General features: G+C 29.8%; 1 non-coding gene across 1 annotated transcript; it reads left to right on the plus strand.

Moving 5' to 3' along the window:
* The first annotated feature begins 95,193 nt into the window (after window positions 1-95,193).
* Trnag-gcc lies at window positions 95,194-95,264 on the plus strand. Its single transcript has one exon. It is a non-coding gene; the product is annotated as a tRNA-Gly (tRNA).
* Window positions 95,265-144,179: the final 48,915 nt, after the last annotated feature.

A 144,179-nucleotide genomic window follows, 5' to 3' on the forward strand; every position in this document is an offset into this window, starting at 1 on the left:
GGTTTAGGAAACTAATGATTCAATTAAAACTTTGTTGTTGGTTAAATTAACCCCATTAGTTTTAGAGTCTATCATCATGCATTTAGAGTTCACATTTTTTACCTGAAAGCTTTATCGTACATACTATTGGTATCTGTTTGGAAAATAAATTAAAAACGAAATATTTACAATGCATTACTCTACGTAATACATGCTTTTGTTACTAAAAACTATCACAGTACACTAGAAAAATTGCTTACTTCTCATATTTGGTAGTTAAAAGCATTATTAACAAACTTTTCTGCCTGCCTATTAAGCAAAAATACTTTATGAACTTTAAACTGACTTTGTGATTTGAAATTTAGAACATTGCTCAAAAATTTGATATAAAAACACTTTATTACTTGAAAAAAAAACGCGTTTGCTCTTAATAATATTTCGAAATACCTAGAATAGTGTCCAGGAACAGAAAGAAATACTTTTCTGCTACCTGAAAATCAATAAATGTTTGCACAGTGAATAATGCAGTTTTTGTCCACTGTCATGGTTTTTCAGACGCAACTAAACTCCGTTTGTATTTGTGTCGGCTTGTACACAGAAGATTATCCAGAGGCAACGACCTAACAGTAAATATTCAGATTTTTAAATCTGGGCTTTTAATTTATTTATATATGTATATATTAAAAAATCATTAAGAAATTTGTTTAGTTGGGAGCTTTCTTACAACGTATAAATATGAATTGTGTGGTCCAGAGAAGTATAGAAAGTTGGTATTTCTCCTGTAGTGAATAAATGCTTACGTATCATTATGGAATAGAGGCAAACTTTGTTATACATCCTCTAATATGGTAGAATTTTAGGGCAGCTCATCATATTAATTGAAAACAAACTTAAATGTTAGATACATAGTAAAGGTACAGAGCTATACTTCACTCACCATCATTGCGACGAAGTTGAACAAAGCCCTTGTATAAATTAACTTTCTTCAATCTTCATGTTTCTTTCTTGTGCATAAACCAGAAAATTATTATTTCTCATAGAGAGTCGATTAAGCGAATGAAAAATGAGTTTCCTTTCACAGAACATTGAAAAATAGTTTATTCATGGAACATAAGTATATCCAAATATAACGTTTAGGAATTCCCTTTAGCATGTATTTAAATTTATATTCTAACATGGGTAGACTTTGGGTCATTGTAGGAGGCTTTGACTTCGCACTACAGTGGAGAAAACACTTGCGAGAAGAACAACCCCCAAATGACGGAATATTGACCATTTTCAATTTCGATGTAGATAACATATAGAGTTTCACACCTAATTTCAATCATCCAAGTTAACCCATTCAACATTTTTTATAAGCTTTCTTAATGGGAGTGTAACTAATGTGAATACTAACAAAATTTGTTTTGGTAGTACTATTTCATTCAAAAGCAGATTTTGAGGTATTCTTCTAATCGAAGCAAACATATTGCTGAGCAAATAATGAGTGCAATATTAGCAAATATTACTGGTGAAATGGTAATTGGCTGAGCACCTAGAGAAACCTCTACCATCAGCTGGAAGTACTATAACTCATATTATAACTGTCAGATGAGTTGTCCTTGAGGTTTGAAATATTATAGGTGCCGTTGAAAAAATAACAGCTATTAAATGAATAAAATGCATAATACTTATACGTTTTTTAATTAAATTCAAATTATTTTGCACATATTAATATCAAGATTATTAGAAAACGTTTATGAATTGGAAGTATATTAGAAATAAGCAATGTAAGAGTAAAGATAAGCACGCATTCGGGATGATAAAAATAGTTGACATGAGTAAATAAAATTTGCTTTAAGTATGTTAAATGTTTTATTCAAAAATTAAAACGATACAAATAATCAGATAAAAATATTATTTATATCCAATTACTAAGGACATGAGCAATGTACATAAATTATAAAAAGATTTTAAAGTCAGTTGAAATATAAATTCATTATTATAATGATATTAATTTACTGTCTTAATGTATGTTCACGTACAATACTGTGAAAATATAAAAATTGTGTTAGAAACTTGTGACGTATTTTTGACAAAGTAAAAGCACCCCATATCCCAGTAAAGTGATGCTCAACCTAATCTCAAACCTTAATATGTCATTAACTTTGACGTTACAAGGAAAATGTGATTGCAAGGAAATAGTTTAAGACACTTCCCTTCTAACTATCATAATATTAGAACTTTTAACGTTTATAAACAATCAGTGAAAGCCTTTTTCCATAAGAAAAGTATAAATGCCTTTTTTATACGTAAGATGGTTATACTTTAAAAACTTTAATTACGGGCATAGATTTCAATTTCTAAGTCTAAGTAAATAATTAAACCACGAGGGTAGCAGTCAGGGGTATTTAAAGAGGTAAAAGTTGTTTCGAGGTTCCATTAATAGTGTTGATAAATAAGTTGCATTTGTAAACACTGCAATATGTTTTAATAAACAGTGGGTATGAAACGTATTCCGATATCTCCGATAGTTTTGACCAATCTTTTCTACAGTTTCACATTCACTTAAATTTAAATTAATCTTCTCGGAGTTTGAACCTGGACTGCCTTGGTGAGGTCTTTACAGGCTTCTCACAACTTTATTTCTGAGATTTTGCCACAAAGCAGCAGTCGCAGGACGATATCAATCCATGTACTATCAGTGACCTTGAAACAATGTGTGCATGCTAATGTTATCTTGCTTTCTCCATACCTCATATCTACGGTAGTTGGTACTCTGGTTAAAATTCTTGAGTGATTTCTATGAGTGGAAACTGTGATAGTAATTAGATAATAAATTATGGATAAGCAAAAATTAGCAGTGAGATAAATCTTCGATAAGAACTTAGAATAACTATAAGAAGAGTAAACACACGAGGCGGAGCCACACTGCCTCGACATGATTACGAGGGCCAGAAAGCTGTGCAATAAAACTTCAATGCTACTGTACTTCTTATAGCACAGAACTAAGCATCAAAAGCATCTACAAAATTTCACCAATTACAAAGGAGGATCCTAAAACCGGCATAATAACCATATCATTGTCTGCAGTGACTGCAAAACCTAAAACAAGTAAAAGTATGTTTTTAAAGTACATACAAAAGTAAACCTAAACTGAGACGGAAATTTTAAGTAAATACTTTGCTTTAGTACGAGTTTTATTTACCGGTAACTAAGAAAATCCTAGATGAATATAAATAAATAATAATAAAAATTAATATAATATAGTAACATGCATAATATGAAAAAAATACAACTATATAACTAAAATGTTTTTATTACAAAATATAGTTTAAAAAATCTACTTACACACACATAGCACACGAAGTATATAAATTATATTAATGCAATATGAAACTGTAATAGTACGCATTACGCTTCGGTAACTTTTAAATCTTACAAGATGGAATCACGTAGATTTTTATGTTGGCAAGTTTAACGGAAAATGAGAACGTACACAGGAAATGGTCTTTCCCGTGTTTCGATGTGATGAAAAAATATTTGTTGTTTGAATCTATATTACAAAAATACAGTCAAACGTGCAGCAAATAATAACGGTCAAATAGCTGTCAATAAATGTTTAAAAATTATTCTTGAGAGTTAAAATTCAAAATTCTCCTGGTAATAATGTACAATATCGCAACCCATTTAATCTCAATTATATAAAATATGTAACGTAATTTTTCATATAACTACTCAAATAGTGTATTTAAGGTATTTTAAATAATTATATGACAAAGGATAATTGTATTAAACAACACATATAGACACTTTTTCATAGCAAATTCTATTCCATTTGTTGTAGTGTGTAAACAGTTTCTCTACCTACGTGTAATATGCATCATGACGATTATAGCTGCATTTCTTAAACGCAACTTAAGAAACATGTTACGAACATTATACAAGTAAATAGCAAGGATGTTGTTTATATTTTTGGGGGTTTGGCGACAAGGGGGCGGAGCCCTAGATTTAAAACCTTTTTATAAATATTTATGCTAGACACCCATAACCGAGTTTGTGTTAATGAGGAGAAGATTCCAATCTGAAACAGTTTTATAAGTACTTTTTGTGATTCAATGTTTATAGAAATTAAATTAGGCTATTTCCACTTATACAGATTAAATAAATGTAAACAAAAGTCATGTGACAGGTATTTTGTCTTCCGATCATAATGTTAGTTTGGTTATTAAAACGCATATGTGACAGATACCGTCAAATAGAATATAATTGAATCGTAAAAAGTAAGGGCTCTGTGGTGTAATGATAGCACATTCACCCGGCAAGTGAGAGATCCGGGTTCGAGTCCCGGCGGAGCAAGTACTTTTTTTGATTCAATGTTTATTGAAATTATATATATATATATATATATATATATATATATATATATATATATATATATATAGGGTTTTATTTCAGTTATTTTTATTTAAGTTTTAATATTGTTAATATATATATCATGTTTTTTAATATATATACTGCATAAGATAATGCATCGTTTAGTAACTATGGTTTTTATATTGTGACTAACTTAAGTAAACCCGAAAGCTCCAAGTAAACATATATACATAAAATATAATGGAAATTCAATAACTCTAACTTTGAGGTATTTAATTTCTGTAAAGCTTAAAAAAAACTATACATTAATTTGTTCATATATTTTGTTCTAAAATATAAAGTTATGTATTTAATACACAATCTTTACTATGAGGCTATACTTTTATTACAAATATTTGAGGAGAAAAAAACATTTTAAGAAGTATTTATTAATTTTTGTAATTTTTAATTTTATATTTTAGGGCACTATACACACTATAATATACTTTTAGTTAATAACGAAGTCTTCAGATAACGACTCTAATTATAGTATGTATATAGGAAAGAATACGGGAGTTTTAAAAACACAAGGAATTTTAACTGAAATTTAAATGTATCTAAAATTCATTTCATTGTAATGTAATAGTTTGTTAACCATTATTATAATATATATATATATACATATATATATATATATATATATATATATTCTTGTATTTTTACGTAATAGATACTTTTCAGTAGTTATAAACATTTAGAAGAATAATCGCACTTATTATCGGCATATACCTAATAGTTCTCGAAGCTTTGAATAAAGCTTAACTGAATAGAATAGTCGGTTTAATCCAATGGGATTAACTTATTCAAGTAACATTATTGACAGCTCTGTGTAACATTTTTATTTCATCTCTGGCTGTTATATTTTCAGACTGACATAGCTGTAATTTGGTTGGGTCTACATTGAAATTACTGCGTATAGACCTAAAGTCAATATGTAAGAGAGTACATCTTGTTTAAGGGAATAATAAATTTGCTTATTTTAAACTCAAACTAACTGTCATTATAACTTATTCAGAACAGTGTCAGGTTCAAACATGTCATAAATCACAGATATATCGTGTGAAAGAATAAGAAAGTTCTTTACAGATATCGCACGTTGAGCAATGGATCGTTTGTTTGTATATAAAATAATAGCCCTTTGTATGAGAATTGCACTTTAACTATAAGTATAATACTCAATGGATACCTGCCATGGTATTATCAAAAACATTATGAAAGAATATGACTAATTATTCTCGCGGAATGGTGGTTTTATTTAGTGCAAATGAGGAGATAAGGATGATAAATTTTGTAGTATCCGTTACATATTATGTACATGAAGCAATAAAAGTTGACAGAAATAACTAAATTTAAAAATTAACTACATCAAAATTTAAGCATTATCAATGTAAAACTTTTACAATACACATAATACTATTTTGGCTCTTTTATTAATCATTGATGCTATTACCAGATGAGAAATAAAAACAACTATAAAGACAGGACTATGTATTTGTATGCTTCATGTTTGATAACTGAACACGTAAAAGAAACTGGGGATCATGGAAGGAATTTTAAATATTATTAATATATTTCAGAGCGTACTGAATAGTTGTATTCAAGGAAAAACTATTCTTGTAAAGGCATATAGCCATATTATGTTAACACTGTATATTTAAATTATTTAATTAAAGGATAAAAAATAATTCGGGGAGATTTAATGAGTATTATAAAGAGAAATGAAATGACAGTAATGTGGGTTAATACGATATCATTTGTTTTTATTTGTTTAACGTTAGATAGTAGAGGGAATTTGGTATTAATAATGAAAAGTACGCAGGCATTAAAATATAATATTTTATATGTTCAACACGTAATAATTCATCTTCAATAATAATAAAAATATTTCTTACAACACTTTGTACAAAAGAGGTAAAACCTACGTAAAGTATATTATTACCAAACTATATACTTGGGACATAAAGTCTTCGTGGATGTTCCGAATAGAACTATATCGAACGGCCCTCTATTCCCTGGACTATTGAAAGGCTACACATGGACATAAATTGTAACCCTACTCTCCCTCGACACTTGGACTGCTACCAGAATAAATCACTGCAACACTTGTCTATACGGAGTCTAAACTTGAGATGAGTCTCAAATAAATCTTGAGGTGGCAACTTATAAGAATTCACATAAATAACGTAAATATTTTTTCCGTATTTATTTCAGTGAAAATGTTAATGCAAGTAACCAGCCGGAACGTTACAAAAAATTTATGTAAAATTTTACATGTATTATGTTGTTCTTTGTGGGTAGTCCGTTATAAAGTTAAAAATTTTCGATTTTATTGGGGGGGGGGTTAACCTTAAGTTTTCTTAAACACTTGTAAACACTTGTGAAACCTTCCTTTAGAATAAGTAATAACTGATAATATATATATATATATATATATATATATTTCCACATGCGTTGCGGCAACTTTAGGTCCTTTGCAACGTGAAAGAAGATTATGAAGAATATCTTAGAAATTCAAGCAATAGTCTTAGAAAATATCTGCTTCTATAAATAGTTTTTAATATCAACCACTTAATCTATCTGGAAATTCTACTTTCTGATATATCTCCATGACGTCATTTAGTGTGTCATTGTGGTATGATTTAGATCGGTGATGGATAAGCAAGAAATACAAACAAGACTACTTAAAAGTTGAAGCAATTCACACCGATAATTTGTGTGATTATTAGAAGAAATTTAAATATAATATCTAGCAATATGGCAATGTTTAACTTTTACATCCAGATTTACAGCTTATCAATAATTATAATTATAATCAGCTGTTAATACGTCTTTTGCAACGGCCCTTGAGTCACAGAACGATTGTACTTGGTCATGAAAATCAGCAACTACTGAAACAAAGTTTATCATTAGGATGTGCACCAAAATGTATTATCAAACATTTTCAATAATTGAAATTTGAAAGTATTGAATAATTTAACTTTTCCTGGCATGCATTGTAAAATAAATTACAGTACAACACTGTTTATTTAACTTACTTGGCGTTTTACAATTAAACTTCATTGGCATAATACTAATGAGAAATACAATATTAGAGCAGTTTTTAATTATTTATGTGTTTGTTAATACAATGGTGCAGTAAAAAAATCTTTTCAGATGTTTGAAGGGTAATTTTTAACTATACTCCCATACTGAAAATTACATAGTTCGGCCTAATAAAAGAGAAGAATATTTAGGGTGAATTCAAATAACTGTATTCTGCAATTAAATACAAAAAATGGTGTTATAGCATTTTAATACCTACCGTCATCTATGAATTTTCCAGATGAAGATCTTGATATTTTGTGATTATATAAACTTATTACAAATAATAAACAATGAAAACAATACTGGAAGTAACAAACATATTTTTTAAAGTTTCGGACATAGAAACTATATGCGATGCTGCTGATCATACATAAAACTTTCGGTTCTAATATTATGTAAGGTTTGAGAACATCCACCATTCAAATATAGATGCTAAACGACGCTCCGTTGCTTTTAAAAGCTTATTTACCTCCCCAATAGAGTTTTAATATGGATTGAAATGGGCGATGTCACTCAACGGCTTTCTTTTTATTTCTTCAAAAGGGTTACAACGCCAGGCTAAAAGCGATTGATAAAGCCCCATATTTGTACTTTGAATTTAGGGTCTAACGTGAGAACTTACGAAGTAGTAAATTTCCCTAACTGATCACGGGAAATTAAATCTGGTATGGTTGGAAACCTTGATGTATGATAAATGTATTTAAAATTATAATGAACACCACAACGGACCAGATATAACGAGGTGACAAAGACAAGGATGTGGATTTATTTCCATAAATTTCTAGAAGTACTTGAGGTTATATGTAGCTCAGGCAAGAGGATTGATCATATCTGACTAAACATATATTCTCCAATTTTCATTTTTTAAACGTATTACTAAAGGTTTTATTTGTTTAGGAGTCAATTTTATTCCAAGTTTTCAACAACATAAATGGTGTCAATTGGTTAAGTAATTTGAATCATTTAAAATGCTAGAGTGTTGTAAAATACTGGAATTGTGAAGATTTTGAATGTTTCAACAATTTTAAAAACTCAAAATTTGGATATTTGCTGAAATAAATTATACAAATCATATTTAAAAATTAAAATCTACTCTGCTTACTTTAAATTCAACTTGAGATTTTTATAGTTCATAAATTCATTCAAAATATGTTTATTTGGTTGGTTAGAAATCTTTTTGTAAATAAAACAGAACTGGAAACCAGATTTATGCTTACAGTAGTATTTAAGATTGTAATTGTTTGACATTGTAGATACTGATACATATATTCTTCAGATACTGACTCCTCGTACTCATATATATATATATATACTTTCAGAAAGTATGAGACTTGGTTTTGTTAATCGCAACATTAGTGATTGGATAATCTAATATTGTCACTACTTAGAATGAATATAAATTTGTCCTGGTATGAAGATTTAAATATTGCCTGAAGATGAAACCTTTGGTTTCAAAAGGCCTCGTCCAAAAAATAAACAATTTGGAAAAGTAGTGTTTTTATTAACATTTAGCAATATTTAAAGAATTTTCCAATTACTCCAAGAGTCTTCAATGAAGATGTAAGTAGAAAACATTGTGTAATGCTTAACTGAAAGTACCCATTTTCAATTATATTAACAAGCCATATTTCATATGATTCCCTCAAATGAAGAGGATTCTGCTTTAAAGACAGGTGTAAGAAAGGAAAATAAAATATATAAAAATAAAAATGTTAATTTTATAAAGGCCATTCATAACTCATTAATTATAATCAGGATTGAATATCAACTATAGGTCCCAATCATTAATTCACTCTTTATCCATGTTGACAACTAATTTATCTTTATTTACAAAAAATATTATATATATATATCTATATATAATATTTATATATATATATATATATATATATATATATATATATATATATATATATATATATATATATATATTCATGATGGATTAAAATTCCATAGAAAAATTTATTCAACTGGTTTAAGCCTATGAGACAAAAATCGGTCTAATTAAAATGTCACATTAATAAGCATATAACAACGTGTAAATAGTCGAATATGAATTTTAATATCAAAACTATAACTAATTACAACTGGAAAACATTTTGTATTGTTTATTAGGGTATTATTTTATTTATAGCGATTGTACAAGTAAAATTGGTTTTATACTACAACATTGAAATATTATTTTATTTTGACGTTGAGGAAACGATTGTATGTTTATTTAATTTAGTTTAAAAACAAATACAAGTTTGTTACAAAGATGAAGAGTTATAATTATCATCAAATAAACTATAGTAATACCCGCATACATCATACATTGTGGTGTAGCCAAAGAAATATTAAAACAACATTCTGAAACAAAATAGTAAATTTAGTCATTTGTACAGTGAAAGAGTCAATTTTCTGTAAACCAACAGGAGTATTGTCCTAGTGTGAGTGAAAGGTTCTGTAGTGATTGTGTTATTTGGGGCAGAAAATGTTACTTTGAAATTACTCTGTGGCAGTTTGAAACTAACAACTGGAGCATGTTAAATAACAGGATCTCTCGCTGAGGATTCAATTTAACCGGAACTTTCTGCTGATTCGAGCATAAAACTTTTATAGCTTGGAACTGTATATGAACTATATAAGTAATTTACTTTTGTCTCACATATGATATGTAAGGATTTTGTATTATTTAAAACATTTCAAAATTTAAGTAACTACTAAATTACTTTACTACTTATTACTTATTAATTACGTTATTACTTTAAATAATGGTAAACTAATACATATTTCACACGCAATATTAGCAAACAAAACGATAGACATACGTAACATACAAGCGCAGTTATTGATTCATACGTTCGCTTTGTGCTCTTATTTAGAGATCAGAGCCCATTGTCTACGTACATATTACGTCAGCCCCAAATACCTAAATGATAGATAACGTGTTCTCAGTGTAGAGGAGAGTAAATAATGTTCACTCAGTTCTTTCATTCGCACATCTTCAATTGCTCGCTGCCTTGTCTGAATAATCTACAATCTGAGATGTAAATTGACTTGCATGAATAAATTATAAACTACCTCATTGTACCACCAAATATGAAAATATGCAATTTAGTTTTAGCCAAGTTGAAATATATTTAATCGTGCTTATTAAAAATATAATTTTTATAATTATTAAATAAACAAATCAAGCTCGCGCACCAATCTCCAAATGAATTAATTTTCTAACATTTTGGCTGTATAACACAAAAAACACAAGCCTTAAAAACATTCCAAGCCTTTTTACCGCCAGCTTTGGTTGGACAATTAGAATAGATGCAAAGGCAGTATTTTCAAAATTGGCTACGACACCGGAAACTATTTTTGAACATACTCCAATAAAGAGTAAAGGCATTTAAAAAATTTAAAATGTTAATAATTATTTATACATTGAATTTCTAATACTTTAATAAGCAACATAATTTATAATTTACGTACATAAATATACTTTATGTTTTGCATGTATCTCGTGTAATATGAAATTATACATGATACATTTTAATATATGTATATTTTAATGCGGATTTAATAGCCTGGATCAGTAGGTCAATAGCTATAGAATAATAGCCTGTTGTTAAAACAAAACTGACCTTTACATTTTGCATTAAATTATTAACAAATTAGGAGGGGAGTACGGAACAATATGTTACAGGCTATTTAATAGGACTCGTTGAGGTTGCATACGAAACTTCAAATCTATACCTAATGTTATTAGTCTACATGTGTTATTGTGTCACATGTTCATTCATTAAATTACAATATGATTGTACTCAGTTTATTTAAATCTGATTATCTTTTTTTTTTTTTTTTTTTTTTTTTTTTTTTTTTTTTTTTTTTTTTTTTTTTTTTTATTACCCATAAGACCAGTTTAGAAGGTTCGATGGGACTCAGCCAAATCACACTGATATGCCCCTCGATGTTGCCTATATATAAATAAAGCTTCGTGTAATATTTGACGAAGTTTATAGGCCACTTAGTTCTCTAGATCGGCTACCGTGTGGCCAGATAGGGAGATAGACATACATAAATACACTTACCCAGCTGTTCGAATAATACGGTTTGTTAACTCTCAGCCAATTAAATGCAAAATATGAAATATAAATAGTTATCTGTGTTTTTTACTATAGCTATATTGAAATAAATAATACCACAACCATTAGGGTTTCACGATCTGAATCATGTTAATTTAAATAATATATATGATATAGAAACACATTATTAGCCTTACAATAATTCTCTGAATCGCTTAAAAACTTTTTACCTATATTTTACCTATAAATATGAACCTATTAATTCTTAATATCACCTAATAAATAAGAACAACTGTCAGTGGAATTTCCAAGATACAATAGGAGAGGTCCGAGAATGAACATAATAATATTAATTATGATCATTAGCGATCTTAGAAAAGCTCTCGAGCATCTTAGTCCAGGTTACGATTCCCAATTATGTTATTCATATTGTCCACTACCTTTCAGTCCTCTTGTACCAATACGTATTAGGTCGTAAAATAATTCTATTGGGTATGATCTCTCAGGTTCTTTAAAAACATGCGCATGCGCAATGAAGTAAAAGCATAATTTCCTTTAATACTGTTTTGTATCATAATATGGAAAGGCAGTTGCGAGACTGACCGACAGAATTTACTAATTCTGATACCGGGGTGTGAATATGTATTTTGAAAAAGTGCGTTTTCTTATGAGGAACTTAATGATTTAACATACTAATATTTTATATAGATTTCATACATATTTTTGTAAAAAAATTTGCATTTCTTATTATTTTTGAATGATCGCTGACTTCTAAATATTAATGTAATATATATTTATACACTTTCGTTATTGACGTTTATATTAGTTTCGACTATTTGGTCACTACAATCTTGTATTTCTTAAATAGTTAATTCATTTCCATTGCCATTATATTTTAAAAATGAAATTATCGGTTCATAATAACTGAAACAGGAAATAAAACATATGGAATAAAATCTTGCTAAGAATCTCATTCAGTTTGGAAAGATATGTTGAAAGAAGTAGTTTCCCTGTCTATATGAATTTAATATGTATCTTTAAAGAGAAGTACTCGACAGTCTTCAAAATGCTTTTCAAAATTCACGGATCGAGACTCACATGAAACGTATCAAATCCAATCCCGTTTTTACTAGCAATGTGTGATTAAAAAAACATATATTAGAATTGATATTTATCATAGTGAGCATGAATAAAGTGTCTATTATATTGAATGTAGAATATATTCAATTTATAGTAGAACAAAAGCAATAGCATAACACATTATTACGCTAATGTCTAATTCATATATATATATATGAACCTAATTAATATAAGTTAGCAAATATAGAGCCTCACCTTTATCAAATATCCATCTCTAATTTGAGTTATTGTAAATTAATCGCTCTGAAATTTAAGAATATGGTTGAGACCACTCTTAAAACTTAGAACATTCTGTTACTTTCTGTGATCTAAAGTGATACTTTTTTGTTTGATGATTGGGTATGAACCAATTAAAACAATAAAAAATACATATTTCATGTTTGAAGTCCATTACTCTTTACAGTAGGGGATTAAATTTATTATTAGCTGTAATTATTTAGTTTCTAAACTCCTGATGAATTATAGTTCATATGTTGTCATCAATGATATATTACATTTAAGAGTGTATTACTCAAGGACCTTACTAATATATTACTCACTTTGTATAGTTGTTTTATTCATTGTCAATTGTATGCATTTGCCTTTGTCCTAGTTAATTCATCTAAATTAAATCACTGTGTGACCGAATGCAATCTCAACCTCTCAGGAATATTGGAATACCAGCAATGTAAGTATATTTATGAGAATATTATAATAATGACCAAAGTACCTTTCATACTCACACCTCTATCTATCTATCTATATATATATATATATATATATATATATATATATATATATAATTTTATAATATTAGAGAGAGTGTCAGTAAAATAACGGTATAAAAGGACAAAGGTGTATTCAGATTGCAATATAAAAGAATGACATATATTACCAAACTAATGACGACAATTTAACTTTTATTTATAGATTGAACTTATGTGTAATGAAGTTAAGAATAGTACTATTCTTCTGCGTAGATTAAGAACCATTGATGAAAGATACTTATCGTAACAGGAGGGTCAGTAACGTCACACTGAACGGTCACTGTTACGGTAATGTTCACGGTTATGGCCGTGGTACGACTTCGGTTTTGGTTTTATGTAAGGCGTAAAAATAAATACTCTGCTGAACAAGCGAATGCATAACACAGATTTTTAACCAACAGGAATTGTTATATACAAGTTAATATATTTATGTTTCACTGTTAATTAAATTAAGACGTTTTCCAAACGGCTTTGAGAGGTAATGAACATTGAGTGTTGATGAAATGTTTTACACGTATTAACAATATAAGTACTCATTTGCAGGATATCAAGTTCATTTGGAATCGAGCACTTTCTAAGGATTTTATTATAGTAACAGTATTCTTTTCTTAATATAGAAATTCTTAAATGCAGGAAACACATTTATAAAATACACACATTCTGTTTATTGATACTTAAAGTCTTTATACTTTATACTGTTATAGGGTTTACAGTATGTGGTACCTTATTATAATCAAGCATCGAGCATAAAAACAACATTTTTATTTCATGCAATAACTTCTGTAATACGATTTTATAGTATGAATGCTTACGGTATGTTGAGTAAATATATTCATATAATCTGATATTTAAACCTTTAAATTTCATGTGTCCATTTAGATACATCATACTGAATATATCTAATTTCAAAGGTATGACAACTCGTTATAAATTTCCAAGTAAAAAGTTAACTAGCTGTATTCCACAGCTTTGCTACATTTTCTTCATTGTTAGATCACAGAATTGTGTTATTGCTTCTCGAATGTTAAATGTACGGTTGAAGTTTTATCATACGGAATGGAAAAGATACATTTCCAAATGATCCACTGACGTAGAAAAAAAATCTATTCATAAAACGATTGATAAATAACGTTTACCAAAATAACTAAAGATTTATTACAGTCACATCTCCATGGCTCCACATATAGCCAAATTACCGATTTCGACAATTTAATGGAAAGTTTGGTAAGGAGCGGGCTAGAAGAAAATGTCCCATGGATGTCATACATCACTTCTACTCAGAGAAAGTTGCAGTTTTAAGGGGGCAAAAATGCCTCTATTTAGATCACGTGAAGTTCCACAACCTTCAAATCGAGTCTGCACATTACCTAACCATGGTGGGGAGAGTTGTTCCAATTACAATAGTGACTTCCAATTACAACTCACCTTCCTCTAGTGTAGCGTCCTAATTCTTAAATAGAGAAAACTCAATATTTAAAATACCCCAACCCTTCCTTTAGTGACAGTGTAGAACAACTCGGTTTCACCGTGCTTTGGAATCGTGTCTTATCAATATCATGAAGCCCCTTATCTTTGAATTAGAATGCGTCTTCAACTAAATTGTTCTATACTTTGTAATTTAGTTGTGTCTGATTCAAAGAGTTCGCTTCTTTGTCGTCGAATTTTTTTATCTCTTCAGAGGAACTGACTCCAGATTTCAGCAGTCATGACTGTTACAGCGTCAGATCTCAGATACTGAAATAAGAAGAAGGTGAATTGGAGCAAACTCATCATTCACATTAAACTAACCACTCCAGCTATAGCTACGTTACGTGAATTGTATGTACTTATATCTTGTCCAATAAACATTAGTTTTAAACCTTAAATTAATTGTGTAAATAAAATAAGTTACATGTGCCCTATAATTTATTTAGTAATAATTCATAAGTATTTTATTTGTATGTAGATTCCACTTATTGCTTATGAGTTACTGCTTTTTATACTTTCTATTTTATTTTGTTTTGTACTTTTTACTTGTTTCTTGAACATCTGAAGATAATTTAAAATTCTATCCATGCAAACATAAGTTGGATGTTTTGTATTATATACTTTCTAATAAAAAGAATAGTTCATAGCATATAGCATTTCAAAAACAGTAATAGAATGACAATATAAACAAAATGAAAACCGGTATAAAATGATGTAGTAAATACTTATATAATTATTTTACATAGTAATAATAAAACGTAAGTAAGTAATTAGTTTTTGTAGTTGATTTAGATTTTTGGGAAATCTAAAAACGGAGTAGACGGAACAATCAAATCAATCGCGACGCGCGCTTCAGTAATACCCGGCATACCTCGAGATATTGCTGCCCCTGGCTGTGAGAGAATCGTCTGAGTCCAGTCTTGCTTGGTAGGAATTATCTCTTGGACAATTTTCACACCTAAATAGTATCAGCGATGGTATGTTATTGAAAATGTATATAGTTTAGTTTTTGCTTTCTTTTTAAATTGTTTTTGTTATATACATGTGTTTTTAAATGTTTGGAAGAATGATGTAAATAAATTTATGCAATGGTCACTTTTAAATTTACTTTACGAGACATATCATCGAAAGCCTGGGTGGTTTGTACCTACATAAACTGTTGTTATGATTATAATCATACTTAATAACAATTTAAATTATTAATAGTTGCCAGTGGCGTAGTGTAGTGGGTTCAACTGTTATGTGTTTACTGAAAATTTAGAAGCTATAATGAAACTCGTTACTAAAATGAAATTAAAGTTTTTCAAGCCTTATTTACAATCATTTTATAAGCTCGTATAATACACTAAACTACACAGAATGTATTAAAAATGCAATTGTCATGTTTAAAATCTGTCTGTACCAGGCAGTCTATGTTACACCATATCCGTACAGAGTTTTGAAACTATCCTGAGTTTATAACATAAATGTCATATGTGTTATAGATATAAATATCTAGGGTGAAGTAAATCTAACCTTCCTAAATATAAGGTAAGATGGACTTTATAAACATAGTCATAATCTAGTTATATTATTCTTTTAGCTGCAAACATCCAACCCAACTGCCCTATAAGGCGCAATAACTATATGTGTTACACTGGTCATGAACGTAACTATTAGTATATTAAAGCAAAGTGTTACATCCCTTAAGTCTAAACTGAGCTTGTGTAATATACAAATACATTATACTCCAAATATAAGTCTATACAATATACATTAAAGTACCATTATCACGTAACCTATCCAAATATTTCCTATAACTAGTAAATATATGCAGCATGTATTATAATATGTCATGTACAGTAAAAATATAAAATGTAATTTTAACTAACAGTTATTTATGTTCTCAACGACATCAGCAATAAAATTTTACTGTATTTACAATTTATAAATCACAGTTAGAATAAAACCCTGATGAGTTAGGCCTAATACAGAATTGTAATATTGGTCCGATCTACAACTCATTCTTCTGACAACATAAAGTAATATTGAATTAAATTATTTTAATCTTCTATATTTTTGTTTATGTGTTTACCAATCTTACTTAATCTTGAACTCTTATAAGTTATTAAATGTTTAACATGTTTCACTCTACTGATACTCCAACCTCGCAAACATACAAGAACTAGCTACTGTAAAAATATAGCAAAAAACTTTAAAAATACAAACTTAATTTATTTTTCTCGCGCTTTTAATAATTTATTTCCTTTATATCTAAACTTAGTACTAGTTTTCAAACAGTTTTTTATTTAACATTCAATGGTTGCTCACAAAGATATAGGTTACAGAGAATCTAAGGTACAGTCACGTATTTGACCAAGTACAGTCTGGATTCACACCTTACCATTTCATTAGTTTATTCTCAATGTATTCTGTGACCTTTCTGCCAGTCCAATCATGCGACATTCGTGCTAGTCATGTGGTTACAGTTCGGGACACATTTCCGAGACAAGTGTTAATTACATAGTCTAAGTCTGATTCAATTTAGGTTGCCGTTTAATATCTTTGAAATATCCGAGTAACCAAATACTTTCTTTTGCTAATTCTAAAAAGCCTGACTATTCATCCTATTATTTTTGGTTTTAATTATGTACATATTTTCTACCGCCAACTACCCACAGATTCAAACACAATATCGTAGGATTTGAACGTGTATGAGCACTTTTGGTTCTAGTGAATTATACTTCCAACTCCAATGTTGATTTTGCCTTGTTGTTACGATCAGAAAAATATGTCATAGTGCATATCTATAGCAATTTTAATTTACTGCCGTATTATTAGTTTTTGTGTATCATAGTCGAAGTTGCCAAATTCGATCAAAACACAAGTAAAGATGGGTTTTATAAAAGTCTTAAAATGTACATTAAAAGTTAGCATTTTTTCCTTTGATATAAGATTCTGTATTACAGTATTGAACTAGCACTTAATGCTTACCATTTGCTAAAGTATATTTCTCGTAAAACTGTTAATTTTCTTACTTGTATATACTCTGTGTTTACGGACGATTCTAAGAAGTATTTTCTGCCAAGCTTAATATTTGCTTTTAAGAATATGATATAAACACGTTTATGTTAAAAGTTGAATTATTTAAATATGCCGTTGTGCTGTCATAAAAATTTTATAAGGAACAGTTTATTACATTATATAGCAGGATGTATTAATTAATGTAATTCATGTTTTGTAATGCAGATTTATAAGGCAAGATAAGATCTTTTGCAACTTTAGAAACCAGTGAGATACACCAGCTCGAATGGATATATGAGTAGACATATATGTTAACCAGGGAATCTAAGATGTCCATGTAAAATTTTTCTGCGCGCGCATACTACAAATATAAGAGATACTGTTATAGTTACCGATATATAAGTAATTATTTACGAGACACCAATATAATACTACATATATAGTATGCAATACATTACAATAACACTGATATTACGAACGTGGAATAAGACCACTTATTTTGGATCCAGTCCGGTCTTATATTGGTGTCGTAATATTAAATTTAGCTAATGATAGACAGGATTACATTTCACTGTCTGATCATTGTCTGGAAAGAATTGATCACCATAATTCAAACACGAACAAAAAACGAAGCTACAAGTAACGAATTTACTAATGATTATAAGTTTGGTTCAATCAATGGTAAAAAATGCCTCAGAAAATTTTCTTTCTTATGATTTCCTTTTTCTATAAGTCTAAATAATGAATTTGTGTCTGTAAATCTCTTCTTTTCTTACTAAAAAACTGTAATTGCTGTAATTATGTATTAATAATTTTTCAAAAATACTGATTCTTATTTATTCATTTATAAGTGTTATATACATGAGTTATTAAATTCAGAGTAATAATTCCACCGATATATTTAAAACCAAATCTTTTCAAACCAAAAATGGTCAGAAAATATTTGCGTCTTCTTATATACAATTTAAATACAATGTAATAAACTAAGGAATTAAAATAATAATCTAATTATTTTTACGACTTAGAAATAACACTTAAGGAATAAGTATATACATATAGAGCATATAAGTTATAGCCTATACTTGTCAGCAACCTGGCATTGGTCCCCAAGATTTATATTAGTAATTTTATTTCATGTATAGCTCTAATAATAAATGTATAAAAAAGTATTTACTACTGGAAGTATTTTGATTTTTTTATTTTGTCACAATTTTAAAGTTCACATATTAAAAATATATTGTATAGTGATGTTTATTTGTATATATATATATTGTATATTTGTATATATATATTGTATAGTGATGTTTAATTAAAATGGGTATAGATCATGATTGTGATTATTGTTTTTTTACGAAATATAAGTATTAAAAATATATGATTATGCTATATAACGTATAACAAAATTAAACCAAAAGTACGGTTTAATACACGCTGAAATTCAATATCAGTATGATAAATAAATAACATAGAAAACGTTTTGCAACTTTAAAGTGATTATTAACATGTATTTATCATATTTAACCTTCTGTATAGTTACAAACCATGTTTTGTAGTTACTATATATGATATTTATCGAAGTATCTTTCGATATGATTTTAGCATATATAGAATAAATATATTTTATTTACTCATTTAAATGCACCTTATTATATTTCCCAGTTTAATTTTATCTAGAATTTTTGTGTTGAATAAAACAATAACGAAATGAAGGGATAATTCCAAGAGGTGAAAAGGGAGTACAAGAAAGATGAACGTAACAATAACTCGAGAGTGATGGTGGTTATTAAATGCGCTCTCAAACCAAGCCTAATTTTCCTGGAAAGTTAATTTCTATGGAAACGAATTGTTCATATAGAAACTTCTATTTCAGGTACAACATTTAAATTGTATTACAATTTCAGGTAGTATAAGAGAATTAAATCATTGTAATTTATTACAGGTGTATTTAAAAAATTGACTGGATGTAGATATGAAGTTATGTTTAACACTAATCTGTATAAACAACGGTAACAGTGTGTTATTACACAGTAAATAGTGGTAATGTATGTTTACAGTTTGTGCAAAATGATTTGATGCTATATTTTATTCGTAATGCAAATTATAAGTTTGTTGGTTTTTTTAATACATCGTAATTTCGCATGCAGTAACGTTGTTGATCTATATGCGATATAAGTAGTCTTGTTTATTTAATTTTGAATAATGTTTTAGTAAATTAAATGCTGTTCTATAAAACGTTTTATTTGTTGATTGTATTAGATTTATTTATAGAATAATTTATATTTTTGGGGTTCTAGTACAATTTGTAATTTATATATCTAGGAATATATCTATAAATATACTGTGTTATATAATTGCGCTTACGTTATCTATATCTGAATCTAAAATTACTAGTGTGTGTGTGTTGCAATAATTGTTATCTATGTGTTTGTAGTACGATGATTGTGTTAGTATAAAGTTATTTACTCTTTGTAGTCATATCGTATGACAGTGACACAATTTGAATTTTTGACTTTTTCATGCTAAATACTATTGTAATAAATAAGTCATATTGCACGTTTTGTATGTGCATATTATTTCTTATGTACTTGTTAGGTTGGTCAATTTCGTTTTTATTTATACTAAACAAATTTATTTAAATTACTGTTCTGTCAAATTCCAGTCCAGATTGAGAAATAACTATCCTTTTAAATACATATTCCAAAAAGGTGTTTGCGATTTTTATGACACCAATATCTAACCAATCTGTAGTGTTTTATTTAACCAAACTAATTCGATATAATAAGCAAATTGGCAAAATGTAAAAACAAATATAAATGTATATATTTTCATCTTCCGACGCAAGTATACATGTGAATTAAATTTCAATGAAAGAAATTCTACGGTCAGAAGGTAACAAGTTAAATATTTTATGTGATGTACATTATGTATAAGCATTTATATTTAAAATATACATTTATTCTTCGTTGCCTGTTCTATTTATATTCGTACATTTCGAATTATTTCATATTTTCTGCTACAGGAAGTGATGCTACAGCTATTCAACCCACCGTATATCATACCAAATATTTCCTTATCTAAAAGATACTGATTCTTTAGCATCCAATGCTTAATAATTTTGTTCTTTTTTCAATCTATTAATATATATGTCTTTAAAATAAAAGCTAAAAACGATGTTAGAATACAATTGTATTTTAGATAAACTCGTACAGACGAAACAGATTTTCCATTTCTTAAATATTTTATTAAAAATTGGTGTTCTACTTCAATAGATATGTTCCCGATTTTGTGCTGCACAATGCTCTACTTCGTAATTTTCAAGAAACTCAGAGACGGTTGTGTGAAATTCCTTGCCATTCGTGGTGGTTCTTTTACTGTCCTGGGGGTTATTAGGCTCGAAAGTTCTCTTGTAGTAATGCATTTTTAGGTTTTAACTTAAATTATCACTAATATCCATTCAATTAATACGTAACTCATTAATCTTGTAATAAACACATCTCAAGCCAATATATGTGCATTTTTTTTATCATGATGGGATTTTGAAATTTCATATTATTTTTAAAAAACAAATTTTAACAGATTGCAGTTGTTACTTTTGCACATGACAGATCGGGTTTTCATTCTGACCTCAGGTATTATTTCTCATCCATCTAATTATATTGATGAAAAAAACCAATACTTAGTTTCTTGAGGTATATTGTAGTATATTGTATATTGTATATTGTCATGAGGTATTTTTATAATAACGAGCAGTTTTCTTATGAATATGCATTAGAAAGAAATTTTACATAGTTTTTTATGAAAAACTGAGAACGGGAACTTTCCCTGATTTTGAAAACTGTAACTCCAAATAAACGACCGTAAAAACTTGAACATAAATGTTTAAAATTGTAAAGGTAATCCTGAACTCTCAAATATTCTCATTATATAAAGAAGCATAAGAGAACAGTGAATGTAGTTATTTGAAAATTGAGATATGAAACAATTGATTTCTTCTATGAGAGAACATTGAAAGAGTAATTTTCTAAATTTAATACGTCCGCTGTCCACCATACAGACTAGACTGGCGAGCACCGCCACCTGTTTGTGATGTGTTGGTTCTCACAGCGAGCTTCTCTTGTTTGTGTTGACACTTGTTTACTTGAAAGGCCACTCTTCGTTTATTTTTTAATTTGTTGGTACATGTTGCACTCTTAGAATGTGCTTAAGGTACGATTTTCCAGCATAAATAAGTACAAATAAATGGTGAAAACTAGCACAATGTTCCATCTACCAACGATTTCTCACACTGATCATTAAAGATATTTAAAGATCTCAAGGAATTTTCGACGTGCAGACAATTATCTCAGTGTCGATTGGAGGAACGGCTGAATGCCAAATGAAGTTGTTTATCCGATTGGAGTTAATTGTTATTCTCAAATGAAGGTGTTGGATAGTTATAAACTGATCTACTATCTCGATCTCTATCTCGTGTACTAATAATAAACATCAATACAAAATTAAGTGTCACTAATACGAAAATAAAGATTTGTAGTAAGAATTATTAAAATTCCATTGGAGTAAATATAATCTCCTAAAGATTTCTTATTTCAGCGTACGAAATAGTATAGAAACGTTACCAGAACACGTTTAAATTTTTTTTGCGGATAGAAACAGCTGTTATTTAGAATATCTTCTTGTTGATATGCCTATATGAAGTCTAGCGTTAAATACGTTATATTAATCTTGAAAGAATGGATCTAATAAAAATATTAAGAAAATATACTGATGCAATTTAATAGCAATATTACAAATTTATTATGTAAATTACATGTTTATTATTGTGGCTCAATTAGCTTGAAGAATCCTCTCATATTTGTAATTAAGACGTAAAAACCTGGTCATTCACGTTTTATAATCTGTAAACCTATTTTTATAGTTTGTGTTATATAATTACGAATATATATTATATACTTAATATTAAATTGAAACTTGTGATACGGTATTATAAGTTGTGAAATCTTAATAAATAGGCATAAGTTAAATAAATTGCACGTTAAAAATATATTACGAAAATAAAACATCTGTTTTAAATATATATTATATATTGTTATTGTTTAAATTATTCCGTGATTATTCAATCATTTATTTCATTATCTTAATTACGTTGTTATTTAGTTATTCCACTACCTGTACTGATACAAAATGTTATTAACAGTAATATTTAGTTATTATTAGAACTAATATGAAAGACTAATTAGTTATTGAAATGAAACTATTGTATTTGTTCAATCTGATAATAGCGCAAAATAATATTGGCAAAATGTCTTCCTTTAAAACGAATTACCAGTGTAAAAATTATTACATTTGCTATGAATAGATATTAAAAAGCTATTTTTACAATTAAAGGTAATTGTTTCTAATACAGTTTTAAATCAGTTAATGCTTCAAACGTAGGTGTCAGCGAGTTATTGAATATACGTTTTCTACATTTCTAATTTCAATCGTTATCCTGTCAGACTTTGTTAATGTTTAAAACTACAACAATTATATATTTAAATTAAATGAATAAAAACTATTTCAAACATTACACCGAGTTTTATACCAAAATATTTAAATGATTGTGTAATATTAACTTCAAAAGATTGGTACATATTATTTACTACAGGTATGCAAAAAAAAAAATATCATCGCTTTATGAATATTGCAAGCTGTAAAAAGTTATTGGTTTAGTTTAGAACCTTTTAAATATAAGTTAAATTTGATTAGAAGTTAAATTGTTACTAAACCTAATAAATAGTTCTTTAATCCTCTCATAAATCCCCTTTGTGTTATAGTTTGTTTTTGTTCAATCTGAAAAAAAAAACTGAAGGTTTGTCTAAAATCTTTTAAAATCAATAATGCTAGGAGGATCATTATACGACAGTACGGAATGTAAAAGAAAGAAAAAAAGGCATTCAATAATGCATGAAGGACAGATGTATGTTGAATATATGTTGGCCTTTGTTTCTGCAGTCAAACCCAAGAAACTTTTAAATAGGTCTTTCAATCGGTTTCAGTCCATTTCCTAACTCGATTACAGTATGTACAGCTCAAAAAGAGTATAAACATAATTCTAATCTTGAAATATGATTGTGTACTCGCAGGCATTTTCAATCAACAGATGGCAATCCATAACGAGCAGGAACTGTAAAAATTTCTAATGGTGAGTGAAAAGGGACGTATCGTTATCGTGATTAGCTGAATCTTAACTAATCGCAGATCAATCTGACTAATCACCAATCAACATACTTTATCGTCTTTATCACACTTTGTTAGGTTGTGATAATCTGACAGTATCTTCTTTCTTTAAATTATTCCTTCATGGTTATTTCCAAGGTTTCTCTTGTCATCCAAAGAAAATAAGGACCGACTATCATTAAAATCAGGAAAAAAATCAAAACCTCATGCTTATGTTTGAAATTCAGTAGAACTCACCACTATACGATTTTTTACTTGTGTATTTATGACTAAATTTTAACAACGTTACATCTTAGATACTGTTGGGTTCGTCCTGTATACCGGTGGAATAAAAATAATACCTTGACCTGGTATAGGCTTTCTATTGAAAACGGTACATGTCCAACATAACACAGAGTCTATCAAAATAATTTTTCTGGAACAATCCAGTGTATTTTTTAAAATAGCAGAGATTGGCAAAGCTGTAGATCTTGCGTCAACACAATCGGTAAAAATTGGCGCGTCACACACATTATCTACAGTGTGTAACAGATCCCCATTTTTATGTTGTTTTATTTTCAAACAAACATTGTGTGAAGATCTTTAATTGTGTTCTTAATTAAAATAAAGACCTATAAAAGAAGAACTCCTTTCTTCACAAAGGAGATAGATCAGTCCAACGGTATGTATTTAATATTTATGAGTTTTTGTCAGTTATTATTTTTTTCGAAGGATTTGTAAATCAAACAGTAATCTCAAATTTTAATCAGTATTCATTGGTAAATGAGGAGGGTAACATACGATGTTGAAAAAACAAATAGACAAACAAGGAATGTGTGACGTCAGCTCCAACCACAGTTTAATGTGTGGCTTTTGTAACGTATGATTTTTTCTGCAAACTGCCAACTCCACTCCCTTTCCGCGAATACTTTTACATGCTCTGAAAAATATACATATATACGCTACATAGCATTAAATTTTCAAATTTATTACTGACGAGTTGTTTTTTTTATAATTGTAATAGATTATTTACTAATGTATATTCAATACATTACATTGACTTTACTGTTCGTTATGAGCTTTGCACAGAAACAGATTTTACAGAAAAAGTTACATAATTATATATAAATTTTCAGTCCTATAAAATAATATTAAGCGTGCAGGACTCTAAATAATTCAAACATTTGGAGATAAATACACCATATATGAATTCCAGCGTTACTTCAGGAGTATGTATTGAGAGTTTAAAGTAGAGAAATTCACTAATGCACAGTCTTATGGTTGCCATATTGTGTCGATATCTATACTATAACGTCTGCAAACAAGTTCAAACAACTTAAAACCTTTATAAAACTTGTCCTAAATTCATCTTATAAATATCTCATCTAATTTCATTACCCAGCTATATAGGCCATTTTGATTGAATAATAGGGTCGTTTCAAAATTTAAAAAACTTCCTTTATATATGGAACTTGATAAGATTAAAACTGTGTTTTTTGTAATATATCATTTAATAAATTGTTTGTTATAAACATATTTTTTGAGTTTCAAAATTGTTTCAATCGCATCTCTGTGTAAACTGATTCTGTGACCAACGATAATCTATCAAATCTTCTCGACACAAGTTACTGTTTCGAATGTTTCACGAATTTTGTGAGTTAATAAGACTATTAGTTAATGACGGATATACTAAATAATCACGTGACTTATGAACCGTAAGTATAATTTAGCAGAAATGAGGTTATACTTTTCAAGCTGTATCTGTCATAACAGCATATCGGGGATTATACACGAATAATCTATACCTTTTTCTAGAATCAATGATTTTATTCTTAGAAAATACAAACTCAAGATGTGAGAAATTTTAAGATTACCTACATAATTTTTCCAAACATATTTTAGTTTTACTATTAGAAGCAGCAGTCTTGAGATTGATGTAGACTTTGTGACCACATTATTGTTACAAAAAATCTTCCAATATAAGTGTTTTGCATATACCCATGTGTTGTTTTCAAACAACTGTTGACACGCGTTGCATATACCCATGAAGGTAAGTAGGAAAACAAAGGATATTAACACCGATCATTTTAACATAACAAGTATACCGATGGAGGAAATCCTCTCCCTCATCCAAAGCATTCAGTGACTGAAAACTGCTCCAAAATCTCCTGAGGTCCAATTTCAGCATCTTATCAAATCTTTAAATAGCGTTAAATACATTTAAAAGGAACTAAGACTAACACAACTGCTTATTAAGTGCCAGAAGCCATTAAATCATGTTGTTAAATAAGTATTTTTAATAGTTAATAGCCATCATTACATGTTTTTGTTAAAAGCATTTCTTTTAATTAAATAACAAATTTTTCAAAAATATTGAATAAGAGTATATAGTATGAAAATGTTTATACTTAAAAAACAAATAGTGTTTCTCATACGTTTCCAAACATTTAAAAATACTTATCAAATAACAGACACCCCAGGGAACACATTTTGAATTTAATATATAATTATAAGTGTTTCTGGATGAGTAAATTAGAAACGCGATTGGAAAGTAATTAGAAAAGAGCCTATGTTTAATTAAATGTGACCTTCTTTTTAACATTATGATATAACTCACAGTTAACACTATTGGATAGCCTTTAAATGATATTGAGCATATGCTTAATTGAACTAAAATAATTATACTCAAAAATACTTAATGCATAATAATTTTGTTGTAAAAAATTTAGCGATCACATTAAAAATAACCATGTGAAGCCACCGATAGCTACAGATTGATTTTTATAAACTAAGCTGTATGAAATTAAATTACGTTAAAACTAAAATATCGCTACTTTAAAGTCAAATGCAGAATTTGTAACAGGTTCTTTAAACATAAGTATTTATAGACGGTAGGCCTATACAATATTTGAACATTAATATTTAGAGTAAATACGGCAGGACGTAATTTCATAGTATTTAAGTACATAAAATATTATTCACAATTGGACCGTTACGGAATGAAAACTCGTATGATCACAATCTTAAAAGTAGCCATGTAAGATTAGCTATTTAACAAAAAGAGTTTGTGTACCATTCAGTTAGAGTGTTATTCATTGTAAAAAGTGAAATTTTAGGGTTGACAATTCCATTGATACAGAAAAACATTCATTGGAGGCTCACATACCGAAACAACACGACGCGATATGTAATAACGTAAGTAAACAATAGTGAAGCTTTTAACTTAATTGCAATGACACCCATCGACCCATGTCAGACCGTCATTAGCCAAACAAGATCACCGTCCAAACAGTACCGAGTGCCTTCAACGAATATTGTGCGCTGAACAGTTTTAAACAATAGTGAAGCGATTAGCCTGATTGCGATGGCACCCATCGACCAAGTAAGGACGTCATTAGGCAAACAGATACCACAGTCCCAAACAATACTGCAGTGTCCTCAATGTATACAGTGCGCTGAACAGCGTAAACAATAGAGAAGCTATTAGCCTGATTGCGATGGCACCCATCGACCTATGTCAGGCCGTCATTAGCCAAACAGATATCACAGTCCCAACAATACTGCAGTGTCCTCAATGTATACAGTGCGCTGAACAGTGTAAACAATAGAGAAGCTATTAGCCTGATTGCGATGGCACCCATCGATCCATGTCAGGCCGTCATTAGCCAAACAGAGATCACTGTCCAAACAATACTGCAGTGTCTTCAATGTATACTGTGCGCTGAACATTGCAAACAATAGTGAAGCTATTAGCCTGATTGCAATGACACCCATCGACCCATGTCAGACCGTCATTAGCCAAACAAGATCAACGTCCAAACAGTACCGTAGTGCCTTCAACGAATATTGTGCGCTGAACAGTTTTAAACAATAGAGAAGCTATTAGCCTGATTGCGATGGCACCCATTGACCCATGTCAGGACGTCATTAGCCAAACAGAGATCACTGTCCAAACAATACTGCAGTGTCCTCAATGTATACTGTGCGCTGAACATTGCAAACAATAGTGAAGCTATTAGCCTGATTGCGATGGCACCCATCGACCCATGTCAGGCCGTCATTAGCCAAACAGAGATCACTGTCTAAACAATACTGCAGTGTCCTCAATGTATACGAGTAAATGACGGATCCTTGTTAAACAACCATTAATGTATATCTAGTACTTTTAATCCGAGGTATGATAGACCTCATCGGCTGTGCTATGCAGATCTTATAACTACTCTAAGGGATATTTTAATTTCATACGAGCGAGTGTTTTTGTCTTTTATTTTATTATTAACATTTCTGCAAAAGAAAGAACAACCAATTTTTAATATTTCATCAGTAATGTGTAAATTATTTTAGCTGAACAGGTTTTCATGGGATAATAAATAATTTTAAAATATTTATTTTAAATTACTGTATTTGTATACATTTCTGATTCAGTAATAAATAAATTAAATCAAACACTGCATTAGTCTGCAATTAGGATAAATAACAACAAATAAATTTCCTGTACTATTAAGTGGATTAAAGTAATAACAAATAAAACATACTAATATAATATAACAATCGATATTTATTAGAGAAATTCATCGTTTCTTATTTTTTTGGCTACGCTAAAACAATTGTAGTATTACATTGCAATTTTTTAATAATATCAAGCTAAAAGGATATCTATATGGTATAGTAAGAGTAAGCCAAATCACTTCTCTCTTATCATTCGTGAGGTTGCATGCAGGATTTCGGATCTGAATAACTCCTATCATTCTCGAATTGGCCTGACACATGGTACATGCACTATTTTCAGCACGTTAGGGTTATAGTGCTGTTCAAAGATAAAACGATTCGGTAAGTTAGCGAGGCTACACAAGACAGTCCTATTAAATAAAATACTGTCACTGACTTTAGCATTAGCTCCATTGTAGTATATCTTTTTAACATCTCATATGATTGTTTACAGCTTGATTTAAAATATATTTATTCAGCTATTTTTCAGTACAATCATATAACCCAGATGACCAATGTAAAAATATTCGCTAGCGCTCAGCCGAATCCAATGGAGTGACAGACACCATCAATGCTACTAATATAGAAACGAAGCTTCATAAAAAAGTTCAATTTTATTAGTCAGTTATTTTTTAATATATCGTGTAGAAAGACAGAATGAAATGAATTTTTCTAGCCCCACAAGTGATAGGCGTCGCTAATGCCCTGTAAATAACATTATACCTACAAGATTATTGTTTATCACGTAAAATTTATTTTCATCATAGCTTCTCTTTCGTAAGCCAAGCCAGTAATATGTTATGTAAAGTGAATTCCCGTTTTATATACAAAGATGGTAAATACCATATATATTTGTGTGTATGTGTTCAACTATTGATATGTATATATGTCTTTATGAAGCTTTTACGATTTTTTCTATTTATAAACCGTTTATCACATATAATTTCTAGTTTAAAATGTAATATTAAGAAATTTCAAGTCCTTGATCTAAAACATCAGTGTCACTCTTTGAACCCAGTGTTGGTGGGAGATAAAATTGTACAAGTATGCTCCCTGATTAATTGCTAAAAGATTGTATCCTTCTATGACTGTAACCGCTAGAAAACCGTCATTACTCAAACAAATAAATAAACGACATTGAATTACTTTTTGCTATTTCTCACGTTGCAGTGTTTAGAAGGTATAACGTTCCTGATACACATTAAGAGCAGCTGTGACCAAGAGATAAAAATACTGATGCTCCAGGATTAGTTACGAGAGGTACCGCTGGCGCACTCTCAATAAATTATAGCGAGAATTCCTGTAAAGGTATTTTAATTCCTCAGCTTAAAGCTCTCTTCCTACTCGAGAAGAGTGATAATAAAATGTTACTCGTGTCTAAGTTGTGTCTAAGTTTATTGTTTGGTTGTTCACTCATTTTCCACGTTTTATATTATTTCTTGTTTAATTTAAGTATTTAACTGCAACAAAAGATACAAAGAAGAACGTTATCAAAATTTCCTCACAATTGTATATCATCAAACAACCTTAAACATCTCTTAAATACAATTTATTTTTCCGTATAAATCTATTTTTTGATAATTTTTATAGCAATGTGTTAAATTTCACTATTACCTCTAATGCAAACGACAGATACAATTACGGTAGTGTTAGTGAGCTGAAGATGTAGCGCCTGCAAGGTAAACTAAGTGAGGAGGTCCCTACTCAATATCAGCCATTTTGTGAGAGGCTACTGTAGGGAAATTGCAACCCTGGCGAGAGCCCGAGGACTATATTAGGGGTTGATCAATTGCTATTCAAGCCCGTCCCGTATCGCTATGTCAGCTCCTGTTAGGCGGAGTCCGCACTTCCCTTTGTGTCCTCTCTGGAGTGTGTGGAGTCCCTTCTCTTGTACTTTAACTTTGCTTATTTGTGTAACATTTTGAAATACGTCCCCTAATTCTTCCTCTCTCACATATTACGAAAGTATTTAACTTAGAGCAGCTGTTGTAAAATTAGTAATTTCTTACTATTGCTTTTAAATATTTCATTGCATTTAACACTACTGAATTTATGTAATATTTATATACTATTATGATAATGTAGTTATATACTATTATCACAATATATAAATAGCCTCTGTAGGTAACAATAAAAAATTAATAAAAGTGAATAAAGAAAAAAATAATGCTTATTACAACCTTTTAATGTATTAAAATTTTACTGTATCACGATTGAGATTTTAGGTCCTTGTTTATTAACTTTTGATATAGGAATTTCCTCATAAATTAAAAGTTTGACTTGCTTGTTAAATTTTTTTTCTGCAATTTTTGAGGATTATTGTTACAATTATGTAAATCTGTTTCTCTGTCTTCTCTTTCAAATTATAGTATTTTAAGGCTTGCTTGAATATTTTTGTACTCTGTGGGTGGCCTTAATAATGTAGATGTCCATTGATATTTTTTTGTAGACATAATATACATTTTCGGTGTTTGTGTTGTTAAAATCGCGTTCGAAAAGGTTTTAACTGTTTATCTATTACTATGGATGTCTCTTTTGTTAATTTTAGAAAAGCTTTTACATAACAGTTAAGACCTGGCACAGAGGAATTTGTGCTAACGTTTCTAAAACGTGTGCAAGTCTCTTTTGAAATATTAAAACTGAAATCCACCCTTATTCTTTAGCTGGTAGCCAAAAATCTTTGGCTGTAATAGAATGATGAACACTTGGATGATTTTAAAAATATAAATGATAAACAACTATGTTCTTATCAGTTCTTTCTAAAAAATAAAATTCTAAAAAACTATTAATTGGTATGGCCTAAAAATATTATTAATTTAAACAATATTTGTTAAATACTAATGCCTTATAAACTTATAAACTCCAAAGAAATTGAATTAAATAATTTAGCGACTAGGTTCTATTATATTAATCATACATACAATTATATTTAAAAAAAGTATAATCTCACCATCGTTAACAATCTTTAAAACGTTATTATTAAATACAATACTTATTGTAAACATTTTTAATCTGTAGACATATTTCAAATTTATTGTATAGTGCTAAATAGCTGCAATTAATTTTAATGTTCAAACCTGTAATAACTGTAGTAAGTGTGGCTAATAACTTTAAAGTAAAGATATAAATTGTTTTTGAGAACAAAATCATTTAGATTAAGAGTGTCCTTAGCAGTTTAATTTATTCTAGAACATAATATTAGAATAATATTGGGAGGAGAATTTTTTTTATGAACTGTTGTATAGAAAATACTTTTTTATGGATAAAATGATGACTTGCATCATGTTCGATCTTGTGTGAAACATAATGATTAATAGTTTTAAGTATACAAAGTGTTATTAAGGCACTTTTGGTAATCCATTGATTTCCAATTAAAGATGAAAAAATTCTGCGCTTTCAGATATACCTTTATATTAATAAAAATGTGTATTTAACACCAGCCCTTACGTTTTACATCAGGTTAACAAAGGTAATATTTACTAAAGCTTTCATTGTTCTAGAAAATCTTTATTCTGTAAACCTACATAGAATGAAAAATTAAATTAACTGTGTAAACCGAGTTAAGTGTCTTCTGATGTTTCAGAATGGTTTAAGTGTGTTAGGGATCCATACAATGCAGATGTGCAACATTGAATATGAAAAGAACTCACACAATGAGAGAATCCATAATGTATGTAGTGCCATCTGACGCCGTCCTTATTGGATTTTCCATTCACTTGACGCTATTCTTTCACAAAATTAGATATGAATTTCAGTTAAAGGGAGAGTTACTTTCAGTTATATTTACAATATTCCTTAGAAGATTTTTTTAGAAATATAGATCTATTATATACAAATATATAAGTATTGTGTATATCTGTACAGCTAATTTAATCCAAGGAAACGCAAACGTAGGAATCTGTATTTGTTTATCAAACATTATCACAGATATTTAAACTTTTTTCGTTTTTGAGATAAATAACTAGCGTAGAATAATAGTGTAACGAATAAATACGCAAACTTTAATATAAGCTAATTAAAATTTAATTACGTTTTATAAAAAGATATTAGTGGGTGATATTTGGTCCTGTATCTTAAATTTAAAATCTGTTACTACGCTACTACGAGTATATTAGTAATATGAAATTAACCAAATTAAAAATAAATTTTCCTCGAATTATACATACTTTATATACCACATTAAAACAGATTCTTGTGCTATTATTATTCAAGTTTATCTGATATATTTAGTGTTTCGTTCTTCAGTAAAATAAATAAAGTGCAACAGTGATGAATTGAGGACTAAAAATTAATAACTTTGAGATTGAGAAACTTGATTAGAGAACGTTTTGCCAAAACGTACATATTTGGTAATAAATGATTACGGCTTACTCGTTTGGGATAATTATTACATGTGAAGCTAAATTTATATTCATCGTTTTATCACAATATCAGGTTGTTATAATGTCTGAATGTTATAAAATTGTCTTGCTATCTTAAAATTGAACTTTTTTACGTTATGGGAATTGGGCAGCGATTCTAACTACAGGGATCTCGGTTTACTGTTTTAAAAAAGTTTACATACTGGTATATTTATCTTAAAATATACAATATAAGGAGATAATACAAAGAGTTTGCAGAGGTTTCTATATCTTGCTAACTAGGAAACATTTCAGTAATTAAATATAATTAAACGACTGTAAGTATTCTAAACAGTACCTTCAATAAGTGTTTTTTTTTATATTTTTACATTTTTTTAATTTAATTTTTTTAGCTAGAGATACGTATGTTGCTCAGGCATTAGATAAGTGAGATTTTATGGTTATATCTTTATCATTCGTTTTAAACCCGATTTGGTAAAAATAAAACTTCTGTTTTAAATCAATATAAATTTTATATATTTAGATAGGTGTGAGTTAAAAAATTAAACAAAAGATAAATGAAGTCACAACAAGAACATTTATGTCACCAAAGAAACTATAAGTGTTTAATACAGAAAAATCAGTTATCTATTTTGACATCAAATTTAAATAAGGACGACATTTAAATGTAAAACAAATCGTATATAAAATTGAATAAATCATTGTAGAGGCTCTAAATAAGTAACTACTATCAAAGGTTTAACCATTCGGAAGTGCACTCTAGTGGGCTAATTTCAAAGTTTTGAGACAGCAGAATCTGAACTCTGGCACATTTTCTTATCTGTGTGATTGAAAATGTAAATGCTCTTTGAAACGTATATTGTAAAATGTATAGTGATAATGTCATTCCTTCTTACTGTAAATAGTAAGGTTAAAATAAATTAATGTACAGTAATACAATTTAGAATGCCTATCGATGAATTTAATTAAGCTCTAATTTCGTAGAAATTAGTAAAAAATATCGATTACATAAATATATTTTACGTTTGAAGGTACTACAATCAGAGCTTAACGTAGGGACGTTTAATAACTTAAAAGGCTTGATATATTGTTATATGGAATATCGTAGAGTTAGAAGTTTTAAACATTTATTAATAATGAGCATGGCAAAGTAAGTAGTACACAGTTTATGGAGGTAAAATTAGTTTATTTTAAGGACTATGGAAGAACTATTTTGCGAGAGGCCACTTTTAACACTTACCTTACCCTCCCATTGGATATTCTGTTTATTTTCATGCTTTTTAAGTATTTCGCATAAATTATATAAAGCATTATATTTAAAAAAAATATTGAATGCTTAACATAATGAAAATTACTTCATGTCTTTAGCAGAGATCTTTCGATTTCTTGGAAAACAAGATTCTATACATGTTACTGTACTTAATTTTTAATCCTATTTTGAATAAATTTTCTTTAAAAAAATAATATTTCAGTTTAGCCTAACTTCCACTTAGAAGAACATTTTTCTAATGAAGTAAATTTTGTATGGTACAGTACTGAATTTGGTTGAGGAGGTGAACCGAGATTAGAATAATGCACTGTTGGATAATGTTGTATTGTGTTAGTTTTGGAATAATAATTCCTCAGAATATTTGACATTTACAGAATTTGTTAACATTTTTACGCTAAGGAGATTTCTATAGCTTCTACTATCTAATGAAGTAAAATTAGGAGAAAACTAGGTTGTTCTTAATCAACAAATCTATATACCTTTCATTTAGATACTAGTATAACAACTCCCTTCATTTCCATATAGGCTATACATTTTTAAATCATTAGTATTTACTAACTATTAAATGGATTGAAGATAAACCTTTTAATACCTTGGATGTGCTGTAAAGCATAATCTTAATTTGTAATAAGAACAGGTTTTATATGACTAAGAAAACTTTTATATTTCAACATAACACCTGATTACTGACTGAGATTAGAAAAAAAAATCATTTGGTAATTTTATTTATAGAAATCTTTTTTATAATATAACAAACGATACAGTACTATAGAACTGTTAATTTGAGTATGTTTTAAGTTCTATAAATATACTTTTATTTTGAGTATTTTTAATGCATATTAAACAGTAGACACTATTAATAGTTGTTATGAAATAAACAGTGAAGGTATCAAGGAACCGTGTAAGATGGATTGTATGATAACACGATAAGCGAAGGTTCTGACGCTTTCCAATGAATATTTAACGACCCAGATGTAATTTTAATATAACTTTCGCATATTGAAACCTGCTACGCGTTAACTTTAGGTTAAAATCTGTTCATGAATTTGTAATAAGCACTGTGACCGTTAACGAGTTGTCCAACAACTCCTTAATATGCGTAAAAGGTTTATTAGTCTATTACTGCCAGGTCCACAACGCCATTGCTTTATAACACTTATCACACTCTGAAGGAACATTACATTTTCCACTTATTAATTTTTAACTCATGTTGCTCTGACAGTGTTGCTCTACATGTGAACCATGTCTCAGTAACAAATATTAATTGAGCTACGTTACTGTAACTAAATTAACACATTATAACTAATTAGTGAAAAACTCCAGCAGCTGCTTCAGCCTCTCTAATTGTTAATAAATGGGGGCTTTGTTAATAATCTTCATGTTTTTAGTCGTATGAGGTATAAGGAAGGTTATATCTTGATCCAAAAAGAAGTGGACACAAAAACAATGCATGAAAAATCTTATTCTTGTACACATGAAGCTTCATGTAAAATTCAACATATGAAATATTTCTCGACATATCTTATAAATTCTGCCAGATTATAAATTCTGATTTTTTTTCATTAAATTGGGTTTCATGTTAGTGTGTAAAAATAAAATTCTTAAACGCCAAGTCACCACACATTGATGTACATTATTTGATATTTAGGCTACATGTGCTGATATGTCACATGTTTAAATCTATTATAAATGTGTTGAGTTTGTTTAGAAGTTTATTTATTCTGATAGTTTCTTGTTGCGATCATGGTTACCTATAAGACCAGTGTACAAATATTCGCTACACTTAACCAAATTCCATGTATTTGCATGCACATCAGGGAATTCAGGATTCCTTATATAGGAATGAAACTACTTTTACAATTTTAACTCATTAGTGAATTCATAATTGAGATATCATTCTGACAAACAAACAGATAGACAGTCAAACAGAAATGAATTTTTTCTATACGCACGAGTCACTAAAGCTTAGCTAATAAAAGAAACATTTCGTAATACTGGGAACACTGATGTTGTTATGAGTTCAGAGAGAGAAAATTACTGACCACTTGGGTAACTGGCGGCAGAGTATCAGCGCTTTTTTCATTATTGCGGTAGATGCAGTGCTTCTGTTTGAAACAAAATATCCTAACTTATATGCAAGCATTGGCGTAAGAATGAATAAGATTTTACTACACAACTTACAACAACTCCATGTCTTTATTAGAAATGTAGCCTCGAAATGGGTTTGATACAAACATGCAATAATGAACCGTTTAACACCTGTTATATATTTAATTTTTACACTTTACATTTTGAATTCAACGAATTCATCATCAGGATACTCGTAGCTATAATTTTCAATAGCAAATGTTATGTTACTAATAGTCTACATATTAGAGTTATTTATTATAAAAATAAATTACTCAATAGCCTAACTATACAGAATAGTCTAGGCTTTCAACTCAAGAGATTTAATGTGTGTAAAAATTTATTTTAGTGTTATATAGAAGATCATTGATATAGAAGGGCTTTTAAAATAATTTATTAGGCCAGGAATAAAAATATGAAACTTTTTGTTTGTTGTAGGGAGAAATTCTGACAAGCAGGCTAAAGGAGAACGTGTATAGCGTAACAACAAGCCCTTACCTTTTTGTATTCCTATCCCAACACTCTGCTTTGGTTAAATTTTTCAAGCATTATGTCAAACTCTACTTTTTAGACTTATGAGTCCTTAAAAGTTATGAATATCTAAGCTTAACTAAATATTCTATTTGGAATGTATAAGTCAAGTTTCTATAAATGAAAAGAATAATAAAAACTCCGTCCAGGAAGCTGTTAATGATAACTTTTGGATATATTTCGTACTGCTCTGGAAGTAATATTGATGTAAATTCTATTTTTGGATGGTTGTCATTCAGAAAATAATTTCCATAACAATATGCCACGAAAAATTAACAGCACGTTATTATTGACAAAAACGTTATTTGTGAGCTCTCAATATGTGAAAAAGTTAATTATTTAAACTAATCGTTTGACTTCATGTACTTCAGTACACTGGAATGAAATTACAGACCTTAAAAACCCTTGAGTGCTTCTGAATTTCAACACTAGAAATTCGGTTAGATAATGCAATTTGGGAGCTAAGCTTAATGTTTTTTCTGCTATCTATATTGTTTTGTACTTCGTGTTTTTTACCGCGGGGCGACCGATGGGGGTCGAGGGGATTAGAGCAATGACCAGCTATGTCACTATAGAACAAGTGCACTGTACAATACGAGTACATCCGAACTTATCAAAGGCGGTAGGAAACTAAGGAAAATTCAGAATGGGCACTTCGTGTGAGTTCTACCCGGCTCTCCATTAAATATTAGGAGAAGATGGTAATGGTAGAGACAGAGGAGGGGGGCAAAGGCAACAGTTTCTTGAATTGAACTCTTTATCGTGATTGAGTCTTAGTGGCTGAGGTTGGAATACTAAATATTGTTTAGCCCTCCTAGTTAATCATTGTGTACTATTGATGACAAAAGTGAACTTACTCCAAAACAAATGCAAGTATTGAGTTTGCTCAATTTCATCTTCCGCATCATTCAGAATCTAAAATCTGCCACTGATCCTGAAAACTTAGGTCTCCGTATGTCTGAAGAGATATACAAAACGTTAGTTGTAAAGTCTTGTAAAATACAAGCGTAGTTGTTGATTCATACGTTCGCTTTGTGCTCTTATTTATAGAACAGAGCCCCATTGTCTACCTACATATTACGTCAGCGCCAAATACCTAAATGATAGTTAACGTGTTCTCGGTGTGGAGGAGAGTAAATGATGTACACTCAGTTCTCTGATTTTCACATCTTCAATTGCTCGCTACCTTGTCTGAATAATCTACAATCTGAGATGTAAATTGACTTGCACGAATAAATTATAAACTACCTGATTGTACCACCAAATATGAAAATATGCAATTTAGTTTTAGCCAAGTTGAAATATATTTAATCGTGTTTATTAAAAATATAATTTTTATAATTCTGAAATAAACAATATAATCTCGCGCACCAATGTCTAAATAAACTATTTTTCTAACTTTTGGCTGTTTAACACAAAAAAACACAAGCCTTAAAAACATCCTAAGCCGATTTATAGCCAGCTTTGGTTGGACAAATAGAAAAGACAGTATTTTCAAAATTGGCAACGACACCGGAAACTATTTTGGAACATATTCCAATAAAGTAAAGAGTAAAGGCATTTCCAAAATTTAAAATGTTAGTAACTATTTATACATTAAATTTCCAATACTTTAATAAGCAACATAATTTATACTTTACGTACATACATATACTTTATTTTTTGCATTTATCTCGTGTAATACGAAATTATACATGATAATGCTATAATTTCTATTATACATTTTATAATATGTGTTTTTTAATGCAGATTTAATAGCTGGATCAGTATGTCAATGGCTATAGAATAATAGCCTGTTGTTAAGAAAAAAATTTTACTTTTGCATTTTGCATTAAATTATTAACAAATTAGGAGGGGAGTACGGAACAATTTTTTACAGGCGATGTTATAGGACTCGTTGAAGTTGCATGTGAAACTTCAAGTCTATACCTAATGTTATTAGTCTACATGTGTTATTGTATCACATGTTCATTAAATTACAATATGATTGTACTCAGTTTATTTAAATCTGATTATCCTGTGTGTTTTTTTTATTACCCATAAGACCACTTTAGAAGGTTCGATGGCGCTCAGCCAAATCACACTGATATGCCCCTCGAAGTTGCCTATATATAAATTAAGCTTCGGGTAATATTTAAAGTTCATAGGCCAGTTAGTTCTCGAGATACCGTGTGGCCAGATAGGGAGATATACATACATAAATACACTTACACAGCTGTTCGAGTAATAAGGTTTGTTAACTCTCAGCCAATTAAATGCAAAATATGAAATATAAATCGTTATCTGTGTTTTTTACTGTAGCTATATTGAAATGAATAATACCACAACCATTAGGGTTTCACGATCTGAATCATGCTATTTTACATAATACGAGTATATGATATAAAAAAACATTATTAGCCTTACAAAAATCATCTGAATCACTTTAAATACGTTTCACCTATATTTTACCTATAAATATGAACCTATTCATTCTTAATATCATCTAATAAATAAGAAAAACTGTCAGTGGAATTTCCAAGATACAATAGCAGAGGTCCGAGAATGAACATAATAATATTAATTATGATCATTAGCGATCTTAGAAAACCTCTCGAGCATCTTAGTCCAGGTTACGATTACCAATTATGTTATTCATATTGTCCATTACCTTTCAGTCCTCTTGTACCAAGACGTATTAGGTCGTAAAATAATTCTATTGCGTATGATCTCTCAGGTTCTTTAAAAACATGCGCATGCGCAATGAAGTAAAAGCATAATTTCCTTTAATACTGTTTTGTATGACAATATGGAAAGGCAGTCGCGAGACTGACCGACAGAATTTACTAATTCTGATACCTGGGTGTGAATATGTATTTTGAAAAAGTGCGTTTTCTTATGAGGAACTTAATTATTTAACATACAAATATTTTATATAGATTTCATACATATTTTTGTAAAAAATTTTGCATTTCTTATTATTTTTCAATGATCGCTGACTTCTAAATATTAATGTAATAAATACTTATACACTTTAGTTATTGACGTTTATATTAGTTTCGACTATTTGGTCACTCCAATCTTGTTTTTTTTAAATAGTTAATTCATTTCCATTGCCATTATATTTTTAAAATGAAATTATCGGTTCATAATAACTGAAACATGAAATAAAACGTATGGAATAAACTCTTGCTAAGAATCTCATTCAGATTGGAAAGATATGTTGAAAGAAGTAGTTTCCTTGTCTATATGAATTTACTATGTTTCTTTAAAGAGAAGTACTCGACAGTCTTCAAAATACTTTTCAAAATTCACAGATTGAGATACTTGTATATGTATCCGTATATGTATATATATATATATATATATACAAGTTTATAATATTAGAAAGAGTGTCAGTAAAATAACGGTATAAATGGACAAAGGTGTATTCAGATTGCGATATAAAAGAATGACATATATTACAAAACTAATGACGACAATTTAACTTTTATTTATTGATTAAAAGCCTGTGTAATGAAGTTAAGAATAGTAATATTTTTGGTTTATATTCAAGAACCATTGATGAAAGATACTTATCGTAACAGGAGAGTCAGTTACGCCACACTGAACGGTCACGGTTACGGTAATGTTCACGGTTATGGCCGTGGTACGACTTCGGTTTTGGTTTTATGTAAGGCGTAAAATAAATACTCTGTCGAACAAGCGAATGCATAACACAGATTTCTAACCAATAGGTATTTTTACATACAAGTTACTATATTTATGTTTCACTGTTAACTAAATTAAGAAGTTTTCCAAGCCGCTTTGAGAGTTAATGAACATTGAGTGTGGATGAAATGTTTTACACGTGTTCACAATAAAAGTACTCACTTGCAGTATATCAAGTTAATTTGGAATCGAGCACTTTTTAAGTATTTTATTATAGTAACAGTATTCTTTTCTTAATATAGAAATTCTTAAATGCAGGAAATAAATTTATAAAATACACACATTCTGTTTATTGCTACTCACAATCTTTATATTTTATACTGTTATAGGGTTTACTGTGTGTGACCTTATTATAATCAAGCATCGAGCATAAAACAATATTTTTATCTCATGCAATACCTTCTGTAACACGATATAGTATGAATGCTTGCGGTATGTTGAGTAAATATATTCTTATAGTCTGATATTTAAACCTTTAAATTTCATGTGTCCATTTAGATACATCATACTGAATATATCTAATTTCAAAGGTATGACAACTCGTTATAAATTTCCAAGTAAAAAGTTAACTAGCTGTATTCCACAGCTTTGCTACATTTTCTTCATTGTTAGATCACAGAACTGTGTTATTGCTTCTCGAATGTTAAATGTACGGTTGAACTTTTATCATACGGAATGAAAAAGGTACATTTCCAAATGATCCACTGACGTAGAAAAAAAATCTATTCATAAAACGATTGATAAATAACGTTTACCAAAATAACTAAAGATTTATTACAGTCACATCTCCATGGCTCCACATAAAGCCAAATTACCGATTTCGACCATTTAATGGAAAGTGAGGTAAGGAGCGGGCTAAAGTAAATGTCCCATGGATGTCATATATCACTTCTACTCAGAGAAAGTTTCAGCTGTAAGGGAACAAACATGCCTCTATTTAGATTACGTGATGTTCCACAACCTTCAAATCGAGTCTGTACATTACCTAACCATGGTGGGGAGATTTGTTACAATTACAATAGTGACTTTGCTCCAACTCACCTTCCTCTAGTGTAGCGTCCTAATTCTTAAATAGAGAAAACTCAATATTTACAATACCCCAAACCCTTCCTTTAGTGACAGTGTAGAACAACTCGGTTTCACCATGCTTTGGAATAGTGTCTTATCAATATCATGAAGCCCCTTATGTTTGAATTAGAATGCGTCTTCAACTAAATTGTACTATACTTTGTAATTTAGTTGTGTCTGATTCAAAGAATTCGCTTCTTTGTCGTCGACTTTTTTTATCTCTTCAGAGGAACTGACTCCAGATTTCAGCAGTCATGACTGTTACAGCGTCCGATTTCAGATACTGAAATAAGAAGAAGGTGAATTGGAGCAAACTCATCATTCACATTAAATTAACCATTCCAGCTATAGCTACGTTACGTGAATTGTATGTACTTATATCTTGTCCAATGAACATTAGTTTTAAACCTTAAATTAATTGTGTAAATAAAATAAGTTACACGTGCCCTATAATTTATTTAGTAATAATTCATAAGTATTTTATTTGTATGTAGATTCCACTTATTGCTTATGAGTTACTACTTTTTATACTTTCTCTTTTATTTTGTTTTGTACTTTTTTACTTGTTTCTTGAACATCTGAAGATAATTTAAAAGTCTATCTATGCAAACATAAGTTGGATGTTTTGTATTATATACTTTCTAATAAAAAGAATAGTTCATAGCATATAGCATTTCAAAAACAGTAATAGAATGACAATATAAACAAAATGAAAACCGGTATAAAATGATGTAGTAAATACTTATATAATTATTTTACATAGTAATAATAAAACGTAAGTAAGTAATTAGTTTTTTGTAGTTGATTTAGATTTTTGGGAAATCTAAAAACGGAGTAGACGGAACAATCAAATCAATCGCGACGCGCGCTTCAGTAATACCCGCCATACCTCGAGATATTGCTGCCCCTGGCTGTGAGAGAATCGTTTTGAGTCCAGTCTTGCTTGGTAGGAATTATCCCTTGGACGATTTGGACTGCGGTATTAGTAGTTTTTGTGTATCATAGTCGGAGTTGCCAAATTCGGTCAAAACACAAATAAAAGTGGGTTTTATAACAGTCTTAAAATGTACATTAAAAGTTAGCATTTTTTCCTTTCATATCAGATTCTGTATTACAGTATTGAACTAGCACTTAATGCTTACCATTTGCTAAAGTATATTTCTCGTAAAACTGTTAATATTCTTATTTGTATATATCGTGCTTACGGACGATTCTAAGAAGTATTTTCTGCCAAGCTTAATATTTGCTTTTAAGACTATAAATATAAACACGTTTATGATAAAAGTTGAATTATTTAAATATGCCGTTGTGCTGTCATAGAAATGGTATACAGAACAGTTTCTTACATTATATAACAGAGTGTATTAATTAATATAATTCATGTTTTGTAATGCAGATTTAAAAGGCAAGATAAGATCTTTTGCAACTTTAGAAACCAGTGAGATACACCAGCTCGAATGGATATATGAGTAGACATATATGTTAACCAGGGAATCTAAGATGTCCATGTAAAATTTTTCTGCGCGCGCACACTATAAATATAAGAGATACACTATAAATATTACCTACTATTATAGTTACCGATATATAAGTAATTATTTACGAGACACCAATATAATACTACATATATAGTATGCAATACATTACAATAACACTGATATTACGAACGTGGAATAAGACCACGTATTTTGGATCCAGTCCGGTCTGATATTGGTGTCGTAATATTAAATTTAGCTAATGATATTGAGACAGGATGACAATTCACTGTCTGATCATCGTCTAGAAAGAATTGATCACCATAATTCAAACACGAACGAAAAACGAAGCTACAAGTAACGAATTTACTAATGATTGTAAGTTTGGTTCAATCAATGGTAAAAAATGCCTCAGAAAATTTTCTTTCTTATGATTTCCTTTTTCTATAAGTCGAAATAATGAATTTGTGTCTGTAAATCTCTTCTTTTCTTACAAAAAAACTGTAATTGCTGTAATTATGTATTAATAATATTTCAAAAAAACTGATTCTTATTTATTCATTTATAAGTGTCATATACATGAGTTATTAAATTCAGAGTAATAATTCCACCGATATATTTACAACCAAATCTTGTCAAACCAAAAATGGTTAGAAAACATTTATGTATTATTATATAACATTTAAATACAATATAATAAATTAAGGAATTAAAATAATAACCTATTTATATTTTACGACTAACAAATAACACCTAAGCAATAAGTATATACATTTGAGCATATGTTATATACTTGACAAACCTGGCATTGATTCCCAAGATTTACATTAGTAATTTTATTTCCTATATACCTTCTAATAATAATTACACAAAAAAGTATTTACTACTGGAATTATTTTTTTTATTTTTCCTTTTTTTAATTTTTAATATTTTGTCACAATTTTAAAGTTCAATTATTAAAAATATATTGATTAGTCATATTTAATTAAAATTGGTATAGATGATGAATGTGATTATTGTTTTTTAGGAAATATAAGTATTAAAAATATATGATCATACTATATGACGTATAATAAAATTAAACCAAATGTACGGTTTAATACATGTTGAAATTCAATATCAGTATGATAAATAAATAGCATAGAAAACATTTTGCAACTTTAAAGTTATTATCAACATGCATTATCATATTTAACCTTCTGTATAGTTACAAATCATGTTTTGTAGTTACTATATATGATATGTATCGTAGTATTTTTCCTGATATAATTTTAGCATATATAGAATAAATATATCTTATTTACTCATTTAAATGCACCTTATTATAATTCTCAGTTTAATTTTATCCAGAATTGTTGTGTTGAATGGAACAATAACGAAATGAAGGGATAATTGCAAGAGGTAAAAAGGGAATACAAGAAAGATGAACGTAACAATAACTCGAGAGTGATGGTGGTTATTAATTTGCGCTCTCAATCCTAGCCTAATTTTCCTGGAAAATTAATTTCTATGGAAACGAATTATTCATACAGAAACTTCTATTTTAGGTACAACATTTAAATTGTATTACAATATCAGTTAGTATAAGATAATGAAATCATTGTAATTTATTACAGGTGTATTTAAAAAGTTGACTGGATGGAGATATGAAGTTATGTTTAACACTAATCTGTATAAACAACGGTAACAGTGTGTTCTTACACAGTACATAGTGGTAATGTATGTTTACAGTTTGTGCAAAACGATTTGATGCTATATTTTATTCGTAATGTAAATTATAAGTTTGTTGGTTTTTTTTAATACATCGTAATTTCGCATGCAGTAACATTGTTGATCTATATGTGATATAAGTAGTTTTGTTTATTTAATTTTGAATATAGTTTTGGTAAATTTTAAATGCTGTTCTATAAAACGTTTTATTTGTTGATTGTATTAGATTTATTTATAGAATAATTTATATTTTTGGAGTTCTAGTACAATTTGTAATTGATATATCTAGGAATATATCTAGAAATACACTCTGTTATATAATTGCGGTTACGTTATCTATATCTGAATCTAAATTACTAGTGTGTGTGTGTAGCAGTAATTGTTATCTATGTGTTTGTAGTACGATGATTGTGTGTTAGTATAAAGTTATTTACTCTTTGTAGTCATATCGTAAGACAGTGATAAAATTTGAATTGTTGACTTTTTCATGCTAAATACTATTGTAATAAATAAGTCATATTGCACGTTTAGTATGTGCATATTATTTCTTATGTACTTGTTAGGTTGGCCAATTTCGTTTTTATTTATACTAAACAAATTGATTTCAATTACTGTTCTGTCAAATTCCAGTCCAGATTGAGAAATAACTATCCTTTTAAATACATTTTCCAAAAAGGTGTTTGCGATTTTTATGACACTAATATCTAACCAATCTGTAGTGTTTTATTTAACCAAACTAATTCGATATGATAAGGAAATTGGCATGAAGTAAAATCAAATATGAATGTATATATTTTCATCTTCTGACGCAAGTATACATGTGAATTAAATTTGAATGAAAGAAACTCTACCGCCAAGAAGGTAACACGTTACATATGTTATGTAATCTACATTATGTGTAAGCATTTATATTTAAAATATACATTCATTCTTCGTTGCCTGTTCTATTTATATTCGTACATTTCGAGTTATGTCATATTTTCTGCTACAGGAAATCATGCTACAGCTATTTAACCCACCGTATATCATACCAAATATTTCCTTATCTAAAAGATACTGATTCTTTAGCATCCAATGCTTAATAATTTTGTTCTTCTTTCAATCTATTAATATATATATATATATATATATATATATATATATATATATATATATATATATATGTGTGTGTGTGTGTGTGTGTGTGTGTGTGTGTGTGTGTGTGTGTGTGTGTGTGTGTGTGTCTTTAAAATAAAAGCTAAAAACAATGTTAGAATATAATTTTATTTTACATTTTTTAAATATTTTATGAAAAATCGGTGTTCTACTTCGATAGATATGTTCCCGATTTTGTGCTGCGCAATGCTCTACTTCGTAATTTTCAAGAAACTCAGAGACGGTTGTGTGAAATTCCTTGCCATTCGTGGTGGTTCTTTTACTGTCGTGGGGGTTATTAAGCTCGAAAGTTCTCTTGTAGTAATGCATTTTTAGGTTTTAACTTAAACGATTACTAATATCCATTCAATTAATACGTAACTCATTAATCTCGTAATAAACACATCTCAAGCCAATATATGTGCATTTTTTTTATCATGATGGGTTTTTTTTAATTTCATATGATTTTTCAAAAACAAATTTTAACAGATTGCAGTTGTTACTTTTGCACATGACATTTTGGGTTTTCAATCTGATCTAAGGTATTATTTCTCATCAATCTAAGTATATAGGTATGTAAAAAAAAACCAATACTTACAATAAAATACGTTATATTGTAACGTATTTTATATTGTCTTGAGGTATTTTTATAATAACGAGCAGTTTTCATATGAATATGCATTAGGAAGAAATTGTACATAGTTCTTTATGAAAAACCGAGCATGGGAACTTTCCCTGATTTTGAAAACTGTAACTCCAAATAACCGACCGTAAAAACTTGAACATCAAGGATTAAAATTGTAAAGGTAATCCTAAATTCTCAAATATTCTCATTATATAAAGAAGCATAAGAGAACAGTGAATGTAGTTATTTGCAAATTGAGATATGAAGCAATTGATTTCTTCTATGAGAGAACATTGAAAGAGTAATTTTTTAAATTTAATACGTCCGCTGTCCACCATACAGACTAGACTGGCGAGCAACGCCACCTGTTTCTGATGTGTTGGTTCTCACAGCGAGCTTCTCTTGTTTGTGTTGACACTTGTTTACTTGAAAGGCCACTCTTCGTTTATTTTTTAATTTGTTGGTACATTTTGCACTCTTAGAATGTGCTTAAGGTACGATTTTCCAGTATAAATAAGTACAAATAAATGGTGAAAACTAGCACAAAGTTTTTGTGCAAAACTACCAACGATTTCTCACACTGATCATTAAAGATATTTAAAGATCTCAAGGACTTTTCGACATGCAGACAATTATCACAGTGTCAATTGGAGGAACGGCTGAATGCCAAATGAAGTTGTTTATCCGATTGGAGTTACTTGTTATTCTCAAATGAAGGTGTTGGATAGTTATAAACTGATCTACTATCTCGATCTCTATCTCGTGTACCAATAATAAACATCAATACAAAATTAAGTGTCACTAATACGAAAATAAAGATATGTAGTAAGAATTATTAAAATTCCATTGGAGTAAATATAATCTCCTAAAGATTTCTTATTTCAGCGTACGAAATAGTATAGAAACGTTACCAGAACAGGTTTAAATTTTTTTTGCGGATAGAAACAGCTGTTAAGTAGATTATCTTCTTGTTGATATGCCTATATGAAGTCTGGCGTTAAATATGTTATATTAATCTTGAAAGAATCGATCTAATAAAAAGATTAATAAAATATACTGATGCAATTTAATAGCAATATTACAAATGTATTATGTAAAATACATGTTTATGATTGTGGCTCAATTAGCTTGAAGAATCCTCTCATATTTGTAATTAAGACGTAAAAACCTGGTCATTCACGTTTTATAATCTGTAAACCTATTTTTATAGTTTGTGTTATATAATTACGAATATATATATTATATACTTAATATTAAATTGAAACTTGTGATACGGTATTGTAAATTGTCAAAACTTAATAAATAGGCATAAGTTAAATAAATTGCACGTTAAAAATATATTACGAAAATAAAACATCTGTTTTAAATATATATTATATATTGTTATTGTTTAAATTATTCCGTGATTATTCAATCACTTATTGCATTATATTAATTACGTTGTTATTAAGTTATTCCACTACCTGTAGTGACACAAAATGTTATTAACAGTAATATTTAGTTATTATTAGAACTAATATGAAAGACTAATTAGTTATTGAAATGAAACTATTGTATTTGTTCAATCTGATAATAGTGCAAAATAATATTGGCAAAATGTCTTCCTTTAAAACGAATTAACAGTATAAAAATTATTACATTTGCTATGAAGAGATATAAAAAAGCTATTTTTACAATTAATGGTGATTGTTTCTAATACAGTTTTAAATCAGTTAATGCTTCAAACGTAGGTGTCAGCGAGTTATTTAATATACGTTTTCTACACTTCTAATTTCAATCGTAATCCTGTCAGACTTTGTTAATGTTTAAAACTACAACAATTATAAATTTAAATTAAATGAATAAAAACAATTTCAAACATTACACTGAATTTTATATCAAAATATTTAAATGTTTGTGTAATATTAACTTCAAAATATTGGTACATCTTATTTACTACAGGTATGCAAAAAGAAAAATATCATCGCTTTATGAGTATTGCAAGCTGTAAAAAGTTATTGGTTTAGTTTAGAACCTTTTAAATATAAGTTAAATTTGATTAGAAGTAAAATTGTTACTAATCCTAATAAATAGTTCTTTAATCCTCTCATAAATCCCCTTTGTGTTATAGTTTGTTTTTGTTCAATCTGAAAATAAAAACTGAAGGTTTGTCTGTTATCTTTTAAAATCAATAATGCTAGGAGGATCATTATATGACAGTACGGAATGTAAAAGAAAGAAAAAGGCATTCAATAATGCATGAAGGACAGATGTATGTTGAATATATATTGGCCTTTGTTTCTGCAGTCAAACCCAAGAAACTTGTTTATTTAAATAGGTCTTTCAATCGGTTTCAGTCCATTTCCTAACTCGATTACAGTATGTACGGCTCAAAAAAAGTATAAACACAATTCAAATCTTGAAATATGATTGTGTACTCGCAGGCATTTTCAATCAACAGATGGCAATCCATAACGAGCAGGAACTGTACAAATTTCTGATGGTGAGTGAAAAGGGACGTATCGTTATCGTGATTAGCTGAATCTTAACTAATCGCAGATCAATCTGACTAATCACCAATCAACATACTTTATCGTCTTTATCACACTTTGTTAGGTTTTGATAATCTGACAGTATCTTCTTTCTTGAAATTATTCCTTCATGGTTATTTCCAAGGTTTCTCTTGTCATCCAAAGAAAATAAGGACCGACTTTCATTAAAATCAGGAAAAAAATCAAAACCTCATGCTTATGTTTGAAATTCAGTAGAACTCACCACTATACGATTTTTTACTTGTGTATTTATGACTAAATTTTAACAACGTTACATCTTAGATACTGTTGGGTTCGTCCTTTATACCGGTGGAATAAAAATAATACCTTGACCTGGTATAGGCTTTCTATTGAAAATGGTACATGTCTAACATAACACAGAGGCTACCTAAATGATTTTTCTGGAGCAATCCAGTGTATTTTAAAAATAGCAGAGATTGGCAAGGCTGGAGATCTTGCATCAACACAATCGGTAAAAATTGGCGCGTGACACACATTATCTAGAGTTTGTAACAGATTCCCATTTTTATGTTGTTTAATTTTTTAAACAAACATTGTGTGAAGATCTTTAATTGTGTTCTTAATTACAATAAAGACCTATAAAATAAGAACTCCTTTCTTCAAAAAGGAGATAGATCAGTCCAACGGTATGTATTTAATATTTATGAGTTTTTGTCGGTTATTATATTTTTCGAAGGATTTGAAAATCAAACGGTAATCCCAAATTTTAATCAGTATTCATTGGTAAATGAGGAGGGTAACAAACGATGCTGAAAAAACAAATAGACAAACAAGGAATGTGTGACGTCAGCTCCAACCACAGTTTAATGTGTGGCTTTTGTAACGTATGATTTTTTCTGCAAACTGCCAACTCCACTCCCTTTCCGCGAATACTTTTACATGCTCTGAAAAATATACATATATACGCTACATAGCATCAAATTTTCAAATTTAGTACTGACGATTTGTTTTTATTTTTTAATTGTAATAGATTATTTACTAATGTATATTCAATATTTGACTTTACTGTTCGTTATGAGCTTTGCACAGAAACACATTTTACAGAAAAAGTTATATAATCAGATATAAATTTTCAGTCCTATAAAATAATATTAAGCGTGCAGGGCTCTAAATAATTCAAACATTTGGCGATAAATACACCATATATGAATTCCAGCGTTACTTCAGGAGTATGTATTGAGAGTTTAAAGTAGAGAAATTCACTATTGCACAGTCTTAGGGTTGCCATATTGCGTCGATATCTATACTATAACGTCTGCAAACAAGTTAAAACAACTTAAAACCTTTATAAAACTTGTCCTAAATTCATCTTATAAATATCTCATCTAATTTCATTACCCAGCTATATGCGTCATTTTGATTGAATAATAGGGTCGTTTCAAAATTTAAAAAACGTCCTTTATATATGGAACTTGATAAAATAAAAACTGTGTTTTGTAATATATAATTTAATACATTGTTTGTTATAAACATCTTTTTTGAGTTTCAAAATCGTTTCAATCGCATCGCTGTGTAAACTGATTCTGTGACCAACGATAATCTATCAAATCTTCTCGACACAACTTACTTTTTCGAATGTCTCACGAATTTTGCGAGTTCATAAGACTAGCAATTAATGACGGATATACTAAATAATCACGTGACTTATGAACCGTAAGTAGAATTTAGCAGAAATGAGGTTATACTTCTCAAGCTGTATCTGTCATAACAGCATATCGGGGATTATACACGAATAATCTATACCTTTTTCTAGAATCAATAATTTTATTCTTAGAAAGTACAAATTCAAGATGTGAGAAATATTAAGATTATCTACATAATTTTTCCAAACATATTTTAATTTTACTATTAGAAGCAGCAGTTTTGGGATTGATGTAGAATTTGTGGTCACATTATTGTTACAAAAAATCTTCCAATATAAATGTTTTGCATATACCCATGTGTTGTTTTCAAACAACTGTTGACATGCGGTGCATATACCAATGAAGGTAAGTAGGAAAACAAAGGATATTAACACCGATCATTTTAACATAACAAGTATACCGATGGAGGAAATCCTCTCCCTCATCCAAAGCATGAGGGACTGAAAACTGCTCCAAAATCTCCTGAGGTCCAATTTCAGCATCTTATCAAATCTTTAAATAGCGTTAAATACATTTAAAAGGAACTAAGACTAACACAACTGCTTATTAAGTGCCAGGAGCCATTAAATCATGTTGTTAAATAAGTATTTTTAATATTTAATAGCCATCATTACATGTTTTTGTCAAAAGCATTTCTTTTAATTAAATAACAAATTTTTCAAAAATATTGAATAAGAGTATATAGTAAGAAAATGTTTATACTTAAAAAAACAAATAGTGTTTCTCATACGTTTTCAAACATTTAAAAATACTTATCAAATAACAGACACCCCAGGGAACACATTTTGAATTTAATATATAATTATAAGTGTTTCTGGATGAGTGAATTAGAAACGCGATTGGAAAGTAATTAGAAAAGAGCCTATGTTTAATTAAATGTGACCTTCTTTTTAACGTTATGATATAACTCACAGTTAACACTATCGGATAGCCTTTAAATGATATTGAGCATATGCTTAATTAAACTAAAATAATTATACTCAATAATACTTAATGCATAATAATTTTTTTTGTTAAAAATTTAGCGATCATATTAAAAATAACCATGTGAAGCCACCGATAGCTACAGATTGATTTTTATAAACTAAGCTGTATGAAATTAAATTGCGTTAAAACTAAAATATCGCTACTTTAAAGTCAAATGCAGAATTTGTAATAGGTTCTTTAAATATAAGTATTTATAGACGGTAGGCCTATACAATATTTGAACATTAATATTTAGAGTAAATACGGCCAGACGTAATTTCATAGTATTTAAGTACATAAAATATTATTCACAATTGGACCGTAACGGAATGAAAACTCGTATAATCACAAACTTAAAAATAGCCATGTAAGATTAGCTATTTAACAAAAAGAGTTCGTGTACCATTCAGTTAGAGTGTTATTCATTGTAAAAAGTTAAATTTTAGGGTTGACAATTCCATTGATACAGAAAAACATTCATTAGAGGCTCACATACCGAAACAACACGACGCGATATGTAATAACGTAAGTAAACAATAGTGAAGCTATTACCTTAATTGCAATGACACCCATCGACCCATGTCAGACCGTCATTAGCCAAACAAGATCAACGTCCAAACAGTACCGTAGTGCCTTCAACGAATATTGTGCGCTGAACAGTTTTAAACAATAGTGAAGCGATTAGCCTGATTGCGATGGCACCCATGACCAAGTAAGGACGTCATTAGGCAAACATATATCACAGTCCAAACAATACTGCAGTGTCCTCAATGTATACTGTGCGCTGAACATTGCAAACAATAGTGAAGCTATTAGCCTGATTGCGATGGCACCCATCGACCTATGTCAGGCCGTCATTAGCCAAACAGATATCACAGTCCCAACAATACTGCAGTGTCCTCAATGTATACAGTGCGCTGAACAGTGTAAACAATAGAGAAGCTATTAGCCTGATTGCGATGGCACCCATCGATCCATGTCAGGCCGTCATTAGCCAAACAGATATCACTGTCCAAACAATACTGCAGTGTCTTCAATGTATACTGTGCGCTGAACATTGCAAACAATAGTGAAGCTATTAGCCTGATTGCGATGACACCCATCGACCCATGTCAGGCCGTCATTAGCCAAACAGAGATCACTGTCCAAACAATACTGCAGTGTCCTCAATGTATACTGTGCGCTGAACATTGCAAACAATAGTGAAGCTATTAGCCTGATTGCGATGGCACCCATCGACCCATGTCAGGCCGTCATTAGCCAAACAGAGATCACTGTCCAAACAATACTGCAGTGTCCTCAATGTATACGAGTAAATGACGGATCCACGTTAAACAACCATTAATGTATATCTAGTACTTTTAATCCGAGGTATGATAGACCTCATTGGCTGTGCTATGCAGATCTTATAACTACTCTAAGGGATATTTTAATTTCATACGAGCGAGTGTAATAATCTTTTATTTTATTATTAACATTTGTGCAAAAGAAAGAACAACCAATTTTCAATATTTCATCAGTAATGTGAAGATTATTTTAGCTGAACAGGTTTTAATGGGATAATAAATAATTTTAAAATATTTATTTTAAATTACTTTATCAGTATGAATTTCTGATTCATTAATAAATAAATTAAATCAAACAATGCATTAGTCAGCAATTCGGATAAATAACAAGGAATACATTTCCAGTGCTATTAAGTGGATTAAAGTAATAACAAATGAAACATACTAATACAATATAACAATCCATATTTATTAGATTAATTCATCGTCTCTTATTTATTTGGCTACGCTAAAACAATTGCAGTCTTACCTGGCAATTGTTTAATAATATCAAGGTAAAGGGATATCTATATGGTATAGTAAGAGTAAGCCACATTACTTCTCTCTTATCATTCGTGAGGTTGCATGCAGGATTTCGGATCTAAATAACTCCTATCATTCTCGAATTGGCCTGACACATGATACATGCACTATTTACAGCACGTTAGGGTTATAGTGCTGTTCAGAGATAAATCGATTCGGTAAGTTAGCGAGGCTACACAAGACAGTCCTATTAAATAAAATACTGTCACTGACTTTAGCATTAGCTCCATTGTAGTATATCTTTTTAACATCTCATATGATTGTTTACAGCTTGATTTAAAATGTATTTATTCAGCTATTTTTCAGTACAATCATATAACCCAGATGACCAATGTAAAAATATTCGCTAGCGCTCAGCCAAGTCCAATGGAGTGACATACACCATCAATGCTACTAATATAGAAACGAAGCTTCATAAAAAAGTTTAATTTTATTAGTCAGTTAGTTTTTAATATATCGTGTAGAAAGACAGAATGAAATGAATTTTTCTAGCCCCACAAGTGATAGGCGTCGCTAATGCCCTGTAAATAACATTATACCTACAAGATTATTGTTTATCACGTAAAATTTATTTTCATCATAGCTTCTCTTTCGTAAGCCAAGCCAGTAATATGTTATGTAAAGTGAATTCCCGTTTTATATACAAAGATGGTAAATACCATATATATTTGTGTGTATGTGTTCAACTATTGATATGTATATATGTCTTTATGAAGTTTTTACGATTTTTTCTATTTATAAACCGTTTATCACATATAATTTCTAGTTTAAAATGTAATATTAAGACATTTAAAGTCCTTGATCTAAAACATCAGTGTCACTCTTTGAACCCAGTGTTGGTGGGAGATAAAATTGTACAAGTATGCTCCCTGATTAATTGCTAAAAGATTGTATCCTTCTATGACTGTAACCGCTAGAAAACCGTCATTACTCAAACAAATAAATAAACGACATTGAATTACTTTTTGCTATTTCTCACATTGCAGTGTTTAGAAGGTATAACGTTCCTGATACACATTGAGAGCAGCTGTGACCAAGAGATAAAAATACTGATACTCCAGGATTAGTTACGAGAGGACCCGCTGGCGCACTCTCAATAAATTATAGCGAGAATTCCTGTAAAGGTATTTTAATTCCTCAGCTTAAAGGTCTCTTCCTACTCGAGAAGAGTGATAATAAAATGTTACTCGTGTCTAAGTTGTGTCTAAGTTTATTGTTTGGTTGTTCACTCATTTTCCACGTTTTATATTATTTCTTGTTTAATTTAAGTATTTAACTGCAACAAAAGATACAAAGAAGCACGTTATAAAAATTTACTCACAATTTTATATCATCAAACAACCTTAAACATCTCTTAAATACAATTTATTTTTCCGTATAAATCTATTTTTTGATAATTTTTATAGCAATGTGTTGAATTTCACTATTACCTCTAATGCAAACGACAGGTACAATTACGGTAGTGTTAGTGAGCTGAAGATGTTGCGCCTGCAAGGTAAACTAAGTGAGGAGGTCCCTACTCATTATCAGCCATTTTGTGAGTGGCTACTGTAGGGAAATTGCAACCCTGGCGAGAGCCCGAGGACTATATTAGGGGTTGATCAATTGCTATTCAAGCCCGACCCGTATCGCTATGTCAGCTCCTGTTAGGCGGAGTCCGCACTTCCCTTTGTGTCCTTTCTGGAGTGTGTGGAGTCCCTTCTCTTGTACTTTAACTTTGCTTATTTGTGTAACATTTATACGTCCCCTAATTCTTCCTATCTCACATATTACGAAAGTATTTAACTTAGAGCAGCTGTTGTGAAATTAGTAATTTCTCACTATTGCTTTTAAATATTTCATTGCATTTAACACTACCGAATTTATGTAATATTTATATACTATTATGATAATGTAGTTATATACTATTATCACAATATATAAATAGCTTCTGTAGGTAACAATAAAAAATTAATAAAAGTGAATAAAGAAAAAAATAATGCTTATTACAACCTTTTAATGTATTAACATTTTTGTATTACGATTGAGATTTTAGGTACGTTTTTATTAACTTTTGATATAGGAATTTCCTCATAAATTAAAAGCTTGACTTGTTGTTTAAATTTTTTTATACAATTTTTGAGGATTATTATTATATTTATCTAAATCTGTTTCTCTGTCTACTCTTTCAAATTATAGTATTTTAAGGCTTGCTTGAATATTTTTGTACTCTGTGGGTGGCCTTAGTAATGTAGATGTCCATTAATATTTTACTTTGTTGTATAAATCATATACATTTTCGGTGCTTGTGTTGTTAAAATCGCGTTCGAAAAGGTTTAACTGTTTATCTATTACTATGGATGTCTCTTTTGTTAGTTTTAGAAAAGCTTTTACACACTGGTTAAGACCTGGCGCAAAAGAATTTGTGCTAACGTTTCTAAAACTCAAGTCTCTTTTGAAATATTAAAACTGAAATACACCCTTATTCTTTAGCTGGTAGCCAAAAATCTTTGGCTGTAATAGAATGATGAACATTTGGATGATTTTAAAAATATAAATGATAAACAACTATGTTCTTATCAGTTCTTTCTAAAAAATAAAATTCTAAAAAACTATTAATTGGTATGGCCTAAAAATATTATTAATTTAAACAATATTTGTTAAATACTAATGCCTTATAAACTTATGAACTCCAAAGAAATTGAATTAAATAATTTAGCGACTAGGTTCTATTATATTAATCATACATAAAATTATATTTAAAAAAAGTATAATCTCACCATCGTTAACAATCTTTAAAACGTTATTATTAAATACTTATTGTAAACATTTTTAATCTGTAGACATATTTCAAATTTATTGTATACTGTAGTGCTAAATAGCTGCAATTAATTTTAATGTTCAAACCTGTAATAACTGTAGTAAGTGTGGCTAATAACTTTAAAGTAAAGATATAAATTGTTTTTGAGAACAAAATCATTTAGATTAAGAGTGTCCTTAGCAGTTTAATTTATTCTAGAACATAATATTAGAATAATATTGGGAGGAGAAAGTTTTGTGAACTGTTGTATAGAAAATACTTTTTTATGGATAAAATGATGACTTGCATCATGTTCGATCTTGTGTGAAACATAATGATTAATAATTTTAAGTATACAAAGTCTTATACAGGTACGTTAGGTAATCCATTGACTTCCAATTAAAGATGAAAAAATTCTGCGCTTTCAGATATACCTTTATATTAATAAAAATGTGTATTTAACACCAGCCCTTACGTTTTACATCATGTTAACAAAGGTAATATTTACTAAAGCTTTCATTGTTCTAGAAAATCTTTATTCTGTAAACCTACATAGAATGAAAAATTAAATTAACTGTGTAAACCGAGTTAAGTGTCTTCTGATGTTTCAGAATGGTTTAAGTGTGTTAGGGATCCATACAATGCAGATACGTAACATTGGATATGAAAAGAACTCACACAATGAGAGAATCCATAATGTATGAAGTGCCATCTGACGCCGTCCTTATTGGATTTTCCGTTCACTTGACGCTATTCTTTCACAAAATTAGATATGAATTTCAGTTAAAGGGAGAGTTACTTTCAGTTATATTTACAATATTCCTTAGAAGATTTTTTTAGAAATATAGATCTATTATATACAAATATATAAGTATTGTGTATATCTGTACAGCTAATTTAATCCAAGGAAACGCAAACGTAGGAATCTGTATTTGTTTATCAAACATTATCACAGATATTTAAACTTTTTTCGTTTTTGAGATAAATAACTAGCGTAGAATAATAGTGTAACGAATAAATACGCAAACTTTAATATAAGCTAATTAAAATTTAATTACGTTTTATAAAAAGATATTAGTGGGTGATATTTTTGGTCCTGTATCTTAAATTTAAAATCTGTTACTACGCTACTACGAGTATATTAGTAATATGAAATTAACCAAATTAAAAATAAATTTTCCTCGAATTATACATACTTTATATACCACATTAAAACAGATTCTTGTGCTATTATTATTCAAGTTTATCTGATATATTTAGTGTTTCGTTCTTCAGTAAAATAAATAAAGTGCAACAGTGATGAATTGAGGACTAAAAATTAATAACTTTGAGATTGAGAAACTTGATTAGAGAACGTTTTGCCAAAACGTACATATTTGGTAATAAATGATTACGGCTTACTCGTTTGGGATAATTATTACATGTGAAGCATAATTTTATTCATCGTTTTATCACAATATCAGGTTGTTATAATGTCTGAATGTTATAAAATTGTCTTGCTATCTTAAAATTGAACTTTTTTACGTTATGGGAATTGGGCAGCGATTCTAACTACAGGGATCTCGGTTTACTGTTTTATAAAAGTTTACATACTGGTATATTTATCTTAAAATATACAATATAAGGAGATAATACAAAGAGTTAGGAGAGGTTTCTATATCTTGCTAACTAGGAAACATTTCAGTAATTAAATATAATTAAACGACTGTAAGTATTCTAAACAGTACCTTCAATAAGTGTTTTTTTATATTTTTACATTTTTTTAATTTAATTTTTTTAGCTAGAGATACGTATGTTGCTCAGGCATTAGATAAGTGAGATTTTATGGTTATATCTTTATCATTCGTTTTAAACCCGATTTGGTAAAAATAAAACTTCTGTTTTAAATCAATATAAATTTTATATATTTAGATAGGTGTGAGTTAAAAAATTAAACAAAAGATAAATGAAGTCACAACAAGAAAATGTATGTAAAGAAACTATAAGTGTTTAATACAGAAAAATCAGTTATCTATTTTGACATCAAATTTAAATAAGGACGACATTTAAATGTAAAACAAATCGTATAAAATTGAATAAATCATTGTAGAGGCTCTAAATAAGTAACTACTATCAAAGGTTTAACCATTCGGAAGTGCACTCTATTGGGCTAATTTCAAAGTTTTGAGACAGCAGAATCTGAACTCTGGCACATTTTCTTATCTGTGTGATTGAAAATGTAAATGCTCTTTGACGTATATTGTAAAATGTATAGTGATAATGTCCTTCCTTCTTACTGTAAATAGTAAGGTTAAAATAAATTAATGTACAGTACTACAATTTAGAATGCCTATCGATGAATTTAATTAAGCTCTAATTTCGTAGAAATTAGTAAAAAATATCGATTACATAAATATATTTTACGTTTGAAGGTACTACAATCAGAGCTTAACGTAGGGACGTTTAATAACTTAAAAGGCTTGATATATTGTTATATGGAATATCGTAGAGTTAGAAGTTTTAAACATTTATTAATAATGAGCATGGCAAAGTAAGTAGTACACAGTTTATGGAGGTAAAATTAGTTTATTTTAAGGACTATGGAAGAACTATTTTGCGAGAGGCCACTTTTAACACTTACCTTACCCTCCCATTGGATATTCTGTTTATTTTCATGCTTTTTAAGTATTTCGCATAAATTATATAAAGCATTATATTTACAAAAATATTGAATGCTTAACATAATGAAAATTACTTCATGTCTTTAGCAGAGATCTTTCGATTTCTTGGAAAACAAGATTCTATACATGTTACTGTACTTAATTTTTAATCCTATTTTGAATAAATTTTCTTTAAAAAAATAATATTTCAGTTTAGCCTAACTTCCACTTAGAAGAACATTTTTCTAATGAAGTAAATTTTGTATGGTACAGTAGTGAATTTGGTTGAGGAGGTGAACCGAGATTAGAATAATGCACTGTTGGATAATGTTGTATTGTGTTAGTTTTGGAATAATAATTCCTCAGAATATTTGACATTTACAGAATTTGTTAACATGTTTACGCTAAGGAGATTTCTATAGCTTCTACTATCTAATGAAGTAAAATTAGGAGAAACTAGGTCCAGGAGAAAGTAGGTTGTTCTTAATCAACAAATCTATATACCTTTCATTTAGATACTAGTATAACACTCCCTTCATTTCCATATAGGCTATACATTTTTAAATCATTAGTATTTACTAACTATTAAATGGATTGAAGATAAACCTTTTAATACCTTGGATGTGCTGTAAAGCATAATCTTAATTTGTAATAAGAACAGGTTTTATATGACTAAGAAAACTTTTATATTTCAACATAACACCTGATTACTGACTGAGATTAGAAAAAAAAAATCATTTGGTAATTTTATTTATAGAAATCTTTTTTATAATATAACAAACGATACAGTACTATAGAACTGTTAATTTGAGTATGTTTTAAGTTCTATAAATATACTTTTATTTTGAGTATTTTTAATGCATATTAAACAGTAGACACTATTAATAGTTGTTATGAAATAAACAGTGAAGGTATCAAGGAACCGTGTAAGATGGATTGTATGATAACACGATAAGCGAAGGTTCTGACGCTTTCCAATGAATATTTAACGACCCAGATGTAATTTTAATATAACTTTCGCATATTGAAACCTGCTACGCGTTAACTTTAGGTTAAAATCTGTTCATGAATTTGTAATAAGCACTGTGACCGTTAACGAGTTGTCCAAAAACTCCTTAATATGCGTAAAAGGTTTATTAGTCTATTACTGCCAGGTCCACAACGCCATTGCTTTATAACACTTATCACACTCTGAAGGAACATTACATTTTCCACTTATTAATTTTTAACTCATGTTGCTCTGACAGTTGCTCTACATGTGAACCATGTCTCAGTAACAAATATTAATTGAGCTACGTTACTGTAACTAAATTAACACATTATAACTAATTAGTGAAAAACTCCAGCAGCTGCTTCAGCCTCTCTAATTTGGTTATTGTAGTGTCAGCTGGTCAGCTGATTTAAAAATATAATTTATTTTAGTATTGTAAAAGATATAGACCACCTGTTTTGTTTTGGTCATTATTATAAAGTTAGTTATCATCTTCTCTCTGTAAATACAATACTATTATTTTGACTAATTACATATCTTTAATTTCTTAATTAGGGAATTATTTAGTAACATATCATTCCCTATATTGGTGACCCCGAAAAAGAGGACAAATTATTCAAGACTCGCTTTTATTCACATTCAATGGAAGATTTGCAAAGGCAAAACGACATTTTGCGGACTCAAGTTGAAGATCTGCAACGTCATATTCAAGGTCAGCAAGAAAACAATGCTGAAGAGATTCACCATCCTGCTAACCAGGACAATGAACATGCGGAAACTGATATACAAACTGCAGACTCTCCCCAACGTGTCGTCAATCGGGTAAGTGTAATAAATGGGGGCTTTGTTAATAATCTTCATGTTTTTAGTCGTATGAGGTATAAGGAAGGTTATATCTTGATCCAAAAAGAAGTGGACACAAAAACAATGCATGAAAAATCTTATTCTTGTACACATGAAGCTTCGTGTAAAATTCAACATATGAAATATTTCTCGACATATCTTAAAAATTCTGCCAGTTTATAAATTCTGATTTTTTTTCATTAAATTGGATTTCATGTTAGTGTGTAAAAATAAAATTCTTAAACGCCAAGTCACCACACATTGATGTACATTATTTGATATTTAGGCTACATGTGTTGATATGTCACATGTTTAAATCTATTATAAGTGTGTTGAGTTTGTTTAGAAGTTTATTTATTCTGATAGTTTCTTGTTGCGATCATGGTTACCTATAAGACCAGTGTACAAATATTCGCTACACTTAACCAAATTCCATGTATTTGCATGCACATCAGGGAATTCAGGATTCCTTATATAGGAATGAAACTACTTTTACAATTTTAACTCATTAGTGAATTCATAATTGTGATATCATTCTGACAAACAAACAGATAGACAGTCACACAGAAATGAATTTTTTCTATACGCACGAGTATCACTTCACTAAAGCTTAGCTAATAAAAGAAACATTTCGTAATACTGGGAACACTGATGTTGTTATGAGTTCAGAGAGAGAAAATTACTGACCACTTGGGTAACTGGCGGAAGAGTATCAGCGCTTTTTTCATTATTGCGGTAGATGCAGTGCTTCTGTTTGAAACAAAATATCCTAACTTATATGCAAGCATTGGCGTAAGAATGAATAAGATTTTACTACACAATTTACAACAACTCCATGTCTTTATTAGAAATGTAGCCTCGAAATGGGTTTGATACAAACATGCAATAATGAACCGATTAACACCTGTTATATATTTAATTTTTACACTTTACATTTTGAATTCAACGAATTCATCATCAGGATACTCGTAGCTATAATTTTCAATAGCAAATGTTATGTTACTAATAGTCTACATATTAGAGTTATTTATTATAAAAATAAATTACTCAATAGCCTAACTATACAGAATAGTCTAGGCTTTCAACTCAAGAGATTTAATGGGTGCAAAAATTTATTTTAGTGTTATATAGAAGATCATTGATATAGAAGGGCATTTAAAATAATTTATTTGGCCAGGAATAAAAATATGAACCTTTTTGTTTGTTGTAGGGAGAAATTCTGACAAGCAGGCTAAGCGAGAACGTGTATAGCGTAACAACAAGCCCTTACCTTTTTGTATTCCTATCCCAACACTCTGCTTCGGTTAAATTTTTCAAGCATTATGTCAAACTCTACTTTTTAGACTTAAGAGTCCTTAAAAGTTATGAATATCTAGGCTTAAGGTTAAGGAAAGTATTATTGCTGGATTTGTGTTGTAGTACAAGATTTTTTTATCGATAACTGTGTTTGAAGACGAATACTACTTTCATCCTTAAACTGATGTATCGATTTCTTGGGATTCTCTTTATACTCAGCATATATTTAACAAAGTCTAGTTAAAAAATTAAGAAGAATAATGAAAACTTTTAACATTATTGCGTGCTGCCACGGGAGTAATGAGGACTAAATACTCTATTTGGAATGTATAAGTCAAGTTTCTATAAATGAAAAGAATAATAAAAACTCCGTCCCGGAAGGTATTTGTTAATGATACATTTTGGATATATTTCGTACTGCTCTGGAAGTAATATTGATGTAAATTCTATTTTTGGATGGTTGTCATTCAGAAAATAATTTCCATAACAATATGCCACGAAAAATTGACAGCACGTTATTATTGACAAAAAACGTTATTTGTGAGCTCTAATATGTGAAAAGTTAATTATTTAAACTAATCGTTTGACTTCATGTACTTCAGTACACTGGAATGAAATTACAGACCTTAAAAACCCTTGAGTGCTTCTGAATTTCAACACTAGAAATTCGGTTAGATAATGCAATTTGGGAGCTAAGCTTAATGTTTTTCTGCTATCTATATTGTTTTGTACTTCGTGTTTTTTACCGCGGGGCGACCGATGGGGGTCGAGGGGATTAGAGCAATGACCAGCTATGTCACTATAGAACAAGTGCACTGTACAATACGAGTACATCCGAACTTATCAAAGGCGGTAGGAAACTAAGGAAAATTCAGAATGGGCACTTCGTGTGAGTTCTACCCGGCACTCCATTAAATATTAGGAGAAGATGGTAATGGTAGAGACAGAGGAGGGGGGCAAAGGCAACAGTTCTTGAATTGAACTCTTTATCGTGATTGAGTCGTAGTGGCTGAGGTTGGAATACTAAATATTGTTTAGCCCTCCTAGTTAATCATTGTGTACTATTGATGACAAAAGTGAACTTACTCCAAAACAAATGCAAGTATTGAGTTTGCTCAATTTCATCTTCCGCATCATTCAGAATCTAAAATCTGCCACTGATCCTGAAAACTTAGGTCTCCGTATGTCTGAAGAGATATATAAAACGTTAGTTGTAAAGTCGATTGAAACGAACTCTGAATAGCTTCGAAATCAGATTTCATAGTGTTAAATTTCAGAAGTTATATTAAGATAACTCTTCATCCCGTCTTCAAAAACTAAGTTCAACAGATGTTCCTGTTGTTCTTGACGTTTCTCTCAGATCCAAAGTTAGAGATATACTTATATAACATTTAATTGAGAAAGGCTTATATTATTAGAATATTTATATTTATTCTGATATAAATCAACCTTATGCGTTAAAAACTGGTTATTTAAAGTTAGTTACAAGTGTATATTTAAACTTACATGTTCAATAATAGTTTACAATTAGGCTGTAAAATAGAGTGGCTAGTAATTTCGTATGTCACTTTAAATACAAAATGATATTAAAATTTCTTATTTCAAAAAATTAAACTATTTATATTATATAAACGATCTGTAATCTTTTGTAACCATGCAGGCATGATGGCATCAAAATATTTATACAACGACGTTCTAAAAAATTTCATATTTTTATCATTAAATCTAAATAATTTTCTAGACCAACTATTTTGATCCAGTCGTAATAGGTGTAAGTTCCCAATCACAATTATTAATATTTATTAATCTATAAAGCATATTTAATTCCTCATATTTAATCATTAACTTATTGGGAGAATGATCAAATACTGATCACAATGTAAATTCCACAAGTAGTCGATGTTCTAACAGCTTTTGCACATTTTTCAGATATAAAATAGTAGCAGAAAAAGTTACAAATTTTTCTATGTCCATAAAGACAAGTTTAAAGTAGATTATAAAGCCCTTGATTGTTTGATACTGTCTCCCAATCTAACATTTTATTGAGTAAATGGGGTATGCAAAAGCTTAAGTAATGTCAGCCTTGATGATGAGATACCACAAGATTAAATGACATGTTATTAGATTCTGAAAACATATCCTGTAATACAGCGTGAGGTTTCTGATAGATCCAGGCATCTTTAAACTTTTCCTGTAAGTTTGCGGGCTCCGGAAACTTTCAGGACTTCTAGAATACTTCAGTCGCTAAACTGTTCGGAACATGAAAGCATCCTGGACATGGCATTTCGTAGACAATTGTAGTCTCTTATTATGAAGCTGTTGATCTGTCTCAGCTTCATGCCCTTTCAAGGTGCCACAGGCACTCAATAAGTAACTCGTAATAATGTATAACTGTATTGATTTCGTTTAGTAAATACTCCATTAACTTATTGTATGTATATATTTTGTACTACATATTTCAAACTTCTAGGGGATTTAACCTCTTTGCATCTAATAGCATACTAATATTTAATTATAATTGATGTTTTTTTTATCTTACACCTGATGTTAAATGCCCTCAACTAACACTTCTTTCATAATGTATCCGTGGTACAATAATTTGCTTAAACTCATAAATCCATAAAATGTCTGCAGAAGCCATGTTTGAAAAAATGAATTATTTTCAGAGCTCTTCCTCTTCGTAGTTATATCCTTTGATGTCACTATCCTTCATTAATACTTTTTTCGCAGGTTACTCTCAAATTAAGAAAAAAATAATATCTAAGTATTGTACTTCGATCGTTCTACAAAACAAGCTTTTTACCTTGTATAAAAATAACAAGAGTGTTTCAAGTCAAAATTTTCCGGATTTGTTTGAAAGGAACAGTATGCGTTGTAGAGATATATAATTTTGGATTCCAGTGCGCAATAATAAAACCAGCCATATTGGAAGACACCTCATATCGTCTATGAGTCAAAACAGGATTCTTGTTAGATTCACTGTATCATTGAACCTGATTCCAATATCACTAACAAAACTCACAACATAAACAACAGAACGTTGATAACACAATGGGCGTCCCATCAATCGGCAATTTTACTGCTGGAATCTATGGATGAAAATTCCAGCCAGCTAAGGGATATTTTAGTGTGTGTGCGTGCGTGTGTGTGTGTGTGTATATATATATATATATATATATATATATATATATATATATATATATATATACACATATAATATATATATATATATATATATATATTATATGTATATCATTATTTTAGGGGAGTAATGTAGATAATTCAATTCTCATAATACCATTGATGATATAAGTTAAGTCTATCTGTAACACTGTCGTTGTTTTTCGTCTAGGTTGGTCTCCATATCATACCTGACTATATATAGTAAACGCTAATAATATCTAATCATCTCAATTCAGTTGTAATATCAATTTAATTTTACTATTTTGTGGTTGCTTAGAGAATAGACTGATATGCAGCGGAAATAAAATTTTATTATAAAGTCATTCACGTACTAAGTTTTACCTGTTAGAAATGTAAAGAATTATTAAATGTGTATAAACTGGATTATTGGTACAGATAAGTTATTTTATTTGGGATAGCTGGCTTAAAAGACAATAAATATATATTAATAGATCCCGTGTTTTTTATATACGATACAATCTTATATTTTAGTGTTATGGTTCTATCACGTGATAGTAGATTGAATACTGAAAACATAAATACGTCCTAGAAAATAAATATTTTTTTACAAGAATATATATATATATATATATATATATATTCTAAAAAAAATATATTTCAAAAATACAAATAAAAAACTACTACAAAAGCTTTTCCCGTTATATATATATATATAAATCTATACACTTTAAGTGATTCAGCATTTAGGATTTTGCAGCTATTCCTCTAATACAGAATAACATTGCACGCAATTTAATACGCTTGGTATCAACATACCTGTAATGCTCAACTTTGTTTTTCAGAAAAACTCTCAGGGGAGGTTGTTTTTATTACCTTGACAACCAGGGGACTAAAGCTAAAAGTATTTGCTTCCAAATAATTCATGATATGAAATAAAATGTTTCTGTTGCGTCATGCGTACTGTGCTGAAACATCAAAAATTCGTTTACTATATTTTCTTTTTCTTGAATATAATATTTAAGTCTTCTAGTAAACAAGCTTTTTACCTTGTATAAAAATAACAAGAGCTTGCTGATATATTAACAAAAGTAAATGGTGTGTCTGAAGTAAAATCATAGATATATGTGTGTTTACAAACACGAAGTGCAAAAAACTTTTATGAGGTACCTAATTTAAGAAACCATTAAAAAATCAAAGTTAAACATATGAGTGCAGTCGTCTATAAGAGTTTGGCAAATCCTGTAAATTCAATATGCAATAATTCATCAGGGAATCTAGGTGTAATTAATACCTAAACATTTCATTATAGTCTAAATAATGTAACCTTATAGTGTAACTTTTACTTAAATAACAAAGTTTATCTTTAGCTAAAAATACACAGGATTCCGTTCATATATTTCAGAGCACTATGAGATCGATATTGATATAATTTTGGATCATTAAAGTTAATGCAATAACGTAATCAATTGCGTAATCAAGAGAATGGACTGGGTAACCCCATGAGCAGCATTACCCATTACATTACTAGCAATAACTCGTACCTCTAATTTTACGTAATTTGATGACTACTGTTATTCGTATGGGATAATACAACAAAAACTACTGATTTATCTGTTTACTCTTACAATATGATTGGAAGGAAGGAAGTTACTTTCAATTAATATATAAGGTTGTTTCTTATACAACATATATAAGAGAAGCTATACTTATCATTTATATACCAAAGATGGCTATAAACAGGGTTTTAATAATAAAAAATACTGTATTTATTACTTTGTGAAACCGAGGTTAGCGTGTTTCAAGTCAAAATTTTCCGGATTTGTTTGAAAGGAACAGTATGCGTTGTAGAGATATATAATTTTGGATTCCAGTGCGCAATAATAAAACCAGCCATATTGGAAGACACCTCATATCGTCTATGAGTCAAAACAGGATTCTTGTTAGATTCACTGTATCATTGAACCTTCAGGTTCATTAAATATACTATAATTGTGAAATAAACTGCCCTAGTTATAAGTTTGTAACAAGATAAACATAATAAAATCTAGATATTCAGATTTCTGTACGGCTATTAGGATGGTCTTAAGTTTGTAAAAAACATAAATTATTTTAAAGAGCCGTTGAATAATATATTAATAGGGTTTTATTCATGCCTTGGCACAAGCAATGTATATATTCAAATTTTACCATAAGAAATTAATGTTTTGTTTCAGTTTATGTTAAGTTGAAATGTGTGAAGCAAAAGGAAAATATATTGTTTTTTATTTTCCCTTGGTTAATGCGTTTGGTTACATAAATTTTAAAATAACTTTGTGTCTTTCAATCATTAAATGTTTAATCTTTAGTTAAGATCTGTTTGCTAAATGGTTTCATTTATTGTATTATGTTATATATTTTGTGATTGCATATTATAAATTTTCCAAATTTACCTATCATTACATCATTTTACTATAACATAACATATTGTAGGGTATAAAAATTATGAAATTTATAGTAAAGCAAATAAAAAACCACACATATCTCAATAAGAAGCATATGAAACTTTAGTTTTTTCTCTTAATTTCTTCCACTACTATGCTTATAATAGTAGTTCTGTATTCTATAAATGTTATTAACTCCATACATGGAAACACAAGACTATAATAGTATTATTTATTTTTTCTTTCAAATAAAGGGAATTTAAGAGGAATGCAATGTTAAAAGATAATAAATAACTAATAGGATCTATAGTAATGTACTATTTATGTATGAACAAATAAATATCAGTAAACCTTTTGGGATTTTTTTAATTTGTTTAAATACTAGTCCACTTACATTTATAAAGTTAATGAAACAATAAACAAGGATCAATAATTTATGAAATGTTGCCCACAAATACACACAAAGTGCATCATAATAGTCGAAAGGAAAACAAATTTGTGAATAAACAAAGTTCATGAAACAACAGTTTCCTCTATCACTAACTTCTACTCCACTTCCAGCAGACGAGCTGCTTTGCATGGAAATGGTGCTGCAGAAGCGCGGAATGTGATCCTTTTATCTTCTTCATCATTGAGGAAGTCATAACGTGCTCGGTTAAATACACACATCTTTATTTTTATTGAAATTTAAAATTAACATGGAAAACATGTTTTCAACTTAGTTTAGATTTATTTGAAGTATAATAACATTCGAATTGAATGTCATTTATATTTTACTAGCTGTTAGCCACACTTAGCTAGATACTGTAGAATAGCTTGTAGAGAATCCTTGAAACCACTAATAGTTGTTCTCAGTGAAAGATAGAATGACCTTCAATCAAACACTCTTCAATAATGCTCGCCCTAAATACTCGAAACTCTAAACTGTGGGCAATAATTAGACTTATTGTATTTTTAGAGTTTATTAATAAACACATAACTTCATTCTTAAATCATCTTTATTTAACAAAGAAGAATTTTGCCATGTCACCTTTTAATTTAACGATCTAAGTGTTGTAGTTTGCAAAAGACAGAAATCTCATAAATCATATTGTCGATTTGTTTAAAGTTTGATTTTGATGATGAGTGGTTTGAAAGGATATTATGATTTCAGATATTTTCCATTCGTTGTTTGTAAAAAAAATTATATCACTACGTTTTCAGCATTAATGTCTACAAATTGTTATTCAGTCAGAAATAAATATTAATTGCACCTGACATCCTCTTATCCTTTTCAAAATATTGTATGTCAAGTACATAATTAACAACATGTAATTAAAACATGAAATTAATAAAATAAACAAAATTGAACTAAAGAATTCATTTCTTAGTTGAACTGTATACTATAACCGACCATTGACAATAGGTACTACAACGCTATAGTATGATATACTTTTTGCATCATATATTTTTCATATGATTTAACGTGTATATCCATCTGAGGATGAGATCATACTGCAGATCTAGAAATGTACAAATGTTTTTTACCACAAAACTGTAGCGTTCCGTGTTACAAAAATGGTATCCTGGTCACCTTAACAATCCTTCCATTATCAAAATATACTTTGAACACTATTTTAAACTATTTAAACTATTTAAAATTCAACAAACCAATGTAGAGTTTTATTTTGAAACGTATCTGAAAATTGTCACCTGATTCCAATATCACTAACAAAACTCACAACATAAACAACAGAACGTTGATAACACAATGGGCGTCCCATCAATCGGCAATTTTACTGCTGGAATTTCTGGTGTAGTGGGATGAAAATTCCAGCCAGCTAAGGGATATTTTAGTGTGTGTGTGCGTGTGTGTGTGTGTGTGTGTGTATATATATATATATATATATATATATATATATAATATTATATGTATATCATTATTTTAGGGGAGTAATGTAGATAATTCAATTCTCATAATACCATTGATGATATAAGTTAAGTCTATCTGTAACACTATGTCGTTGTTTTTCGTCTAGGTTGGTCTCCATATCATACCTGACTATATATAGTAAACGCTAATAATATCTAATCATCTCAATTCAGTTGTAATATCAATTTAATTTTACTATTTTGTGGTTGCTTAGAGAATAGACTGACATGCAGCGGAAATAAAATTTTATTATAAAGTCATTCACGTACTAAGTTTTACCTGTTAGAAATGTAAAGAATTATTAAATGTGTATAAACTGGATTATTGGTACAGATAAGTTATTTTATTTGGGATAGCTGGCTTAAAAGACAATAAATATATATTAATAGATCCCGTGTTTTTTATATACGATACAATCTTATATTTTAGTGTTATGGTTCTATCACGTGATAGTAGATTGAATACTGAAAACATAAATAATACGTCCTAGAAAATAAATATTTTTTTACAAGAATATATATATATATATATATATATATTCTAAAAAATATATTTCAAAAATACAAATAAAAAACTACTACAAAAGCTTTTCCCGTTATATATATATATATAAATCTATACACTTTAAGTGATTCAGCATTTAGGATTTTGCAGCTATTCCTCTAATACAGAATAACATTGCACACAATTTAATACGCTTGGTTTACATACCTGTAATGCTCAACTTTGTTTTTCAGAAAAACTCTCAGGGGAGGTTGTTTTTATTACCTTGACAACCAGGGGACTAAAGCTAAAAGTATTTGCTTCCAAATAATTCATGATATGGAATAAAATGTTTCTGTTGCGTCATGTACTGTGCTGAAACATCAAAATTCGTTTACGATATTTTCTTTTTCTTGAATATAATATTTAAGTCTTCTAGTAAACAAATATGATTAGATTTGGATATTTATTGTTAAGTTTTAATATTGCACCTGTAATTATAAACAATGACGTAAGCAACAATACCTTACAGTATCTATGTATTTTATGTACTAAATATTTTTTGAAGACCACAAACTTGGAAGTACGATAGCTATGGTTGGAAGGGTTGAATTAATGTGAGATTTCACCTTCTTCTTGGCGCAGTATCTGAAATCTGAAGCTGTCACAGACGGCTTTTGAAATCTCCAAGTCATGTTCATCTGAAGAGATACAAAACAAGAACAGTGACAAACAAGTTAAAAATGAACACTTCAAACAGTTTCTTTGTCAGATTCACCCAGGCTACAAAATATAGTGCAATCTAGTACATTCCAACTGTGACATCAAGTACACAATTGAGTGCAGTACGAAGTTTTAGACACGATATCTAAGCACGGTGGAGCAATCGAGATTCTACTTAACATAAATATGGTGGGAAGGGTTGAATGAATGTGAGGTTTACTCTATGTGAAAAGACTTTTGTTGATATTTGCGCGTTTTGTTGATCTAGATAACGTTTTTTCGTGGTAATTAAAAAACTGAATTAAACTCAGCACTCCCATTGGAGGTAAGAATTTGATACCATATTAGGGGTATCATAAAATTAATTAATTTGTACACGTTTGTTGACAATTTTTTGTTCAGTTTGTACATTCACACCCTTAATGTTCTTGCATTTCAGTATTTTATAAGGCCAATAAATAAATTTAATTGGAAGACGTGACAATATTTATGCAGTTTTATGTGAACTCTTCTGAATATCGGCTTTAAAAAACTCCCTGGACAGGAAAAAAAGGGCAAAAACAGTTTAAAAACTCTTCTAAACACCTCAATTTCAATATGAGTATACAATGAATAAAATTCAATCATAGTTCTTATCGGTGACATAATTATATTTTTATGGTTTTTAGAAATACAAATTAATAGCTATCCTTTGTACTTTATCGTAAAAACGAATTTGTGTGAACGAGCTCCAACAACTACTTAAAAAGCTTTGCTTTAGTAATACTGGTATAGAGCGTGGAACGGGATTTAATATTCCCTGTTTATATTTCACGGGAATGAGCTCCGAGCTGGATAAATATATCTGTTTGTGAACAACACTGTAATATCACTCATCGGGAAATATTATTTCTGTTTACTACTGAAAACGGGACGCTATATTCAGTAGAACAATTAAAAAGGCCTTTTAAATAAATTTCCACATGGTTTTTTATGGTCCTTTTTGATGAAACGGCGTTAAATATGTTAATTGTACCTTTAAATCTATCGGTTTAGTTCAATGAGAAATGGATAAAACAGAACAGTCTTTGCTATGTATCAATGAATGGCATTAACATTGTATGACATTAAAACTATCTCTATAAACTCGTTTAAAAGTTTTCTAAATTCAAATCAAACTTGTGTGGTAAAGTATATAATATATTAATAAAGTAAAATAATAATCAAGTAAAGTATATAGTAAAGTATTAATACATTAAATTAAATATAATTTACTGAACTCCAAGCAATGTGATATAACCAATAATCAAATCTCAGTTTCGGTTTTAATGACACGTGAGTATAATAAAATACACGAGAAATTAAATTTGATGTAACTATTTATGAAAAATCATTCGCTAAGTTTCTATAAGCCTACTTATTTTTATTTTATTTGATTTTTTTTATTAGTTAATGCAGTATTATATTTATTCTAGTAGATTTTCATAAAAATTTTGGTTTTATCCTTGATATAAAACGTTTTAATTTTGAATTTCTATTAAGTATTAAGCCGCTACAGCTCTAGCAATTTGGAAACTGTAAATAGAAAATATGGTACTATTTATATGGATAAATATTGCAATAAAACAATGGTTATAAATTATTATTATTATTAGGTAAGCTGGGAAACTTACTACTAAAAATTTCAATTGTCACAGTGATTTATTTTTCAAGATAACATTATTCAACAATCTACAACCTTTTTCATCCTTTGTTTTACATTTTTTTAAGTTAAGTTAAACTAAGTTATAATTTTTTTACAAATATTACAAAAATAAGACGAGAACCAGACCTACTATATTATTAACAGACCTCAGAGTGACTCGATTTATTTAAAGTTTAATACAGCAAGTGTTGTTTAGGTTAAGTACATCATTTGTAATTTAGAAGTCCTGATTTTCAAGTTTTCATCTAATAAAAAATTGTTAAATGAGCTGACGACAGTTTATAATTGATATTTTTTTTTAAATTGAGGGTTTAAAACATAAAATTATACAATAAGTTTAATAGCATTTAGGGATATAAGATCACAATATTCCCCAATATTCCAAGCCGAAGAGTATACATATTATAAATGGAAACTTTTGTCTCTTTATAGTTTTCAATTTAGACTAAAACTATATTTTCATACTTATTGCTTTAAGATGTATCTATATTTTATATACAAGTACTTGACGAAAAGAACTGAAAAAATTTAAATTCTTTAAAAGTTTTGATGAATATGGCAACATCATTTAGAATTTTCCTACTCAAACTTATACGAGTAGTGTAAAAAAGCATCAAAGTATAAACATTAAAATATCTCCATGACTGTTCTTTTACGCAGCTATCCAGCTCAAGTTGAGTTTTACTTGAATTTCTTTGGTTGTAGTAATTAGAATAAAACCATGCGGTTTTATTGCTAAATATATATATATATATATATATATATATATATATATATATATATATATATATATATATAAACATATGTATATAAATATGTATATATTTATGTGTGTGTGTGTGTGTGTGTGTGTGTGTGTGTGTGTGGTTTTATATGTTCAATTTTAAAAACTATTTCTTTGTCACAAACTAAAAAACAAATAGGGCACGTCGCGCGTCGGGGCCAGCCGCATTTAATTAAAAATAATTATTCAAATCGGTTCAGTTTATTTGGAGAAATCGTAGGATATATATATAAAGACATAGAAACATGTAACATGGTGTAAGCTCGTTCTTTGTAGAAGTCTAGTAATAATGCTATAAAACTGGATTGTTGAGTGTATATATTGAAAAAAAAACGTTTTTTATAACTTTACTAAATATTTTATAACAATTTCTAAAAAAACTCAACTTATACGCAACAAATAAGCCCCGGAGTTTTAAGAAATCTCAACAAGAGTTATCTGACTTAGTGATTTGTACAATATGACCATCAGGACTGCAGGTGCTGCGTGAAATCGTGGAATCTACCAATATCTTGTCCCCAGTCATCTGCAGATATTTTTCTCGTCTTTTCCTTCCATCCGACATGATAAATATTTTTCAGAGATAAAGAACAAGGTAAAAAGATTGCTTACTTTTTTTTGGACGGACATTATTTACTCATATAATCATACTAATTCAATATAGCACTATACATCATCTATTGTAAATGTCAAATATCATAATTAAAATGACAAACTATTGGAGCTATTTGTACCGAATGAACGAAAGACATGGGGTTGTACACCGCTGAGCTTGTAGTAATGAACAGTCCATTTGCACAGTATACTAATATGTGTAGTTCTCATAAATAAACATAAAAGCACAGCTTCTAGACGTAGTTAGTAATCTATTGCAACGTTGCTACCAAATAGAGTGATAATGAACTAAATGATAGCAATTAACTATTAAAACTTGAAAATTGGCTTCCCTTCACAGTGATGTCGACTTACAATCGCTGGCGTCAGTATCTTGACTCGACATTGCAACTTTAGTATGAGAAAGTGAATACTAGTAGACTAAAAGACTGAATTTCAATGCTGGAAGCACTCGAAGTTGTACTCCTAGTTAAAATCAAACTCGGATACTCGAAGTTAAACTCGCCTAAAACAACATAAGGACGGAATTAGTCATTTACCGAGACAATTTAAAATTCATGATAACGCGGTCTCGTCAGAAGGACATCACTACACTTTTATCCATATTAGTCTGCCAAATAAAACATCAAGCAAGATAAGTTGCTTGGAGTGGGAGTGCCGATGGCCGAGTGGTCTAAGACGTTGGACTTTGAGTCTCAGTCAGTTAGTGATAGCGCAGGTTCGAATCCTGTCTGTGACCGTTGCACTTTTTATTAGTACCATTGACCTTGTACTGTATCGACCCCCTTATTCAAAAGTTGATGTCTCGCATGAAAGGGCTAATTTATAATACGAAAATAAATTTTTGAAAATAGATTTTACTTACGGTTAAGGCGCGCGAGATATTGCTCAGCAGCAGAGTCGGCAGCTATAAAGTTCATGAGAGAAAAAAGTAATGCGTGTGCCAATTAGATTAATGATTGGCCAAGACTTTTGTTTCAAGAACATCGTATTTAACTCATATTAACCAGTAACGAGTAACAGGGTTGCGAAAATATGTATTATACAAAATAGAACTAAATAACGGTACTCTTAAATAAATACAATATCAGGCCATTTTAAACGTTAGCATAATTAGTAGAAATTAATAAAATGTTGATAACAGGACTATATAACGTTTGAAAGTAAATGGCAGTTAAGCATACGAATTAAAACTATTACTATTTATTGCAAACCTAAATAAAATATATCCATTTGTAACAGGAAACGGATGACCGTAAAATTCTCAGGAAACCGGATATTGTCACTTCATTGTCGATATCCGGCCGTCACGTGACATTTTCCGTCTATTGCCAAAATATCAGTTAAAGAACGCTTTAACGATTATAGTTGGAGTGCTTTATTCTATAGTTGGTACTACACCAAAGTTGGTAACTAATGGCTTGAATGTGTAATAACCCTAAGATGTAAAGCGAATATCCAAGCTATACATACATATTCTTTTTACTTGATCATTTATATTTATAAACATACAGATATTTATTTTTCATCTATTAAATTAGGTTGCGTGATGTCATGATCTAAAATATAGCATAAGATCTATTTACAATGCAAAATCTCGACGTTTATATGCTCAGAGTATACTAGATTTCGAATTATAGCAACACATTAATATTCTCAAATCTATAACTTAACCTATTTATTTTAACAATAGAAAGAAAGAAAATAAATCTTACCAGTCCTCTGAGTTATAGCTACGATAACGATTAGCTAATAATCAAGAAGTCATTTTAATATTTCGTGAAAATGCAGAAGTATTCTTTTTCAATTGTTAGAATTTGATTAACAAAGTATGAGAATTTTAATTTTACCAAAATATTCAAAATAATCTTTCTCACTAACGTAAGATTCGTAAAATATTCATATTGATTTCTTAAGACAGCACGTCAATAACGACACAAAGGCAATTAAATGAGTATTCAAATTGTATGTATAATTTGAAAAAAATAATGTTATTTTATGTATAAATTATCCAGCTTTTTTATTAATTTAAAAAAAACCATGCTTTAAAAGGAAAAGAGCTAAAAATATGATATTTCTTAATTTAAGTGTAGTTAGAATTTATATTTGTAAATAAATAGTGTTCATTACTAATTCAATACCAGTGTTACTTCCTGGTAACTTTATCTATACACTAGTAAACATATTTTTAAAATATATGACAATATTTAGAATTTCAGAAATATAATAAAATTAAAAGTTTATTATATTATTTGATACTTTTAGATTTTAATGGCTTTTAATCTCTCAGAAGAAAATTTACAAAGTTTTTACTAACATATAAAAATAAGTTGTACAGTAGAAAAATATATACTTAACTATTTTTAAAATAAGTGTATCCTTTAGATATATAGTTGTCAAAGAAACAAAGTTTAAAATAACCTTAGGCTTGACATCTGCCGTAAGAAGTCAAACAAAGGCAGGATGTTAAGGAATAGAAAATAGTGAGGGCTTGTTTGAAAGCTGTGCACGTTTCTATGTCTCTTTTGTACGTTTCTCGAGAATTCTCCCTTACATTAGGAAAAGGGAAATATATGCCATATACCTACCGGGTGTCCCACGAAGAGGTTTAAACGTTTGATTTTATATTACTTACCCATTTATGCACGGAAACTTTTAAAACTCTACACAATTCACTAAATACGTTTTAAAAATATTCTGTGAAAATCCCAGGTCTCTAGCAATTGTTGAATCAAAATTGTGACATTTTGAAAAACTATACTTTAAACATAGTAAAAAAAAACAGTATTTATGGTATCGTAAAATTATTTATTTTCATATTATAGAGAAATAAAGCACTTCAATCAGAAAATTAGAACATAGCCTATTAACAAACCTAGAATTACAGTCCACATTATTCGAACTGTAATCCATCCACAGTGACACGCTGATAACAGTGCTTAACAAATGAATTGTAAGCTCTCACAAAGAAATTCTGCGGTGTCCGGGGAAGTTCCTCTTCAATTGTGTTTGTTTCAAGATTGTTTTAATTCCACATCATTAATAAAGCTACGAGTATAAACTTTGTTCCTTTAAGTAACCCCATACAAAGAAATCACACCAGTTTTAATCTGGGGATCGGGGTGGCCAATCTAAAATAAATATCACTTCCACGACCAATCTAACGGCCAAAAAGGTTGTCACTTAGTAATAGCTCGACAGGATTTGCGAAATGACGAGGAGAAACATCTTGTTGGAACATTGCTTGATCCATTTCTGGAACCGTAAAATGAGGTAATACTTGTTCATACATATTCCCAGTCATTGTACTCTGAAACTTCGTAAGATAACACCCCATTACATCTGACAGCTGCCCAACAGTAATTCCTTTTGATTTGATCAGTCTGTTTAAGAATGTGTGGATTACTGGAGTTGTAATTACAATGATTATGCCTATGTACAGCACCATTGCGGTAGAAAATGAAGTTGTCTGAAAAAAACAAAATTTGAGTATACCGATTAGGATGTACCATCATGAAACTCAATGATACGAGAAAAAACTTCCACTTTCCTGTCCGGATTATCTTCAAGAAGAGTATGGACTAGGTGACTTTTGTAAAGTTTAATTTAGATTTTTAATTCTTGTCTGTACTGAAGACTTTAAAACACCAGTGTTAAGTTCAACCTTTCTTAGTGAGTTCGGTTTACCTTGAGAACGGATCATTGATGCGCATACTAGTACTTTTTTGCCATTTGATCCTCTAAAGTAACTACTTTTTACGACACTTTCAGTTTCTAGCAAAAGATTTTTCTACTTAGTTATTGTTGGATTGCTACGTGGTTAACTCCAGGATAGGCAACCTGAAATTGTCTAATTCCTTCTGTAATTTTTCCAAAAGCAATAGCCCACGCACAACACCTCACTTTTTGTTCAACATTAAAAGCTCGAACTTTAATATAAATAAAACTGTATTGGAGGAGGTTAGGTTATGTTTTCATAGCACAAGCAATATTCTTCAATAAAACAGCTTTTTTTCAACTATGAGCGTTATTAAACAGCTGAACTTTAAAACTGCAACGCATTAATCCAATCAGGTAATTCGAGAAATGAATTTTTATAGGAAGCAAAATTGTAAAAACTTCAATATGTCACAATTTTGTTTCTGCAATTGCCAGGGAGCTTTAAATGTTACGAAATGTTTGTAAAACCAACTTTATAATTGTATAGAGTTTGGAAATGTTCGGTGAATAAATGGCCAGTAATATAAGATAAAACGTTCATACCTCTTCGTGGGACACAGTTTTAAAATCTATATGAATTATACATATTTAAATTTTGATATATTTTCATAGAAACTTTCGTTACGTACACGCTGCATTATCTCAACTAATATTTTCGGGTTAAAGACTTGTTCTGACATGAGGGTTTACGACGTTTACTCTAAAAACCGTATGAAATACTTTAATTCAATTTCAAAATTAAAAGTGAGAACTAATCATTGTTGTTATTTTTAACGATCAGTCCTTCAAGCTATTACTAGTCCAGATCACGTAATCTCACCTAATCCTCTCTCATTTAGTAAATGCAATTTTACGATGCCAAACCCTAAGAGAGGAACTTAATGGTTTGTTTGGCAAGCGTGGACCCAATTGGAAACGGTTAGACAGTTGTATTGCAGTAATTATCAATTTCTGATTGATCTATAAATGCTTCTCAATTGAAATTAATTGGTAGAGGCCAGTATAGTTTTAACTAAGCCTTTTGATAAAGCCATTTCTTCGTGTTCTGTGGGTGCGTGTGGTATTTTGGTTATTACAAGTTGATGTTATTTTTCTTGCAATTAAACTGCTCTAACAAAAGTTCCAATCTAAATAACTGGGATTTATTTGTATATCACGCAAAATTTGCTGACTCTCACGATTGAATCGGCTGGAATCTGTAGTTCTCTTTTTGTATTTGTCCATGTTACATTGTACGATTTAAAGATGTAATAAAGGCATAAAAATAATTGAAAACTTGAGATGATGTCGTACCGTTGAAATATGTCGTAGACTCAAAAGAGACTGGAAGATATCAGTGTAAAACTTGTAATACTGTTGTTACACCCTCTATAGACAAATATAATACTTTCAAAATACTTCAGTCAGTGTTAAGCTGTTACTGATATTTAATTTTCAGCTGCATAGTTGAATTACTTAAAATTACACGTTACAGAAAAAGAATATTTATAACAAAAATATAAGCAAACTACTTTCCTTAGATATTTGACTCATTAATATGAAGCACTTGAGTGTTGTTGGATGGGCATATCTCGCTTCAACTAGAGAAATAGTCAAAGAAATCTCTGTTCCCAACTCGTTCTTTGGTCATCGAGGGGCTGACGAAGATCTCACGTGATCTTAGAGTACAAATACCAAGATACAGTGATACGCTTTGTACTGAAGCTCTTGATCCATACAATTTCCAAGGAAAGTAACTGTTCACTCAAACACCGAAATCCATAACATGGTCACACACCTCTCAGATACTGTACCTTAGAGTATGTAGGGGTAGGGTTTCTGATGTTGTAGTTTTAGGCTGTTTATCTAAACAGAAATTCGTCCAAAAGACAGAGTCGTAAAGTCGCATTCTTTTAATGAACAGTAATGATGATGTTTTGCGCATTCTACAACCTTTAGTGTTTATTTGGGTTTGTGTTTTTCACTAAGGGAAAGTGAAACAAGCCTTAAAATTAAAAAGGATGAAAGTAAAATGTATAAACAAACATATTATAGGTAATATGATTTTAATATTTCTTAACGATCATTTAGTTTATTCCTACGTTATATATAGCCTTATTATTGCTGAGATTAATTTTTACACTGAAGCACACATTTTTAATATTGAAAACGAAACCATGCTTTAGATTTAGCTTAATTTTGTCATTATTTGACGTCTAGGGTCCTCCCAATAAACGTATACAAATAAAAAATATTTACATCGATATTTAAAATATTATACTTTGCTTACAAACAAAAATACTAATCATTATTTAAGTTTTTCAAAGTACTAAATGTATAAGAAGCAAAAATGTGTCTGTCAATATGGCTAGCAAATAAAAAACACACGAAACCAATATTTGATGCAAGAGGTTTAAGATAGTGAACTAGTGAGATATTTAGTAAATTCTTTTCGCTAATCTGTGAAGTGTCGTTACACGTTTGGTAGTAAGTGAGGAAATAAAAATTGATTTGTAAATGTTTGAGTATAATTACTTACGCATGCTATATTTGCAAATAATTACCAAACCAGTAAGTAACGAGTAACCAGCAAATAGTAAAACTAACGAACGTTGCGAATCCAAACAATATTTCCTGGTATAACAAAATAAATCACGCGTATAATTTACTTGAGTATTTAATAAGAATTTCAATTAGAACTACAAATATTTGTTTCCATATTCAGTACAAGTCACGTTAAATTATGAGAAATTATGTAATACCTTACTAATTGACTTAATTATTCACAAGTAGTAAAAATAATATGTTTTTTTAACCTTTTTTGAGAAATCAATTGTTGATATTTACTTGTTATTTGCGCGTAAGCAATCTCCAGCAGATCATTGAAATGTGAAACGTGGCTACGGTATATCCACTCACGTGTCAAAAAGATAATTGAAAAACAGATTGAACCTGGTCAACTCTGAATTTTTACTGAGCACTTCCACACCAATTGAAAAGAAATTGGATCAGCGGGTGCAGCTGAAAATATCAAATCCATTAAATTTAGAACGAATCTATTGAATTGTAAATACAAAAACATTCTAATCAATTATAGAAAAGTGCTATATATACATATACATATATATATATATATATATATATATATATATATATATATATATACAGCTAAGATAGATGCTGGTGTCAGTATTAATGTAAATGTAATTTAGTTTATTTCGGTCTTAGTAAAACAAGTCAGTAATAAATACAGGATAAATTCTTCTTATTAATCTTGTTCTTTAAAATTGTACCCATATACTTCTGATAAGAGTAGCTAAGATAGATGCTGGTGTCAGTATTAATGTAAATGTAATTTAAATTATTTTGGTCTTAGTAAAACAAGTCAGTAATCAATACAGGATAACTTGTTCTTATTAATCATGTTCTTTAAAATTGTACCCATATACTTCTGATAAGAATAGGATACGGCTAATGGCGATGAATTTGGCTATTATTAAACTATTTCCTACAATCCTATTCCCATACCAATGGTCAGATCTACTGTAAGTTTTCCTGTTCAAATTAAATATTTTTATTCTCTAAGGACAAGAAGTTGACAAACCTCTTATAGTAATGAGACCTAAAATGACCTTTTGCGCTTATTAAGTGATAGTTTATTCAGGATGGGTAAGGCAGTATATCAGTAAGGCACTTTGACAGAAGGGGAGCCTAACTCTGTACTAGTCTCTCCAGTCAAAGCAGGCAGGGGTTGCACGGCTTTACGTCAAAGCAAATTATCAACTTCCTTTAACACTTAAGGAGTCCTTATCAACCCCAACATCATCCTTCGCAACAAACCTGGTCTATCGATCTTACACTTGCACCCCAATATCTCGTCATTTGCGCTTCGCACGCAACTTCGTAGGTTTCACATCTGTATCAGCACTTCAGGTTTAAGTGATTATATTTCCGACGCCAATGTTGAGTTTGCCTTCTTCCCAAGACCAAGGAAACATGTTTAAAAGTGTATGTCTATAGCAATTTTAATTTCCTTCGAAGGTAATATTTTTAATTCCATAGCTGATTTTGCCTCTTTCAGCAATATGTATGTAACAGATCAGAGAGAGGCTGTTACATACATATTTTACTATAAATTTTTTAATTGATAGTAAAATTTAGATACTAGCATTGTCCTTTTAATCTAATACTTAATATTTCAAAAAATGTACTAGTTAAAATTACATTAACAATGACACTCCGTCTCACACATTTGTTTCTTTATAAACTTTGTTAATATTTTAGAACATATATAGCTGGAAATGATAAACTAGTTCAAAAGCACAGTACAGCAAACTTTAATCTAGCATACATCTTGCCGACTGCTTCAAAGCCAGTCTTTGGTGTAAAATTCTAACCATCTTATACTTTAGGCCATTTTGTAAGGTAGATGAGTACTTACATAATCGCGGAAATCCAAAATAGTATTTCAGATAATTGTTATTCCTTGGAATATTTATTCTTTTTAAATGAAAGGAAATTGAAAATAGTAGATCATTTTTACACATAACAGTTTATTACACTATACATGTTCTTTTAATTAATATTTCACATCATTAGAAGCCAAGATAAATTGTTTTGTTACTGTAAAGACCAGTGGGGCGTAGCCCGGAGAGATTTTCGAAATAAGAATAGATTAATTTTATCGCACGAACCGTCAGAATGTCCATGTGAAATTTCAGTACAAACGGTTGAATATTTTACGCGTGAAAGCAAAAGAAACAAAGGAATCTTCGCATTTATAATATTAATTACACGATTTAAAATTAAATAGCAAGACTTATTAAAAAGTTATAATTACTAAACTCACAGTACCTATTAACTACTAATAATATTTATACGGGTAAAACGATAATTTACATCACAAGCATGATAAATAACGTATATTATTCAAATTAAAATATAAATTGGTTAAGGAGTAAAATCAAGAGTCTTATTATGATTTTTTAGTGAAAACTTTTCTTTCAACAAAATTCTAAATAATTTTATGAATTATCGTGTTAATAAAATATCTATTTAAGTAATGTTAGTCCATATCGATTTATTTTTATTTTGGAGTCAAGACACTCTATAACCTTAACAACAACGAATTTACTTAAAACACTGCAAAAACTTGTATGATTGACACTGATAATACGCTATCATGTTGGATCAGTACAGATAATGGATTATTTAATCAATTACGTAATCAAGATAATGGACTGGCGGACCCCACGAGCATCATTGCTCACAGACCAACATTGCTAGTAATAACTCATACCTCTCATATTACTTAGTATGATAAATATTATTACTCGTCATTTTGAGGGGTAGGGTTTTTAATGCTAACAAGATTAAGACTTCTCTCTTAAGCATATTTCCAAGTCTGAGAAATTAAAGAAACTTTACTGTCAACAAATGATAATACATTTAATAAGGTGTTACAACATCTATAATATTATATAACATTGTAATTACGTCTGCATGTGTGTTACTTAATCACGTAAATGCTACTGGACCGGTTATACTGAAAATTTACATGGACATACTTAGGTTCACTAATTAACATATAGGCTATTCATTAGCATAGGTCAAGATGTACACCATTTGAAAAGGTTTGTGTAACAGTAATCATATAGCAAACAACACTTAAAGGATTGACATAGTACAAGATAGCTTACATTCAAAGGTTTTACATTAAAACAGGGTTTTTATTTACCAAATGTTCGAATTGTCCACCTCCATTATATTACAATTGGGTAGACACACATAAAAGCTAAAACCTATTCTATAACGTTATAGGACAACTAGAGTATCAATAGGCATATGCACTATTTAAGTATTTGTTGTCTCAGTTGTGCCATAGGTTTATCTACGATTACTTGTATTTTTATATACTTGTTCAAATGTTGGAGTTTTGTTTTTAAATTTGCCAGTTCCAAATAAGGACCAACTTTGTCATATTTGTTTAAAAGTTTTCTTGTTATAACCACGTCATTGAGTATAAGTTATAGTCCCTACTATCTTTATATATGCCAAGTGGGTCCCTTGAAAGAATGGCAAAGTGCCAAAGCGAAGACCCTCTAAAAAAACACTCCAGTGCCTTGCTTTTAGAATCCATAGAACTCGTTATTTATTTATTGTAATTGTAAAATTCATGTATTATACAAACTTTATTCTTAAAAATAAATTAATTTTCCGGATATGATTATTTTTTTATATTTTCTTGAACATTTGTAAGCATGATTTTAAAATAAATTTATGATTAAAACGCTTGTGTGTAATAGCCATTGTACTGTAAAATAAATACGTGCGGCAGGTAACAGTACAGTATCCAAAATTATTTGCTGGGGTCTAAAATAAGGAAAATACGTAATTAAACAAAGTATAAGTGCATATTTAGCTAGTATTTGTAAGTATTTTAAGTTACAATTAATACTACCACGGAAATGTAAAGATGATTTAACATGTAATTGGATTTGTATTATTATATAAACTAATGCTTCAACTCATGAAATAAGTATATTTAGGTTTTGTTTGCTTCTATATATATAACCGATATATATACAGTATATATATATATATATATATATATATATATATATATATATATATATATATATATATATATATATAGGTTCGAACCAGAAGCAATACTTGAAATAATAGCCACTCGTAATTTGACTTAATCATAAAATTGAATGGTGCGTTTATAGAAGCTCCGGTTTACTTTTCTGCATTTTAATATTTTATGTTTTTGTCAAACTTAAAAATTTTTCATTACTTTTTTTAAGATTAATATATTATTCCATTAGTTTAATTCTGTTTAGACACTTCTCCCTTGTGGTTAATAAATAGCTCTTTTTAGAATCAAATACTTGCCCTATTATATGCAACTAATGACAAGGTAGTAAGTTTTGTGAACATTAGCCACAAATTTATTTACTCTTGGGTAAAATTTAAAAAAGTTAGTTTTTTATTAATACAATGTTTTAATAATTAAATTTAATAGAAAAAGTGTTTATCGGATATATGCCTACTTCTGTTTCCTAGATCATAGGACTTATGCCTAATTCAGTATAATAGGAATTCATTGAATACTATCAAATTCGATTTGTATAAAACCCATTGCTTAATTTATTATTTGTGAAATTTGTTTCACTTTCTCAACTCAGGGTCCCAAATCGCTCCTCTCGAAACTTATAGTGCCACTATTCGGTTATGGTTCAGAGATGGAAATATTTTTAAATAACCATTACTATATTCCTAGGCCGTTTTGTATACTACTTATAAAGTATATACCTTTATATGCATGCCTCTATGTGTATGCCGTATCTTTTGACATTTAATTTTAAAGGTCTATTCATTAGAAACACAATGACATGAATAAAACATCCACACGATGTTTCTAGGCAAATTTTAATAAGTATTTTAATAAGTATTTATTACCCTAAAACTTTCATTAAACAAACAGTTTCTTGTATCAGTAACTTCTACTCCACTTCCAGGAGAGTTGCTTTGCCTGAAAATGGCACCGTGAAGATCTCGAAGTGTGATCCTTTAATCTTCTCCAAGCAGGAGATCATTGAGGAAGCTGATATTTGCACAGTTAATTGTACTTAACCTTATGTGCTGGAAAGAAGTAAAAAGGTATGAGACAGAATTGCAGATTATATCGATTTATTTGAGGACTCATAAAACAGATTTTTTTGTATTTAGAATCATCTCGTAAGTCTCCTTTATTTATAATTAGATAGATTACAAGAACAATGTTACCATTTAATTCAGAAATTCATATTTTAAACCTAATTAAGACAGGCATAACCAGTTATTTGTAGAGAGGTCTTCACTTTAGGAATAACACATCTGAGTAACTGTATATTTTCCTACAAAACCCAATATCAATCAAACTACTAAACACAAACAACTATTCTAATTTTTCACGTGAATAAATATGTATTGTAAAGAATTCTTATCTCTACTAGCTTTTTACTACCACAAGAGTCGTTAAGGTCAAATACTTCAGAATGACGTTCCGAGCATTTCGGAAATCATTGAAAGGAAAGTATCCTTACATTCCGTCTTGCTTATAATAACTGGGAATTCCATGACTTACGACTAATCACTCTTTAGCAATGCTCGCCTTACATGCTCATAACTCTTCAAACTATAGTCAGGTTTTAAAGTGTAAGCTCAATGTCCAAATATCCATCCCCACACAGGATGAAGAATTTCTCAACACTAAATATTTTCCATCCCATATATTAAAGCCCACTTTCAACTGTATTAATTAATGATTACGATTTTTTTATCATTATTTATGATTATATAAATCTCTCTATCACAATATTTAAAATAACTACACTGTATTTTTATCCTAGTTTGGTAATTATTATAATCTAATTCAGCCCAAAGGTTGAATTTTAACAGTTATTAATAGGTAGAAATTAACGTATTACTCAGCATTTTATCTCGGACATGATGTGTTAATATTTTGAGACATTTTATAAAGCAATTCGTATGCACAAAATTATTCTGTAAATTGTCGGCTCCAGACATTTTCCTCTCTTTCATGTTAACCTATACTGCTTTACATTATTAATAATTCTTCACTACATTAACGCTAATACAATTATGAAGAGTATACCTTAATGAAATGTATTTGGAAATAAGCAAATGATAAAGTCTGAAGAAACATGCAAGAATCAGTTTAGTATCTTGAATATTTAGCACCTTTTGTTAATTTTTAAGCAACTAAATAATCTTCTCTTTATCCATTACATACTGATAAATTGTATCTGGAACTCAAAATCTTCCTAACAATACCCACAATGTAAACAACAGAACCATAACACAATAGCCGTCCCATTAACTGGCGCGGTATACTGCAGGAACTTCCAGTATAGTGAGATGTACAATTTATGTCAGCTGTGGGATGTATAGAATATATCGCCGCCTATCTCACCCATAAAAATAATATTATTGTAAGAAGAGTATTGTTCAATACTTCACATCTTTATACCCCTAAAATATAAATTTCTGGAAAATAATTACCATTTGATTTTCTTAGATATATGTCTTGCTATAGAGATAATGGTGTTGCTGTGATGTTCAAAAGAAACCTCCTGCTATGTTGAGTATGAACGGTTTCAGTGAATTTACTTCCGAGAAGAAATTTGCTTTTGGGTATGAAACATTAGTCTATTTCTTGGACAAAACAGATAAATATTAAATAAACAATAATAAGAAAAACATGAAATAAGTTTCTTAGTATAGTAATAGCCTTTGATATCAGTAAAAGTTTTTGATATGGAATTATAGAGATGAAGATGTGAGGTGATACTAAGACAGTAAACCAACCAATATATCATAAGAATTTTATTTCGTCAGTGTATAGCTTACCTGTGCTACAAAAAATGGCTAGTGAATGTTTTTGTCAAATATTTGTTAGGTTAAGCCGATACAGTTATTTTCAATAAATTGAACTGAAAATCACAAGAACGGACGTGATTACCTGCACGTCAATATTTCTGATATGTTTTATTATTAAAAATATGAATTGACTTCAAGTACGATCACCATGTTATAGTTATCCTTATGTTATAATTTATTATTTCAAAGGTGGGATATAACTGATTATTACTAAATGAAAACTCTATACACCAAAGATATAAAAAGATAAAAATCATTTTTAAATGTTCCAATTTTCTAAATTGTTTAGTACTTCTTGCTAGTTGGATGAGCGTTAGCCAAGGGGCATCCAGGCGTATTAAAAATTTATTATTTTGTAACTGCCTATATATCTGTTTGTCAAAAAACCAGCCAATAATACATTACAACTCCAGTATCTTACACAATAATACTTATACGGATAAAAATTGCGAGGATAATCATGAAACAACCATCTTCGATGCAAAACTATGACCAAAACAAAACTGTGTGATAACGCGCTTAAAAATTGCTTGGACAAGCAGTGTTTAGATTGTGTTGGCAGTGGAGGGTGGGATTTAATAATCCGTGTTTGCATTTTACAGGAATGAGCCCCGAGCTGAATAAATATAAATGTTTGTGAACAACACCGTAATGTCACTTCCCAGAAATTATTCGTTCAATTTACTGTTAAAAAGAATACCGAGAATGATATTAGCTTTTTCAAGCTGCTATTATTCGATACTCTGCTACCTAGATAAAATAGTTTGAGAAACATTTTCACACATAAATATGTCCATTCTATTAAGAAACAGATGAAATGGAAAATGCTAATAGGTTATGTACTGAAAAAAAAACCACTTTAATACACAAATATAATATAGTACGTTTATGGCTCTTTTCTTTTAATTACGATCGATGTCTAAATTCCCTAATGGTAATGATATGATATCTTAATTAAAACTTATTAAACAATTAGTGGTGTATCATACCTCATTACATCACTTTTTTATGTGTTAATGACACGTGAGTAGGAGAAAATACAACGAGAAATTATCATAATTCAATTCTTTAGGTTTGTACAACCCTTTTTTTATTAATCTTTACTTGAGTTGTTACTTTCCTTCAGTTTATAAAGTATACATTTTCTTCTTGTGCAGTAAAATAAAAACACAGTGGTTAACCTTTAATAATGTAATTTAAATATTAAACTTTCTTTTCAGCAAGCCGTTGCTTCAATTTATTACTGAAATCCCGCCAACTCATATTTTGTCTTTCTTATGTTTATACTCCAAAAACATAATATGCAAAGCTTTCCTTTTTCATTTTCCTTTTTCCCTGACTTATCGTCTACTAAGCATAAAATAAATCCTAATCCTATTACAAATGCGAAATTTCCTTTGTTTTGTTAACACGCATAAACTATTCAACCGATTATATTGAAATTTCACATGGACATTCTTAAAGTCTCTGATATAGTACAGGTCTATTTACTATTTCTAAAATCCCACCACGCTACGCCCACTGGTATCTAAATTAGCGAAAAATCCCATATTGGTCTTTAAAGTTGTAATATATTAATTTATACAAGAGTCTGTTGAATTTAAACAACTGTTCTGGGTACACAGCGATTTATGGCATACAATCATATGTTTAATTAATTTCAACCTCTATTTTCAATTTATTTATATACATATAAATTAAGTCTTCAAAGCATAGAGCAGTTTGATATTATTATTACTAATTATTTAAACCTTTTATGCCGTTGAGCACAGAGTAAGAAAATACACAAATAGGGAAATTAAATGTTTTAGTAAAAATATACTTTTGACTGTACATTTAGCAAATATCAAGTATGAAGTGCTATGTCAGAACTGTAATGCACATATAAAAACACAAAGTTACTATGTAATTTCCAATATAAGTGTAAAGACTGTTATAAAACTCATCGCAGTTGTTATTTTAGAGTAGTAGTCTTCTCAGACCTGTATATATACTCAGGTGTTTGCCTATATTTTCTTGATCACGAACAAGGCAAAATAAAATATTATAGTACAAAAAACAATAAGACTATATAATTCACTCGAACCAGAAGTTAACCTCACACTCGTGCAAAGCCTAAGAAATTGCGTGCAAAGCGGCGGGCAACTGCTAATAATACTATAAGTGCGAAATTGCCTTGGTTGGTTTGTTTTGCTTTCACGCGTAAACTATTCAAAATGGTGTCGTGAATTTTTACATGGACATTCTTACGGTTCCTGGTATGAGTATAGGCCTATTCTTATTTCGGAAATTCTTTCGGACTATTCCACTGATCATTAAAGTAGCTGCAAATCATATCTTGGTCTGTAACTTATGAAATAATAAATAAAAGAGTATGTAAAATGTAACCAACTAGTGTGTATAATTGTTTTATGACAGCACAAACTGTATGATTAATTAATTCACTGTATTTAATTCGTTTCTTACATTTACAGTTTGTAAGTTCTCTAAGGAGTAACCGTTAGTTTTTGTGCCTTCCTTAGATTTCAGCGATAACTTATATTCTACTGTTGAAAACGACGTCCTTCATAATTTTACTCTGAATACTTCCTATGAAGCAGTCGGCAAAGATGAAAATTCGCTGGACTGTGCTTTTGAATGTACCAATTCGGACTCTAAATGTTTTAATTAAATATTTTTTTTTTCATTCCGTAATGAAACAAAAATATATTGTTTCATTGTACTTTTAGCTGTAAATGTTTAATCAAAGTTTAAGAATTAGGTCTAAAATACAAATCTACTAGCTATTATTTTCTAAATAGAAATCCTGTCATAAAACCTATTCTAGATGACTTTTAACAGAATTTATATCATATCTGTGTATTTATGTATATTCTTTAGTCGGGGAATAGGCGGTATCGGAAATATAATTCACTCTAAGTAGAAGTCCTCCTCATACAGTTGCAAAACCTATGATATTGCGTGCTAAACCGCAAGTAGCCTAACAGCTAGTAGTTATATTACTATTTAAGAAACTAATTTGGTCATGTCCCTAATTTATATTAAAAATAATTTAATATAAATTATTATATAATTATTATATACAGTATTATTTTTGATACTGAAACTAAATAAGTACATATCATACAGTATTGTTATTTTCAGTGTTCTCAGAAAGAAATCAATTGAATAAACTGATGGCAGCGTAGTTACTGAAAACTTTAGTTATTTTATTTCTGTCACGGTCGTCATTGAAAATTGTATGTGTAGTTGTTACAGCAAAAAGCAGGTTAATAACGCACTTATAACTATAACGCTTATTTTCACAACGTTATGGCTATGGTAACTTATATTTTCTGGCAAATTAGTATATAATTTGAACACGTTTGAAAATGTAATAACGTTAACTCCTAAATGACTGTCATACTGGTGAAAATATAATTAATATTTTGATTTAATAACTCAATAAATTATTTAATCTTTGAATATGGCATAACTTTATAAATACATTATTAAAAATCGATTTCTGCTTAGATGAAAAGGTCATTTGCATTAGATGCATTAGATGGGGGTACCTCATTTTGTTAACTATTAATGCAAATCTGTTGAAACCGTTCGATAGTTTGAGACAATTTTTGTTGTAATTAAGTATTTCAAAGAGTGCAACACTACGTTATACGTAGGTGAATACAACATCTGAGCTTTTTTAATAATATTCTTTAGAATATTTAGTTCAATTATACGTAATTTAGAAACCTTGGCTGCTGCCTGGGTGGAGTCTCTGCAGGTTTGGCAGCGGAGGTGGACGGAAGGATCTCATTCGAGGACCTTCCGTCTTATTCGAGAGCTTCAACCCTGGATAGATCGTGGCCACGGGGAGATAGATTTCTACCTGTGTCAGTTCATGACGGGGAACGGTTACTTTAGGAAGTACCTCTACGAGATGGGAAAAGTCAGGTCGCCTCGGTGTGCTTACTGCCCGGAGGAGGATGATGATGTTCATCATACCTTCTTCGCTTGCGGGCTCTTCACCGAGGCCAGGCGAACGCTCGCCACCACAGTTGGCGATGTTTTGGCAGACACCATTGTGGAGCTGATGCTGCAGAGTGAGGACGCATGGAATGCTGTCACCACTAATGTACATGCGATCCTTCATCAGAAGCGTGAAGACGGATGCCTGACTGATCTCTAGCTTCCGAAACAATTAGTTTTGTCCTGGATGGGACATAAGACACACGGACCAGGCAAGATGTCATCCGAAAGGGTTCCGGCCTGGGTCCTCCCTGGCCCGTAGGGGGTTTAGTGGGTAGTCCGCAAGGGAGTCCTACACTCCGTACGCAAATGCATTCCCCCTACATTAAAAGAATAAAAATAAAATTATAAACTATTTATAAGAAGATTTTTGACATAGGTGCAAATACTGTTTAGTATAATTTATTAAAGTTTCATTTTCAGCTCAAAATATGTAATAATATCTAAAATTGTGGATCACACAACCCATATGTATGTTAAAAAATGTATTAAAAACATTCCGACTCCCCGAATTTGAAAATTTTTATGCATTTTATAATTTAAAGGTTAATTTTGGTCTGTTCCCTGATAAAAAATTATAGGGTGCTGTTAACGAAAAAGTGTTATATGTTGGTAATCTTTTATGGTAATGACAACTATGCAGACCGTTCAGTTGTCATTACCAGACAGATGCTGCCTATTTTATAGACCACATCACCCTTCAATAGTGTGGAAGAAATAGCCCCTTGCCGCAGTTCAAACTCTATCAAAAAATCTACAGCTTTCATAGCGTATCGCCACTTGAGAATAGTATAGTTATTAAATAACGTTAGAACAGCTCTGAGACGACCTGAAACGACCATATAAATGACTGATAGATAAAACAACCAAATGAAATCCTCACACCATTTACATATGTTGTCCGTTTGTTATTAATTTGCATTAAAAACCTACTTTATATGTTATTAACTCTATATTTAATCAGGTAGGATTAGGTAGTAGTATTATTATATATGTAAGTGCGTGTGTGTGCCATAATATTATGCTTAATGAATCATATGCTATACTTTGATTTACTTTACTGTTGCCTACAGCTAACTATACCGTTGAGTGTTAAAAATAAAGTTATCCGACAGAAAGCATCTCGCCACTACAAAGACTGACCGATGATGAGATTGAAGCCAATTTCCTGCTAACGCCTTTGCTCTCTTTTTAGTCAAGCTTCTTAAATGTCAATAGAACTTTTTCAGTGATTAGCGACATATTATTAAAAGTATATTTTAAATACAATATTATACACAGTTTAACAAATACTTAAAAAACTTTAAAAAAGAACTCCATCAAGTTTGTACTGCTGGTACACGTAACTTTTTTAGTTGCAAAGGTAGTAGCTATACTGCAGTATACAGCTTCAATGCAGATGCTTATAAATGATTTAGTATTTGAATTTCCAGCCATATACTGTAGTGGAAACAATACTAAACGAAGAAGAAAGAGTTACTAAAACTATCTCTTCAAGAAATATCGTTTATTAAAAATATGTTCTGCAGTCCGAGAAGGTGAAATGAACAGCAATCTTAAATCTTAAATCTAAATAGCAAAGCTTAAAAAGATGTGTGTGTGTGTGTGTGTGTGTGTGTGTGTGTGTGTGTGTGTGTGTGTGTGTGTGTGTGTGTGTGTGTGTGTGTGTGTGTGTGTCTGTGATAGTTGTATATAGGATCACATCCTTGTGAATTTTGTGTTATTGGATTACTGGTTGAATAGTGAAATATTAATAACTAAACTAAAACATCTTACTTTTTTTAATACATATTAATTTGTATCCAAAGTATTTTTGTTATCGTTAAATAAATAATATGTATTGAACCTTTTGCTACTACACATCTTGCAACGATTTGTATCTTTATGTTAACTTATGTTGCTCAGGAAGATGTGTTATAGTAGCTTTAATGTTTGAATACTCACGCTAAATCGCATCGTTGCCTATAGAATGCAAAAAAAATAATTTTAAACACATTTTTTATAATATGATTATACATTTTTTCTTTTAAAATGCTGACTTTGAAAGTCCTGAACATCAGTAGTATCTCTATTAGGTAGTACTCTAGAGTCCCAGAATAACACAGTAGATACAGTATTTAGAGTTACAGTAGATTTCAATATTTTTATAACTCTGTTACAAGTTATGGCACACCTAGTATTGCGTAACAGGCTTTTGTCTGTAAGATGCAAAATTTCAAGTCTATAAATAACTTATTTTTAATTTTAGAGAGAACGACAGACAATGATACAAAAATGAACATTGTACATCCTCTGGCAAAGAATATAAAAATTATGTAATCCCACTGAATGACTTCAACGGCGTTCTACCAGACTTCGTGGAAAATTGTAAAATATAACTTTATACTGAATGGAGAGGCTTTGAGGTCTATTTATTTGATGAGTGTGTTGACATATGGAATATTTTTGACATATCTTGCCACATGGTAGATTAAAGGTTTTTAATTAAATTGGGTTTCATATCAGTGTTTAAACAATAAAACTGTACACACCAAATCACCATAAAATGATGTACGTATTGGGATATTTAGATATCACATGTTATGTGAGTATTGGGTTTTATTAAAATTTTATTTCTTCTGATCTTTTTTCGTTACCATCAAAGTTACAAAAGACCAGTGTAAAAACATACTCTCTAACACATCGAAAAATCCCATGGAGTGACTGCATCACTATTGAACTCAGTGCTTCTCATATAGATATAAATCGTTTTGCGTAATTTCAAGTCTATATCTCTGTTCGTTTTTGAGACATTAGATAGACATAAAGACAGAGAGGAAGGAATGAAATTTGTCCATCCCTTTGAGAGATAAGCTTCGCTAACGCTCAACCGAAAATGTGCAATCTCCGTATGTTGACATGATGAGGACGTAACGAATCTAAAAGTTGTCTAAGAATTGGAGTTACTGAAATATGAGTGGATGACACGTCAGGGCATAGTCTTTATACTAAATGGAGAGGCTTTGAAGTTCTATTTATTTAGTTAGTGTATCACATCCATTATGCAGTTTTTCAGCAGGTTAAAAATACCCTGGAGGAATGGAGATACTCTTTATACAATTCAGTGATTGTTAAAGAGTTGGTGGTCAAAAGGCTTCCTCTATTCCTGTCAGAATCGTCCAGGTTATTTAAAATACTCGTAAACCTACTATCTTTCTTAGCTATTTTACTAATTTTTCTTATTGACATTCAATATTTAATGTTTGATTCCCGCAAAGTTACAATTTCTCCAAGGAAGTCAATATGAGTATTTCCCATTTTCTGATTTAACAAAAAAACTTTGAAACAAGAATATACAGTGTAGGACTAATAGAAAAATTAAGAACTACAATGCTTCAAGACACTTATTGTTTAAAAACAAAACAAATCAATCTAAGGTGTTAAAGGATGAATTGAATGTTATAAAAGTTTCATAAATAAATAATTGGTCTTATATTATTGTAGTTTTAAATAAACACTATTTATTGCAAACCAGCATGAAATGTATCCATTTGTTACAGAAAATGGAATGTCCGGCAAATTTTCAGCAAACCGGATACTGTGACTTCGCTGTCGATATCCGGCCGTCACGTGATATTTCCTGTCTACAACAGAATCACACTTGGAGAACGTTTTAACAAATGATATCTTTACTTATCCGTTTTTACTTATCCGACAAGTAACGCTATCAATCGAATTAAATAATGTATTTTAATTCATTAAGCCACAATAATTTGCTTCAACTGTTTTATATATATATATATATATATATATATATATATATATATATATTTAAATATGTTAGTTTAGTTTTTTAAACACATATGTGAAAGAAACGGCAATATAGAAAAATAATTGAATCGTAAAAAGTGAGGGCTCTGTGGTGTAATGGTAGCACATTCACCCGGCAAGTGAGAGATCCGGGTTCGAGTCCCGGCGGAGCAAGTATTTTTTGTGATTCAATGTTTATTGAAATTAAATTAGGCTATTGCTACGTATACAAATTTAATGACTAAATAAAAGTCATTTGGCAGGTATTTGCTCTTCCGATCATATGTTAGTTTTGTTATTTAAACACATATGTGAAAGAAACGGCTAAATACAAAAATAATTGAATCGTAAAAAGTGAGGGCTCTGTGGTGTAATGGTAACACATTCACCCGCCAAGTGAGAGATCCGGGTTCGAGTCCCGGCGGAGCAAGTACTTTTTGTGATTCAATGTTTATTGAAATTATATATATATATATGTATATAAACAGTTACTTTTCTTTTTTATGTATATTTAAACTAATAAACACAATAGCGTAGAATCGCAAACTCCCAATAATTTTAAGCAACACATATTCTAGGCAAGAGGTATTTATTTGGTAATTGAAATGTTAAATTTTTATTTAGGTAGTTTGGAAAGGCAGAGTGAAAATTAAACAATTATTCTTTTTGTAGGTAAAGGCTTTTCACGTTCTAGGAATCAATCTATATATTACTTTCGACAATTACGAATACTAACATGTTTTAGGCAACCATGAATCATATGTTTATATAAAGTTACAGAATAAGTTTAAAAAGAAATTAATAGATCACTGTATACCTTTTAACAGACATTCACAAATTTTGCGTTTGTTAAACCATCCAGGTTTATATGAGATTAGTACAATTCATTTTGCATCATGTTCTTCCTAATTCATAGTTATGAAGCATACACATGTACTAGTAAAGCATTACTGTGTTAAGCTGAACACCACATATTATGCAGCAGTGTTTTACAATTTTAACTGATATTAAATGGAAAATCGAAATTACTAAAATAAGTACGGGTAAGTAATATTAATTTCATGTAATTGTTCTGCTACAGCCTTTGCAATGGTTTTTTTAAGCAACTATAAATCATTAAACAAGCAATAACGCCTACAATCGTCTTCTTTCTACATAAATGTGTTTTGCAGACCACAATATTGTAACAAGAATTCATATATTGGATAAAAACAAAATATATTTTATTTGAAATAATTTTCAGGACAATTGCAGTAAACAAATGTGGCAGTAAACTTGGATTGGCTATAACTGTACTAAGGGAAGCGAATTGCTTCAACTGTTATTGCAGATAGTGAGGAGTATTCGTGTATTTATGGGATTGTTCAATATTATTCACAATCCTTGTAACCTTTGGAATGAAAATATACCAACCTAAAATCAATGAAATACACAAAACTTAGGGCGCAGTTTAAACAACAGTGTCTCTCACACAAGGCACAAACGAATTTTTAACGTTTTCATTTAAGAGAATGTTATGTAATACGAAGTTTTGAGAAGACTAAATTTGAGATTTCGTTTCATCTCACAAGATCTAATTGGTGCAATTGCTATTAAACATGCTATAATAAACATACTCGTATATACAAGATGTACGAACTATTTACGAAATAAGTCTAAAATAAACGCAATATAGTGATTTAGCGATATAGTGATTTCGGTAGCCTACTTTGATTTCTGTAACTTAAAACATAGGACAGGTAGATATATTTTATACTTAGTTAATTTGGTTTCATTCAATAATACTAAGAATTCGGTCATCTCGAATTCTCAGCTTTAAAATAGCACCAAGTTTTTCGTTTGAATTTTTATCACAAAAACATTAAGAGTTATTTTATAAATATAATCTAAAGTATTTACTTTTCTATCTTAAAATTTGATGATCTGGTAGTTAGCTAATACAAATTCTCAATAGATAAATAATCTAATTCGTTTAATATACGAGAAACATTGAATTGCTTATGTCAGAAATTAGTCAAACGAAGAAATTAAGTTTGTGGTTGACTATGTATTGCCTTACAAGATGAAAATGAATTGTTTAGTTTAGAAACAAAATAAACGCGATTATTATATAATAGTAAGGTAAACACTAGAAATACGGTTTTAGTACAGAGAGAAGTCAAGTGACAGAGCATGATTTATTACTGCTTTAAACTTTGGAAAATTTGATAGCACGTCTTTTGAGAGTTGACAATACTGATGTTTTAACAGGTGTTAATTCTGACTTGCATTATTCAGTAGCGTGGTTGTTTGTGTTTCCCAACTATGTACGTTTTCTATATTCTTTTTGTTGTCTGATTTTAATTTAATAACACATTCGTGGCTATGATAATGTAGTGAAAATGTCTAGTTCTGATCAGGAACCTGGTCCAAAGGGAAAACGTAGAATTTTCAATAAAAAGACCTACAAACGTAATGTTGTTTGCAATGAGAGATTCGAAGGAGAATGATTAATAATATTGATTTCTTATTTAATAATTCTTTTCTTACTCTTATAATTTGTATTACATAAAATTATTTTTACCCTAATATTCTCAGAAGACTTGAAACAGCATAATATTAATATATTATTATTGGTATAGCTTATTAATATTGTTTATAGAGGCGTATGTAAATAATCTACATGGGGTTTCAATGCAACGCCAAGATTTCGGCAACTATTAATTCTATTTATTTTATCTTACTGTGATTATTTATCTGGAATTATGTTAAAAAACAAAGCTCATTTCTTTTCCAGTGTTCTAAATAAATGATTTTATTTCTAATATGTTTAAGTTTTAACCTAAAAACTTATATAGTAGTTATAAATAACGATGTAATTAGTTTCAGGATATTCCGTATTTAGCGTTGACTTGCTACACTGCGAACAATGCTGCTATATAATGCTACGAAATATAACATAATGTTTCTCCCTTTCCCCAAATCGACATTATTTAAGTCGGTATTCACCAATACATGATTATAGTCCAAACCTCTAGGTAATAAGCCTGCTCGTTCCTTGGCTTTCGACCTTAGCTCTCCGAACACATCATAAAAATTTAAAGTCCTTGAGCAGCTAGTGACATTCCTCTTTGTGAGCCTAGTCCTCGGAATTCGGCCCTAAAACAGAAACCAATTATTCCGGTTAAATTAGGTACACAATTGGTTTATCATAAATACAACGCTACATCTGGAAATATTAATAATTGTAACTATTTTAATTAGATAATCCTAGATTGCCACTTATTGCTTGTAATTCAAGTATATATGATTAATTTTGAAATTAAAATTAATATCAGGTTAATTTATTGCTGTAATTTGTAAAAAAGGTAAACCAAAGTGGGTGTACGCCTTTCGTCAACCTGTCACGTAAAAACTTTGGTAAAAATGTTTGCAAAATTTTAAATTCTATAGCTACAGCGTTATATATGAAATGTCATATCACTGTTCTCTGTACTGAAACTTATTTATTCAGCGATTTTCTCGTTGCCATTATTATTACCCATAAATCAATTTTAAAAAGTTTGCTACCTCTGCCAAATTCCATGAATCGTAGATAGAAGACTACGTTGAACATAAACGAAAAATGTCTTTCAGATAAATCCACTTTGATATTTAAATAATTTCCTCTATACAAACATTCTATGCGGCATAGATAATTATTCATATGTAGAGCAGCGAGATTAATTATGTTACGCGTGTGTAGTGGCCGGCAAGATTCATTTGTTGCGTGTCACTAAATACATATAGTGCTAATATAGTGTCTGTATATTTTTACAGAACTGTTTTTGGTTTTTAATTGCTTGTGTAAGGATATAGGTAACATATATCTCAATAACCACTTCTAGTTCTGGAAATACATCAATTACAAAATGTAATTAGCCAAAAAGTAATTATTGACACAAATTTACGACAAATATACAAAAAAATCTATAGTTTTTCAATTACGTGGATTTAATCTTTCTTTCAAAGCATAAGCCAAATATTCTCTCAGTTCCCAAAGTTTTATATTTTTAGAAGTTCCCATCAATCTCTAATTAAATTTTTCTGTTTCGTTGAGAATGGTCGGTGGCCTATTGTGAGACCCTATGGCGTAGATGAGTAGTATTTTCTTTTTGTTCATTATTTAAAATATAAAAATATATATTATGCATTATGCATTATATTGTGTATTGTGTACAACTTACTCTAGGCAGAAGTTTTCTGTAGAAAATGTAAAACATTATTTGTATTCTTATGTATGTTGTTCTCTCTTAAAAAGAAAATATGACGTCTGTCCATATATAGCAGGTACTTTAATAATCCAAATCTTCGTCTGAATGTTTAAAACATTTTGCTCCTCTCTAGAAATAGACAATGACTTTTTTTGAACTTGAAAAGAATGTGCTACTTGGCGTTATTGATAACACAGCTTCTCTCTACTTACGAATTTACTAGTAGGCTACAAACAACAATGATTAGTTGTACAATAAAATACAAACAATTTCCTTCTATGACCTAAATATTGTATAAATCTCTATTAACGGTAAAATTCCATAATATAATCCTGAAACATTTTCTAAACGTTTTTACTTCGACCTTTGTTCAAGTCTATTTCAAGCGAAAAGAATGTCATAGATTACTGTACGTTGTTATGATCACTAAGAACTATTTACAATTTTACGTTGTTATCAGGGAAACTATAAAACGTCATCGCTATAAAGATAACGGACTTGTATCTGAGCAGTCTGTCCTTACTGAGCATTCGACATGTTTCTGCAGGATACATCAGTGCAAACAAGATAACGCACTGATAGCCAGAGGCATCTTAATTTTATCATTAGAAAACTTTAAATATCTCATAATGCCAAAAAATCATTAAACCAGCTTTTCTTAATTTGCGTTACTATTTCATCATGTTTTTATATTTTTACATAGAAAAGGGTATATTATATATATATATATATATATATATATATATATATATATATATATAAAGTTTTTTCTGACAAAGTAAATATCCTCGCATTAACCTAACAATACATTATATGGAAAATTGGTTTCCTCTTGGTTACCTGTCTAACCGTACGGGCTTGTTGTCCATACATAATATTCGAGTAATGGTTTGAAATCATCCTTCAAGTTCAGCATCGTTTCGAGGACATAACCAAATACGAGAAATTCAAGATAATGAAAACACCGGCCTTCTAGAAAGTTAAAAACAATTACTAGAAAGTTTATTTCATTATTACAAACAAAATGAAAGGTAAATAATGAATTTATTTATATCTATTTGGACTATGATTGATGGTTATAGTGGTTAAATATAAAGGTCAGATCATTGTGTACGAGTATAGTAAAAAAAACTCCGTTACATTGAATATTGTTACTTGCTTTGAGTTGGTTAAAATTTAATCTACCAGTCATTTATTGCACTACGTTATTAAATATTGTTGACAAATAAACTTGTTATAAGTAGTGATAACCTGCAAATGAAGTTATTTCATGGAAATTAAATTTGATACTGAACAAGGTTCTGAATCAAATCATTAAACTAATGAAAAATATTCTTAAGTTAAAAATATAAGCATTTAGTAATTAATAGTAGCTTGTTTGAAAGTAACCATTACTGATGTTTGAATACATGAAAACGGACAGCACCGCAAACTTCAGAGTGTTTTCCTACATTTATAACAAGAGAGAACTTGTAAAAGAAAGTCAGTTTAAACTCTGTTGGAGTCAGTACCACGCTGAGCTGCAGACAGGAAGACGCTCGTTTGTTACAAAGATATACTGCCGTCAGAAGCAGCTGCAGGAACTGCATTTTAAAGCCATAGGTTGTCTCCTGCAACGTTTTTCTTTTACTGAAATGTTTCTTGTCAACTACAATTTAATTAACTGAAGCAGATTTTATACAAAATGTAAGAAAAGTAGAAGGAAATCTTGTCAAAACGATGGAAAACGTTGAAATGAACAAAAAGTTTCCTTGACTATAAATCCCACTCTCTCTCTCTTAGCGTTTGTCTCTGTTTTTCTGTTTGCATTCAAAAGTTAATAATACTAAACCAGTTTAAGTTACAGTGTTCTAAATTAACATTTATGTTTTTTTACTTTAACCTAAAACTAATTATTAAAAGTACTAGGGTTGGTGGGCCTGGTCGTACATTTAAAATATGGTTTATGTCGTTTCGTGATAGAATTAAATTTTGAACAGTTTTTACCAAATCTTGGGAAATTTTTTTATCGTGACAGCATTAGTTGGCATTGTCCGTAGATTTAGTAAACTGGAACCGCTAATTCTTTGTTGTAAGTAAACACGAACTAAAAAAGTTAACCAAACAAGAAACTAACAAATATTGACGTGTCCAATGCATTACCCAGTTAGACGTTATCACAGAGCGCCGTATCTACACTCACGAGTGATAAGCTTTGTGAACACCTCTGCTGGAAGTATCGGTAGCGTACATGACTCTAGAGTCGAGGACCCCTGCTTCCAATCTCGCTGTCCGCTTCATATTTTTGCTAATTATAGAACGTTTTTGTAAATATTGTAAATAATTTTATTTTATATTTTAGTTCCATCAAAGCTTCATTATTGAATGAATATTACAATAAGAAATCTAGTACAATTTAAAATTGTTTATCGTGGAAAAAGTTACTTTACAGTTAATAAAACAACCGCGGATGCAACCACGCATTCTATTTAAAGAGTACAATATTTATAGGCAGAAACAAACTTTCAAATCAGGGGATATGAACTGGCGCTGCTTGATTGGCATGTTCGGCTATAAAAACAGACGCAAACTTGACTAGTCTGTCAATTGTTAATGATAAGCGTGACTGGCGTGAGCCCTCAGAGCTTAGGTTAATATCAGACTTTACCTAAAACCATATGACCAATGATTTCCGAGGTAAAATCTTGGAGTATAGAGGAGGTTTTTAGTTGTTAGTTCACGTCGCAAGAATAATGAACGTGTAGTTTATTTCATAGCTAAAAGTACAGTAAAGAGTTAGTGCCAGAGTTTCTCGGAGCAGATAAAACACGCAAGCAGGTAACCACATTTAACAGTAAAGTTTCATGGCAGGAGGTTGTATGATCGCAACTCTGAGCAGAGTAAGCCTTGAGTAACTAGGCTGACGATATAGAAGAGCAATAATTCAAACAGTCTTATGGTATTATATGATAATAAACCAGCTCATTGAGGCTCGACTTCAATTTGCTCGATAAAACTCACCAAATGTCATGTCAGAGTTAGCAGTTAAAGCTATTTATTTAATTAAATTGAGATTTCTATAAATTTTTCAGCTTTATTAAATATACGTTATGGTCTAAATTTTATTTCCTTAATACGTGAAAGTTAAAGAGGAAACCAATCGGACAGTATGAGGACTGAAAGACAAAAAAGAGAGGTAACAAGCGCTACCTCATTTATGAGATCAGTGACAGTTTAAGTTTCAAAATATTTACTTTAATAGTTTTTTGCAAATTTTACATTCGTACCCAACACTTGAAAGTGTCAACATAGCTTAAATTGTGTATGGAAACTTGAAAACGCACTATTGAACAAATTACCTAGGATTGAAATTGTAGCATTCATTTTAATTATATTATATATTCACCATTATATTTGCAAACTGCAATGATCTGTATGTATTAAAATTAACACACAGTTACATTATTCCCGTCATATTGATTGTGCATCATGTCGATATGATTCTCCTCATTATGAGTACTTAGAGAATGATCATCGAACTTCTATTGATCACATATTTATCCTTCTGAACGTGCGATTAGTGAGTATTAGTGTTATTGGCGAGATTTTACTCATGTCAAAAACTCGTTCATTGTCTTTATTTTTCTTCTTTCTATATATTACAGCAATAAATGAAATCTTAGCCAAAGATTGTATTAAGCATCAATCAATAGTTTTAGTATGTCGATGTTTTTTGCAATTTTATACGATTCTCCCAAGTATTACGAAAAAACATAGTAATTACATTTTATTGGGTAAAGTAAACATTTACATTTGGTTGAAAAATAACAAATGATAATCTAAACTACCCCAAAAGTAATGTATAGAAAATTACACCCTTAACGCTGTTTTCTAGCTTTAACTGAATCAAGCTTTTACACATCTAAAATATTTTTTTCAGAATTGAGATTATAAACGGGTGAAGTTAGTTAAACATAAAGTAAACCGTACATAATTTTTTGTTAGGACTATGATCCATTTTCCAATAAAGTTTAAAATTTTCAAAGAAAATCCCTTGAGCAACTAACATTTCGTGGAAAAATTACGATCTACGAAATATTTTTGAAAATCCTTAAATAGAGCACATGTGAACAACATGATTAAAATACTTTTTCTAAAATATTCATTCGTGGAAACGCACAGATACCCTTAAATTCTAAAAAAAGGATTTTCCCCTAAGAACAGGTTCTCCAGGTGCACGAGTTTTTTTAATTGACAATGCTTTGTGACCTGGAGTTCATAATGACCAACATTTTCCAGAGAGTAACAGATCCCACAAGCTTAACCACCTAAAGTCCCAAATCATTTTGTAGTGGAAATCATATAAGCTAATGACCCAGAAGCTTGAAAATGAGAGAACTCTTTTTGTTTAGAATTCCCAGTGACCTAGAACCTGCAACAGCTGAAAATTTCTGGAGGCTAGTAGGACTCAATATCGCGTAGGTTTTTAATGGATTGAACATTAATGTTTGTAGAGGCAAGCCTGCACTAGTTGTTAGCAGCCACTAGTTAAAACTAACAACATACAGAGACAGAATCTCTCATAGTACGGAAGATTTCAAAATCGGCTTGAATTTTGGTGGTTGGAATGTTTGTTGAGACCAGAATTCGATGTTGAGGCTAGAAGGTACTAGTAACCTAGAGCTCATAGGGGGTAAAATACAAACTTTTTTCGCTCTTAAAGGGTGGGATATTCCTTCAATTTTTTTTTTAGTTTTGATTTTAAATATCTTATGGGAGAGAAATTGTAAGTAATTAATATTTAAGCAATACCACGAGAATATTTTGCTTTAAAAAGAAATTATTATGTTTTAGGTCAACAGTTTGATTTATTAGTTTTAAATTTCAAAATTTAACCATTACATCATTGTAGTATATACAGTCGGAGGTTTTCACAAGCTAGACTTGTATATGCTAAACTTTGCCATATCGTACTAAAATACTGACCCTAGCTTCAATGGCCATCTTTTAAAAGTGATGTAAATGATAAAAAATTAATTATTATTAATTAATTTTAAAGTTTTGGGTAAAAACAAATAATTCCAAACTTACGTAATATTTTCCTTATGTATATAAATACAACGGATGTAGCACGAAAATGTTCTTGAACACTTAATAGTTAAAATATTTGCAGTCAAGGTTTAAATTAGTATATTAAGTATAAGAATTGTTACTCAATTTGATCTTTAGTAATATATAGAAATAACTTCTACACTATACTGTATGATCTACTTCTGATGAGTCATAAGAAATACAAAAGTCATAACAAATTTTTATAGGCTGTTATATACGTAAATTATATTTGACTTGTGCTCTTATTATTATCAACTACTCAAGAATTAAAACTATGAGGTTTTCATACCAATAACATCCAAGAGATATAATATCAATTAAAAAGCACTTGTTTAAAGATGTAATGTAATTTTAAATAAGAGTAATCATTTCAATTTTGATACTGAGGTTCATTATACTAAGAATTACGGCTGGCCCTTCAAAGTAGGAACAGGGAATTCAGGCTACAAAACACGGCTGATAGAATCTCATTATCCTCTCACATGACTGGCTTCGTTCATGGTTAGTTGCCTTTATTTTGTTGAACTGTATTTCTGATTCTCTACGTAACGATTTCGAACATTTATTTATTCTTTTTATCTAAGTTTTAAGTAAAATATAACAGATTTATTTCAATAAATAATTTTAAATTTAACATAGAAATTATTGAAATCTCATAAAATAGTGGAAAAAAACTTTTAGGTAAACCTTAATGTTTATAAATTTTATATATAAATATATAAATATATTATATATATATATATATAGCCTATTTAGATTGAACAACCAATAGGATTCATGTTTGCGTACGTTTGTGTTTGAAAGGAATGAGCTGGTTAATAAAATTTCAAAAATGTATAGAGGTAAGCAAAGGTTTTTTTATAAATAGATTGGTGTTGACTCGGTCATAGGATTTTGGACATATGTCATTGGTATATGGATGGTCTGATACCAAAGTGAACCAACTCCATATTTTTAATTTTTTCAGTACGAACAATAATAGATTTTCAATGTTTTGATGCTAAATAGCACTTTGAAATTGAAAAACATATTGTTTGTTTTGTGATAATCTGAAAAGTTACACTAATTGTATCTTCATAATTACTGAAAAAAATTAATATAAAACTCAGCAAGGGATGAAAATATTTTTTCAAAATTTTTTTTGTACTGACATGGTTCAGTCTGGTTCATGAAACTTACCATTGCACCCTGGGTGCTTCAGTGAACCAATATTTATATGTAAAAATAAGTTACTTAAAATATTTTTCTTTCATCTTTAAAATTACTGAATTGTATCTAAAATGTTCTAAGGTGGATTTTACTTCTAAATTAGGGAGGAATAATAAGTTCATTACTGATTTTTCATTCTGATTTTATTATTTAAAAAGTGAGAAGACCAAACAAACACAGTATTACAAAATTAAAAACAGGTCAAATTTAATAAAACTTATAGATTATCAACCAATTCTTCATCGTTGATTTCACTGGTAGTTATTTCCTGTTTCTGGAACAAGTCTTCATAAAATCCATGGTGTGAATCTGTGGCACAAGTTCTAACATTGATTTTAAGTCAGCCTTTTTTCAGAAGAAAGAGGTTTGCCGTTAGGATTTCTTTGTGACTAAAGGAAGATGGTGAAGAGGAACTTGAGTCTTACTGGGTTCAGACCTCTTGGTTTCAAGGGTTTTTGATTTCTTTTTTTGGAGCCGTTTACTGAGACTGATTGAGTGGTACTCAACATCACTATTGTGTGTGTACTTATAATACATGACATAAGGATGACTTTGTCTCTACACATAAACTTCTGATCTTTAACCATTCAACTTTCTCTCCGTCACACTCTTTTCTGTTTGTAAGAGCTGCGCAAACTTGATCAGTTAGTTATCAAATCTGTTTCCTTTATAGTAATGACTTCAAATGCTTGCTTCTTTGACCTACATCCCTTTATTATTTCAGCAAGCTGTTGTGGGACATAAATGTATTCGTGTCTTCTCATGCTTTTTTCTATGTGACCAAAAATCCGTGTCGTTTGGCAAAAAACTGTGGCCTGGTATGGGAAATTTTTGCTCAATTTCTTTAATGTTGTTTAAAGGGTTTTGCACTAGTCGCATGAGTAGGGATACCATTTTGAAATTCCTATTCTGGCCACCACATGAGTCGCACCACAACACAATCTTTTCTTTTGTAGGATGGTCAGAAATGTATTTCAAAAGGCAGGATCCAATTTCATCTGGTCCCCTTCCTCCTTGACATTCATTCCAAAGGTGCATTGTTCCTTTTGACGAGGCACAGTCATGAACGCCTAAATTATAAACGGACAATTGCCTCTTATAATATGCTATTCCTGTAGGAACCTTTGGCAATGAGAATGTCTTCTGTAAATCAAAAGGTTAAAACGGTGCATTCGCCCGTTTTTTAGCAAATTGCATGTCCCGCTTCATTTCATCTCTTGCTGCATTTACTTTTCTATGGTGAAGTCAGTATTGGCCAACACTTGATTGAGTTTCAATTTTTTTTCTGCAGAGGTCTAGTTCACTCTCAATCGCTTTCTTCTGGACATTATATGAATCGCACACTTTACAGGGTGTCCTTATGAGGTGTCTTAAAACCTAAATTGAAGTCTTTGTAAAAGATTTTTTCATACATTGACTGAGACACAGTCTGATCTTTAAACATTATCAGCTTCCATTTTTTGGGCATATAACCTATACATTAGACTTAAATTTAATTCAGCCCCTAAATACTTTTTGTTTGGATTATCTTTGCGACTGTAATGGCTAGTGTAGGCAGGAAAAGATGATATATGATTTTTAACAGAGTTAATTCGTTCATCTGATAGTTTGTTTATGAGGCGTATGTTTACCTCTTTTGTCTACAACCTCACCACGACTAAACTTTCATCAGTGAGCGATGAATCTTCGCGCTATCTATTTAAGTGTTTTTATAAACATACTTTTACAAATCCTGACATCAATATTTTGACATGGCAAATAATAGTAACGAAGAGAATTCTCTCTTTGAATCATCAGAACCCTTTTTTCAAAAGCATTTCGAACTTTAACAGACCTACCAATAATAGCAGTCTGTGTATCAAATGACCCTGAATTCCAAAAGAGATCAAAAAACTTTTTCCTTTCATCCAATATTAACTTTTTCAGCGCATTTCATTCTACATTTACAGTCAAACGGTTTCAAATATTTTACTTGCAACAGGATTACCACTAGTACTCTCATAAGCTTTTCCTGAGTTTCGATTTATCTTTCTAATATTTTTTTTTCCACTTAGCTGGATCTCCGTAGTTTCTCTTTCTTCTCTTCTTCTCGGGTGGGTTTTCTTCTGTTGCTACGAGTGTTTCCTGTCTCATTTCTGATCCATCTGCCCCAACATCTTTTCCATCCTTCTTCTTCTTCTTCTTCCTTTTTTGCTTAGAACCACATGTGACATCCATCTGCAACATTAATGCCAATATAAAGCATGTACAAAGCCAACAATATAAAATAGTCCTATTTTATTAAAAGTATGGTGGTAAAAGGATTACTGTAGTAATAATGTACCAATATATACACACACAAAAAAACAAAAATAAGGTTTGTTTTATTAAAAAATGAATTAATTAATCTATTATCATTGTCTATAAGCTTTATAAAAATCCAGGGGCAAACAAACAATCAGCATTTTTTACAATCTCGTCTGCCAGAATGAACTAACATCATTTAAATATCTGAACACTGTATGCCAGAGTGAACTAACTCCAAAATCCCAGTTATGACAACAGATAGTATATCGTGCATTGCAGATATCTGTTAACAACACTATTGAAAGGCTACAACATTAATATGTTACAAAAAACACAACCACAACAGCTGATATTATGGAGGGAATAGTTAGTTCACTTTGGCATAAGATGAAATGCTAATGTACACTAACCTATTGGCATATAATTGAAATGACCTTAGATAATTAGTAAATGTGAAATATTACCTTCACTACTATCTTCAGCATGTTGAGGTGGGGATGTACTCGTCGCCAGAATCTTCAAATAAGTCGGATAAACTGGAGTTTAACTCACTATTTATTAAAGAAGAGGATGCACCATGAACCAACTCTAATGCGTCAGCCATGTTTTTCAGGAGTTAGTTCAGTCTGCCACACAAAACAAAATCAAAATTCCCCCGTATGGTAAAACAGAAAAATAAAATTTCCCTCACAAACTCAGCTGTTTAATATGGTTCTCTCTGGCATGTGAATGTATTGTATTTTATAAAGTAAGAAATGACAATACCGGAAAAACATTGAAATTGGAGTTGGTTCAGTTTGGCATCAGACCATCCATATGTAAAAATAGGAACAATAATTGTCAAGAAATTTATCCTAATTTCTTCTCTAGGTGTAAAAAAACACCATTATGATACGAAGTTAAGCATGCACAAAAATTAATTTCAAATCTAAAACAAAAACGTAAACAGAAAACCGGCTGCCTCTTATACCTCCCTTCCGAACAATCGTTATTTTGTCGCCCTTTAATTTATTATATAACCTACCACGCTGATTCATGCAGTTCCTAAATAGAGCGGTTTTTTCATTCGTCGAATCGGGTGGTTAATGTAAGTGTTATTTTTGTGGAAATGAAATTAAATGAAAAATGTCTTTATTAGAGGCGAAGTTAGGACTATTAAGTCCTCTCTACCATTTAACCTCAAATTAAAATTAAAATTAATTGATTGATTTTAATTAAAATTGATTTTTGTGGATGTAGTATCCTGAACGCTTGTTCTGTGGTGACATGGTTAGTGTTTGTTCTACAAACCTTCTCAGAGACCTCGAAAAATTAGTATTACACTACTTCATCGTAACGGTGTCAATATATAAATAGCTCCACCAACAGAGAACTAACATATTCATTTAATTTACTTCGCTAGACTAAGTAATACATCATTATTGAATATCTGACCAAACAGCTGATAATCACATAATATGATTAACTGGTAAATAAGTGGTTTAAATATAAACGAATTGTACTACATTTCAAAGGAATGGAATTATTAAATATCCAAGCTGGGGATTTACCCCAAAACGTATAAATGTTGTTCAAAATATATTTTTTTAATATAAATCTCCTAAGATAATAGCGTCAATATTCAGTCTAATTTTTCTTAAATTGAATATAATTTACACTTTTGGACTCCGGATTAAATTTTAATACTATATTTCTTGCCAATAAATAAATTATTAAATTAAATAAAATATATTGTATGGTCGTTTTACATTCCTAAGATCTGACATGAAATACCCTGTGATTGTGGTGATTTGAAATGAATATATGTTGGGAATGCTGGGGAAGAGGTTTTACTTCATAGTACTTTTCAAAGTTATTTAAAATAATTATACGACGATTCTGGATGGAAATAATTGTATATTTCAATGATAGTTAATGGCTAGGATATGAGCATTAAATCTTTGTACTTCATTAATATTTGTTTCATTCTCTTGTCATAAATTTGATATAATATGCATATTTTCCTAGTGGCAATGTCTTCATTTCGGAGAGCCTGCTTAGGTATATTGCAGCATCTATTTACAAATGCATCATATTATTGAAGGACTATATTTAAAAAAAAATCGTGAATATGGCAATAACACAATTTTACATTAACTTGTACATATTAAATTCATGATTTAAACAAATCTACATAAACATTATAGTTAAGGAGGTAAGACATTGTGTTATACTTATGGATCCCATGTACTTATAACTGAGATAAATATATTACGCAGATAATAGCAAGGTACTAACAGTGATAATGTACTCAGAATCATATACTAATATGGTTTGTAATGCCCTAAAACATATACGAATCATAAAAATTATTAATAGTATGGATTTCAACAAATTTGTCGTTCAATATTTTTGGAAAATAGGTTTTTGGATATTTATAAATTTCCTTTTTATGCTCGTAGTATTACTATAAGAATAAACATTTCACTTGTTTTTTCGGTTAAAAAAAGCTTATATTATCTATAAAACCTAATGTATAAACTCATACAAGCCTGAAATATTGTACACTTTTAAGCAACCTGGATTGTGAAAACAGTTGATCTAAAGTTTGTGACAACATTGAAGATATATATATATATATATATATATATATATATATATATATATAACACGTTTTCCTCAGACGGCAATATTTTAGCTAAGTTATCAGGTATTGTACGACTTGTGGTGGCTTGAGTAAATCAAAAGAAGTCTCCAGATGTTTTGTTGAGCCCAGAGCGGCAATGGAGGTTTCTCAAAAATACGTGATCTGCCTTTAAACAACTTTTACAGCGATGAACACACATCGTACACTCTCACAGCGTATAGCTATTGTAATCCCTTTAATTCATGACATTTTTCATGAGTTCATCATAACTTTTTTATCATTTAACTGTCTGAAAAAATAAGCCAATTTCATAGATATCTCCCGATTGCATGACTACATAATGGAATTTCCGAGAGTTTCTTTGGGGTTTTCTCTGATCATGATTCCAGAATCAACAACAAACATAAACCAAAAGTTTATGGTAAAGTTACTAAAAAGTAAGCTATTCATTTTAAGAAATACGTTTTGTTCTATCTTTTACCTTGGTGACACTTAAGTCTTCGAATGACTTTACACATTTTAAAAGACAATAAATAATACAAAAAAGCTGGCATATCTGTATTGTTCATAGTAAGCTATTGTTGTGTGTAAATAGTGTTCTTATATCTCCTTTGGGGAAGGACCCGTCTGGGTTAAGAATAAAATCTTTAATGATAGCCTATTATGAATTTTAAATAGATTTAAAGATCCAGTTGGGCTGAAAACAATGTCTTACCGTTTACAGAAATCAAGAAATTGCTGTTTAAAAATGTTACTTCACTGTACATAAGAAATAACTAATGCTTTACCTGTTACAAGTTAAAAGGAATTCTTAATTTGAGTGAGCTAGTAGAAAGTATACCACATAAATGTTCCCCTCCTTTTGTCTGGCAATGTGCTAACCAGAAACAATTTGCAAAATTTGATTGGTAACATCTCCTGTCGTTTAAAAGTTATAAGGTCATCCTAGGACATTATTGTACCCTGTATATATGTTCTTGATGATAGGAAGAAGGCTAACTAAATATTGGTGGCGGAAATATAATTCACTCGAAACAGAAGAGCTCATACAAATACAAAACCTATTAAATTGCGTGTGAATATGCGGGTAACTGCCAGTACACTGTATACTTAAAACAAAGGTGGCATGCATGTGTGTTTTGTATCAATTTACATTATATAACCTAAATAAACTCTTAATGTATTTCGCACACTTCAATAAACATATTTTTAGTTTCATATACAGTCTATTAAGTTGCTTATTTATTTATAAATAAACGTTCCCTTTAATGAAGGTTTTACAAATGTATCCTAAATTTTAATTTTAATTTTATTTATTGTTATATTTTGTTGAAGAAAAAAAGAGATTTGAAAAAAACGAGAATTGAATATTGATCTCACCCTTTCCTCTGAAATTTTCGAACGCTTTTTAAACTTTTAAGGATAATATTTTGAAGAATTCAAGAAATAAAATGTATTGCAAAGGGGACTATTTTAATCAACTTACCAGGTTACAAAATAGTAAAGTATACTTTTAATACTAAACTTTTTTTATAATTCCTGTCCAGAGTTGTTTTATGGGTCACTAAACTCGACCGTAAAGCTGATTAGTAGAGCATCTACTATATCAGCCACATGTGCTTTTAACCATAAAATGTATTATACACTAACTTTTTATATATCTGGTGGTCAGTTTTAAGTATTTCAAGGTCAGAAAAATATTTACTAAGAAATCAAATATTACTTCTATAATTTAAACCACATTTGATCATTTGATAACCTTTTTAACAACCTCCAATTACAAATCTACAAACATACTGCGGTAGACGATACATTTCCTTCACAGTAGAAATATCTCTCTTGATTGTAATAAACAAAATGTATGCTTATACAATACAAATTGGCTCTCACATCGAATCTAAACAGCAGAACATCCATGTGACTCCATTACTGAGCTCAAAGTTCGGCTCTTATGGTCTCGAAGAACTGCTTCACACTTTGTGATGGAATTCCTTCTATGAGTCCGGGACAGTATCAAAAGCTTTCAGAGCTACCGCTTAGCTGGTTTCCTCACTGAAGTGTAAGAAGATGAAAGAGGAAGTTAGTTGAGATTATTATATCTACAAGTTACTCTTTCCTTCAAGATTTGCATAGAGGTATTAAACAAAAAGTAAAAAAGTAAAGAATGTCTTATTTTACCAGGCGAAGTTAGGGCTAAGAAGCCCTCTCTAACACTTAACCTGGGGACCAACGGCTTAAAGGTGACTTCCGAACCACCACCAATGGCCGGGCAGGCGGGCCGCTTGGAAGGACAGGATCGCTCAGCGGTCACCTATCCAAGCAGCGGTCACGCTCGACGTTGCTTGATCTGGTTATCTTGCGATAACCGCCGTACCCGCTACACTGCGCCAATGGCAATTATTAAATTTTCTATAGTGTGGGACTTCTTCAATTTTATATTTCCAGATAACAAGTACGCATGCATAAGCTTATTTAATGTAACTTAATATACAGTATCTCACTCAGTTTGCTAGTGATCCAATATAAACTTGGTATGACAATAATACTTACACAGGCCTCGGATAAGTTTGGTAGCCAACCTCGAAATATATAATATTCCCATTTGAAGTTATCTGCTGTCTGGGCTTAATCATGGATTTCATCTCTACTAATGCATGAAAAAGGCAATAAAAAATCTACAAAAATAGTCATACTGATTTTGAAAAGTTTTAATTTGTACATTTTTTAATATTTCTTAAGGTTACATGATACTGTTTATTCATGCTTAAGAAAGTAATTATCCATATGGCTATAGAGAACTATAAACAATACACGACGTTAACTGCTTGGATTAGTTACAGAAAAGTTTTTAAATCTCTGTAAGAAAACAAGTGTTACAATAAGATTGAGCCAATGTATATTTACTACAAATTACGTAACTTTTAGTCTGTCAAAAAGTAGATTCAGCGTGGAAATAGCATCTACGTTCCATGTACTCGTATATAAGCATTAACCAGCTTCAACTAACCGAATTTTTCTAAATAGCGGCCGTTCTCATTAATATAAAATGTTTATCGGGATAATTCTCTAATCTTTGCACAAATTTGCTACCACTTCAATTAGGATCTAAACTTGCCATAAGTTCCATGCATTGCAGCAAACACGTCATTCATTGAAAGAGACTGTTAAAATATGTATCTAACTGTTCTATGTAAATTTCATCACAATATGGCAATTATATAACATGTGTATTTAATTTAAGTACTATTTTTAATCTCTTTACATTAAATTGTCTTAAAAACCTAGAGGAGACTTAAAGTTACAATTATTCTTATCTATACGTTTTTTGTTACTACTTTTGAGCTAGATAGATATCCAAATAATCAAATTGCAAATTTTATTAAAAATATGCTTTCAACTTCTAATTTGGCAAACATTAGTTATGTACTTTTAGGTGAGCAGTGTAATGTAGTTAACAAAAACAAAGTAACTATGTTAATTTTGCTACAAATTTAAAGCCTGTTATTAAATCTAGTTTTTTTGTCAGAAGTAAACTATTCTTACTTATATGGCATGTATATATATATATATTTTTTGTTTCGAGTAACAAAGCAATCTCTACTTTCGCACCAGAAATACCTTAAAACAGAGTTAATTACAATAGGTATAATTATACAATTTTGATACAATTTTTTCATAGGTAAAACAAAGCAAACTCAATCTTGACATTAGAAATATCATTAAATCAAACTAGAAGTGTTCATACACGCTTAAAACCTAAATCAAGAGCAATTTTGTTTTACATCTGAGGCTGTAACCATGAATTATTGTATATTATATGTAGCTAAAATATGCTAACTTCAGTGTCTAAACTAAATAGAGCTACATCATTTATTAAACATTAATTGCGTTAACTGAAAATCTAATGATCTCGAGTTTATGATTCCTCCATATTGACCTAAAATATTTAAACTGAAGGAAGCATACAATATAACATAGATTGTTATATCTTTCAGTGACTGTAATTACCTAAACAGTGTTTAGATTATCACAGAAAAAGAATATATCCATAATTTCCATGTTTTTAACAGGGAACTGTATGTGAAGTTGCGGGAAATTAAAATAGTTGATAGTAAAAAATTTCATACTATATTTTATTGCTATCAATAAAAATGTTATTTCATCAGCGTGGTGCAAATTACACTGTGAAATGTATTTTAATTTCAAATGTAAGTTACTTCCAGTATGCCAGAAGACGTAAAACTTCTAGTAAAAAACGTTTTATACATGATTTCATAAGCAGACAATTTAAATCAATTAATGGAGTATAAAAATACATATTTCTGTAGTTCATATCGTTATATCATTATCGGCTTCGTAGGTGTTAGTCACAAATAATTGATTGAAGTTATTTATTTTTATTTTCAATATATCAATTGTTTATGACATTAAGAAGTAAACGTTATGCAATCCATCAATATGCAACATACTTTGTAATATTGATATAATAATAAATATATAAATAGTATTATAAATGAAATAATAATTTGTGTGTACGGATATCCTTTATACGTTATACTGAATTAAACTATAAATTGTTCTGAAACCAGGCGAGTGGAATAATGAAGTTCTGTCGATTATTATTATTGTAATAAACTTTTAATTAAAAATGCGAGGTAATATTCAACGATTTAGTTAAAACCCCGTATAACGCTAAGTGAGTTAAAATAAAGAGAACAAGAAAATATAATAAACATAGCTAATGAAATGTATATAGAATTATTTATTTACTGTATAGATAATTTAGTAAATTTATTCATTATTCTATTGTATTCTGCATGAAAAAAAGATAAGTACTAGTATTTATTTTTAATAAAAACACTAAAACATTAATTAAAATAATTTATGAATGGGTACAGAAACATGGGTTTAATTAAAGGTGTGATTGACGTCATAGTATATCATATAGGGATTTCTGTTTTTAGTTTTTGTCCGCTCAAATACTAAATGTTATAACGACAAATGATTGAACTGGACTGCTGTCGATCACATGTGGCTGTCATTAGATAAGTAATTATCAGTGGATCATATCAGTCCAATGAAAACCCAGTCAGACTCTAGGTCAACAATTAATGTTTGATACATGATTGTTTATGCTTGTTTATAGGGTCATCTAGACAGATACTTTCTGATATATGGATGGTACATTTTATATGAACTTTATGGTGAGATGGCACAGAGGTTTTAAATTGCGAGGCGTACTGCATTTATTTACAATAAATAATGCTCAACAAGACTTTGGTTTTATTGGAGACACATTCAAACGTCAAAATTTGATTACATGCATTATGTTAATGGTACATACTCAATTACTTATCATTTAAAATATTTTTTTTGTACCTCGATCAGTGGTTTTTCGAACCAAGGGGAAACGTAGATTTGTATTCCAAGTATTTTTAAATCTAATTGAAACGAGAGAATATTAAACAACCTTTTCAGAAATTTAAGTTCTATCATGTTTAAAAGTTAGTGAAGATTCCTAAGAATAATAAATAGTACCAAAAATTATCTACTAATATTGTGACTACGACGTCATAGTTGATGCCCTTTCTATTCATTTCAACGATCGTTATACCTTATGTCACAGTGCAAAATGGCATAGTTAGCACTACATTTATTATTTGGAGAATTTTCCATTTCAGTGTACCATTATAATAAACAATGGAATGTGTATAAGTAAAAGAAATTTAACTAACGAACTTTATAAATTTAACTACGATTATTCTATGCTGGATTTTTTAGATACGACGTTATTATAAAGCGATTTTAATAGTGCTGTATGAAATAAAAGTCATAATAATTTACCTTACAGTTGAGATCTCCCACACAACACTAGGTCTCTTGACGGACGTACACTTTCAGGTATCATATTAAAAAGGGGGAGGAAACGGGATTGTGCCTTTTTATTATTGGTTGAATCTAGAGGAATTTATTAAAACCGTACTGTTGCTCCGCATTAGCTTATTACAAATCTCTAACCCGTTTGGTACTTTAGGCTTTGTTATTTCATTTTCGAGAATTTCCAACTAAAGCAGTCTAATTTTTAATGATGGTTGGTGTGCCTTCAGTGTACTGAGTCAATTTTGTGTATGAAGTCTCGATATATTTCATTTTAAGGAAATGGGGTTCCCGATGTAATATGAAGATTTCTTCCCATTTCATACAATGGTATTTGGACCAACAGCTATGTACCACTTTTTACTTTTCTGTTAACCTTCTCTTGTTTTCTTTGTGTTCTTTATCCTCACGTTTAATGGTTTCTATCTCCAGTCGTTAAACGTGTATATCATCCAGAAAATATTCCCCATTGCAACTACATTTTATAATGTAAATATTATAAAATGTAGTTGGAATTTTGTTTTTGGAATCATTTGTGCCGAAACCTTTTTTAAAGAGACTTTCTATGATTTTATACCTACTCTTCATCTGAGTAGGGTCTCTTTGCTCTATCAAATATCTAGTAAGCCATTTCTTTCTCTCCCATTCAATTACAGTTGATTTGTTCCTCTGCTGCCTTTTCTGCTTAAATAATACTGACTTTGTTAATTGTTTGTACGCCTTTAATCATATGTAAATCTTTGAAATGTTTTTGTAAACGAAAATAATTGTAATATGTCTATATAAAAGTATATATTGTTATATTAGAAATTCAGCTTCAAAAAGTGTTTGGTATAAGTAACGATAATAACCTTTGATGATTTAAAGTTGATGTTAAGTTTTACCTTAACCTAAAAGTACCTGAAGATGAATTCTTCGAATCCTAAATATACATTATATGTATAAAAAATAACAAAAGTGTTCAAAGGTTTATCATTGCTACTTATATATTATTAACTAACATAAAAATAATGCTTGATAAGTGATAATGATTCAGATCTTTTTCCACAAAATACCATTTCTCCTCTTATATATCTTTACTCCTTATTAATTAAATACATTATTAATTCATACTGCTTAAGTATTATCTGAATAATATGCCTTAACAATGTTTATATGGAACAACTTGTACAAATTTCTTCTGAAAATTACTATATGAAATGTTCATTTATCTTATAATATGTTTCCTCTTCTTCAGTAGAGTATCGAATTATTACCCATGATAAAATTCAAAGTTAACAATCTTTATTTTTGGATGATGTTTTACATAAGAATTTATGGAACACTTGTTTCAATTTAAGGTAGGTACTTAACTTTAATTTATTCTGATGAACCCGCAGTATACGAGAACGTTACTCGTACACTCTGAAGTTCCCAAGACTATTGTACCAAGCAATGTATACACGAGAGCGAGAGGAGGTCTGTTGTATTTATACCACTTGAGGAGCGCAAGCTTCAGTGGATTGTGTGGAGATTTAATTAACATGAGGAGAATATAAAGTTTAAATACTGTATAATGTATAACGTTTACCCTCGCACATATATTATTGTTAATATATACAACTTCTATTATATTACATGTTAACAATGATTGTACAAAACTCCATAGTGCTATTTATAGTTTAATATTGTGTTGATTTTACTGTGTAATCATGAATTAAATATACATTTTCGATTGGAAATTTTATATCGGCAGAATTAAGAACACTATTATACTTTATCGCAATGATCTAATAGCAACCATTAATTTTCTTGAAAAATAAACATTTAAAAATAATGTTTTTAATTCTACTACATTATTTGCTATATCGTAATTTACAGTCATGCTCCTTAACTAATAATAATACGGGGAGGGTTTGCTGCTTGTTTTGAAGTGTGGAACTCCATACTTTTAGATGTTGAATTTGAATGTAGATGGGGAATTACAGGGAAGGGTGTTAATGCTAAAATTCATTTCAGAGACAAACACTATATAACTAAACCTACGCCCACAGGATCTCTAAAAAATGTAGAAAAAATGGCCGATCAGCCACACCAAACTCGGAAGAAAACATCACAAGAGTGAATGGAACTTTTAAATTGGGGGAAATATAATTCACACTTTCAAAAAGCTAGTTAAATATTGTTTACAATGCATAAAGTACGTTTTGTTTTGAATAAAGAATGTTTCATACTTGGAAACTCCATTGTACTCAATAATTTAAGTTTTATAACCTTCATCGAGGGATAAATTCTAAGCTAATGCCGTTTTGCCATGATTATTGGCTACAACTTTTTATCACTATAATTGTTGACTGACTAGGCCATATTTCATGTAGAAGGTTTTGCCGATCGTTATAACCAACATCACTGGGCAAGTTATACTGATCTACACATGATAGTCGAGATGATTCAATCTCGTCACATAACATTATTAATGCGGAATGACGGCATTATGACTCGTTGGTCAATACGAGATACTACGAAAACCGATTTATTCCCTCACATTTAATCTGAGATATAAGAATGCGAAAACGTTGGTGAAATACGTCTTATGCAAGATAGTGCAACCACATAAATGCAGGAGGCATGTCCAGTCTTGCTATAAAACCAAAGATGATTAACTAAGTATTTATAATTAATTCTTCTCGTTTTGAAAATAAATTTCATTCACACACAAAGGAACTAAATAATGAATTTGGCCGTCTTATATTTTAAGATTTCTTTTTGTTATAAATTTTTAACTAAAGATTCCTAAAACAATTCTTAACTTCTTGATATTTTTTACAAATCTTGATGAAATGCTGTAATTGCTATTTTACATTACGTTAAAAATATCTAATATTAAAATTAAAATTTCATAAAAATTAAAATGAAATATTTGTAAAGGGTTACTAAAATAATCAAAATTTATAAAAATATAGACACTTAAAAAAAAATTTAAGTTTTAAAAGTAAAAAATCGACCTTTAATTTAAAAGCACTCAAAAGGTTTCATGACATCAAATATATATTTTATATATTGAGTAAAATTAAACAAGAAACATCTTATTTTGACATCTAGAATTTTCCAGACCCTCAAATCATCAGGGAAAGTTTGATGATTTACATTAAACAGTTATCTGTAAGTTTGTATACATTATAATTACAAATATTGAAATAAAATAATTTAATGAAATGAGACCACGACTTACAATTGGAGTTGCGGTAAAATCTGCAACACACTTTTTAAAATAATTACTGACACTTTTACTGGTCTAACATGCACTGAGACATTTCACCCGTTTGGGTCAGAAGCAGGGATGGTGGCGGGTGAAAGGGAGAGGTAAGTGAGATGGTTTCATTTGCAAGAGTTCCTCTCCTGGACCTCGTCAGTGCGAAACAGCAACTTACGCCAGCATGTTAGAGGGAAAATTAAAAAATAAATAACATTTAAACGCGAAAAAGTAAAAACTTTTCGACAATTACTTCCTCTAACGTGCAAGAATTTAGAAGTTCCTTGCCACTCTGAAGACGATGTGGAGAGCGCTCTCAAACAGCACAGTCAGTGCCTTCTGCAGCCACAACGAACAACATTTACATATACTATATAAATACACAACATGAGCCGGGGAGAACTGGGCTCAAGACTTAGAACCGGCTCATCGCTGGGGTTCCAGCTCAGCAAACAACCTATCACAATTACGTCATTAATTAGTTATTCTATTAAATGGACTGATCCAAGGTGTGATCGTCAATTATGTGTGGTTATTACGCTTTGGACTTATATATACTATTGCTTAGTTTTCGGAACAACTTGTTGGTATTTTAGTTAAAATATATTAATGGTAATATGTATTAGAAATTCTCTATTAATTGATCGTACGTAATAAATTTGTTTAAACAACCATGCAACAACTAATTGAAACGTTTCATAAAGTGTTAATTAAAACTCGGAGTAAACAAACGACGCTGCACAAACATATAGACAAACAAGGAATGTAAATAAAATTTTTCCTCGTTATTTAGCTTAGTGATTAGCACTGCCTATAAAACCGCTACTAAACCTTTTAAACTCTAAAACAATTTAATTGACCATGAAAACAAGATTATGATATTAGTATTCTTTATATCCTCGGAAAACGTTTCAAAATATACTTATAGATGTTCTAATCCTAACCCTCCTTGCGGAAAACTTACGCATTTCCCTATGCTTTCACTTATATTTCTTTGGTTATCATTTTATTTTATTATTTTGATCATTTCTGTCCTATGGCTCGTAGACTATAATAGCTACAACCTATGCCTTTCAAGCTTCTTTGCAAGCCCGTAAATATTATGAGTCTCGTTCTCTCTAAGGCTTTCAGATTTCTGTGACCATTGTGTAAGAACTACAAAAACTTTATGGAAACTAAGTATTTCCTAAAACCTGAAAAGGGTATTTTATATTGGGGTCTTTAGATCTAATGCAATATTTTGTTAGTGCACTTATTAAATTCTACCAAAACACTAATATTTTAATCGTAGTATTGTGTGACAGTGATAAACATTCACTTTAAACATAGAATATAGTATTTTATAATATAATCTGAATGTATAACAAGTATGTTTTTTCTTCTTAAGTATAATATTTTTTAGCTTACTAAGGTAAACTTCGTCAATTTTTTTCGTATAATGTGATAAATCTGAAAGTCATACGACGCGACGGTAAGTATCTGTCCAGATGTTACTGCGAGGCAGGCAGGCACACTCATGTAACAAACATACATCACGAATCGAGAGCCAAGCTGGTTATTTATTGAACTGATACGATTTTGATATTAACTGTTATCGATAAAAGCTTAACTCAATCACCGGACCGTTATTACAAGTAATATTAGAGGCGCAGGAAAATCTAAATTGAAAATCCCTATAGGATGATTTGTGACGTCAATTACATCTATTCAGTGATTACAGTTCTTTTCTTTTTCTTAAGAAAAAATCATTTTAGTTTCTTTTATTTCACATTCCAACGTCGGAACCATTATTTAACAAAAACTATTTATAAATTATTAAAATAATTCATAAACAATAAATAGATAAACAAACTATTTTTATGAAGCTCATCTTCATGATTGACTTTAAAGATGTTTTTGGCTCTACAATAAGCGATAAGCGATAACTAAGCGTTGAATTTAAGAAAACTTTTACGTAGATAATCCAAGTATAATTTTAAATACAAAGATAAATAATAGATAGTATATTAAAAATACCTATAGTGGATATCTATATTTAAAAACTAGTACCTTAAATAAAATGCTCCATAATTTAAAAGTTTTCAGAAAACCTAATTATTATAAGTAAAAGAGGACTCGTATGCTTTAAACAGACCACATCTGATCTAATATAAAATGCTTGAAACAATGAATAGATTGAGTTACAGCTGCAGTCCAATGTGGGCAGCGTACTCTCGTGTGGGTAAAGGATATTTACTACTCTCTTGAGAATCGTTATTTATTACCAAAAGTATAATGTATTGCTGAGAAACAGGTAAAATATACAGCATAATATGTTTTTATACCCAATAATAATTTAAAAGGTTTATTTATGAACATCTGTATATGCAAATTAAACCAATAAATAGACTTCTACTGAGAAACGGATTTTTGATTGGCTTAGTTTTATATATTTTAACAATATATATATACTGTATTAAAATTTTAGCAATAAAATTAGAACATAAGAAAAACTTTTTTAATCAACTAAGTGATCCAAAATATACGATTATTCTACGCATAAATTTAGACAAAATCCATTATATTTCACACAAACCTTCAATCGAAAATGGAATATACTAGAAATTAAAATGATAATTACAAAAAACTCTTTTCTATTTAACCAACTATAGGCAATTGGAGTATTAATTAATAAAGTTCTTTTCGAATCCAAATTCAATATTCGTTTCTATGCAATTTTAAATTTATTGTCACATTAAGATAAAAAAACAAAATCCATATTATGTATAAAGAAACAACAAAATTACCAAAATATTCCCTTTGTTCACTAAATTTCAATATTGATAACATCAGGATTGCATTGGATTGTAACATAATCCAAACAAGGGTAACGATTTTGATCCAAAATATCCCAAGTTTGGTTAATCAGAACACACGGAAAAAGCAGTGATCAGTATTCGTCCAATAAAGTACCAGACATAAGGGAATTTATCGTAACCTAGGTCGAATCCCCAGGATTATATAGGATGCAACTTTCAATCAAATCAGCCAGGAAAAACATATCCCCTCGTATTTAGTCTAAAGAGTCTTCTAACATTAGGGGAGCCCTACCCACACAACACTAATCCTCCACAATTAACTAAATTTATTCACTTCTGCTGGTAGTGATCTCCCACTCCTCGAAATACATAGGTTTTTGCTGTACTCAGTATTCATTCTATTTTAGCTATTAACTTGCATTTAAACCAGCCAGAAGTGGAGCATCCCAGGAACAGAGGTAATTTACATGTGCTTACCTATCTTCATGACTAATTAGAATTTGTTATTGTATCGTGTTCCTACAAGGAATTTATTTAGGAACTTAATAACGTAAAAACCTGGAATTTCCATTAAGTTTCAAGTTAAATAAAGATTAATACAGTTCAAGTTCAAAGTTTTCAAATTTCAATGAATACATTTCCATTTTACTCGCTGACACGTAAACACAAGTACAGTAACATCGAGTGGAGTGAACTTCCAATAATCTGCGAGAAATGCTAGGCTTACGTACGGACTATAATTTATTTCCACAGGTTATTGACTAACAAAGCCAACCTCTTACATTCAAAATATATTTTCCTATTTATTCAACGTTATGTTAAACAAGCACATCGATTAATACTTCCACGTCAGCCTAAAGTAGGACGTTAGATTTTTCATCGTAAGTAAAAAAGTACAAGAGTAGTAAATAGTTATAAGTTATTTATTTTGATACGCCAGTAATACCAGTTATACAGTTCTTTAATGGGGCGCGAGTTTACTGCAGTTATTACTTATATAAGCAGATCAATACTTCCACGTCAGCCTAAAGTAGGTAGTTAGATTTTTCATCGTAAGTTAAAAAGTACAAGAGTAGTAAATAGTTATAAGTTATTTATTTTGATACGCCAGTAATACCAGTTATACAGTTCTGCAGTTATTAATTATATCAAAAGTTGTTTACTTCTAATTATTCCTAGGCTAATGCATACATATGCAGCATGCAGAAATAATTAGTACTCAAACATTTTCTGTTATCTATTATTGTTTACTTTCAACTATTAATTTGATTCATTAATTATTAGAAAATCCTTTTAGCCTGAACTTCTCAATAGTACACTGATTAAATCGATTTATTGAAATTATTTTACTATTATTTTGTGGTGTTTTTTACTTATTTTCAATAGCCTTAGTACTGTTGCAAGAAACTTCACAAAACATCCATTGCATCCCTGATCTGTCGAGTAAAGTTAGAATAAAAAAATAGAATAGAAACATTATTTATTTTCTTGAAAATATGTACAATAGTAAAATTATATAAACATCATTTATACCTTAAGCACAAACACAAACATTGCTCCTTAGTTGTAGACACAATTGACATGAAAATAAAAATAAAACAATGTAACTTTTTGTTAAAGAAATATGAACATGTGTTTTTTTGAGTAGTTCTTGGAAAATTATACTTGGAAGCTGAAAAATGTCCCTGAAAAACTGAGTCAATAATTAATTCTTTGTTTATGAAAAAATGTGACATTTCATGTATCATTATAGTAGTGGGTATTTAATTTTATGAACTTTACTCTCCAAAATTACCATGTAAAATCAAAGGTTCCGAAAATATAAGTTAATTGCTTCAAAATATTAGCCATATTTAACTTAAAAAATAAAGATTTTTAATTTAAGACAAACATAAGACATAGAGTTAAGGAAAATCTGAATAGAGGTGCAGAATTTTTCTGAAAACTTTTCTCCTTTGGACTTGCAACCTTAACTGTAATATAAATTTTCTCTTATAAAGAGAAATACTTGGATCTGGTAACTTGGACTACATTAGTTGTATCTACTACGCTAAAAGGTTGGAAGACACATATCCGCACCGCGCCCGACACGTGAGTCGGCCGATTGTCGTGCGGGCTCGGCTCGGTTGCCGTGAGGCCACATGTCCGTATGCAGTCCGAGCGCAATAATCTCACTGTTTGTACTAGAACATGTTTCTTTTGAATTCGAAGTGACAGATACTTAAAAAATATTCGGAAGATTAAGTATTGCTTGAGAAAATTGTCAATATCATTGTTGTTATTTTTATTAATCGCTGTGGTGAATGAAACATTGTAATGCAACAGTTAAAGCTTTTTGTACAATCAGCTAGTATGTAAAATTTGTAAATATCATTATCTTGGTTATATTTTTTATCCCTATAATTCTTGTTCATTGTGTTTTCATTGCAATGGATTCCGGTCAACTATAAACAGTATATATTTAGTGTTTTTTGTATTAAACCCAAGAGCTATTGTGATGCCAGAGAGTTTGCCATGTTGCAAGCCCTTTTATAATAATTTGTAAAACATAGTAAATATTTGTAAAATATATACTGGAGAACTTACAAAACACAGATTTTACAAAATGTTTTTCTGTTATAGCTCCGAGGACAAATAATTTTATTTGCCAGAATTAGTCAAAAATAGTAGAAACATAAATATATTTTCTAAAAAAATTAGAGTATGGTTGATCGGTCAAAATGATATTGAGTATTTGTTTAAGATAATACATTAGTGTATGGTTAGTCTTGTCTGCTAAGTTATAATAATATTTAAATAGACACGTTAGAGCATTATAAAATAATTATTTATAATATAATATTTAATGTTACATGTGTAAACCCTAAATATTTGAATTGTAAATCATGCATAAATCCTTTTTTTTATACAGCACACTAGTTATACTAAATTTAAACTTTGAAACGTAAGAGTAGATTATTTACTACATAAGCTACAATAACTCATTTTTATCATTTCATTCTTGCTCGATTTCCGCTATTTTTTATTTTTTACCCTTTTTGTATATAGTATCCCCAACACAGGCACAGCGTCTTATGGGTACCTAAATTTCCCTTATTTTGTAAATTTATTGGCCTAATTATTAGTTTTAAAAAAAAGAAAGAAAAAAATCTAAAACGATGTAACCTACTTTTTACATTTTATTACTCTAAGTAGATAAATTTTGAAATAAAGTAAGTAGAAAACATTTTTTTTATTTGTTGTTTACTGCTATTGTAAATACGTTATGTCATAGTATTATTTATTATAAGCACTGGCAATAATATTTATTTGTAATATTCAGTTTGTTATTATGTGGAAATAAATGATTTATTATTATTATTTATTTTTAACATGGGTTTTTCTTGCTTTAAAATCTTATTGTAAATAAAATATTTTTATTTTTACTTTATTAAAGTGAAAAGAATAAAAAAATAAAAATGTCATAGAAACAATTCTAAATACGACCCTTACAAAATACCGGAATAAATGTATCAAGTAACTTCAATACATCAAAGAAAAATAGATTTTCCCGCAAATAATTACATGTTTGTTACTTTTTAATTAATGAAAAATGCTTATAGATTTGTCATAATTCGAATTTAGTTGTTTAAAATCACTTATGGTACAACATGGATTTTTCAAATTTGTTGTAATAAGAAAATATGACTAGCTTACTCTAAGGTAAGAAAATGTAATACTTTTAATAATAAATATGATTTTGTACGCGAACACAGGATGTAGAGTTAGTAGGCTAAACTAAATAATTCACTTAAATAGAACGTTTAGACTACTTAAATAGTTTTGAAAAGAAGAACGCAACAGTAAACAACATATGATGCCGCTCGTAGACCGCACCGTGCCCGTCAAAATTCAAACTAAAACATATCGGTGACGGTGCGGGCACGGTGCGGCCACGACGGTCTGGTGTAGGTGCGGACATGTGTGTGACTTGCAGGTTGAAAAACTGCGCTGCAATTCTTTCACCGTAATGACGGGCCAGCATACGGCCGACTGGACGTTGTCGGGCGCGGTGCGGTTATGTGTGTCCCAACCTTTAGGCGTAGTAGCTGAAAAAGCGAAATTATTCTTCTAATTTTTAGTTCTAAATGAAAACTCTTAATACTTGTAAAAGTTGTACTTAGCGAAATATTGAATGAAATAATTCGGATTCTAGCCCAATTATGATACTTGGACACGGGCTCCAAAAATGCCTCAGATAAAAAATGTGGTACCTTTCGTACTTGTACCGAGTAGTTGTCTGGACTGAGTAAACTTTTCGAGCTTCCATGCTTGCATTTTTCTCGTATCTCAAGGCGGCTCGGGATCCAGATATTGGTATTTTTCACAACTTCAAAAGACGGCCTTTGAGATTGCTTGAGATATATCTGTCATCAGGAGAGGGTACAATATAACTCAATTAGTTAGTATGAAACTACCATACTTGGTGGTGCTATGAGATATTATGCGGTGCAGAGATGAAAATTCCACCAAATAATCGCAATTATTACACTTCACAAATAGTGGAAAAATCTAGCCACTGATGGTTATTTTTCGAGGAATATAAAAAATATGTTATAGCTCATGTAGCATTTTTTGAGCTTGTTAACTTATAATACTAAAAAGGTGACATAAATTGTCAGTATACTGTTAAGTGTTACACAAAATCGGTAATGCTAAGTTTTGAGATCTGAAATCCGATCTATTCTTCCTCAGGAGGTTTTTTAAAGTATTGCATTAAAATAAGAAAGGGGCAGTTACAATATATCACACGTTCCTAGCTAGAGGTTTTTGGGTAAAAATAAACTTTTTTAAATGTGTATTTTGGGGTTAGAGTTCTTTATCATGTGATAGCAGATAGTAAGATGTCATGTGATAAAAATATGTCTTAGATAACAGAACAAAGAATTTTTCAGAGCAAAATAAATATAATAACAACTAAATGTTTAAGTTGATGCCTCCTTAGAGAAGAATACGAAGGAATGCAGAAAAATCTACCTTAATCTTAGCGTTTCATGTTAAGATAGATGAGTCTTTTTGTTTTATTATGTAAAATATCAAATGAAATAAACATAGTATACAGATTTGGATTTTTGAATTATTTATGATTATTATTGTGGATATTATGTGGAATTCCCAACACTGCACTAGGTTATACCGATAAACACCACCAATGATACCTTGATACCCAAAAGGGTCATTGGGAACCTTCACCTAGTTTCTAAGACTCCAATTAAAACTGGTTCAAAATAGTTTCTAGTAGTAACTAATTAATTTTTATGATTAACTGGTAAATACTGTATAGGAATCTTTCAAGACAAGTTTTTACAATTTCCAATGCTACCTTAAGTGAGATAGAAAGAACTTTTATACGAAGTATCTTTAGTATTTTATTTGGATAGGAAATATTAATATAAGTGTTAAGTGTACTGTAAATGAATACTCCAATGGAATTCTGTAATAATAGTACACCTTCTGTTCATATATTTATTCTGCCTTCGTGAGTGGTTATGAAATGAAGTATTTTAAATTCATGGAAAAAGATGAAACCTTGTTTAAAGTTGGCAGATTTACAGTGTAATTGAACTCCGAGGTGTGATGGTGTTACAACAGCTACAGCGGTGCGCGCCCTGGAGAAATACTACACTAATCAATTGTCACCTTGAGCGTTACAACACGCCATCAGTTGTGATATGAGTTTTAACGGACCTCGTAAATACGCAGTGCTTATTACAATCACATACATGTTATAAAGTACCACTTTTAATACGTATTATTATATTAGTAAAACATTAACATTATAGAATGCTAAATATCATTTGATAGTAACACAGCATTGATTGAACTACCCGAGATATCCACATGAGTTCCTACAATTTCGCGATACTTCCGCGGTTGAAATCATAATTAATTACTCTCTTCTAACTAATGATATTTATATCAAGTGTACTGATGTCAATATAAGAGATATCTATGTTTTATTTATTACATTTTATATAATCCAATATGAATATAGTTACTAAGTTTACTTAAAATGGGATATAACCTCCAATTATCCTCTGAAAATCATTGTCATATAAATAATGGTTTTCTTCATACTAAATTACTATAATAATATATGTGCTATTAATTTCTTCTACTGCTACATAACTTAACTAGAATTGCTGTCTTTTCCCAGTTTTCTAATTTATGTTAGGGAGAGGCATCCCACTAAAATCCCAGAAATTATTAAAAATGTATTTATAATTTAATAAATAGTGATGCACACCTAATAACCTCACAATTACTTAATAATTAACTATTGAAATTCTGAATCTATGATTTTTGCAATAAAAGTGACAAGGTAGTTTCTCGTTTATGAATTGGATACAAAAGTAACTGTTTAGCTCAGAATGAAAGTAATATAAAGAGAATATTTGATGTATATATTTTACAAATAAGACAATAAAATAACCTTTCCTTGTGCCCCGTATTCTATTTCTAATATCTCCCTCCTACTCTGCCCGTACCGAACTAACGGTATTATTTAAAATTAATGTACAACTTTATGACATTTCTGCTCAGTGATATTGGATCAGCTGATGGACATTCATTTATTAATCACAAATAAATTACGATATACGCACAGAAAAAATACGCGAAATTAAATTGTACTATTTTTTCTTAATTAAAACAGTTATTATTTTATGCATTGAGTTTGAGCAATTACCAATTTTACATTGCTCAATATTCTATCACATCTTTAAAACATATAACTGTACTCGATACATGTTTAACATTAAAATAAATTTCCACTAAAGAGTAAAATGAAGGTTGCGTTTTACAATATGAATATCCATTTTGTCGTTAAATCATCTGGTTCATGAGTTAAAGAACGTGCTGTAATCTTCTTCAGTTTTTATTCTGCAAAATTATTTAAGATCTCCTACTTGTTTTATTCCTAATTATTTAAGATACTTGTTTTTATATCATAGCGCTGCATATTTTAATTAATTAATCTTCCCTGTGTTAACCTATGTAACCTTAAACGTATAATAATTTCGTGAGGCCTATGTTGACAAGGGATGTAACAATCCGAGAAAAAAGATGTTGTTACTCTTCAACATAACAACACGGAAATAATATATACCTGACGTATACTTACTTTCGTTTTATACCATTTCATCATACTACGTCATAAGTACTTTTCCTAAGTATTATAAGGACTTCAATTTTGAAAGTTGAATGTAAAACTGCGGGTAAAAGCTAGCAAAATTCAAACAGTCTTTAATTCAATGTATAATTACAAAATATTACATTCAATATTAATAAGTATTCATTCTTAAAAAGAATTGAAAACTGAATCTGATACCGTTTTCCCATACTCTAATACTGTTCCCATATTCTAACTTCTAATTGACCTTATATTCAAAACAGTATGTACATTTACACGTTTGGAATAGGTTAAGTACGGGTATAAAATCCATAAACATTTACAAGTCAAGTAAAATCGCTTTCTTCGTTTGTAAAATCCTGCTACTATTACTCATCCTTAAATCGAAGAGATGTACATTTAAGGAATATTAAATTTATAAATCATCCATTTAAGGATTTTTAAACCAAAGAATAAAACGTAGAATGATTACAATATTTTTAATCTAAAAATATAAGAAAGTATTTGCAGCAAGTCGTATGTTATACGTGCTAATAACTTATATGACTAAGAATGTACAAACAGTGTAGAAACGACTAAATGTTTGGTAAATATAAAAAGTAAACGAAAATTCAGACTGGGTACACAAAACATCTTTTGAAGTTTTACTCTTTGTTTTTTACTGAAGCAACGTTTTAGGTGTCTAAGGCACAACAAAACATCTCATGTTTGCAGTTGGGCTGTGTTTAATGTTCATACATAACCGTAACATGACCAGGGGTTGTCTGCGTTTCTTGCTTTACCGTGCCCTAATATTTAAACTAATATATGTATGTTATGTAACTTAATTTCCCTCTTTTATTTCCGTTTCTAGTTTATCATTACTAATTACAATGAAGATCACGCTTTCTGTTCTAAACAGTTTGTAATCAGTTTGAGTTTATAACATTTCACTTCATATTGTTGCTTACAGAAAGTGCGGATATTTTAATTTTATAATTAATAAATAATAGTAGCTACTAGAGTTAGTCAATGAAAGTATAACTTTTTTCCTGTTTTGTAATAAAGAGATATCATGCCTCAAATGTATGTTGTGGTAAAAAAAGAAAAATAGAAAAAAATGTTTATACTGAACATAAAATCAAAATTTTTTAATAAGTCAGATTACTTGAAAATAACTGGAAATAAATGTCTTAAGAATGGTTAAATTAAAATCCCGTGAGTCAGAGATGATCCTGATGAGAAAGGTCCAACTACTAAACAAATAACTGATGTGTAGAGAGAGTACAAGTTCAAGTGCGTTCAGCATACATTTTTTTACCACCTCAAAATTAACAATAAAATATAAAAGAATGTGATAAGAAGCCGCTTACCTTTAAATATAGTGATGTTTTAAGAAAATTTTAAATGTTCAATTTTAATATCTGTGACATAATTCACACAAATCCATAACTAATCTAATACTTGTCAGTAAAAATTAAGTAAGCATCTGAATGGATAAAGGAGGCTTTCCATCAAATGTAATAAAATCTAATTTACCATATCTCAAAGAGTAACATACATAAACACTAATACTATATATCTTATTTCAGGACAGTATGGCACAAACAATTATGTATTTATTTTACCACAAAATCCTTTTTACATAATAATCCATTATTATCTGTCCGTTTAGGGTTAATTTAATACACACAGCCCATAAAAATTAAAGTGTTTAATTTTACATTTCAATTTACATTCCTATGACTTAAATACAATTTTTAACCTGCTCAAGCAAGGTGTTAAAAGTTATTTTGACTTGCTTAAAACAGGCTGTGTTTATTAACTTTCACAAATTGTGACACAGCATTAAATCTTAATTATAAGATACATGAAGAGTCAACAGACAACTATTTGTGACCTACTGTAGTGTGTCAGAATCAAATGAAAAGTAACTAAGTAAATAATTTTTTACTGCCTAATAACATAAATAATTATAATGTAATAATAAATTAATATAAATTGTAAAGTAAAGGTTAGTAATATATATATATATATATATATATATATATATATATATATATATATATATATATATATATATAGAAAAACAGGCAATGGATGTTAGATAGAATTTAAATTTGATGGAATCTATATTGCTCACAGAGCTTATTTTATATAACGCACCTTCCCAACGACCAAAACATTCCGTAGCACAAAGAAAGAAAGAACCTATATTACCACGTTATCTAATTCATAATTTTAATTTCAAAGACATTTTTTTCAAACCTACGGGAAAGATATGTTGAAAATCAGGAACTACGTGACAAGCCAAGATAAAAACCAAATCAAATAATTAAACAAAGCAGATGATCAAACAATCAACACATTCTTCACAGTTAATATTTTAAAATAAAATTTTAAATAATTTTAAATATTTTTATATTACCTACTAGCAGCTTTATATAAATATTTGTTTATTGTCATGTTGTTTTTTCCATATTAATAGTTATTATTTTATTTTTAAAAAAGATTAAAAAAGAATAATATATACAACGATTTCTACTTGTAGGCTATTTTATATTTATATAATATAATATAACCTAATACTGGGAATTTACCATCTTTCGGTGAAAAATAACGTTTCCAATTTAAAAACTGGCCAAATGTGACTTTACCACATTTAGTTTGCAATGGAGATGGCATAATTTACTACACAAAATCATTTACTTACTGGATTTAACCTTTCCTAATGATATAGCTCGTTTAATTATGGTATGTAAGTTTTTAAATATCGAACCCAAGATAGCATACCTCAAACTTGTGATAGCGTAAGTACATTTTCAAGTTGATGATCAAACTTATAAGAATACTAAATAAGTATTAATTTGGTCCAAAAACTATTCTTAAAGAATAAAAACAATACTAACAAAAGTATCGGTTTTATAACTGTAATTAACCAAAGTAATTTACCAAGTTTACATTATGTTGACATTATTGGGTGATAAAAATGTGTTGTATATTTATTACACATTCCAATGCATACACTTTTGGATGTATGGATAACAAGACCTAAAAATAAGAATAGATGTCTTAAAAAATACAAAATGAAACTAATTCATCTGTAACACGTATTATAACAAAAAACGTCTCATTACAAAACAACTTCATCATAATACTTAAACAAAGGAACAACAATAATGTTTGTCACAAACCATTATGCAGACTTAATAAGATTTAAAAATAGTAATAAATGAAGAAAATGTATTTGCTAATATTAAACAAAGAGGAATGGACAGATTTTCTTTGAATTTTTTGAATATTTATTCATGCGGTTAGTAATGCCTAAGGACTCATTGAACTATGTATGGTGCGTTACGTTAAAAAAAATTACCAGCTTAGCAGATTGTGAGAGTTACTACTTTGGCGCTCGAAAAAAATAATTTATAGTCCTAATGAGTTTTGCTTCAATATTCACATAGTGATATAATGAAAATAGTCTCATTACACAGCTTGAGATTAGATTTTCCAAGATGCATGATGTTATACATTTCATGAAAAAGTCTTTACAGACCATACACACTAAAAGAATAAAGTAAAATGCCTAACTTAAATTTAATTTATATCTACGTGTTGAGAAAATTCAACACTAGCTATTGCATGCTACAGCGGGAAAATCTATATTTATCAAGAGATTAATTTTTCCATTTAAAGCTTTCATTTGCTAAACCGAGTCGTCATATATAGGGTGTTTTATAACTGAAAATATCTCTCGCTTGTACTGAAATTCATATTAAATTTAGTGAAAGAATAGCGTCAAGTGAACGGAAAATCCAATAAAATCAACGTCAGATGGCAATTCATACATTTTGGATTCTCTCATTGAGCGATTTCTTTTTATATAAATAGTATAATGAATATATTCAATGTTTCGCATCTGCTTGTGTGTAACAATGTTGGTTTTCTATAGGCACTTAAAATTAGTTAACAAAAACATTTGTAACAACTATTTATGTCTTTTGTGACTATTTTGGGTGTTATAAATTAATTTATTGCAATAACATGGAATTGTTAATTTTTTTCCAAATTAGTATATATTAGGTCTATAATTCTTTAACAGCTTTAGTAAATTTATATTTCCTCTGAACTGTATTAAACAAATGTAGATCTAGATTATAATGGGAATAGTTTTTCTTTCCAATCTGAAAGTTTAGTTTTATATACTAAAATTATGTTATAAATGAGCATTGATAAAACGTTAAAAAACTCCAAAACATTATTGAGTTCAAGATAGACGTACTGCTGGTTTTACAAGTAGTTACAACAATAAAAATCGAGACTATATTATAACAGGGTATACTTTATTGCGTTATATTTATAATATGCAGTGGAAATTTATAAAATGATATACAATGAAGATATCAAACAAAATTCTTGTATTATTACCCTCTTGCAAAACTGTTTTCAAACTTGAAGTAGAGATCGATCTCCTAACTCCAGAACCACTCTCCGTTTGAAAGCATCGTAAGATAGTTGTGCTTATATTTGCTTGAATACATTCGTAAACTTCCTCTATACAGTCGAAACTTTCCAATAGGTAGTCGCTTATATGTAGGTCAAAAGTTGCGTATTAAATAAACACAAAAAGTATTAATTGCTCTACTTAATTAACACTCTACTTAACTGAAATACATTTCGTGAACATACTGAAAGATAGTAGTAGTTTTAATACTTTTTAAAGAGGCAATCGTACTTACTATATATAGTGTCATAGAAAATAACAGAGTAGTTAGTTATAAGAGTTCAAGATATACTATATCAGTTTTTAATTATAGATTAAACTATTTCAATCTGTTAAAAATCTTGATTGCTGATAAAACCTTATTTATATCGTTATTAAGTATGTTAAAAATATGTAAGTAAGTATTTAGAATATATTAAATGTATTATTATGAAAACGAACTGTTGTGGAACATATATAAAGATTAAGCAACAATCCTCACGTTTGTAATAAGATCTGAAGTTGTCATTCAATTGATCAAAATGAGTTACTAGGGATCTACTCTCTGTCTAATTACTTCTTGCCTTATAGCCATAATTTAAAATCAATGTTAATGAAACTTAATAGTTAGAACAAAACTACTTAGTTGCCTTCGCCGTGTGTAAAAATAGTGTTTTCTAACTCAAAGAGAAAAAATATAATACATGTTAAAATAAAATGACGTAATATTTTTTTTCGTTTTTGACGTCATTAGTGAAGCTCACAAATGCGCACGTATCGTCAATAACATTACACAACTGGGCAGACAATTAATTAAAACCTAGGCCAGGAGCTGAATCATGTAACTCACCTTGTTATACGCGTAAGCTCGTTTAACAAACCAGAAAAATTAATTGACTGCATGTGCAGACTCAGCCATTAGTGTCACTAATGATGACGTCATTGCCACCATTTCGCCCTCTAGCTTTGCACTCGGAGCAAGAAACACTATACTGTATAACATTATCTGCTAGGTCTATGTTAACCATCAAACTATAATATGACATAGTCGTGTTATTGATGTACCAATACATTTATATGAATAAATACAGGGTATATAGAAAAACAAGGTGTGCAATATTTCAGGACTTGATACAGGTCATCAAAACAAAAAAAACTCCATTGGCACATGGATCCGGAAACGTACCGTTTACTGTCTGTCTGTCTGTTTGTGTTTTTTGGGGAAAAAATTACTACTCAAAAACCACTTAAGATAGAGAATTCAAACTTAACAGTTATGTTAACCTAGTGTTGATCCTTTTCAGTGAAAAAAATAAAACAAATATCTCATTGAATTTCAAAATGGCGGTCGTTTCAAAATTTTCAAAATTGTATTAGCTTTGAAACGGCTACTTTGACAACAAATTCACCAGGATAACTTCTTTTAGCATATTTTATTACCAATTCAAAAATTGTTGTTTCAAAAAGATTGAATAACAAATAACTGAGGTACAGCACCAAACGTAAAAACAGGTTAAATCCATGCATTGCAAGTACATACAACAATGGTAGTGCAGATTTTTACGAATAAACTTATTAAAATAGTGAACAATATTATAACCTGAAATTTAATATTTATTTTTTAAATTTGTTATAAGATAAATTTAAAAAAAGTTCTTAACCAATTGTGAATCCTGGTTTTTAAATCTTTAAAAAAATGTTAATAGGGCTACGTTATGGTTGGGTATGTTTCTTACATGGCAATTGTGTGAAACAGCGTAATTAATTCAATGTGTTTGAAAAATTTTATTGAACATGATATTTTTTATTAAGACATCAATGATTAGATATCCTCAAGACCTATGTTGAAATATTCCCTAACGCTTTGAAAAATCCCGTGGAGTGGCATGTGCCATCATATAAAGAAAGCTTTATGCAAAACTTTAGCTCTGTATATTAGTTCGTTTTTTAGATATCGAGAAGACAGATATAGCCACAGATAGCACTGTACATCCTCACGAGTTAAACATCCAGTAAACAGGAAATTATTGAAAAATAAAATGAGGTTTTACGTAAAAAGTTTTAATTACGGTGTAGTGAAAAATCATTTTATTTGTAGTTTTGTGTTTAATGATTGCCGAGGGAATTTTTGAGGAACTAGTGTTAGGTTAAAATTACAAATGGCTAAAGCAAACTAGGTACCAATGGTTTTGGTTTTATTTTGCCCTGAATATTTATGTTTTTTGTTGTAAAGCGCCTTGATAAACTTTTTGAAGCGACCGACAATTGAAAGTTAGTACATATCTTTTATAGATTTCATAACTAATTTAGGTTATAATAATGATCATAATTACATTGTACTTTCACGGGTATTACATTAATATGTAATACACTGAATATGTTTTTAGTTTTACACACCGTCTAAATGTCTGAACTACAATCGACACACAATGAAAGCGTCATAGAATATAACTGAGTATGTATGACAGTTCAAGTTCGTTCTATTACGATTTTAATCATAAATTGAAACATTTAAAATCAGTTAAAATAACTTGTTTTGTGATTGATCTCTTATTACTAAGCCTGTTTAAAATTACTTTGAAAGATATTGCACATAATATAAAAAATTGTCTGTTAAATGCCACAAGATGAAGAAAAATTCTTTCTTTTTTAATGGGACCTGAAGTTTTCAATACATAATATTGAATCCCTAGGGACTTGATTACTACCTTCTGCACGCTAATAACGTATGTTCTAAAAATCCTATTTGCTTGTATTAACTATCATTCATGTGCCAACCCCTTTGTGTATGAGCACTGTGCTATAACCCTATTAAGAATAACTGGCCATAGACTTTAGATGTAGTAAAGTGTTTGAAGGAAGGTGGACGATTTGTTGAAAAAGTAATGGAACATTTTTATATCTTCAAAAAAATTGTATGTACTAGCACAGAGTTTTTTTATAATAAAGAAAGTTTTAATCATGTATTATTTGTTCACACGCATTGTCCTGTTCAAGAAACACTCATTGAACTTACTTTTCACCATAGGCTTCTATACGCTCTGTGATTATTTTTTATTATATGAATAAGTAAAGTATTGCCACCGGTTGTTCTCTCCTCTTGGGAAAGATCACATATAGCCATTTGCAGTAAATATGAAGAGTGAGACATCGTTCCATATATGTTTTTACTGGGAATTCAAAAACAAATAATTCACTCTGAGTATTATCTTAGTGGCAAATACGTGAATTGTTTTCGGATAGCAATATACTGATCTTAAATAAATACATTGCCTGTATATTATTTTGAAGGAATAGACTTGAACTTGTCAATAGTTATGTTTTGGTAGTTCTGCATTGTTATAAACTTCCAGCTACTACAAAATATTTTTACAGTTTATTATATTCTCGTAAAATATTTTAATACAGAATTTATAATCAATATTTTAAACGTATTTGATTATAGATACAAAATTTTGTATTGTAATGCATAACTTGTACATGTGACCTTCAGACATGTTTTCGAACACAATACTGGAAAGTACATGAATCGACCTACTAACAAATTACGTTACTGTAAGAAAATACTTCAATTATGTATTTTATTGCTTGTTATTAATAGCCAACCCGTGTTACTTTTACATACAAAAGTTGTAGACTATATTTATTTTTTACATACGAGTATTATTGATAATTAAAACAATTTTAAGTTTAATTTTCCTATAGAACAACACGGATGGCCTTAACCGAAAATAAATTGTTATTAATAGCCAAAATCACCCAATATATTAATCCTGAGGCTTTTTGATCCAAAGTTTTAGCTTTGCGGTAACTAATTCTATCCCTTGAGCGCTGCTCTGCGCTAGTGTTGATTACTTCTTTATTTAGGTCAGATAAACAAGGAAAAGTTTATAATTTTAAGCCCAGAAGCCTTCTTTTGTATTCTATTTAATAGTAAATATAAATAATCTAAACCTTTAACATATTTGAAACAATTTGAAATATGTGCCATGTAAAGTTCATAGAAATTCCTTTATCTTGTTCAGGAGTGATATATATATATATATATATATATATATATATATATATATATATATATTGATTAATATATATATATGGAATAATCTACACTTAAGAAAAGTAATATTGGCGAGTCCCTATGACCACTGTGTTCCATTACCACTATCGTCACTAGTAATGTAAAACATATTAATCTCTTGTGGCTTAGTTATTAACAGAAAATTTTATTTATTGCTATTCTTTTAAACAAATTATTAAATTTGGTATCTATTATATAATTATATATGTAACATTTTATGGTTTTTCTACACCTGAACGTTTAAAATTTCATGCTTATTAATCAATACTATCAAGAAATTCACAATTATATTAGGTTTGGAGCTCAAGGAATTCGGCGATGGCACAAAAGAGACTTCTGCGTGTGGAACATTTAACTCCATATATATTTAGTGCGCTACGTCCTTTGCAAATTTGTTAATCTTAGGGCCTGTTTTATGTATTTGGTTATGAAACTATTTAAGCTGTGTTTCGACGACCTCTATCATAATTATATTCAAACAGAGACATGGGCTGTTACGTAATTGAATACATGACGGATCAAATAACAAGCTAGTTATTTCAATTAATATATTAAAGTGTCATAATAGTTCAAGTCTGTTATATGTATTAAACGTCATATCAAAGTACTTGAATTACCACAAGTATTTATCATATAATTAGCTTGTTATTTGATCCGTCATGTATTACGTATTACAATTACGCTACAACCCATGTTTCTCTGTTATACACACATACACTCATTCACTAACACACACACACACACACACACACACACACACACACACACACACACACACACACACACACACATATATATATATATATATATATATATATAATATATATATAAATAGATATTTTTATTGAAAATCAGAAGTTGAAAACTAAGATCAATATAAAAAACACCAACACATTTCAATATCTACATTATGACAGTTGTCATCCATCCCATGTCAAAAGCAGCCATTCCAAAGAGTTTAGCTAAAAGAGCCCAAAATTTATGCAGTGACAAATATCACTTAGAACAATATATTGATAATTTATTATCAGCATTTTCCAAAAGGGGTTATCCACGAAAACTTTTAAACAACAAACTGAACACCAAATCACTATCAATTGGAACAAGTAAATCTAAATTTGACAATAATATCCAAAGTTTTTAACAAAATACCACCCAGGACTTTATAAAATTAAAAATATACTTCGAGTAGCATACAGTTTATTGGACAGCTCTACTTCAAATAAAAACATATTCAAATACATTCCAAAAATAAGATTTAGAAAACCACCAGTTTTGAAAGATATTTTAGTCCATCCAAAATTACCTAAGCACAAAGACCAAGAAAACATGACAGTTGGGTCACATCCTTGCAATAAACCCAGGTGTTTAGTTTGCAACATGTGCTCTACTTCAAAAACATTTACAAGTAGTTCTACACAAAAATCATACAGTATATTTGAAGACTTAACATGTGAATCAAAAAATATTGTTTACCTAATTCAGTGCAAGTTATGCCCTAAAGATTATATTGGTTCAACGATAAATTCTCTTAGAACAAGGATGACTGGGCACAGGTATGCATATAAACATAAAAAAAAACAGAGCAACCTGTAGTGGCACATGGCTTAATACATAATTTAAATTTTGAAGAAACATTTTCAGTGAAACCAATTAGAAAAATATCACAAAATTTAAGTACACACAGTCTGAGAACCATGGAACAAGCCCATCAACTCGTCACTAAATCAAAATTTCCAAGTGGATTAAATTTAAGGTGACTTAGTCAACAAAGTGAATGTATAAAATTAAATCATATGTTCACCATTGTACATAATTCATTTTTATTTTTCATTTTCTGTGTTGATGTTTTATGTTTATTCTGTTCTTATAGCCCTATTTATATAATTTTTGTAATTTCCTGAAGACGGCTTAAGCCGAAATATAGAAAATGTTTACTACAATAATTGAAGAATTCTTATTGAAGATTAATATATATACGAGGGTTGTTCAATAAAGACTGAGACTGTGTCTATAAAACATTTATTATTTAATTCTGATCCAAATCAAATTTTTCACCTTCAAAGTATTCCCCATTAAGTGAAATGCACTTGTCCCAGCGCCTTTGCCATGCCTGGAAAACGTTAGAGAAGCCATCCTTTGACATGTTCTTCAGGATCGCCTCCAAAGCCTTTACTGCATCCTGTTCCGAATCAAAACGACATCCCTGTAATTCCTTTTTTGCAGTAGGAAACAAAAAAAAGTCACAGGGCACAAGGTCAGGACTATAAGGTGGGTGGGGCACGACCTTAATGTTTCGTTTAGCTAAATATTCTGTCACAACGTGTGCAATGTGAGGCCGCGCATTGTCGTGATGAAGTTTCCAGTTTCCTCGAAGTTCTGGACGCTTTCGAGAAATGTGATCATTCATTAATGTAGCAAAAACTTCTTTGTAATAGTCTCCATTGATTGTCTGTCCACGTGGAACTGAATGAGTGTACACCATTCCTTTATAGTCAAAAAAAGTAATGACCATTGCTTTGTTTGCAGATTTGGTTGCCCTAGCTTTCTTCGGGCGACCTTCATTTTTTTCTACCCACTCAGTGCTTTGGATTTTCATTGCAGGGTCATACTGATAAACCCAGGACTCATCAGCAGTGATTACACTCTTCCACCAATCCCTATCTTCTTCAACGAACCGCTTCCACTCAAGGCAAACATCGACACGGTTTTGTTTTTTTTTTCAGGTGTGAGTAAACGAGGAATCCAACGAGCACACACTCTAGACATGTTAAGATTGTCTTTTAAAATTGTGTCAGCACTACCTACCGATATGTCAAGGAGTTCAGCAATCTGTCTGACGGTCAGACGTCGGTCGGTTTTTGATCATTGCCGCTGCTGTATTGATGATTTCCTCAGTGAGAGCAGTAACTGGGGCACCATCTCCTCCCTGCAACTCTGGGTCCTCTCTTCCCTCCTTAAAATCTTTGAACCAGCGAAAACAGGAAGTACGAGACATTTGCGTCATCCCCAAAAACTTGCTTTATGTCTTCATAAGTGTTAGTCGCAGTTTTGTTGAGTCTAACACAAAACCTAATCGCATATCGTTGTTCACGCAAACTGGACATGACAAAACGTTGGAGGCGGCACTTACCAAGCTGATTTTCAAATGAGCACTGATGGCTTTGTGATAGAGATAAAGCAATTCAATGTCTGTTGGTAAACAATAGGGTCCAAAGGTATTGGAAAAACCTGGCATCCAGTCCAGTCCGGGAAATCCAGTCTCAGTCTTTATTGAACAACCCTCGTATATATATATATATATATATATATATATATATATATATATATATATATATATATATATATAAAAACAACTATTAATAATTAAAATGTAAACTACATCAAAACACCTATTAATATATTTCCAAATTGTCTACTCTGTTTTATTCAGTCAAATATTATAAGTATTTATTTTTCCCCGAGTATATTCTATTTAGAATATTATAAACTGCTCAAATGGTTTTAATTGACATTAAACTCGAATTTTTATTTGAAGTATGCCGCACCTTGAACTACATACTAGCATTATTAATTTACTATTAAGTAACTTTAGTACATGAATTCAAACAGTAGTTGAAACTCTTTTCTTCCTAAAACTATACAACTGTTTAGTTATGAGACCAAAAGAGACATATTTTACTACAGCCATTACTCTGGCGAATGAGTGTTCAGACTTTACTAACCTCTATAATTGATCCCATTCATAATTACTCACAGAGTAATGCTTAACTAGATTTGGCAGTTCCATGATTAATTATTTTTTTAAGTTTGAATGCAGACTGATTTTCAATAAAATGTCAATAAAAATTTTAAAATTTTCCAATATTTTACTGTCAGTGAGATTGCTACATTTTGCTGCAAAGCAACTACAAGTCTAAAATGGTTTGCTATCATTCCCTTTATAATTTATTGGAATTTAAGGAATTTACGGTATTTTTGTTAGTAAAAATATAATTAAAAAATAAGATATAGTTCTACTTTACATGTCTTTTTATTCACGAACATTAGAAATACAAAAAGGTATATAGAGTGTTTATTAAATCAAACATGTTTACCTACTTATAAAATGCACTAAAAATATCATAAATAAAAGCGAAATTTACTGTAGTTTGAACGTTTATTACGTTTTAAAACTTATCAATTGAGCTATTTTAAGATCACACCTATGTTTATAAAAGGGATACTTTTCGATTTCAGTTAAAAGCTACTTTTTGAGATTTTATAAAAAAAATATATATATTATGTCCTGAAATTCTCTACAAGGCTTATCTAGAAGAATTAAAAAATAATAACTATTTCCATTTCTTTATGTTAATAAACTTTACATTAACTACAATTCTTGCTTTTTTTGATCCAGTTTCACACTTTGTGTCGATTCTTTAAGTCAGTGAAACTGTAAATACATTAGTCAAATCGTTAAATTTTATACTATAACAAGAATCACTCTAGCTGTCTACCACTACAGATTAATAGAAAAATATAAGAAATTCTTACATACACATACTCGCATATATTTGTTTTATTCCACACGATACCTTATGTTCGATTCTTATCTATTAGATATACGTAGACCTATATTTTTAATTTTTTAAGGCTTTTTTTATCGATAATTTTACATTTCTTGGTCAAACCTTCTGACAGCAACAATAGCTCAATGAAAAAAAGAAGCCTTTGTTAACTACTGTAGTAAAACGGGTTGTTTTGACGCTCTCGTTGAAATATTTTCTACGCGAAGTTAAATAGTCTTTTATATTAAATGTGTTTTCAACGTTAGGCTAATAAAGGACAACCTTTTCCAACTTTCCTAGTAAGATAAGAAACGAGAAGAGCTATGAAACAAACAGCTATTAAACAAATCCTTAGGGAATGTTTAATTAAAGTTAAACTAACTTCCCACAAGACGGAGCGCTAAAACATAATACGAGTAATTGCGTTGTGAGCTTCAGGACAACTGCTTGAGAAAACTTAACGAAAATTATTAAACCATCACCCAAGTTCTTGTTCAGCAGTAATGTGGTTACACTAGTACATTTATTTGTTGCCTGGGTCTTATCAAATCCTATCACTCCAGGGGCTGGTAAAACTTTATTTCTGTCTGTGCGCAGAGTATGTCGAAAACTAACTTATCTATACACTTTTTATATGGAGAGTTCTATTCTAAATCGAGATTGTTCATAGTGCTTGTTACGCCATGAAACTTGGCTGAGGGTTAATAAACATTAACATACATCTTTGGTGGGTGTTGGAGGAGATCCCGATTTTATTCAAAACATCCAAATGGAGTTCAAACCACAAATAATAAAAAAGGCTTTGAGGTTCGGGACTAGCAACAATTATTTTTATCATTAAAGCAATGGTTGGTTTTTTAAAAGTATTGAATAAATAATTTTAATTTTAAATAGGGCTTAAATGCATGATTAGAATGATTTAATATTTTTAACCAGTAAATACGAACGTTAAACCAGTTATGAAAAATAGTATTAAAGGTTTTAGGAGAACATATTTTAAATTTTAAAAGAGCTCTTTCGGATCGGAATCTAGCGGCCCGTGTATGTCAGAGGGAAGCTCATAGTGCCTTGTGGAGTTGTGTTTAACTTTCTCAAAATATAACCACATACTACAGAAAGGGAAGATTTAAGTATAGTACGTGACTCTAATTTCATGATTATCTATGGAAAATTACATAGTATTTGGTATAATAGTACTTGCTCAGATTTCTTTATCAGCAAGAGAGAAATCGATGGGGTCTCTTCATGCATGTCATTAGAATTACACGTTGTATAAAGTGTACATTAACAAGAAGCGATTAAGGTCACTTCTGACATACTTAAGCCGTAAAATTTAACATAAAAGTGACATAACCATTAACAGTAACGCTGATACTCTGCTTTGTCTTCTTTATTCTTCTCATAAAGTCAGTAACTATATTTATGTTGCCCACTTACGTTACACTTGTGTTTTTTTGACCATAATTAAATATATCTTTTACAAAATTACAATTAAATTAAAGACACTAAGCTTAGATTTAGCCATAAATTTTAAAATATTTTTCTACTTCTAATACAAATAATTACTCATAAATAGAAATAGTTGTTAATGTTGTGTAAATGATTTGAAAATTATAACACTGATAAACTGTGCTGTACGGTACTAACTACACAATATTTTATTATAGTTATTGTTTTCCGTGCTATTAAGAATATAAAAATCAAAATATTAGATTTAAGAAGAAATCCGTGGTGTA

This window comes from Homalodisca vitripennis, chromosome 3, assembly GCF_021130785.1.
Source record: "Homalodisca vitripennis isolate AUS2020 chromosome 3, UT_GWSS_2.1, whole genome shotgun sequence".
Classification (NCBI taxonomy): Eukaryota; Metazoa; Arthropoda; class Insecta; order Hemiptera; family Cicadellidae; genus Homalodisca; species Homalodisca vitripennis.